The following is a 144179-nucleotide window of genomic DNA, read 5'->3' as shown; positions in this document are numbered from 1 at the left end:
AACCAGTCACATGATTTGATGTGATCTGCGACCCCTGAGACTTAAGCCCTGAATCATGTGTTACATGACTGAACTCTCACTATACACACATCAAACTGTGGCATTTCCATACCACTAGTACAGTGAACATCTTCGATGCAGGCCATGCATGGAAGTATTCTCTGTCAGTCCCTGTCTGGTTGGGACTGTGTCAGAGTTTTTTCTGCCAGAGTGACTGTCCTTGTTTGTGCCCCTCAGAAGCTGCCCTCTATTAACAAGTTCTACTGTTGTTTCATTTTTTAAAGCGTGTCCTCCTGGTCCTCCTGAGTAGCACAAAGCTTGGGAGAGACAATCACTGTGTTCTCTCGACAACAGAGGACAGGCCAAGTTGAGCTGGAGACGACACACACTCGCAAAAATGATTTCCCCTTAGAAAAAGCCTCACGCTGCAATTTAGTTGCTTCTTACAAATAACGTTGTCACTGCTGCCGTGTGCCGGTTTTCTTTTAGCCTCCGTATCATTGTAACAAGCTCTGTCTGGTTTTACTTTTGACCTTGTTTACATCCCTTCCACAAGCCATTAGGAACTGTGTAGTGTGTCTTCATTACTGATGGCTGCCAGGACTATTAGACATGGTCACAGAGGACAGACATGCCGATAGCACTAAATATGCTAAAGCCTAATGACATGTCGCGACGGCAGCAGGATCAACACTCTGGCTAAAGGTTGAGGTTAGAGTTACAATTTAACACTGGTGAAACAGATATAAATTGATAGTGTTTAATGACTCTCGTCCACAGTGAATAGTCTAGTGGCCGCAGTTAGCTGTTTACCAGTAGTGAAAGGAAGTAAACCGCTGATGCAGGGACCGAATATACACACAGAATTTATGTTTATCTGTGTCTGACTTTGTCTCGGCTCACACGTGTGCATACACCCTGTGTGGACTGTGCGGGCTGAGAAGTGATATTAATACCATGAATAATACACATGCCTCTCAACCTGTGTTATTTAAATGCCCCATTAATAATAAAGAGGAGACGATCGTGAGCTTTTCACCAGTACACCTACACATGAGTAGCACGCGTCGTGTTTACAATATGAGTGTTTGTAAATATACATGTGTGTGCGTGTGTGGGTGTGTGTGTGCATTCAAATGCACAAAATTACAAAGTCTGATTTAAAAATGACATTATTTCGTTAAGTAAAACAGCTGATTCATTGTATTTTATCTGTCAATCCCCGAAATCTCATTCTATTTACTATAAGTGTCTAAACAACAGACTCAGCAGCAGCAAACCAGTATAACATGCCTCCATGTGGGGAGAGTCAGACCCTATGGTAAATAGTGATTGTCTCAATAATTTGTGTGTGTGTGTGTATGTCTGTGTGTAGTCTTTATCGGTCAATAATACAATTCTCATTCCTAAGCTTGAGTGTAAATGCACTGTTTTTGTGGTCAGTTGGTTGGTACGTGCATGAGTGTGCACGCCAGAGTGTGCCAAAGTATTCAGTCCACAATATCCGGTAAATCAGTCAGACACAGCAGACAAAGTACTATGTTAGAACTACACTGTGCAGCAGCGAGAGAGCGGAGATGGATGGGTGGGGCGGGGTCGAGTGGAGTGGTGCTCTGGCCGAGGGAGGGGGGGGGGGGGGCTATTAAAGCATATAAAGTGAGAAAGGGAGGGAGGGCAAAGGAGAGGAAATCATCGGGAAAGGGCTGTTGAACGGCGCTCAGATCAATACTAATAACCACACACAGAGAATGACTTCCTCTCATCTCTAATAACTCACACCGAGGAGGAGGAGAGGGATGGAAGCGTGCATCAAGGAGACAGGGGCGAGAGCAGGATAAGAGAGGCTAGGGAGGGGGAAAATATAAGAGTGAGATTCAAACATTTTTCTGGTCTGCAATCTCTGTTGCTCTCTTGCTCCCTCGTTCTCTCTTTTTGTTTAATAAGAAGGCAGGGTGAACAGACGGCCACGTTTGAGGTGCCACTTTATCACTGTGGAAAAGCGGTGCCACCCATCTCCTCCTCCTACCGCCCTCGCTGAGCTAACAGAGCTTCAGTCATATTTGGAAGATTAAAGATGTGTGTTTGCGTGTGTGTGAGTGTGTGTGGAGTGTCGGAGTGCCATACAATTTGTGGCGGATTAGATTGTTCTAAAAGCATCTCTCAATAAGAGGCTGCTGAATGCGTTTGCCCTAATGGCCTGCCATTTTATATTTCTTTAATGAAGTTACAGAGGAGAGAATGGTCAACCCCTCCGTGCTCCACACACACACACTCACACACACACAGCCATGCACACTCCTGTCCATTTTCTCTCCAAGCTGAGGCGCACACATTAACGTCAGCTAATTCTGTGTGCCGGAGAGAAACTGAAGCAGCATAACGTTTTATCTAGAGTGCACAGTGTGTGTGTGTGTGTTTGTTTGAACATAGCTGCACAAGCAACAATGTCTGCTGAACTTACCAACACTGTATCAAAGCCAAATAATGTGATCCCAGCTTACTTTACAGTGACACACCTAGTTTAGCTAGGGCATCACAGCTTTAAAAACCCTTTTTCAACACCTCGCTCAAACTCAAACAGGTTCACGCTATGATGAGTTGAAACTTCCTGATGAGAGAGTGTGAAAAAACATAGAGGCAGGATAAATTCAGGGTTCTTCTGATGTCAGATGAGAAAAACAGTCATGCAGCTATTTCAATGTTGTGTGTGTGACAAGTCAAACAGTGAATCCAGTTTCCTCCTTTTGGTGCCAAACGTGTGAACCAAAGGCAATAGATGTGTCCGGAGCGCACGCCTTCCCCAGTATGTTGCATGGTCATTTGATGAACTCTTCAGTTAATTTCCGAAAGAGTGAATATGTGCGTTGGAGAGCGGACTTATGATTCCCAGATGGCAGATGATTCATTGTCTGCTGCTATATACATTGAGCCAAAGTTTAGGCCTGAGCTTCCATAAACTTGTCATTATGGTGGAACTCAAGAGCAGATGGTCCCCTCCTACAGCTCTGCATGGAAAGTGCCCTTCACAACTCATGTACTGTATGTAGTAGTTGTCATGCATTACTTTGCAAGGTAATGACCCTTGGGTAACTTAAAACAAAAGAGATGATAAGAATCTTTGCCTAAAAAGCAATATGTTGCATTTAATTCATGTGGCGTTTTGTTGAGCATGAATGAGTTGCGTGGTTTTATCCAATCAATCTGCTCAAATAGGTTCCTTGTACTTATGAAACAAAACCTGGGAGAAAAGTTTAGATACTCTTGAGACTTAAATATTGGAAAAATTGGAAACATAAACTTCAATGACCCTGGACTAAACATATATATTTTTTATGAAATACAGTTTTATATTTTTATCATTTATAGAAAAAAAAAGAGCCGGGCTTAGCCAGAGCACTATCAATGAATTGATGTGCAAACAAACAATCTCCCTGCACAGAAACGACAAAATCTCAGGAACATAATTTTCCTTTACTAATATTGACTCCAAACAAGATTCACTTCAACCAGGTTAGTGATAAAATTTTGATTAAACTGAGTGGGGCGTAAGAGAATCCCCTATCGATTCATTCTGATGAACAACATTTTTCTGTACATTTGTACTGACAAACATTAAGTTGTCATCAGTGTACCTTCTATAAGATATGTGCCGATCAATAGTCTACCCTTGCCTATAGATTTTCTCTGGGGCTATCTTCAGATGGTGCTATAGCTTATCAAACAACAGTGATACATATCACCATTGACCCATCCTTATCAATTATTCAGCCTCAAGACCGTGGCCATATTTTTGTGTTTTTCTGCCATCAATGGCCAGATCTATCATTCCTGGCGCATCTGTCTCTCTGTCTCTCTCAGATATATACATAGCCAGAGCTTACTGTTGCAAATTATGAATAATTTAGTTTAAAATAACCAAAGATATGACAATTAAGATGATGATTACTGTTTTAACTTTTGTTAGAAGTAGTAGAAGTAGAAGGCTGAAGCTTTTTATCAAACAGGGAAGCATCAGGACAGATAAATAAATGAATCAGTTGAAAATGCCATTGCTGCCAGAGCTCCCACATCATGGGATTCACTCCGCATCAAACTTAGACAGAGTAATTCTCTTGTTCCTTTTGAATCCCTTCATAAAACTTGTATTTGTAGGTTTTATTTGTTACAAATTGTGGTGCAGATTCAGCTCAAAATGCTGATCCAGGAATTTCCTTTCACTTTTTTAAACATTAAAAGACAGGGTGCTTTCCAAGACTTTCGTTCTATTTATTCTGCTCATGTTCAGTTATTTTTTTCTAAAATAAAGTTTATAAAAAAATAATAATAATACATAAAATAATTATAATTATTATTATCTTTTGAGACAAACTGAGAAGCCCTGTTATCAGATTGGGTGAATTTCGGGACTTAATTATTTTATGAACCCTCCCTAGAAACCGAAGGAAGATGCTCTATAAAACTTCCGAACTTGCTTGAGATTCATCCTATTTCTACATTTATAGCAAGAATCAAATTATTTAATTGAAAGTCGTCATTGAATGAATTGCTTCACAGCAAAGATAAACTTTGTCGTACTGCAGCAGTAGACTCAGAACGGAATCTATGTTTTTTTAATGAACAAGTCATTTTTACTGTGAGGAGGCTGGAGTGAAGATGGACTGAATCAATCTTCCTCTTCGAGTCACAACCTTGGTCCACACATGTGATTCACACCCTGAACGTTTTGTTGACAAGGAGGTGAAGAAAAAGTCTGTTGGTCTCGGCCTGCTCGACAATAATCGAGCTAGCTAAAACGCTTATGGAAGCATTGAAGTAAACAAACTGGGGGGGGGGGGGGGGGGGGTACTCATTGCTGGAGACAAGGAGACACAGTAGGCATGTGTATGTAGCCGACTCTGCGACACACCACAAAATCACCTCGACACCACAGCTCTCTTTGGATATCTTTTTACTTGGTCTTTCAGCTGTAATGATGAAACATGTAACAGGGACTGCATCAGTTCACATCTCCTTAAACTGCTGTCTCTTTCAGCTCCAGATGCAGACAGAGAGTAACAAAACATATATACATTATAAACAAAACCAGTCAATTGCAATGATCGTATAGTGATTCATTTGACAATCATACCTGTAATGATGAAACATGTAACAGGGACTGCATCAGTTCACATCTCCTTAAACTGCTGTGAAGGATGCATGAAATAATTATATAACCAAAAGGACAAAATAAACATAAATATTCCCTGCCTTACATGTCTAACCCATTACAGAGTATACACAATGCCTTCATGTGGGTTCACAAACAACATTTAAAAAGAAACAATGCACTTCACATTCGTTCTGTACATATCCCACTAGAAGACTACGTTTCCCATAATGCCGCGGGTTGCAGCGGCGCGAATCGGCGTACTTCAAAGAGAAAACTCCGCAGACCTAACTTCTGAAATAACTCTTCAAACTCTGCACTTAACACGTTACAGCCATCTTATATTGCTCTTTAAGAAAGCTGTCACAGTAGCATGCATTAAACGTAACAATGACACTTAGAAGTGGAACACTCCAGAACCGTACCTGTCTCTTTCAGCTCCAGATGCAGACAGAGAGACAGGTTCCTGAGCGGCACGTACCACAGCGCGACAGGGGGGTTCACAGACCAGAATACTTATATACAACATATACACATGAAAATAAAAGGTACATAAAACATTACTCCTTTTGTAAGTACTGATTTAACCTAATCATTTGCTATAAAATGAAAATAAGAAAGCACTAGAAATACATATCCCCCCCTCCTCATTGTCGGCAATTGGTACATCCCCCTGAGACGATACCATCTGCAGGGTTTCTTAAAGTTAGCTGGAATATAATAACACCCCATTACATGTTGGTGGTCTGAAGTCAGTCTGCATTTGTGTGATAGTGCTTGAAATGTATTATTTCTGTATAATCTGTATTATATAAATCTGTTTTGCTAATATGAAGCACACCTGCTAGTTTCTCAGCTTGAAAGCCAGCTCTTTGTATTGATTTCAATAACTTTGAATTTTAGGTCATATTGGTGAGGGGGGAACCCAACGTGGAGGACTTCTACAATCCTGCCACAACACAAGAAGGATGAATGCAGCTCCTCAAACTGTGAGGGAAAGTTACTTCATGATGTTGTGTGTTTGTGTGTCGACCCCTGTGCCTGTGCAGTGTTTGGTGTGACCTCTGTTGAGGTGGTGTTTAATCTGCTGATGGGTTTGTTGTGATCAGGCCTTGGCCACAGTTCAACTTTTACTGCACTGCTCTCATTAGCTGTATTCATATCAGAAAAGGGTTCCACTCTATAGCCTTGGTTTTTGCAGCAAGTATTTTCAAAATGCTTTGTATGTACACGTCTGAATGAGGATTGTTACTTTGCCATCATCAGGTCTAAATGTTTGTGACTTTCTCTGTCTTACAGAACAACCCTGTGATTGTGTGGGTTGTATTCTATCTTCCAGTGTTGGCCTGGTTTCTTTTATTGTTTGTTGAAACTATAGATTTTCAAGTGTTTCACAGTTGTGTCGGTGCCATACAGTCGGACTGTTACATTTGATTTGGATCTTTATTTTTTCAGTTTTTCAATTCAGTTTTGTGTAGTTCTGACGTTAAGTTACTGCCGGGCGATATGGAAGAAAATTGTTATCACGATAATCATTTTCATATCAAATCTCTATTTCTGTAATTTCTGCTCCAGATGGTAAAAGAGATTAGTGTTATTACTTTTTTTGGGAACATGCTTTCGAAACAATTTCCAGTGCACGCTACTTTGCTTCTTGAAGGACTTCAAATAACCAAAATATCTCCACACTACAGAATTCCTTGGACCTTTCTTTTCAACAATGTCCTCGTCTCTTGAGACTTGGGCTGTGTCCGTTGAGTTGTCTTCTTCAGTAACACTGTCGCTCGACTTTTCGTTAACATTTTCTGTCGTCAATTTCAGACTCTATTCCAGTCACATGGATGGTTCGGCGCGGTGCTATTCTCATCATCATTAGCTGTTCGCGTTGTCTGTCAAAACATGGATAGAATGAGCTCTATTGACGTCGTCTTATATTTCTATAAAAAAAAAGTTATTTTCGCGATAATTATCTTTTTCGTTACATCACCCAGCCCGACATAAAGTTTGACTCTATGCAGTCGTCTTCTAATCTTTCACACATTTATGAATACAGTGTGTACTTACATGCATGGAAATATACCCTGTGACTGAAATCAACCCAAAAGTTGAATGTTATGGTTGCTTTTAAAATTCTTGTTTTTCACTGCACTCAACTGAATTGTGGATCCCGCAACAGCAACCCTGGATGATCCGATTATAAAACTGTAAAACTACAGTTAACATCAAGGTTTATCATGAATAATTCTTTCATCTCAATATATTGTTTGGTCATCATTTCTGTTGATGTGAAAGTCTTATGGATTTGCAAAGCTGGAGGCTTTGCAAATCCATCAGCCTACAAGATTTTAAAAAATGTTCGTTGTTCTCCAGGTAATTTCACTGTGATTAGTGTTGGTAGGTATATGACATTTGCCGAAGCCAAAGCTTGATCGGTGGCTATGAAAAGTGTATTTTACCAGCAGATGAGTTGCAGTGATTTGACCTTGGCCACTGTTGCACTGATGCTTGGTGTTCTGGCTGACATTGAATAATCTGTAGACCCTCTGCTTTGGATTTGCGGGTTTGAGTTATGTTGGCAACCTTTCATCAGCAAACCAAAATGCTGGAGATCTTCTCTCTGTGGCAGGTTCATAGAACTAATTCAAATCACACTGACTGCACATAATTTGGATAATATGTAGAGCAAAAAACTCCCCTCTGTTGTTTCAGTTCTATGAACAGTGGCATTGTTCTTTATTTGCTTTGCCTTATGTCTAGAAAATTATATTTATAACGCCTTTCTTGTTACGACTTGGTGTTGCTTCAACTGTAATGTCTGCACTCATGTACGCCACATCACGTGGACTGCTGAGTCATAGTAAACATTTTGAATTGTCACACAAAGCAAACACAGGTGACACGAATATCATGTGCAATGTCTCAGTAACATTAGGTGTCCTAGTAAACCATGCCAGAGAGCCAGCACGCACAATACAACAGCACTGAAACTGGCTCACCTGTAAATAGCTGATACGTTATCTATGACAACAGTGCTTTTCCTGTGAGGACAAGTGCAAAAGTCTGCCTCGGAAAAGGTCTTTGAGTTAACAAATATACTGTTTAACAAACTAATGCCGTTATTCTCAATGTTGATGATGACTAAGACTGCCTTAGTTTCACATTTAACCTGCTACCTCAAATCAATTTCATGTAGTTTTCAATAGATTTTTGTTGGAAACAAAAAAACAATTTAAAAAGTCAACAGGGTGAATGCTTTTGTAATTCTCTGAATGGGTATGTGTGTTGGCCAGACCAAATAGAAGATAGAGCTGAATGATTTGGGTTTTGTGTGTGTGTGTGCGTGCACATGTGTGAAGTGGGTGTTGATACGGGAACTAATGGTGACTTATTAACATCATAATTCAGCCAGGCAGGACAACTAATCACAGAGACCTCAGATAGACCAGCCACAGGGGGTGATGGATGAAGCCTGTGTGTGTATATTTGTGTGTGTACGTGTTGGAGTGTGTGCGCGAGTGGCTGCATCCGTGTGTGTGTGTGCCTGTGTGCATGTAGTGATAAATGGGTTGTGTGGGGGTCCTTTCACACTGAGATGTCTCCTAATCAGTCTTAATGATTAGTCTCCATTGATGAGGTGTGTTGATGAGAATGGGAATCTGGGTGGAGGGCGTGGCAACACCCCAACGATATCCTGTCTCCTTCAGAATTTGGGGCTTGTGTGTGTGCCACTATGTCTTGTGAATGCATGTGTGTCGGCACGTGCGCCACTGATTTTAATGATCATAAGTGCTTTTGTATGTGTTGGGTCTATCGTCTGGCTTTAGCTCACGGAGGGCTGAGCTGAAGCTGTTTGTTACGAGGAACTCTATAGAGAGGGGTGCATGGACGTCCCCTCTTCTGTCCTCTCCTCCTCTGTCTGTGTCTCCATCCATCTCCAGGCCTCCTCCCCTCGGTGATGCCACTCATCCGTCTCTGGCCCAGTCAAGGCTGTTTACACTCATATAGCTCCGACTGAGGTGCAGCCAGGGTACGCCTTGGTTTGAGGTATTTATAGGCAGAGCGAGAATAAGAGCGTAAACAGGAAGCAAAAGATAATAGCAGGAAAAATATGTTGACATAATTCAGAGGAATGACCAATGGCAAGAAAACAACAGGCTGATCTTGGATCCAGATTCCTTGTCAGCGACCAGGAGCTGCAAGTACAGTCGGCAAGATTGCCATAACGGCTCCTGCTCCCTTAAGCCTGAAGTTATTACAACCAATATAAGCAATGAAATTACATCGCAGAAATAATTTAGCACATCTGATAGGAGTTATTCTTAATATGGACATTTCCCCACCCTTCCTCATTCCCATCGCTCTTCATCCCTTAGCAAGTGGTGAGAGCAGGCCGAAGAGAGGAAGAGACAAACTGAATTAGTGTTCTTTTCATCATCCGTGACCAGCGAGCCGTCTGATAACCCTGATCTCATTATGAACGCTAATTGTTAAGTTCTCCCTCCTCTCATCCTCTCTTCCCTTCCTAGCTATGACTAAAGACCCAGTTCTCTCTCTCTCTCTCTCTCTATCTACTTCCCTCTCTCTATGTGTGTGTGCGTGTCTAAACATTCACTTCCTCCCTGCTAATGGCACCAACTTCAGGGAGAGGCCTGATATCCACTTTTAGCATAATCATTCTGAGCATGGGCAGCAACATGAGATTTATGGTCTGCTGAATGCAGTCTGGCAAATCTTCCAGCTTTCACTTTACAACCTCTAAGCCGTCTGTTTCCCCCCACCATCTCCATGCTGCTCTGCCTCCCCATCTTTCCATCATTCATACAGTCACTGGGTTCATTTCTGTGTATATACATGTAATTGTAAGGTGGGGCGTAAACGTTTATCTCTCTTTATTTTTCCAGTCTTTAATTTACACAAAAATGTCCTAGTAATATTTATTTAAAACTTTATATATAAATATATACATACAACTTGTCTTGTGTCCCTGATTAATCAGGCTAAAGTCCTAAATATGGGACAAGGTAGCATCAGCCATGTTTTGATTATTGGTTTCCCCTGTTCTTGCTGTGAGTAATGACCACGACTTTTAATGGGGGTCTCACAAGTGTCCTGCTATTAATTAAAGCTTGATTGGAAGAATAAATTAATCTAGCTGTGGGCCGCCTGATCAATAACCCATATGAGGGCTCCATTAAGCACCAAGGGCTGAGCACTCTGAGGGTGATATGTGTGTTGAAGGAGTGAGCAGAGTCAAATGGGCCTCTCAGATTGCAAGTGATTTTCACCCCTATTAATCATAACAACCTCATCAAGTCCTGGGAGGCGTGCGTGTGCGTGTGTGCGTTGGGAGCCATCCATCCATTCTGGTGCTCCGTGCAGCAGTATGTTTTTAACACAGTCTTTAATTGATCGTTGAGTTCTCAACACAGACAGTGAACAGATGGTATTAGGCACATATCTGAATCTGACATTTTTCACTTGAATCACCGAAAACCTCTGCTGTGAAGCAAAGGCCAATGGCAATTTCTTATTTTAAAGTTCACTCAAATGAAATGCTAATCCATAATCCAGAGTCGGTTTAATATGTGGGACAAACTTCAGGAAAATAGTTCTCCTGCGGAGCTTCATAAAGGTGGCAAATATAAAAAATGACTAACGATGAATCCTAAAAAATCAGGGGATGAATTATATTTAAAGTGATGTCATTTGCAGGTTTTGATGTTCTAGTTTCTGCTTTAAAACTTAACATAAAACATGTATCAGTGACTGTACCTGTTTGTAAATATAATTTCCAGTGAATGAGACTAAGCAATAAGAGTGCCTGCTAAATGACTAGTTATTGTATGATTGATTTGCATTCCCATTGAGCATGTGTTTAACAAATGATAACAATGTCTTCCCCATTTCTGCCTGGTAGCGAGAGGTTAAATTTGCATTTTGACTCGGGTTCAGGAAAAAGATTAGTGTATGTTTGTTTAAACTAAAAATGTTTTTTTGCCTTGAGAACATGAATTTCCTTAAAAAAGTTTATGGCAGTCTGCCAATAAACAATGCTGTATCTTCAGCATAAGTTCACATGTTGGCCTTTTGGGTGGGGAGTAGCATCAAAAACGGGAATGGTTCACTTTTGTTTCTGCGTAGTTTAGTTGTTACATCAACTAGTTTTTTCATCAACTAAACTGTAAGGCAAGTAATGCTGCACAATTAATCCTGACTGTGATCTCAGTTCATACTGCTCTGCAATCTCACTTCTAAAAATAACACAGATTCTGCTGCATTTTTATTAAGGATGTAAGGTGAAAAAAACACATATTTTCCCCCTCAATAAACAACCATGTGGCATTTCTCCATGTGATGCAGAGCAGCAGATCCCAGCAGTAAGGAAAAATTGCGTAAGGACAAATAACATCTGCAAAATGAATCTAGATGAAAACCAAGCTTTCTCTTTTTCTCACTCACAGAAAAATGATTAATTCAAACTGTCATTTGAGGGAAGAGAAGAGACGGAAATATATATTTTTAAATGTTCAGTGTCAGAATCATCAAGCTGTTGCTATTCAGCTTTATCCTTCAAGTCTTGGAATGACATCATCATAGCTGTGCATAGTCTAACAAGAGCAGGGCTAAAATATGCTATATGTACTATCAGAGAGGTAAACATAATAGATAAGTTTAAAAAATATTGTAAATATGGACAGCGACCAGGTAAAGTTTGCATTTCATTGGTTCATGCATTTTGAGTGGCTTCAAGGCTGAAATTATACAAAAGATAGATTCATAGGTTTCCAGTTTTTCGCTGAGTAAACACTGAATTTTCATTTTTATTCAGCTTTAAATCAGTGTTTGATCGTTTTCAAAGACACTGATTCCCCCACCCCCCAGCCCTCACATACACACACACTCACACACCTCATGTAGACCTCATTTAGATACGCACTGGTTTGTTTCAGCATGAGGGCTCCCACAGATTGGGGCTAGTCAGACTCACACAAACCACAAGCAAGCAGTAGTAGATGCTTGTGAATGCACTCTTGTTTCCCAGGAAGTGCTGCAGTGCTTGTTAGTCCGGTAAATTGTTTTTTTTTTCCCTTATTCTTTTTGTACTCCTCTTGCTAATGATTCATTTGTTGTTGGAGATGTTTTCCTTGTAGCCTGAAAACACTGATAATCAAAATCCCTCCTCTTATTTCATTACAGCATTTTAAATATGCCCCACACAGATTCCAGATGCAAATACAATACTGGCTGTGTTTCCATTCTTGTCCTTTGTTCCACAGGCCTTTCCATTTGAGAATAAAGAAACCAATAAACCCTTAGTCCCTTTTTGGCCATGCATGAATTAATTTCTTACATAAAGATGTCAGGACAACCATTATATCTTGCAGTTTCCCATTTTACTCCCTCTTTTTGTGTGCATGTGTGCAAACTGCGTGGCTGCCATTGTGTGGCTTTGTACGGTTAAATGGAAAACCTTGCTTGGTTTCCCCTACCCCATTATTTGATAGACCAGATGAGAAATAGATTTATGATTCCGATTAATAACGTTAGCCAGAGTTCATTGTTTCCGCCAGTCAGCCAAACAACTTCATATCAGTCCCGCTAATGCTTCTCTAACACCAGTGCTGTGTGTTTAATAATATCGTTGTTAGAAAAGCCATTCGTTCTCATTTGAGCAGCAAGTCTCATTTGGTTGGATGGAGTAGCTCTCCACCTCACCAATCCTGCTGGGACTGCAGGGAATACCAGGCAAATGAGGGATAGAAATAGCAATATTTCTACCAGCTCTGTGTGCAGAACTCAAAGAGTCGTAATGTGGGGGAAAAAATGTACTGATAGAATATATTGAAGATTTTATGAAAAACTGATTGGAACAAATTTCTTTCCCATTGTGGCCAACTTCTTCATTGTACATGTACATTTGTGAGTTGAGGTTAGAGCAATTCAATATTTGTAAAGCAAAGCATGAGAGATATTAGTTGTATAATCTAATGAAACGTATTTTAAGGGCTGCAGTGCAAAAACGGAGCATGTGATACACTGAAAGCAATTTATATGGGATTTAAGTTTTAAATACAGTGGAAAACAATCACAGGGATCACGTTTGTCCGGTCCAAATTGAGCACTATAAGCGTTTGATTACTACAAACAAATTGAGTAGCTGTGGATAGTTCCAGAACTTGAGGAAAAGGTAACGCCAGTTTTTAAGATAAGGGTGATTTCACACACTGACCTTTCTCTCTGTGACCCCCTACAGTTTAATGGTCGATTTGTTTTGAAATATCAACACTGTTACCCACATAATGCTCAATATTCTTCCTCATTGAGTAACATCTTTCTCGATTAATTAATTAATTCAGCCCTTCCAGACTCCCCTGACTCTCTTTCTTTCTCTCTCTATCACACCCACACATCGGTAAACTCAGACAGGGTAAAAACAACAGAATTTGTAAACTTAGGAAATGTATGGAGAGCCGGGGAAGATGGCAGGCCATTGTTCAACACTTCCTCAATTAAGTAATATATCTGTACTTTACCGGTACAGCTGTCAAAGAGGTATTATTTAGCATTCAATGTGATATTAAAAAGCTCTCAAAAGGTCTTGAATTTAACCAAGTGAACCCTGCAGAAACAGGGATGAAGCAATAACGTTGCAGATTTTATTAGCTGAGAAAGAACACATTTAGTTTCACTTTTGCAGAATCAGAGTTACACGTGAAGTCCAAGTAAAGCTTGCCTAAAGTTTTTCTTTTTGAGGTCACATGCTTTGGGAGACGGTGGCCCCGAGCCACAGCTTTGAACGAGGGTGTACTCTAAACAATAAATGAATGTGGCAGCGGAGGAGCTAATCGGCCAAACGGTGCTGGTCACAACGGGACACCAGCTATCCTTAATCATCAAGCTGCAGCAAATTAATTACCACAATCATCTACCTACGGAAAATTAATTATCACAATCAATCACCACAAATTAAACTGGGCCTTAAAATAGCCCCGTGGTCAACAGGCAATCAGCACCTCTGGTCTGCACCCAGGGCGGGAGGATCGTGTGCAAGCAAATATGCCGACACACCATTGAAGACAAACATGGAAGCATTTATACCCAGTCCACAGATATTTTCCTGTGTAAATACTGTTTGTGCATAAAAAAATCATAAACACACACATTTCTACAAACACACACACACATATACCTGTAGAAAAAAAAGAGACTAATTTAATATCATCGAGACTGTCCATAATTATAGCTGCTATGAAGAAAGGTGTTTGTGTGTGAATTAAGAAAAGGTTAGAGAAACAAAGTTGACCGGAGAAAATAAAATTAGATAAACGCTTTCAGATTTCAGATCAGGCTGACTTGAAAGAAAAAAACTGACACACTTGCAAAACTTACAAACATTTAATTCACCTTATCAGGCTATTGTCCCTATTGCGTATCATGCAGGAGGATAAAGTCAGTTGTATGTCTGTCGCTCGGTCTGTCAGTCACTTCATTACTTGGGCAGAATTTCAAAAAAACATTTGACAGTTTTGTTAATCAGTTAGTGAAGTGTTGCCGACTTGAAACTGGAATCGCACCAAATCTTTTCTTCCATGGGCACATTCTAGTTGTGAAGACATATTTGTGTTTCCGTAACTTGTAACATGTGGTGTGTTTGTGTGTGATTCGCCAAGGTGGCTGGTAGATGAATACAAATCTGCTGGCAAGCAACAAGATAAAAAGATTTTGCTTTTAATTCACCGAGCCCAACCGCTTGCAGACAAAATCGGCAGATATTATATATGACATATTGGTTCGTTTATGTTCATCAATATGTTGCAATATGAAAACAGCCGTAACCCTAAAGATTACACAAACCTCCATGTGACCTTCAAAAATCCATATTGATTTCTATTGAAAACTGTTAAAATGTGCATCTGTGTTTCAGCAGCTTAACTGATCACATTTTTGGGTTATAGGTGAGCAACACTGAATGGATTGTTTTGACTTAGTTAATCCTCTGTACAGTAAAGTGGGGTCGAATATTGAAATAAAGTCTATTTGATTTAGTAGATAAAGATAAACTTAGGGCTACACTGTCTGTGTCATTCTGGTATTTTTAACTGAGCATGACATTGTATGTGTCCCAAGGTTGTTTTCTGAATCAGAACCTGTAACAAACAATTTTTTTTATCTATATCAGCAACAGAATATAAAGCCAGATCCATATTCCATCTTTACTTTCACGTCACTAGTTGATTTTTACAGGTAGGCTGTTAAAAATCCCCCATTGCTGTCTGTGTCATTACTGGAGCCGTTTTCCAATGCACAATATTAGGAGCGAGTGAACCGTGAAGCAGCACAAACAAGTAAATAGCAGCAAGCAGCCTCAATTAATGATAAATACACTGACAGCACATGCTGGCAAATGATGTGAGCGAAGATGCTCAGGGTAAAAAAAAAACTATTTCAGCATTTCAGGTCGACCGCACTTCTAAAGTGCTGCTGCTGGTTTAAAAACTCAAATTGAAATTCAGTATTTTGTTCACAGTAGGAAAAAATAGGCTGTTCAATTTCCGTCCAAGTCCTCCTGCCACAGAAATCTCTAATATTTCCCATCTCCCTCCAGGATACTAGAGAATATTAAAGGAAATCATTTAAGATACGGTGTAAAGGAGGCTATTAGTTTTTTCTCAAAGCAGAGGAGTTAAGCTTTCTTATATTAGTCACATTTTGACAATGTGTACACCTTGCAATCCAGGATAGAAACATGTTATCATAATAGGGGCAGGCCTAATTCTTTCCTAATTTGCATTTCAGAGATAAGGTCTCTTTTTTAAGTGCTGAGTCCGGTTAAAAAGGGAGAGAGGGCAGAGGTAGAGAGGTTTGTGTATCAGCACCATAATACAAACTAATTTAAAAACCACACCAGAGTCTATAAAGCAAAACACAGACAAAGTACTGAAAATACAATTTGGTGGTGATTTGCTGTATAGCATGTGTATCTTACACGATTCTTTCAAATGTAATGCTCTGGTGTGAGGCACCATATTAAGAGATAAATCATTTTGTGACAAAGCTGAAAGAACCTCGACTCCATTATTCAGTTTACTCCTCCTTACAATCCCAAGAGCTGTCCATGGATGACCGTGTGCTCCACAGGAGATCCTCCTCCACTACCTCTCCTCCACTCCTCCTTCTCCTCCAATTCCTCCTCCTCCTCCTCCTCCGTAGTGTCTACTCTTCCTCTTCCATCTTGTCCTACCCACCCTCCTGTCCATCCCTTTATCGTGGTCCACCTGGTTTCCCTCGTCTCTGCTTCCACTGACTCCTTCTCCGTGTCTGTCTCAATAGCTTACTCCTCTTGTGTCTGTCCCTCTCTTTTATGTGTGTCACTCACTTTTTGTCCCCTGCCGCTCTCACTATCTCTGTCACTCCTCCTCTGTCTCTCTCCTTTCTGCTCCCTCCCTGGCTCTGTTGATCTCTTGGAAGCTGAGTAGACACTGTTCAGTTCCTGTGGGACCTGGGTTAGCCATATTGTGTGACACCCCGGTGGCGCCTACAGGCAACTTAACACACACACACAGACACACACACAGACACAGATACACGCACACACACACACACTGCAAAGACATACACACAAGATGACTTGTCATACAAAGACATGTGGGCAAATGTAGGGGGCAGTTTTATTTGAGGTGAGTGTCCATGCCTTTGCGTGCTGTTTTAGTGTTTTATGATCTATATAACCTATGGCATGCATGCATCTGTGTGTTTGTGTGTCAAGGATTAAAGGGAAGACTTCATTGTGTGGGGGGTCCCTTGATGGCCTTTAGCCCTCATCTGGGCATGCTCCAATACCACAGTCTGATTGGTCTCAAACTGTCCTGACAGGAAATCCATCTGTGTGTGTGTGTGTGTGTGTGTGTGTGTGTGTGTGTGTGTGTGTGTGTGTGTGTGTGTGTGTGTGTGTGTGTGTGTGTGTGTGCACGCGTTTGCGTGTGTGTCCAGAGAGGGATGCATCTGGATGACAGCTAAATTGAATGCCAGGGCCAACAAGGCCACAGGATCACAATGAGAGAGATGAGGACAACGCTGCACAGAGAGAGACTAGGAGAGAGATGTTGGCACTAAGCCCAGGGGTGACATAGAGGGACAGTTGTTGGGAGGTGTGTGTGTGTGTGTGTGTGTGTGTGTGTGTGTGTGTGTGTGTGTGTGTGTGTGTGTGTGTGTGTGTGTGTGTGTGTGTGTGTGTGTGTGTGTGTGTGTGTGTGTGTGTGTGTGTGTGTGTGTGTGTGTGTGTGTGTGTGTGTGTGTGTGTGTGTGTGTGTGTGTGTGTGTAATTGATTGAGTTTTAATGTGGTCCCTGATGAGGAGTCACTGACATCAGGGGGAGCAGAAAGAGGAAGGAGAGAGATGAGAAAAAATAGTCTTCTTCAAAGTGAGATAAAAAGAAGGATAATGCATGCTGCTGTGTCAGTGAATCCTTTTTTTAATCTTTTGTCCTGATGCTGCTTTTTCGGATGAGCCTGTCACTCAAAACTTTTATGGAAGAAGAAGTGTGCCACCTCTGGAATTAGAGCTTTAACTTGCCAGTTTAGACCTGTGACGATGGAACTCAATTGTCAGAAAAAAAAATATTTCATTACTGATACGTTTTTCTAGCAAAATCACCAAAAACATTTGCCTCGGCAAAACAAGATGCCTGAAGCTCTCACCTTTGACGTAGAGATTTTTTTTTTTTTTTATATATAAATTTAAAGAACAAAATATAAATCAATAATTATTGATTATTAATTATCAATAATTTAAGAAATTAATTGTAAGGTTAATTGATATTGAAAATACCGTTAGATGTAACCCTGTCATTTCATTCAACTGAGCAAAAGATGATGGTTCATGTTGATGATTCTGGAGTTTAATGAACCTGCAGCATGCATCAGGGTAAAATGTTATGACTGCATTTGTTATGCTGAAAATTAAGTCCTTAGAAAATCCTAAAATAACTTGTATATCTTCAGGGTCAATAAATTGTCATAAATCTCCTCTTTTAAACCAATGTGATGTATTCCATGGCAAAACGAAAAGTCTATAATACCCTGAAGCCAGTGTTTGCCTCTACATTGACACCACCTACACACTTTCCTGTTGAGCGAAAGCCTATTTTCAGCCAGTCAACCTCCCATTAAACTATATACATCCTCCATGATTCTTAACAAGAAAGTAAGTAAAATCTTCCCCCAAGATTTCTCCAAAAACAGCCTTAATCGACTTAGAGAACCCATATTTAGTTTTTGTTCATGTTTGAGGTTTTCTTTGAATTATTATTTCTGTCATGTTTTTTCTGTTTTCATCCTTATATAACTTCTTTGGGCACAAGGCTGTATAATGATTCGGGAGCTATGTGTGTCTCAGTGTGTCTGTGATTCCTGTACATTTTTGTTACTAACTGTAAAACATGCTGGGCTGTAAAAGTACATGGGTGTGTAGATATTTTTTATGTGCTGTTATGTGTGTTAATGTTGCAAGTTTACGGTTGTTGTCTGGTGAAATCCTTGATTCGATGGGGATGCATTTCAAAAGGTTTACTCACCAAATTCATCCTCTGAGTTAACTTACTCTTGAGTTAACTGAATCTTGACTTCTGTCAAATTGAATTTATCCACTGAAATTCAACATGATAAAACAATTTCGATGGAGTGAATACTTTTTATAGAATCTGAACACAAGTTTGTTGATTTGATATAGATCTTAGTCTTTAGCTTAGAGATGTTCTGATACCAGTGCCAGCATCAGAAAGGACTCTGATAGGGCTGAAAATACCGGGTCTGGCATTGGAGAGATCTATTTCGACCTCCCTCAGACCGTCACCACGGTCTTAACACGAATGATGTCCTCATCTCCCTATCCTCGAGACCAAATATCAACAATGTCACGTGAGTGAACTTAAGGGGGCTGGGCTCACCGCCCATAAAGCTCCCCGGTGAGCGCGGCCGCCTCCTCTTTTCTTCACTCGCCTCATCCGAGACCGACAGGTAAGTAAGATATTTTGGGACTCCACTTTTATCAATCCGACACTTTTGTGCAGGCGCCTTGTGTCCCTGAGGATTGTTTGTGGTTTTCCCCTTCTCTCAAAGTGAGGCAGAGGGCTACACTGCATGTGTTAAGCTCTGCTCTTTGTTTCAGGCAGCTTAATTAGCTGCACCTGGTACTAACTACTCATGTTCACAGCTTTGGGTAAGTGTTGTTTATCTCGTGCTGTTTGTGTCCATACAGAGTTTGTTATCTTACAGGAGTGAGTAGAAAAGTTGGGAAGCTTAATCAATAAATAATCTATCCCTTAAAACTGATGTGGATCGGGGGTGCCCCCCCCTCCTCACCCCGTAACTCGCTGTCCGCAGGGAGTGGGGTTTCTCCAACTCCCCCTCGTGCGTTCGCGCACAGTGAGTGGAGGTGAGTTAAAGCCAACCTTTTCACGTTTATTTGCCTTTCAAAAATGAATAAATAAACCGTGTTTGAGGCCAGGTAGTTTCCCCTTTTCACCTCTGTGCGCAGCAGGTGGGATTGTTTACCTGTGTTCCCTGTATAAAATACAGTTGGTTATTGGTTATCACCCTTTGTGGGTGCTATTTTGTTTCCCTTAAAGCCCTGTTCGCAGTGGCTGGGATGTTGTTCTCTCTCCACCCCCCCCACCCCCTTGTTTTCTGCCATTGCAGGCATACAGTGGGCTTTTTCAGGTGAATTAGTTATTTCACCCCTTCCTTCGTTTTATGTGATATTGGCCAGCTGTGATTAGCCTGTTTATAAGATCCCCTTTACCAGCTATCCGTAGCTGCTGGGCGCTATTGTTTATATATTTATTCTTAAATCACAAAAGTAACACAGAAATGTCCTCACATTTGTGCCATTATTGCCGGGGTATCATGGATCCCCGAGATGGCCACCGTGAATGCCCGACTTGTTTGGGCATGGCACATTTAATGGATGATATTGAGAACCCCTGTGTGGCAGCAGTGGAACTGCCTGTGGAGGAGCGTGTTAAAAGAGCCAGATGGGTGGAGCAGTCTGTTCGTGCTGGGGCCGTGCAGCCTTTACCAGCCAAACTAAATGAAAGGGGACACACCTCAAGGAAAGCCCCCCGAAAACGTGGGCATGAGCACACCCCTGTTCGCAGGCGGGACTCAAGAGAGACACAGGCTCCAAAACCTTCACAGAACCCAGCTGGTCAGCATGATGACACTCAGCTGCAAATCCTAGCGGCCATACGTGGTCTGTCAGACAGGTTGGGTAGAGTTGAGGCCCAGTACCCGGCCACAACAGCTAGGGCATTGAGGCATGGGCACTCCTCCCCGGACAGGTTACCCTCCTATCAGGAGGAGAATGTGGTTCACCCTGACATTCTCTCTCTCTATGCTCAAAATTCCCTTTTTGAAAGTGATGGCCAGTCTGCGGGTGCTGCTGGGCTAAAACAGCCTAAATCCACACAATGTGTCATCCTGACTCCCAGGGTGTGTTAGATAAGGCTGAACAGTCTCGGCGTACCAGAGAGTCAGTACAGCGCACTTTCAGAGGGGCTGCGACTACCAGGTATAAACTTAGGGGCTCCCAGCCTCCCCACTGATCATCATCCTGGGCCCGTAAGGAGCCATGGGTGAATGACAGGCGACAGGCTACAGGATTCACAGCCTCTGGTGACTCCAAACAGCCTTCACAAAGTCGACGTGGGTTCTATCCCCGTTTTTCGACTAGAGGTGCTCCCCAGAGGAGGCGCCCCCCCCAGAGGTCCAGGACCTCGGGGCGGTACAGCCTAGGGGTGGGGGGACACCCGCCGAACTTCATTCTCAGCTATGCCTGGACAGCTGGGAAGAAACTGTGTCAGACCCATGGGTGCTTGCTACAGTATCAAAGGGGTACAGAATTCAGTTTCGGCGGCGGCCCCCCCCTTACTCCAGGATCCGCATGACGATTGTCACGGACCCAGTCCAGGCTCAAATCCTGGCACAGGAAATTTTAACCCTTCTGCAGAAGGATGCAATTATGAAAGTAGATCCAGACGAACAGCTCACTGGCTTCTACTCCACGTATTTCCTCGTGCCAAAAAAAGATGGCGGAATACGTCCCATCTTGGACCTAAGGCGATTAAACGCCTTCATAAAGGTACTTCCTTTCAAGATGCTGACCACGGGTCAGATCTTAGAATCTATCGAAAGAGGAGAGTGGTTCACCTCGATAGACCTGGAAGACGCGTACTTCCATGTGCCCATCTGTCCAAACCACAGACCTTTTCTTCGGTTTGCATTCCAGGGGCAAGCCTATCAGTTCAAGGTCCTGCCATTTGGCCTTTCCCTCTCATCAAGGGTGTTCACCAGAGTGGTTGGGGCGGCCTTGTCTCCACTCCAGTTGTCAGGAGTAAAAATCCTTCCCTACCTGGACGACTGGCTGATTTGTGCTCCATCTCTTGGCCAAGTTGTAGAGGATACCCAGAGGGTGTTGTCGCATGTACGGTCCTTGGGTTTCAAGGTAAATGTGACGAAAAGCAACCTCGAGCCGAGGCAGCAGGTGATTTTTCTGGGAGTTTGCTTGAATTCCCTTACAATGTCTGCATCCCTCACATCTCAGAGGGTGAGGAAGATTCTAGCCTTCCGGGAACGATTCCGTCTCGGCAGGCAGCTACAATTTATCAGCTTTCAGAGGATGCTGGGGATGATTTCAGCCGCAGCAGCTGTTGTTCCTCTGGGCCTCCTCAGGGCCAGGCCAATTCAGAGGTGGCTGAATGCCTTCAAGCTCGACCCGAAGCTGGACAGACACGTGAAACTTCGTGTGACACACACATGTCTCCAAGCCTTACGCCCATGGGCAGACCGGGTGCTCTTGCTCCAAGGAGTCCCCCTTGGGAACATTCCCTCGAGGAGGACAGTGGTGGCGACAGATGCTTCCCTCACAGGTTGGGGAGCAGTCTGGGAAGGCAGAATTGTGCGTGGCCCGTGGATACCCCCTTGGGGTGGCGAAAACATCAATGTTCTGGAGTTGAGAGCGGTTCACCTTGCTCTGAAGGCTCTCCTTTCCTCCATCCAGGGCAGGCATGTCTTGATAAGGACAGACAGCACTTCAACTGTGTATCATATAAATCACCAGGGAGGCACAAGGTCCCTGCGTTGCCTCCAGGTGGCACAGAAACTTCTGTTTTGGGCTTTTCAGCATCTGGCTTCACTCAAAGCAATCTTTATCCCAGGGATTGTAAATCGAGCAGCAGACCTCTTGTCCAGGACTGGTCCTCTCCCAGGAGAATGGAGACTTCATCCAGAGGTTGTATCCCTCCTATGGAGTCGGTTTGGCACGGCTCAGGCCGATCTATTCGCATCAGCAGAGACAACCCACTGCAGGATGTGGTTCTCTCTGAAAAACCAGGGAGGTCCCCTAGGCCTAGATGCACTCTCAAGAATGGCCGGAAGGGTTGTTGTACGCTTTTCCTCCATTCCCTCTGATTCCCCAGGTACTCAACCGGGTTGCCTCGGGCCACTACGAGGTGCTGTTAATAGCCCCCAGGTGGCCAGGGAGGCATTGGTTCCCAACGCTCCTTCGCCTGGTTCACGGTCAACCATGGGCCCTGCCAGTCAGGGCAGACCTCCTCTCACAGGCAGAAGCTCAGATATGGCACCCCAGATCAGACATCCTGCAGCTTTGGGCTTGGCCCCTTCTCAGTACCTCTCTCAAAGGTTAGATGAGGCTGTCCTGAGGACCATAGACAATGCCCGGGCTCCCTCCACTCGGGCTAACTATGGCCATAAATGGAGTGTGTTTTCTACATGGTGTCGCAACAGACAGGAAAATCCAGCCGCTTGTCCTATTGAGCTGATTCTCCGTTTCCTTCAGTCACTTTTGGACTCTAACAGGGCACCTAGCACCATTAAGGTATACACTGCCGCAATCTCTTTCTTCCATGAGACAGTGGGAGATGTTACAGTTGGTAGACACCCTCTAGTGTCTCAGTTCATTAAAGGAGCACACCGCCTGCGACCAAGCAGGGCTCCCAGGGCTCCATCGTGGCAACTCCCCTTGGTATTACGGTCCCTGATGCAGTCTCCCTTTGAACCCATAGGGCAATCCAGCCTTAAGTCTCTATCTTACAAAACAGCTTTCCTCCTGGCTATATGCTCTGCCAAAAGGGTGAGTGAATTGCATGCTCTGTCTATAAGTGACGATTGTCTAAGATGGAGGGCAGGTGACTCAGGTGTGTCTCTCTGGCCAAACCCCTCGTTTTTGCCTAAGGTCATAAACCATCAGACGGTAAATCAGGTGATCGAGATCAGCACTTTTCAACCTGATCCGGCTCTACTACAGGAGGAAGCCGGCCTGCCTATGTTGTGCCCAGTAAGGGCACTGAAGGCTTATATTGCACGCACAAAGTCTCTGAGGGGCTCATACTCTCAGTTATTTGTCTGTTTTGGGGGTAAAAAAGTCGGCCACCCTGTGTCTAAACAGTGTTTGTCCCATTGGATCGTTAATACTATCGCTGAGGCCTATTCTGGACAGAACATACCAGTCCCAGATTCCTTGGTAGCTCATTCCACCAGGAGTGTGGCCACTTCCTGGGCTGCTTTAAAGGGGGTCCCTCTTTCAGAAATATGTGCAGCAGCGACATGGAGTGCTCCCTGCACATTCTCTAGATTCTACAGGGTCAATGTGGCTTCCCCCACAACATTGGCTTCCGCAGTGCTGCTCTCAGCTGCTGGGCGAGGATGTGAGGCGGTAGAGTCCTCCGTTCTTCGCGACCCTGATGATACTAGTCATCCGTGTTAAGACCGTGGTGACGGTCTGAGGGAGGTCGAAATAGATCGTAAGTTATGACCATAACTATGGATCTATGAGACCGACCGATGACCGTCACCCTCTTTTGTCACTCAGAACGGGCTGAGGCGTTCAGACAAGGAGGAGGCGGCCGCGCTCACCGGGGAGCTTTATGGGCGGTGAGCCCAGCCCCCTTAAGGTCACTCACGTGACATTGTTGATATTTGGTCTCGAGGATAGGGAGATGAGGACATCATTCGTGTTAAGACCGTGGTGACGGTCATCGGTCGGTCTCATAGATCCATTGTTATGGTCATAACTTACGTTATCGAATCCAAGAACCAATCACATACCACCTCTTTAAAGTATTTTAGTTTTACCTAGAGAAACGTGCAATTGTCTTTTCCGCGAAATCACTCCTTATTCGACGCTCCAAAACAGCTGTTGCACTGAGTTGCCATAGAGAGACAGCTGCATACAGCTTTTAAAAATGTTATATGAGTTTTTATTGCACAATTGTCCAATATTCAAAGTCCAGGTATCTAAATAAGTATCGGTAATGGTAATGGAAATTGTATTGGAACATATCTCATTCTTCAGTCCCAGGTCCATGCAATTTCTGCTTTTTGTGAGAAAGTACAGTGTAGCTCACAGCACAAAGAATTACTATTGGCAAAGTGATTCCCAGTCCTGGCCTTCATTTTATCTACTGTCCACTGACAGCCTCATAGTGAAGTGTATTTTTTCCTTCTCCTGTCTTTTCTTTAGTGGGTACTCCACCATGTTTTACTCCCTGCTGCAATATTCAAACACTGTACAGGGTAGGTCTCCTGAAATGAAACAGACTATGGAGCGAGTTATTTTTCTTCACCCGATGAGAGTTGCCTGAGAGTTTTGCACATTTTGCTTCAGTGGGAGTTTGTCAGTGGGCTCCACTACACTGATGTAGCCTGTCTCAGGGTGATGGAGGCCAAAGTATCCACGAAAAATGGAAAATGGACTGCTTTTAAACAGCACTTTATTCTTATCGCACACACGTTCATAGATCCATCACTGGATTTAGCAGCCATCAGGAGCAATTCGGGCTCTTACTCAAGGACACTTCGGCATGTGGCCAATGCCTGTGATCGAAACACTGACCTGTGGTTACTGGATGGCCCGCTCTATCTCCTGAGCCACAGCTGCTTAATGTCCAATACGCAATCACTGTTGTTACTCATGTAAAACTTTACGGGCATATAGACCTGAGTTGCTTTAAATAAGAACATAAGACCCGTGTGAGAAAAGTGACTGATTGAAAATGCACCCGACGCTTTCCTTTTTTGAACATAAACTGCATGATAACATCGGCGCTGTGCTGTTGCGGTTGAGATCTGCTCTTTCTTTTCTTTATAATTTATTCACAACGTGCATAAATAGTTTCAGAATTTGTGAATAATACAACTGACTATAACTAAAAGTTCTTGAATCTGTTTCGCTCCACACTCCGGTTTTGACCAACCTAAATCCCCATATTGAAATTTTAAGACATTTGCTGCCAGATTTTATTTTAGATTAGTTGATACATTTTTTAGTTTTCTGCTAATTTGAATTTTCTTTTTATAGGGTAAACTGGTAATTTTTCTCAGTTCACCACAGTTAGCAATACTTTGTAAGCTAAACATCCCTCTCTATATATGAGCCTCACATGTTCCTATCCAGCTTGGTTCGTATTCCTGTACATATGTGATCTGTCTCTCTTTCGCCTCTCGCTCCTGTCTTCTTCACGGTCTCCTTTTCTTCCCGCGTATGGCTTGCTCTCCGTTTCTCCTGGGTTGTTAGTGAGCGTCCAAGGTCAACCACACAGCTGAGCCTTGATACTGACACAGCCCTTTGATGTTCTCAGAGAGAGGAGGGAGAGAAAGAGAGACGTGTACGGTTGGAAGAAAACAGAGGAGAGAGGGTGAGGGATGTCTTGGGAATGAGAGAAGGGAAGAAAGGAGAGAAGCGGGGGAGGAATACAAAAAGAGAAGAGAGAGAGAAGGACGAAAATGAAGTAAAAAAAGATGGAGGCAAGAAAAGAGAGAGACCATTCAGGGGCAGGAGGAAAAAATATGAAAAAAGAAATTCAAAACTTGTGAACAGTAGTGTGTGGATGAGTGCTTATATACAAGTGTGTAAAACAACGAAGTAGACGTTTGAAAGAGAGGGGAAATAAAAGTTTTGATCTTATGTATTTTTCACATACCAATGCCAAGCAAACACTTTATTTGATACAGGGCTGCTTATATTTTTTTTGATATTAGTAACACAAATCCAGTGTCTGTTCAGAATGTACCTGTCACTGGGGGCTGATTGCTTGGCCTACATTATTTCACACTTGACTCTCCACAGGTCTTGAGCAATACACCTTCCATGACACCTCCTGCTCCTGGAATGACTAATGGTGTAGAAAGTGCCGTCTTTCTTTTTATTCAATGTACATAACTGATTTTGGCAAACCAAATATCTTTGACATCTCCCTGACATCATGTTTTTGCTTTTTTGAGCCCTGTCATGTCAACGGCAAGTGATTTCTTTCTTTGACAGTAAAGACGTGGAGGTTAGGCTGGGCAAATAAACAATATCAATAACTATTACAATGTAATTTTCCTCAGTAGCAGTATAACAGAATTTCAACATAAATCTAAATGATGTGTATTGTGCAAAGAAAGTGCAACGTACATAACACATAAAATTTTAAATGTTCTTTGATAATCATTTTTTTTACGTTTGTTGCTGTTTAGTAATTATTATTTATTTCGTGCTCATAATCAAGAGTTTAAACCTCAGTCAGCTGTGTATGGTTTCTTCAACTTATCAATATCAATCAATACTAGCTCAAATTTGCCTCTAAACCTTAGAGGAATAATAATTTATTTCAATTTGTCCCGATAATTAAGATAATTAATGATATCGACTAATGACGTTTATGCCTGATTGCCAAGCCCTACATATAGGTATGTGATCATCTCAGAATAAAGGTAAGAGGGGCTCACAGATAATACAATTGCATTGCTAAGACAAGGGGAAATACTGGAGGGAAGTAATGTTCAGAAATGAGCACTTAACTAAGAAACGCTGACACTGCATAGGGTTCGCTGAGTAAGTAAGCAGGAAAACATTTTATTGACATAAGCGACTAGCTGCTAAGTATTCATCCAGCTTTACGGGTTAGCAGACAAGGGCAAGGTACCTCAGAGAGATTGCACAACTAGTAACTCAGAGGCATCAAGGTATTTAACATGTTTGCCTGTGTATTGTAATGGACTTTTCAAACTTGAAAATCAATTAACTTTGAACAAGACATTGATCCCAAGGTCAATGCCTTCGCTTACATAAAAAATGATTCTACTTTTTACATTGAAAAACTGTTCAACAAGAATATTATGTCATAGCATGTTTTACCAACTATTCGTGTAAGGTGTAACATTAAAATTAAATTTACAGGAAGAACAAGAGGGGCACTTTTGTGGCTTTAGGAGCCTTATTGATAATGTTATATAAAATGTGTCTACATTTATTGATCATTTAATGGAATTATTGACGTTTAAAACATGTTAATTGTAATTGTTATTTGTATTCATAAGGAAAGGTAGGAAGAATTGTTTGCCCAGTAGAATCAGAAGTTTTTTTATTCGTGAGGATTTTAACAGAGATTTATTGAATCCCAACAAGTACAAAATGAACTTATCTATGCAATGCAAAACTGTGAATCTTTATCCAATTGTGTCAAAACCCAGCACAATAACTTCACACTGTGCGGCAATATGGGGTTGAAAATGAATGAGATCGGGACCATTTGCCAGTCCTTGTGATCTGTGGCTGTGAATATGTGAAGGCTGGAATAAACAATAAATGCTGGAGAGTGAGAACAGAAGAAGCTGTGAAGGCATTTAGAAATGAATTACAAAACAGGAAAGAATTGTATGTAGGAATTGATATTGACCAAGCCATGATGCAATTCTGAGTACATTTACAACGCTTTGACGAAAAACCTGTCCAATATAACAGGGAGCAAACCTATCCTAGTCTGTGGATTGCAGGGGCGCCTGTACAAAAAGAGGTCTGTTTATAGACTGTTTCTTTGATGAGAATATCTGCCCTGTCTGTATTCAAAGTGATCATTAAAGTATATGCGCTGGATTTTTCAGCAGTATATCTTTAAAGGGCTATATCTTTTACACAGATATTTCTCTATTCATGTAAACCTAAAAAAAGTAAAGCTAAAACCCTGGCACTTTCATGTAATATTAATTATTTTATTTCTAATGATGTTTTCTGAAGTGCAGAGCCTTAGGAGCAGAAATAAGTTCAATTAATCGTGGCCTTGACTAAATATCTGACTTGTTTTTGTCATTTTTCTTTCAGCCACTTTCGGTCTACATTTTTTAAACCAGGAAATAGATTTATTGTGTTCTTTACGCAGTTCTATACTCAATAACTACTCAAGAACTACAGGACTTCACACTAACCCATTTATCTGATGTCAATGAAAAATTAAGAATCAAATCAAATTGAAATGATTCCACTCTGTATGAATCAAAGTTATATTAAATTGGGAGAACGGTGCTGATATATCCGATCATAAGCATATGCAGGAAAGACGAATGTAAATGGATGAGAGCGCACCCCTGCTGAAGAGTCTCCTTGTACCCACTAATCACTTGTACTCTGTAATTTACCATGACACACTACAATGGACACAGCAGTGTAGTGAGAGATAACAGGACAGCGAGGGGGAGAGGGTGAAAAAGAGAGCAAACAGAGAGTGAAGTGAAGTAGTGGAGATAACAAGTCAGCTCACTGAATAAATTGAGACAACAAGAGAAGCATAAAAAAAAGATGAGGTACAAAGAGCTACAGAAAGTTGGAGAAGAACAAGCTGAAATAGTAAAGTTCAGTGAAAAAGGTGGCAAACAAATGGCAGCCATTGTAGGTGAGAAAGAGAGACAGGTCGAATAGTATATCTGTGGGTGAGGCCCCAGCCTATTAGAGTGTATTAGCCTGTGGCTGATGTATGGACTGTTGTCAGGGATATGAGGTTTAGATAGGCCGCAGTCTGGGTTAGATAGAGTTTGTGTAATGGAATCCAGTCTCATATCACTTGTGATGGGCCAGGGAGGGTGGGGCTAATTCAATTGCCCCCTTCCACACATCAGAGATTGGTCTGGGGCTCGAGGATAAAGGATGGGCTGTTTTACAGGTGAGTGCATGAAGTAAATCTATCAGTCAATCCAAATGCTGTTTTCATTCTGATAATTTGTGGTCCAGTAGTGCGTGATCACCATTTTAAGAGACACAGCAATCGACTTCTATTGTGCAAGACCTTCAGAGGACCCCCAAATGATTTGATCATAATCTTTGGTTTCCATAAATAATGGTATGCTTCTTGAAGGGCTTTGTGTTTTCTGGATTTTAGTAACTCCTTTTGCTTTTTGTCAATATAAGACAGTCAACCACAAACTCTTTTTAAAGATCAGTCGCAGTTTAACTTCACTCACTTCAGAGATATGCAAGATGAGGACGTTTCAGTTGGCCACATTTAAGGGCGGAAGGAAAAGCAAATCATCTGCATTCTGTATTAGATTTATAATACAATGTAGAATGCAGATGATTTATATATAAATATGGGAATAACAGTACACATCTCTTGAAAGACATTAGTAGTGTTGATCTCAGACAGAAATACTTGACAAAAGATTGAAAAAGAAAACGCTTTCCCCTTTGAAGATGTGAAACCAAAATGGCAAATGCAATTAAAAGTGGTAAGTAACCACAGGTATTTCAATATGATTGGAAAGGTGCAAATATCAACTAATAGATTTTTTCAATTCAATTTTATTTGAATAGCGCCAAATCATAACAGGTAGATAATTTAATTAAAATTACCTCATTTCACCCTCTAAATTTACTTTGTAGGGATACAGCTTCATAGTTACAGAAAAAAATTCTTTGCGTGAAACTTCCTCAGATGTTTTCAGCGCTCTCTACCTTCTAATTCCATCAAGCTCTCTCTGTAACCTTTAAAAAGATGCCTGGAAAAGAATAGAGTTTGAAACTATTGAAACATACATACACTACAACATACAACATATTAACACTATCTTGAATAACATCCTACTCGTAACTTCTGGATGAACTGGTCCCACAGTTACTAAAAGCACACAGTGGGAAAGAAAAGTAAGCCAAGATTCAAGCAGGTTCAGCGTGTCTGTAGATACTTTCTAATGAGAATGTCAGTAAAGTAACTTCACTGTATGAGATATCGAACGGTTGTGAGAGTTGAAGCAGATCATGCTGAGACCACTGCTGCAGGCAGCGTGACTCTGCATTCGCACTTTATGAAACATAAAGGTTGTGTGTCGGGTGGTAGAAAAACATCTGCTCCCTAATGAATTTATAATGAGCAGCTCTACATTTGTATAGCTCCTTTGTTTCTTCGGTGCACATCATGTGAGCAGTTATCTAATCGTTGTCTAGTATTTGCTCGCAGCACGCTGTGGGGCACAGGCTAAAAGCAAAACTAAAACAGACTATTTGCTCGAAATTCTGCTGATTGTATTACTGGGGCAGATAACGTTCATAAGTAATGCATAGGCCTTGGGGACAGGCAAACCTGGCCCAGTATCCCAACTAGGGAGGGAGAGATTTTTAACAGTTGCTGAGATTATTGCATCTTCTCTGCATTTTGTTTTTCTCCCGCGAGTCGATTGACGTGGGTAGACCCAGGCTGTTCTGTCCATATTGATCAATGCCACCGCTCTCCCTTCCCTCCCCTAAATATTCCCTGGACACACCACTCTCCTGTATTTGACCTCCATCTCATCTCTTCCTTTGGCTCTGCTGCTCTTCATCTTTCTCTCAATACTCTGTTTTCCCCCACCCATCATTCCCTCTCTTGCTGCTCTCCTTTCCCCTCCTCCATACTGTTGTCTGCTTCCTGCCCTCATCAGCTCAGTGAAGAGGAAATCTGTTTCCGATGACGGCTAGGGGACTATCTGCCTCCTCAATAACTAGACTTTATTGTAACCCCATAAAACTCCAGGAAAATGGGCTGGGGATGATATACAGTGCTGTGTATGTACGTATAACAGCGTGGTCTGCATTTTGCCCTGGCTTATGGCCTTACAGGTATATTTCCTCATGTGCGGATGCTAAGTGCTAGAGTGAAGCTGCTGCTATTGATGTTAATAGTGAGCAGCGGAGGAATGGAAAAGCAATGGTGCAACAGAGAGATGGAGTGAGCTTTAGGGCGGAAGACAGCTGAGTAGGGAGGAAAGGGAGCCATTAAATGCTTACCCTTATTTGCCATAGTCCCCCGTTGCCATCCATTTCTTTTCACCTAATCATTCGCTTGTCCCTCTAATCAGTGAAACTCGGGACCGTTAGATTCTTAATGGAGCTGCAGATTCAGGCCCCAAATCCCCCTGATGGATCCTCTATCTGTATGGACACACACACACACACACACACACACACACACACACACACACACACACACACACACACACACACACACACACACACACACACACACACACACACACACACACACACACACACACACACACACACACACACACACACAAATCCAATTTCTTTAAATGCCATCTGACTTCTGACTTTGCAGTGGCACACTGGCAGACAGCAGGGTGACAGAGCTTTCCGACGGTATAAAAGTTATCTGCTTGAACCCTTTGATGGTCCAACAGCGCTGAAAAGTGATCCACTCACACTCAGAGAACAAGTGTCTCGTGTGTGCTCTCCTGTGGATTGTGTAGTGATTCAACAGAAAGGGCAGCCAGACATCATAGACAGATCTTACAGTGGTTGGTGTGTGTGTTGTGTGTGTGTGTATGTGAGAAAAAGGCAGAAACAGACAGAAGGAATGAATGACAATCCACACAAGTGAGCGAGCAAGCGCTGCATTGCACCCTTTTGGTCTGTTTACCAAAACATAATCTGACAGCGTGTCCACTTGAACTATGTTTTCCTCCGCAGGAGAAAACAAAACAGACTCAGAGGTGTGCTGCTCGCAGACAGCAAGTCTCCGCGGATCAGATCCATCAGCTCATTGACTTCAAAGAGGGAATGAAATATTTGTTGGCTACCATGGGCTCATCTACCACAAAGCACACTCCCCACTTGAGAGGCGCAGGTCAAAGCTGCTGATGTTACCGCGGGGAGCAGAGATGCTAATCTGATTGGATGCTGAGCTGAGAGATGCTAATTTAATTAGACAGCAAGACAGAGGGTTGCGTGAGAATATGGAGATTCAAGCTTTGAACATATCACAGACACCTTGACTGTCTAAGCACACCATGAGTGTGCTAATACAGTGTGTATGCGTTACATGGGAATAATAAAATACCTGTGTAGCACAGCCGGCATGACTCTGCAGATTTTGGTTTAGGCTAGCTAGTGGAAGAGTCACTGATGAAAGCTCAGCTCATCTCATGCACTCACCAGGGTCAGTAAATTTAGCAGGGTTGTAACCTGCAAGAGCACCATCAGCAGCCACGCAGGAGCTATGCTCTATGGTGAGCTGGCATTCCAAAACTAAACTATGACCAGTATGGACACTTAACTGTGTAGAAACTGTTTTCATTTTCACAGATGATGATCAAGGTAGTAAAATAGGACTTTGACAGGTCAAACATGAAACTCATGGAAGAGTTTGTGTGAGGCAGCGGCTCTGCAGGTGTGCTTGACTGCACTGTAAGTGGTAGGAGGCTTTGCCTAAGATATATAATTATAGGCAAAAAAAACACGACATAAGAAATATAAAAACAATCTATCCATCCGTCCCTCATCTGTGCCGCTTACACAAGGTCACAAGGGGGCTTGAGCCAATCCCAGTAGACATACAGAGACCAACAAACTTTACTATCACATTCACACCTACTTATGGTGTGGAGAATGACTTATTCCATCTAAAGGTCACATCTTAAGTTAAAAAAGAAAATCAAGGGACGAGTGTTCCTTTACTGCACATTAATAAGATAGTACAGCCCCTATGAGTTGTGAATGATGAATGTTTTTGTCATTATACTTGGCTGGTCTTTTGCGAGTCAGTCTCCTAATGTGTGTGCGTTCGCCTGTTTTGTGAGTGAATTGGTTATGATGGAGCGAACGCCCCTGAAGACACTGACCTAGCAATTGACTTAGGGGCCATTTATACCCCATTCCTGTCAGAAGTTATCAGTGAGAGTGTCACACAATCAGCAAGGGGTGTGAGCATGTCATAAGAGTGTGTGCTGTCCTGGGATGAGGGTGGCGTAGCTGTGGGTCACTGCTATGCAGTGTTATAGCCTGAGGGAGCTATACAAATATATACACAGCCGTGATAAACATCTGTTGTGTAACCCTAGAGGACACATGAGCTGCTACCAAGAACTAAACTTTGTAAATGCGTAGCATCTGGGATTTGCAATCTTCTTATGTAGCTGTTGCAAATATGTTCTGATTTTTAAGTACCTTAAACACATATTATCTCTGGTATGTTTATGCAACCTTAGCGGCTTGGATTAAACCTCGCATTAAGAGCTGTTTTTGACAATTTTACTAATGTCAGATTAGTTTAAAAGGTTCAAATCCAGTTCTACCTCATGTAATCACTGCTGATATCAACCATCAAGCATGACCTTGTCATCCATTCCTTCATTCCAATATTAGCAAATGAATGATGGAGTGGAGGGATAGGCTTTTAGAAAATGAAGAGATAAACAAATACCCAGAGGTAATTCGGGGTAAATTGAAATGTGAGTCTAATAATCTGAAGCCATGCTGATAAGCTAAGTGGTCTGTTTCTGTTCTTATGAATGGTTTGCTGTAAGGATGACTTGTATTTACTCTGTGATCCCTCTTCCCATTTATGCAGAATAGAAAAGTATACACAGACTACAATAATACTATGAATTTGAGGACTTTGGATTTTTTTGTGGCCTACAGACAGTAATGATGAAACACTGTAAATCTAATTTATTATATTACTCTGATTCTGATCTGTTGACAAATATCAAATACACTATGACAATAAAACAGGGTAAAGGTTATTAAGGCCTAGAGTTCAGCATTGGATGACACCATGACTGTATGATGGAAATAAAAAACATAATAATTTAGTGGTTCAGAGGAATGTACTTTAATCTGTTGTGAGGCTGCTGGTTCTCAATATGGATATATGTAACTGAACAGATGCAAGATAAAATAGGTAAGCTGCGATAATGGTACAGGTCATCTGTAGTTTGTATAAACAGCTGGCATATACATAAGCCACCACAGCTCAATTTGTTTAATTAGCCCCACATTTGTTGTATGTTGCTCCATCTGTACTGATTTGATGTCCTGGCGAGGACACTAATATGATATTGAATATCTGTGTATCTGTGTTGATGAGGCTTGGAGACTGGAGGAGGCTGATTCCCATTTTTGTGTCAGCAGGCTACACATTTCTATCTCCAGGTATCAAAATGTCATGTTCATCCTATGTTGCAGATTGTTACGTCTGAGGCGACTCCTCGCAGATACATAATTTATCTAATGGTACCTATTTTATTGACTCTATATGATGTAAACTTAGAATTACGGAGTTTGTGGACTCACATTATCACTCACATTTAATGGAAAGTACTGTATGCCTAAAGCAAAGATTTGTCTGCTAACCTCAGCCAGCCTTCCTATATCTGAGTTTGCCTGAGACATACCAGCAGCAAAACTGAGATGGATGGGCTCCAGACAGCTACACAAACAGACACACACACCCACACATACATACACACACACACACACGCTAATCTGCTCTCTCAGAACCTCTCTGTATTGTTCTAAAGCACAAATGCCATCCATACAGATAGCATGCGTGGGAAGAGGCAAGACTCCATTGCTTTGTTTTCCTTCTCGCAGCCGAACATGTCAATCCTTCGTTCCAAAGAGAGAGTGCATACTATTGCAGCGTGTGTATGTGTGAGTGTTCAAAAAAGGGTGGGTGTTTAAATGTCAGATCCCATAATTGCATCAGTTGCTTTCTGTCTCCTTATGCCCCGAGTAAAGCTAGCTCTGCTTCTGCAAAGCCTACGCACACTAAGTGCAAACGTTCTCCTTCATCTACTGTGTGCTTCACAACCAGTGCGAAGCTGGCAACTATGATGCCCATGATCCTGTGCTTCCACTCTCTGTGAGGGAGAGCAAGAAGAAAGAAATGATTTTGGCAACCTCCTGTGTTTGTGTAAAATTTTGCATGGAAGGAACAATCTTAGATCCAAGATGAAACATAAGAGAATGGGAGGTGGTTATGTACGTGTGAAAGTATGAACACATGCAGAGAAGTTTTAATTTCCCAGAGCATAGGTTTTGACACAAACTGGAATTTTTCCAGATGTGAGTTTGTTTCTAAGTCAATGCTCTCCCTGCAACTTGGAAATTTAAAAAGCTAGACTCGGCCATTCATGGCATTCGCAGAACGGATGATGTCTGTCAGTTATTCATGTGTTAATATCTAGAGCGATTTTCCTGGAGTGTAGAGGATCACTGTTCTACTTGGACAGGCCCAGCATCACTGATACGGCTATCTGATCAATAGGAGTATGAAGCAGATGCTTAAACATTCATTAATTCTCTCACTTTCATATCGATTTTTTTTCCGCCCAGAGCTGAAAATGACCTCGCAGCCACAGACTTGTAGTCTCTCTGCAGTTTGTCAGCCAAAAAAAGGATGATTATTTAAGTATGAAATATCGTTGTTTGAGCTAGGATGTTTTATGTGCAGTCCCCCTCGAAGAGAAACAGGTGAATGTCTGATTTGTATAAGATACCCAGCACAGTTGTGATAAGAAGATTTATTGCCAACATAAACTACTGCAGATGATTACAGTGGAGGATATGATTTATGCCTGCTTCATTGAGGCAATCAGCATAATTTCCCATGGTGTGACACACAAACGCACAGATGAATATTTACACACCCTCACACGCCTAAATTCACGCAAAAAATAATAAGCACATACACCGCATACACACAGAGCAGTTGCTGTAATGATATCGTAATGTGAGAGCATCTCAGACTACGATCATACCTCTCCCCACATCAATGCTCCCTCCTGTTAGGAGCTCTTTAAATATGTACCCACCACCTACGGCTTCAGCAGGTAAACACCAACACAGACACACGCACATGTGGGAGCGAAACTTTGTGGGTAATCGACATATGATGAACGAATCACACTACTGAGCCAGTTAGGAAGTCTGCAATTTTTCCTTCGACTGTTTGTATTGATCACTCGTAATGGATTCACCACTACTCATTTCGTATGATACGTTACATGAAAAAAGATATTGTTGCATGACCTCAGTGAACATTTTCTTTGGCAATGGTGGTGAAGACAATAAGTCAGATTATCCCACACTGCTTCACAACATCATCAAACCAAGTCTTTTGTTATTGTTTTGATTGAGAGACCTGAAGTCACAGGTTGTACATTTAAAGAATATGAACAAATTGTCCTTTAACGAGAGATGCTGCCTTCTGGAATAAAACTTTATAAGACTGTATGAGGTTTCCATCTTTGACCATTTATGTATTACCTCAACATCTTCTTTTGTCTTTGATTTTGGACTCGTGTTTATCACACCTTTTTTGTTGAATCAGGCAGCTGGGATTACTGACTAGAATTTGGTGGTCAAGGGTTTGACTTGCCAAAACACGTTCTTTGTCATGTATCCTAATGATTACCAACTACCACACAAATAGGATAGGATAAAATTATGTTTAAAGTAAAAAGATCAAAGTTGACATCCTAATGTACGACAAATAAACTAAATGTTATAGTCTATGACCCAGTTGCCCTGGGCCTCTGAATGCCAGACCCACTTACTTCTCCCAAATCATGTTCTCTCTTTCATCTCCCCATATCTGCCATTCTCCATCCATCCACCAGATCTTCTCTGCATTTTCCGTCTTTTCCACTTGCTCACCTCTTATGCATTTGCAATCGCCTAAGATTCCCTCCACTCTCATACATCGATCCTCAAGCCTCGATTTAGACCTGTCCTTCAGTTTTTGTTTGTTGTTTTGCTTTTTTGAGTTTTCTTTTGTGCAAGCTACTCGAGGTTTGTCACCTTTGTTTTTCCCCCAGCGTATCTTGCTGTCTGCTTATGCTCTTGTAGTTTCCCTGTGAACCTGCTACTAGCATTTCTTACCTGTTGCCCGAACCTGCCTGCCTTTCTTTCAACTCACCAGCCTGCTTGTATACCTATTCCCTGTCAGCCTTATTTTGTATTGTTAAAGATATTTCACCGCTTCATCAATCTTTGGCTGTTTGTGTTCTCCCTGCATGTGCCTTTTATTAGATGCCTTCAGTCTCATTACATATATTGTTTATGGTTATTTCCAGTACATTTTGCTTGATTCCCAATTGCTTACAGTCATAAGCAATAACCTTTGTAAATACTTTTCACCTTTTAAGAACCATATCGAAAACACAGACACACACAGATCTAAGTACAGTTTCTATAGATCTGAGGACACTATGCATTTCATAGCCCATTTATTTACCCAAACCGAAATGTAGGTGAAATCATTAAAACTTCAGAAAAGACAATTGTGATGCTATGAGAATCTGACGCCACTCACACTAAGCTTTCTTTCTAATTTTAACACAGGAAAAATAAGTGATAAATCTGCTGTTGGCCTTCAAAACAGCATAACACCTTTAGAAATAATTGTGGCAGTGGTGCTTGCCATGGGGCTCTCCCACACACAGCCAGAGACGGAATCGGTGCTTCTTAACACCTTTATTGTCACCACACACAAATGTGATTAAACATAAACTTAACACAAACACAAAGTGACTAGCTTTCCAGCCCAGTCCGGCTTCTTTCAGGTATCTCCAGACTCTGAGTCTCTGAGGTGTGAGGACCAATCAGCTAACAGCTCTCACCTGCGCTTAGTGATCCTCTGTGGTGCCGGCGAGGAGGGTGCTCTGCCAGCCTCCTCGCCTCCACAATCATGTTTCAGTTAATGGTATATTTAACCATCAGTTCCTCATAGAAAGTAACATCACAATAGGAATTATTGAAAATATAAAAACAAAAATAGGATTGAAATGTTGAGATAATAGAATGAGATTAAAGTAATTGGTCTGCGTTTTTTAAAGTAAAATGCTACATCACTTCAAATGTTGCTGCTGCAAGGAAATGGAGGATGGCATTATGGGCTTTCCTTCTGTATAGGATGGTTCAGTGTGTCCTTTATGCTAACTGGGTATATTTGGAGTAATTTCACTCCTGAACAAAAATGTACTTGTCCAAATGTCCTCACTCCATACAACCAAGTACACACACACACACACACACACACACACACACACACACACACACACACACACACACACACACACACACACACACACACACACACACACACACACAGAGAGAGAGAGAGGGCTTGGCTTGTTTAAACTAATCTCTGTGGCCTTCAGATGTGGCAGAATGGAATCTGTTCAGCTAAGTGCTTAGACCAGCACTATCTGGGATGAAGATGGTTTCCTCTCACAGGCTTTTGACTGATGCTCTTAATGAGATACTCTGTTTTGCCTAAATGGTCCAAGCTTTTATTTCCCTGGTGTGCTGTTGAGCTTGTTTGTACATGGCCACACTATTTCATGATTTTATGTTGGTAAAATTACACTGGTATTTCATGGAGCCTGTCCAGCCTTCGTATCAATCATCCCATCATCCAGGTACAGTTGCACAAACATACACACACAAACACACCATAAGTCATCTCAACATGTTTATGGAAGCACTTGGATCGATAGGCAGCCAGCCTCTGGCCATCAGGAATCAATACTGCAGCACATTGTGAGGACACAAGGCAAGAACAAAGCTGCACCACAGACACAAACACACACACTGCATGCACGTAGTGTACAATGCACACACACACGCACACGCACACGCACACGCACACGCACACGCACACGCACACACACACTCACACACTAATGTCATGACCGGTGAGTGATTGCTGTAATGCTGGGGACTGTGTGATAAGGGCTCCATTTGCAGCTAACCTCCGTCCTGGCCTCCAGTGATCCAGATGGCAGACACATTTTAAAGAGAGAACTGTACTGCATAACTGCATCCCTGCTATATAATTTACTTGGTGAGCGGATAGAAAATTCATGAAATAAAATGTGGCTCATCCAGGAAAAATGGAAAAGTTGACTAATTATCTATAAATGGAGTATTAGGTCAGTCAGTCAGTCTGTCTGTATTTCAGTTTTTTCTCCAACAGTTCATTCAATCTAATTCGACAAGGAAGTTCAATTTTGACTGTGAATTTTGTTGCATGATGAAACAGAGATTACTTCATTTACTATGGTTCGCTATGTCCCTATCCAATACACTGGATCGGTAGTGACTCTGCCTTTAGTAAGCAGATTGGTTACAGGCCAGCAGGCTATTACCTTTAGTGCAACAACAGTTACCTGGCCTCGCTCATGTATCTTTATGGAAGTGTAAACTGTGTTTCAAATCAGGGGTCACCTACTTCGGAGGATACCACGCCTTCGTAGGCTTCATAAACCGAGTAGACCGCTAATGCAAAACCCTAATGAGATGGTCTACTGAGGATTTTCTATTTGTGCCATCAGATTTTCCCAGCCTTAAAGTTGCATTGTTAGCTAATTTGAGCAGCTGCACAAGCTGCACTTCAGCCACCTGCGGAACTAGCTTGTTAGCTTTGTCACCAGCATGCAATGAACCAAACATTGGATTTGGTCTTCAAATGCAGCTTCCAAAGGATGCAGCCCCTTAATTGGGACACAGCTAAAAAGTGTGACAATAATTTTCGGCTGGTGCATCTCTTTTGTCTGGACTGAAATATCTCATAACAGATGTTAGGGTCATTTTCTTTCAGACATTCATGCTCTACTGAATTTCATAACCTTGGTGATCCCCAAACTTTATATCCAGCAAGATCAACAGGTCTAAACTTGAATATGTTGCTAACAGAGCTCTAGACTCTTAGTCTTGTTTTCTTTCCGAGTGAAAAATAATTGCATGCATTTGAGGCTTGAAAAATTCATCTTTTGCTATAGATTTTTCATAGATTTTTAGGAAACATGATATCTGTTATACTAAGCTATAGTATTAGCCCACTGTGAAATCAAGTTGTAGGAGGCGAGTTCTCTTTGAAACAACTTTATGCCACAACTCTCAAACAACCGTGCTGCTTAATAATATTTCGTATTTTATTACAGAGCTACAAAATTGCAATGGCAATTTAGAAGTCTTTTAAGACTTGACAACTTTGCTACTCTGGCCAAAATCTACCTACAAGATTAGAGAGGAGACCTCCACCACCACTACAGGAACTGTCAAGGTGAACACATTCTGGTACATCAATACAAAAACATTGATTCTTTGACTATATTCAGCATTTACATATCTTCCATTTTGGGGATACATAGCACAATTTGATGGTACAAGTGGGCAGTGTTTGACCCAGATGTTTGTCTTGAGTTGATAGAGAAGTGTATTGGACTTCACCAAGGATTGAGCTCTGTGTTACTTACTTAGACAGACAATTTGGTCTGAGGTTTATTTCTTATTCTTATAAAAATTTGTCAGAGCCTTCAAGTGTTAACTTGAATGGAGACTTGAAAACATGGTGGTCTAACTTCTTTTAAATTTTCAACCCGATTCACTCAAGCTTAATTTCTCAGAGCTCTTGACTCTTTCCTTTGCACAATGATTTTTGCCTTGACCTCAAAACAATCAAAAACAGTTCAAAATAGGTCAATGACCCCCTGACTTGGTGTCCATCCTTCTGAATTCAAACAGGAAAATGTAATAATATTTCCACCTTACCTAACAACCTGAACATTTGATCAGGCACATGGGTTGTAGAGCTTTTGAGTCTTCACTCTGAGTGTGGAGCTTTAGAATTCACTGAGCCTCCTTAAAATTTAGTCTTCTAACACACTGAGCTGTTTAGTTAAGGACTATTTCACTCTTTTTTTGACTCTTCCCGTTGAGTGCTTTGCAAATGAAAAAGTTATGGTGACCAAAGTTAAAGGCAAAGGAGTAACCGTATCATCCAGATGTACTGAGGGTAATCCCCAGGCAACTTGTATTTTAAAGTCCCTCACCCACCGTGTAATGACTGGGAGGTCCACTTTTGGATAGGAACACAAGTACAGGCACACACACACACACACACACACATGCACACACACATACACATGTCAGTCTGTGTGAGATCTATTTCGACCTCCCTCAGACCGTCACCACGGTCTTAACACGAATGATGTCCTCATCTCCCTATCCTCGAGACCAAATATCAACAATGTCACGTGAGTGACCTTAAGGGGGCTGGGCTCACCGCCCATAAAGCTCCCCGGTGAGCGCGGCCGCCTCCTCTTTTCTTCACTCGCCTCATCCGAGACCGACAGGTAAGTAAGATATTTTGGGACTCCACTTTTATCAATCCGACACTTTTGTGCAGGCGCCTTGTGTCCCTGAGGATTGTTTGTGGTTTTCCCCTTCTCTAAAAGTGAGGCAGAGGGCTACACTGCATGTGTTAAGCTCTGCTCTTTGTTTCAGGCAGCTTAATTAGCTGCACCTGGCACTAACTACTCATGTTCACAGCTTTGGGTAAGTATTGTTTATCTCGTGCTGTTTGTGTCCATACAGAGTTTGTTCTCTTACAGGAGTGAGTAGAAAAGTTGGGAAGCTTAATCAATAAATAATCTATCCCTTAAAACTGATTTGGATCGGGGGTGCCCCCCCCCTCCTCACCCAGTAACTCGCTGTCCGCAGGGAGTGGGGTTTCTCCAACTCCCCCTCGTGCGTTCGCGCACAGTGAGTGGAGGTGAGTTAAAGCCAACCTGTTCACGTTTATTTGCCTTTCAAAAATGAATAAATAAACCGTGTTTGAGGCCAGGTAGTTTCCCCTTTTCACCTCTGTGCGCAGCAGGTGGGATTGTTTGCCTGTGTTCCCTGTATAAAATACAGTTGGTTATTGGTTATCACCCTTTGTAGGTGCTATTTTGTTTCCCTTAAAGCCCTTTTCGCAGTGGCTGGGATGTTGTTCTCTCTCCACCCCCCCACCCCCCTTGAAAAAGGCACCCCGTAACTCGCTGTCCGCAGGGAGTGGGGTTTCTCCAACTCCCCCTCGTGCGTTCACGCACAATGAGTGGAGGTGAGTTAAAGCCAACCTTTTCACGTTTATTTGCCTTTCAAAAATGAATAAATAAACCGTGTTTGAGGCCAGGTAGTGTCCCCTTTTCGCCTCTGTGCGCAGCAGCTGGGATTGTTTGCCTGTGTTCCCTGTATAAAATACAGTTGGTTATTGGTTATCACCCTTTGTAGGTGCTATTTTGTTTCCCTTAAAGCCCTGTTCGCAGTGGCTGGGATGTTGTTCTCTCTCCACCCCCCCACCCCCCTTGTTTTCTGCCATTGCAGGCATACAGTGGGCATTTTCAGGTGAATTAGTTATTTCACCCCTTCCTTCGTTTTATGTGATATTGGCCAGCTGTGATTAGCATGTTTATAAGATCCCCTTTACCAGCTATCCGTAGCTGCTGGGCGCTATTGTTTATATATTTATTCTTAAATCACAAAAGTAACACAGAAATGTCCTCACATTTGTGCCATTACTGCCGGGGTATCATGGATCCCCGAGATGGCCACCGTGAATGCCCGACTTGTTTGGGCATGGCACATTTATTGGATGATATTGAGAACCCCTGTGTGGCAGCAGTGGAACTGCCTGTGGAGGAGCGTGTTAAAAGAGCCAGATGGGTGGAGCAGTCTGTTCGTGCTGGGGCCGTGCAGCCTCTACCAGCCAAACTAAATGAAAGGGGACACACCTCAAGGAAAGCCCCCCGAAAACGTGGGCATGAGCACACCCCTGTTCGCAGGCGGGACTCAAGCGAGACACAGGCTCCAAAACCTTCACAGAACCCAGCTGGTCAGCATGATGACACTCAGCTGCAAATCCTAGCGGCCATACGTGGTCTGTCAGACAGGTTGGGTAGAGTTGAGGCCCAGTACCCGGCCACAACAGCTAGGGCATCGAGGCATGGGCACTCCTCCCCGGACAGGTTACCCTCCTATCAGGAGGAGAATGTGGTTCACCCTGACATTCTCTCTCTCTATGCTCAAAATTCCCTTTTTGAAAGTGATAGGCAGTCTGAGGGTGCTGCTGGGCTAAAACAGCCTAAATCCACACAATGTGAGGGGGCGTCCAACCTCAGCAACATGGGTGAAAGTGAGCCTTCACCCATGGACGTCATCTCAAGGGTTTCAAGTGCGGCAAAAATTGTGGGGCTCAATGTTCCAACTGAGGCTCCTGCTCCAATGGATGGGATTTGGGCCGGCATCACTCAGACCCAGCAATCAGTTACTGTACCTGTGGCTGGTGACTATTTGCATGGAACATCCCAAGTGGGGCACCTCAGTTCAATGCAGGTTGCCGGAGACTGACTAAGAATCAGTATGCTCCTGAAACAGGTATGGGGGATATGCCTCCAGTTGAGCGGGAGATGGCAGCCTTAACATCTCTGGGTCCAGAGCGGGTAACCACCAATCCACGCTGTCCCCTGAAAGAGTGTGATAAGTCAGACCGACTGGTGTCTCGGACTTATAATGCAGCCACACGAGCAGCCCGCTCGGGCAATGCACTCGCCATTTTATTGGCAGCTCTTAGGAGAACAGCCAACCCAGAGGACCAGGACACCATGGCCTGATAGACTCTGCCCTGGTCACTCATTCCCAGTTAACAAGGGACATTGGTGCAGCTATGTCATCTGCCATGGTAGCTCGGAGGCAGATCTGGTTGGCACAGACAACTCTTCCCGAGAATATCAGGAAAGAACTGACCAATATGCCAGTCGTGCCGGCACATGTTTTTCATCCTGACTCCCAGGGTGTGTTAGATAAGGCTGAACAGTCTCGGCGTACCAGAGAGTCAGTACAGCGCACTTTCAGAGGGGCTGCGTCTACCAGGTATAAACTTAGGGGCTCCCAGCCTCCCCACCGATCATCATCCTGGGCCCGTAAGGAGCCATGGGTGAATGACAGGCGACAGGCTACAGGATTCACAGCCTCTGGTGACTCCAAACAGCCTTCACAAAGTCGACGTGGGTTCTATCCCCGTTTTTCGACTAGAGGTGCTCCCCAGAGGAGGCGCCCCCCCAGAGGTCAAGGACCTCGGGGCGGTACAGCCTAGGGGTGGGGGGACACCCGCCGAACTTCATTCTCGGCTATGCCTGGACAGCTGGGAAGAAACTGTGTCAGACCCATGGGTGCTTGCTACAGTATCAAAGGGGTACAGAATTCAGTTTCGGCGGCGGCCCCCCCCCTTACTCCAGGATCCGCATGACGATTGTCACGGACCCAGTCCAGGCTCAAATCCCGGGACAGGAAATTTTAACCCTTCTGCAGAAGGATGCAATTATGAAAGTAGATCCAGACGAACAGCTCACTGGCTTCTACTCCACGTATTTCCTCGTGCCGAAAAAAGATGGCGGAATACGTCCCATCTTGGACCTAAGGCGATTAAACGCCTTCATAAAGGTACTTCCTTTCAAGATGCTGACCACGGGTCAGATCTTAGAATCTATCGAAAGAGGAGAGTGGTTCACCTCGATAGACCTGGAAGACGCGTACTTCCATGTGCCCATCTGTCCAAACCACAGACCTTTTCTTCGGTTTGCATTCCAGGGGCAAGCCTATCAGTTCAAGGTCCTGCCATTTGGCCTTTCCCTCTCACCAAGGGTGTTCACCAGAGTGGTTGGGGCGGCCTTGTCTCCTCTCCAGTTGTCAGGAGTAAAAATCCTTCCCTACCTGGACGACTGGCTGATTTGTGCTCCATCTCTTGGCCAAGTTGTAGAGGATACCCAGAGGGTGTTGTCGCATGTACGGTCCTTGGGTTTCAAGGTAAATGTGACGAAAAGCAACCTCGAGCCAAGGCAGCAGGTGATTTTTCTGGGACTTTGCTTGAATTCCCTTACAATGTCTGCATCCCTCACTTCTCAGAGGGTGAGGAAGATTCTAGTCTTCCGGAAACGATTCCGTCTCGGCAGGCAGCTACAATTTATCAGCTTTCAGAGGATGCTGGGGATGATTTCAGCCGCAGCAGCTGTTGTTCCTCTGGGCCTCCTCAGGGCCAGGCCAATTCAGAGGTGGCTGAATGCCTTCAAGCTCAACCCGAAGCTGGACAGACACGTGAAACTTCGTGTGACACGCACATGTCTCCAAGCCTTACGCCCATGGGCAGACCGGGTGCTCTTGCTCCAAGGAGTCCCCCTTGGGAACATTCCCTCGAGGAGGACAGTGGTGACGACAGATGCTTCCCTCACAGGTTGGGGAGCAGTCTGGGAAGGCAGAATGGTGCGTGGCCCGTGGATACCCCCTTGGGGTGGCGAACACATCAATGTTCTGGAGTTGAGAGCGGTTCACCTTGCTCTGAAGGCTCTCCTTTCCTCCATCCAGGGCAGGCATGTCTTGATAAGGACAGACAGCACTTCAACTGTGTATCATATAAATCACCAGGGAGGCACAAGGTCCCTGCGTTGCCTCCAGGTGGCACAGAAACTTCTGTTTTGGGCTTTTCAGCATCTGGCTTCACTCAAAGCAATCTTTATCCCAGGGATTGTAAATCGAGCAGCAGACCTCTTGTCCAGGACTGGTCCTCTCCCAGGAGAATGGAGACTTCATCCAGAGGTTGTATCCCTCCTATGGAGTCGGTTTGGCACGGCTCAGGCCGATCTATTCGCATCAGCAGAGACAACCCACTGCAGGATGTGGTTCTCTCTGGAAAACCAGGGAGGTCCCCTAGGCCTAGATGCACTCTCAAGAATGGCCGGAAGGGTTGTTGTACGCTTTTCCTCCATTCCCTCTGATTCCCCAGGTACTCAACCGGGTTGCCTCGGGCCACTACGAGGTGCTGTTAATAGCCCCCAGGTGGCCAGGGAGGCATTGGTTCCCAACGCTCCTTCGCCTGGTTCACGGTCAACCATGGGCCTTGCCAGTCAGGGCAGACCTCCTCTCACAGGCAGAAGCTCAGATATGGCACCCCAGATCAGACATCCTGCAGCTTTGGGCTTGGCCCCTTCTCAGTACCTCTCTCAAAGGTTAGATGAGGCTGTCCTGAGGACCATAGACAATGCCCGGGCTCCCTCCACTCGGGCTAACTATGGCCATAAATGGAGTGTGTTTTCTACATGGTGTCGCAACAGACAGGAAAATCCAGCCGCTTGTCCTATTGAGCTGATTCTCCGTTTCCTTCAGTCACTTTTGGACTCTAACAGGGCACCTAGCACCATTAAGGTATACACTGCCGCAATCTCTTTCTTCCATGAGACAGTGGGAGATGTTACAGTTGGTAGACACCCTCTAGTGTCTCAGTTCATTAAGGGAGCACACCGCCTGCGACCAAGCAGGGCTCCCAGGGCTCCATCATGGCAACTCCCCTTGGTATTACGGTCCCTGATGCAGTCTCCCTTTGAACCCATAGGGCAATCCAGCCTTAAGTCTCTATCTTACAAAACAGCTTTCCTCCTGGCTATATGCTCTGCCAAAAGGGTGAGTGAATTGCATGCTCTGTCTATAAGTGACGATTGTCTAAGATGGAGGGCAGGTGACTCAGGTGTGTCTCTCTGGCCAAACCCCTCGTTTTTGCCTAAGGTCATAAACCATCAGACGGTATATCAGGTGATCGAGATCAGCACTTTTCAACCTGATCCGGCTCTACTACAGGAGGAAGCCGACCTGCCTATGTTGTGCCCAGTAAGGGCACTGAAGGCTTATATTGCACGCACAAAGTCTCTGAGGGGCTCATACTCTCAGTTATTTGTCTGTTTTGGGGGTAAAAAAGTCGGCCACCCTGTGTCTAAACAGTGTTTGTCCCATTGGATCGTTAATACTATCGCTGAGCCCTATTCTGGACAGAACATACCAGTCCCAGATTCCTTGGTAGCTCATTCCACCAGGAGTATGGCCACTTCCTGGGCTGCTTTAAAGGGGTTCCCTCTTTCAGAAATATGTGCAGCAGCAACATGGAGTGCCCCCTGCACATTCTCTAGATTCTACAGGGTCAATGTGGCTTCCCCCACACCATTGGCTTCCGCAGTGCTGCTCTCAGCTGCTGGGCGAGGATGTGAGGCGATAGAGTCCTCCGTTCTTCGCGACCCTGATGATACTAGTCATCCGTGTTAAGACCGTGGTGACGGTCTGAGGGAGGTCGAAATAGATCGTAAGTTATGACCATAACTATGGATCTATGAGACCGACCGATGACCGTCACCCTCTTTTGTCACTCAGAACGGGCTGAGGCGTTCAGACAAGGAGGAGGCGGCCGCGCTCACCGGGGAGCTTTATGGGCGGTGAGCCCAGCCCCCTTAAGGTCACTCACGTGACATTGTTGATATTTGGTCTCGAGGATAGGGAGATGAGGACATCATTCGTGTTAAGACCGTGGTGACGGTCATCGGTCGGTCTCATAGATCCATAGTTATGGTCATAACTTACGTTCATGTGACAGTAGGATCACTCTGCACCCCACAGGCTGTAACCTCATGAAAACCTTCTCAAAACGTTTTAATTAAAACGTCTCCCACAATTACAGCACATCCTGATGCTTTGACCTTCACACCTCCCATGAATACTGTGTCATACGATGTCTCTCTTTCTCACTCACTCTCTATCTCACTCGCTCTGTCATTTTCTCTCCGTCTCTCTCTCTCTCTCTCTATCTCTCTCTCACATGCGCACACACACAGGATTTTTTTAAACTGCCGTTTTGCGTGTGAAAAGTGACAGGATGTTAATAATTATTTTATGCTCATATCATCCTGATATTATTGTTTCAATGTGTGCACGAACATTTTTCTATTAAGCGATTCAATATTGCATATACTTATGAATTCTTAAAGAAAGGTAAATACATAATTCATTGGGTAGTAAGACACATCAATCATAAAACCACTTTAATATTTATATCAAAAACATACAATTATATATACTTTGCCATCGTTTTGAGATCATCTGATACACTGGACAAGGACCATATCACAATGAAGGGGTCAAAAGCACAAGCAGTAATTTGAAAATCCATTACATTTTTTTTATAACATTTTGTGGTAATCCATCTAGTAATCCTACTAACAGTCAAACAAACTGAGGAAAACATAACCTTCTTGGTGGATGTAATAACACTGATACTCTGACAACCTGGGAAAACAATAAATGTATTCAGCCAGTTTGCTAGTGGAAGCAGGGCCGGGTCTAGACAGGCATGTATGAGGGGGCAGCCACAAATCTTGAGGGGGCATTGTGCTTTATTATATTATTATTATTATAAATTGGGATTTAGTTTGAGGGGGCACAACATTTAGTTTGAGGGGGCCAGGCCCCCTCTTGCCCCTGCCTAGACCCGGCCCTGAGTGGAAGTATTCCAATTTAAATCATTGGCAGTAAGTTATACCGATATGGCGGAAAGTGAAGAGTAAAGAGTAAAATGAGGTCGATATCTGAAGGTTAAACTAAATCCAAGCCCTAGGGATTCAGGTAGAAGTTACAAAGAGAGCTGAACTTGGAGAGAATGAAAAGCAAAGACCTCTTTGACACTTACAGTTCTTTCCCTTTTCTTTTCACAGTTGGTATCACTTATTTCTCCACACTTTATTCCTTCTAAACTCTTAACACAGCTCTTTTTATCTGTCATGTAGCTAAGAAATATTTTTTATTAGATGATTGCCAGAACATTGCGATTTGTCTTCCAACAATTAAACATTTAACATACTGACCTATAACCTTTTATTCCATTGTTTATTTCATACAAACATGGATTTAATTATAATACATAAAAGGGCACTAATTACCTCCACCAACGAGGTTATGTTTTCATTTGCCGTTTATTGTCTAACTGTCTGCAGGATTACTCAAAAACTGCCTAACTGATTTCCCTGAGTGGCTCTGGATGAATTTGAAGAACAAGGATTCTATTCTCTTTCTTAACATCGTGAGATTGGACTTCATCCCCTGACAGATGTATGCGCTCTGTGATCAAGCCTGTGTTTTATTGTTAGGATTGTGTTACCTTCCAGTGTGTCTCAGTGAAAGGAAAGATAAATGCTGCAGTATGATCGTAGACTGTATATAAAGATGGATGTAGTGTCTGTCACTCTTTGGTTTCTGAAGAGTGAATATGAGGCTCACAGTGAGATTTCATCCGGCGCCATCTTGCCATTGCCTGGCTGCACCTAGTTCAAAATGGGCAAAGAGGCGGAGCATGTGTCGGGCTAAGTGAAGACTGACAAATAAACCCCGCCCACAGAGCTCAACCTGGTTAGCTCAGGCTAAGGAGCTAGGGTACATGCTACCCACTGTTGCTAACCGGCTAACGGTGTTGTCGCTTCAGGATTGTAACGGTTGTCAACGAACTTAACAAGAGGTAGGTTATCAGACCGTATCGTATAACAACAATTACCATTACCACCTTGATTTTAGCCTGTTAAGGAATCACAGGGAATTACTCAGTACAGATGTGTAATTATATGACAGTTTAGATACGATTAAATCTCCACAAACTGCTGTTGTAAACAGTGCTCATATTTGTTATATATTTATCGGTTTTGACACTGAGAGAAGTCAAGGGACTTGATGTGCACTAAGCCATATTATTAATTCGATATGTGACTGAAAACTTCTCCACAGTCTCTGGTGTGTTCAGTGACATGGATGAGCCTGTTAGCTCAGGTAAACCAAGCAGACCACTCAACCTTATCTCTCTGCATTTGGTCTCATATTCTCTACCATATCAATCATAATGTCCTCTCTTTCTATACAACAGCGAGCCTGAGCAATCGCCGGTTATGTTTCCACAGATATGTCGAGACATCTAGCTTTAATTGTGTCTGAGAGGGAGATCTGATCACTCTGATCATGGGGCTGCTGGTCATAAACTTCCCACATCCATCAGGACAGGATAATTCATCCATTAGTTTAAGGATTCAGGTGGAAGGAGAAGAGACACTAAATAAAACAAGTATAATATAAACACCGTAAAACAGTTGAGGGTTATTGGAACTGTGGAAACAGTATGGAAAATCTGAAAGATGTGGTCATTGAATGCACCTTGTGTGGGAAAAGAGATTTAAATAAATGATCATTATTGAGAAATAAAAGATCCCGATTACCAACGTTAAGCAGGCCTGCGTTCAGCACAAGAGAAATATCTCAACCTTTGTGTTGGACTCAACACTGGATAGATTGAATTAGTTGTTATGATGGACATTTTTCAGTGTGCACATCAAAGCACCCTCTCTCAAGCTTCAGGGCACTTGGCTTGGATTGCAGTCGTATTATCCAGCACAATACAAACCTTAGTTGAACAATCTGCTGCTATATTTTGCCTGTTCAGCGCTTCTCTCTGTCGCTATAATAGAGCAATAGAGGAGATCCACTCACTGCCAGACCAGCAGTCTCACATATATGGATAATGTAAGACAGATGTATTGGTTTTCATAGTGCAGCCATCCATAGGCACAAACCCACACATACATGTACAATATACACATGTGAAAATGCACACAAATATGGGAGCTTGTGATTTTCTGTGGAAAAACACACTGTGCAGAGTCTTATATGAAATGGGTAAGGATGATGACAGCCAATGATTGGTTGTCCCATTTAGACCAAAGTCTGTGATTGGTTGTCGGATTGGACGGGCTCCTATCATGCATCAAACACATTCATCCGTTCCTCTGGGTCCGCTCAAGTATGTTCCATATATCTCTCCCTCCACCCCTCCGCCCTCTGTCACTCCCGTTACTAATCTATCCTTCTTCCTCCGTCTATTCCTTCATCTCAATGCCCTCGCTGTATCAGCCTGACCCTCCCTTGCTTTATGCATCTATCTCATCACCATCCTTTCAGTTGCTCGCATTCATCCCTCGCTCATTCGCCTTCCTGCTGTTTGCCCTTCCTCATTTTCGCACTATTCTCTTCCTCCTTCATCCTCTGTTGTATGCACCTTTCCAGTCATCTAATACTCATATCCCTTATTTCCTTTCAGCTCCCGCCTCTCCTCCTGGCCCTGCACAACTCATTTTTCATGTGCATGCTGATAAAGTGATGGGATGAATATGTGGGGACATTTATCAGCGATGTGTTTTACCAGCAGTGCAGACCACAGCAGGGATAAAAGGGGGGGGGGGGGGGGGTGGAAATGTGATTCAGATAGTGATAGGAAATATGGTACTGATAGTGTGGTGGGAACAGAACAATGTTCTTATTTCATTTCATTTTTTTCCTGCACAACTGACAATTGTAATTTGTGTGTTGGGACTGTAACGATACGCCTAATCATATCTCGGTTTTTCAACAGCGGTTCGCTTCATAGATAGGTTTTTTTATTAATACATTTTTTAGAGGGGGGAGTGTGGTGGGTGCGTACGTAATAGCAGGCAGAAAATGCTGTGGTCTTTGAATACCAACATTTGGAACAGTAAAAAGAGTTACACTAAAGAACAGGTTGGACTTGACTATACATGAAAGTATAAAATAATACAAAATAATCAAAGAATAGGAAAGAGGTGAGGGTGTTCGGGTGTCTGTCACAGTCTCAATATCCAGAGTTCAATCTGTATATTTACAAAGTCTGTTTCAGTCTCACCCACAAGCCCGACAAAGTTCAGTCAGTTCAAACAACGAAAAATAGGTACAACAAAAATGACCTGTTCCGGGTTTACTGCGGATCTTCTTAAACCAACAATTCAGGAAAGTAATCAGAAAGAGAAGGGGCCAATACAAACAGCATTCACATATACAATATGTACAGTGAACTCATGGTACTGTCGTTGGTCAAGTCGGTCAGTCAATCCGGCATAAGCTGGCCGGAAACTCCGTAAGGAATGATTTCCTCCTGACTCCAAGTTCAGAGACGAAGTGTTGTCTCCTGAGCGGTGACTTTATGAAGGTACAACAGACGATCCTCTCCGACCTCCAGAAACATTGCTCTGAAAATAGTCCTGGTTCAGCTTACGCTGGGTTTTGGGGCAAGGGCTGTGATGGAGTCAGAGTGGAAGATTTACCAGGGAGATGTGTTGTGGTTCCGTCTTTGCGTATCGCAAACCTAAAACCATTGACTTCTGAACTGCGATTTTGGTTTGAGAATCTTTCCAGCTCGAGTGTGTGTCTTATTATCTTCTCTTTTTCCTTCTCCCTATTGTTCTTCCACTTCTCCAACTGTAAACACATTGCTTTCAATTCAACTTGAGAATCATGCAGCAAGAAACTCAGTGGGGAGGTAGTTATGTGTGTGTGTGTCTGTGTGAGTGTCCAGTGTCTCACTGCCTCTGATAGTGTATGCCCATAAGTCTTGGAGTCAGTCAAGTACAGTATCTTTGGCGTGTCCATCCCTTCCTCCCTCACTCTCCGTATCTCTTCCTCCATCTTGTTGGTTTCCCTGTATGTCTCCTCCCAGTGTTGCTTTACAGATTCATCTTTCTGTGGCACTGTCTGCCTGCACGACTCTGTTTGCTACTCGGGTTTAGCTATCTCAGAGATTCAGAAGCACCCCTGCTTTTCCGACCTACGTTTTTTATCCTTTCCCCGTCGCTTTTTCATTATTTCCTTGTTTCCTACACCCTCACACACCCCTTCTGCCTCTCTCCCTCTTGGAACTGTTGTTATCAAAAGCGATTGTTCAATAGCTGAAAATAATACGCATCTTTTGAAGTCTGCAATGGCTGTTGGACGTCTCTGTGGTCTTTCATGCAGATATTGCCTCCATTTGTGACGGGGATAAACAAAAGATTAAACTTATTTTAAGGTCAGTCACCGTGTGTGTTACTGTCAGTGTGTGTGTGTGTGTGTGTGTGTGTGTGTGCGTGTGTGTGTGGTAAGTAGCCCCCTTAGGGTCCACAGTGGCCTCTCCTGTCACCTTGCCAATCATATCAGTTAGGTGTGTTCTGATAACCTTATCTCTGCCTGAGCTCTGCATAGCCATCGGGCCCCCACCCCCAAACACACACACACACACACACACACACACACACACACACACACACACACACACACACTTTTACACTTTTACACATAGCAAATGAAAGAGGCTAGAGAGCAGATAGGGATCAATGCCGCTAAATCAAGGACATGCACTATGCTGCTTCTCTCTGTCTCTCTGTGGCTCTTATCTATAATGGAAAAGCCATACATTTCCAGCTCCCTGCCTACCGTATGGTCATGCTCAGTCAAAACATGAAATACTGAAGCAAAGTGTTGGTGCTGGAGAATTAAAGGTTTCGGTGTTCAACTTGCTGACTGTCGACCGCGTTCACATTAGGTGGACTGAGAGAGAGAAAAAGTGAGAGACACTCAAACAGGGCTGTGCTGTGGTGTGTGCTTTTTGCTACAAGACTGTTTCAGAGTAATTGAAGCTGTTCACTGATATGTGAAGAATAGATGTAGTAAATACTCTGCTCAGCACTTTAAAGACTACACAAATTTTCCTGTTTTGCCATATCTGTACAGAAAACCGTGATGGAACAGGGATGTTGTCGGTGCTGTGGGACAAATGCTGTATAAGGGATATATTTACCATAATAGGAGTGGGAGTTGGGATGGAGCGGTGGCTGGTCAGCATCATTATTTCCGGAAAAACATCGATTTAATCTTCATTTGAAAATATGAGGAGTCAGTATTATTTGGGTTAACCATCCATGTAAATACATTGCCCTCCACATCAGAGGAACAAGGACACAATTCATAACACTTCTTTTCCCCGTGCAGGTCAGAATACCCCATTCCCTATAAGCACTCATAATGCTTCACTTGGTACGAGGAGGGTCTAAACTGCCTCAGGTTACATCCGCAAGTAAAAGCAGTTCTTCAGGCTAAGGTATGTGTTATGTGTTCAGGTTATCGGTCAAAATAATGGGAAAAAATTATATAAGCATGTTTTTCCCTTGTTTTGTACGAAAATGGCCCGGCAACCAGTGTTATGTCAATGTAACTGTTAAGGAGCTGTGAAGACCAGTAAAATAATATTTTTAGGGAGGAGAGGAAACACATTCACATATGTTGGATTGGTATCAGATTGATATATTTTCTTAGTTTCTCTACAGGGTTTTCATAGAAATCATGTTATCCGACCTCAATTCTGTGGTGCTTCAGGAAAATGCTGAAGATGTAAGGAAGCTAAATCCAACTTATATTGCTTCAGTAGTAAGCAGTTGAACAACATGGTCAACAAAATGTTACGTGGGTTTAAATATTGATTCCTGGACCTAAAGCGTCGGAGCGGAGAGTTAAAACAAGGGGGGTGCATGCATTTTGCTACTTTCAGCCAGACTGAGGCTACCTGTTTACTCCTTACTCATTTTGTTTTTGAGTGAAGTTGTGGACTGGCCTTCATATTTAGTCCACAGACAGTGTTGACAATCTTCTCATGTATCTCTCTGAAAGAAGCAAATAAGCCTACAAGATTGAATCTGTCGCTAGAAGAAACTGCTCTGATTTAGCTGCTTATCATTGTAACATTGTCTGACTCACAATAGTCAGTGTAAAGAAAAAAATAAAATTGATGCAGCAGAACCAAGAGATATTGTTTTTTCTTCATTTCACAAATTTGTCTCACTTGTCAAAACCTGGCACCAATATTTGTCACAACTCAGAACAAACGGCAATCAAATGCACGATTCACAGAGATGAAATATAAGAACATTTCACCTTTTTAAAAAATGTAATGCAGACAAGAGCAGGCGAGGGCTTCGGTTAAGTCAGTAGGCAGGCAGTGATTGGAAAGAGGCAGACAGGCAAAAAGGAAGAAGGCAAAAGGCAAAGGCCAAAAACATGAAGGAAGTCAAAAAATGAGCAGGCTGGTACAAAAAGGGAGGAAAGCCACTGAGAGAAATATGATAGACAATGTGGCAGAGATGAAGCTGAAGTTGAGGGCTATATACACATAGAACTAATGAGAGAATGGGGAATAGGTGAGTAGGTGGACGAAGGGGAATAAGGTGACAGGAAATGCAAACGGGACTGGGGTTACATCAGGACAGGTGGAGGTAACAGGATCCAAAATAACAAGACAGTGACTGAACACGGCAAAGCAGCCAGGGAATGAATGAGCAAATTAATGATGCTGACTGTTCAGTCTGAGGTTTTGGTGTGTTAGGGCAGTAGGGGCGAATAGCCTCAAGCCACTAGCTTCAAGCATGAGATGGGGAGAGAGCTACAGAGGTCTGGTCAGTGCATTTCTTTTCAACTACCTATTTGTTCTTAATTTTAAGATTTTATTATTCAGGTGCAAATCAACTCACAGTTCCCTCTGGAGCCTCAACAGGCTTCACACGACCATTTCTATAAAACACAGCTGTCCCCAACAGATTTATGTGTAAACGTTATTTAAGAATGTCACTTTCCAGATGTTATCACATTTCTGTATTTTCCTATGAGTCAACATTAGCTTACTTCCCCAGACAATGTCAATGTTTACCCTAAGAAACTCCTGTTGCTTGCAAGGAGGTGCATATTATTGAAATGGGAAATTCCATTCATACCTCTGATATACTGGAGACATTGAATACATTGGCTGCTTCCAGATATGCACTTACTTCCTGACATTCTACAGAATAGTTCCAGGGGAACTGTATGTGAGAGTCCAACAAGTTAAGGGTCAACACCAGTGTCCACGTGCTGTAAACAAAACCACTGGACAGCATCTTCTGCTTCTTCATAATTGAAAGGCAAACTCTTAGGATGACTGGACCCATTTTACTGGACATTTTGGGGTATTAACGTCTAAACATAGCTTTCTCTAAGAGGCTTTTTGTAATTCTGAGCTGAAATAATTTGATATCTTTTTAAAGCCCTTTGATACACAACATGGGTCAAAAGTGACCCGATGGAGTTTTAATTGTAAATATCTTTGCAATAAATCTATTTCATCATTCAGAATTCCTCAACTAACTTGTTTTTGATCATTACACATTCTTATTTTTATTTGTCCTTATTTACTTTTTTAATAAAAAACATTTTTGTATCACTACGCTTCTAAGGCACAACATGGGTCAAAAATGACCCGTATTCATTTCACATGTAATTTCATGCATGGCTGTGCTTCTTTGCTATATCTTTTAAAATCTATTTATTTAATAATTTCTTTTTGCAAAGTATTAATTAAAATATCTTGTTTTTGATTACCACAAACCATTATTTTCATTTTCTCTGTCTTAATTTTTGAAGTAAAAGGTTTTTTGTATTACTACATCAAGTTTACACACATGGGTCAAAAATGACCCATGTATGCATGTGTGAATTTGATAGGAACCTTTGATTTGTAAATGTTTGTAGTGAGGAACATGTTTACTGTGGACAACTTTTCACATGCCACACTTGTCAGAACTACTTGTCAGAACTAAACGGGCTGCTTTTGTACATCTGATTCATGTAAGTCTTATTTTACAATTGTTTTACCTAAGAAAATATTTGATATTTTGTGAAAAGATAACAGCACATAACATTTGAACATTATTTCCCTCTACTGGTGGGAAAGATAAATATGTCCAATATTATTAGCTAGCTGTTAACATATTCTCTTTTAGCTAGCTAATGTTAGCTTATGTAAGCTTGGTAAATTCTAGCTAACGATAGCTAGGTCAACATGATTTAGTTCTGACAAGTAGTTTTGACAAGTGTGGCATGTGAAAAGTTGTCTACAGTAAACATGTTCCTAACTACAAACATTTACAAATCAAAGGATCCCATCAAATTCACACTTGCATACATGGGTCATTTTTGACCCATGTGTGTAAACGTGATGAAGTACTACAAAAACTATTTTAGTTCAAAGATTAAGACAGAGAAAATGAAAATAATGATTTGTGGTAATCAAAAACAGGATATTTTCATGAATACTTTGAAATATTAAATGATTAAATGAATAGATTTTAAAAGATATAGCAAAGAAGCACAGCCATGCATGAAATAACATGTGAAATGAATATGGGTCATTTTTGACCCAAGGAAGGGTAGTGATACAAAAATGTTTTTTATTAAAAAAGTAGAAAAGGTCAAATTAAAATAAGAATATGTGATGATCAAAAACAAGTTAATTGAGGAATTCCTGAAATTCTGAATGATGAAATAAATTTATTGCAAAGATATTTACAATTTAAACTACATCGGGTCATTTTTGACCCATGTGTGTAAACTTGATTTAAAAATACAAAAACTATTTTAGTTCATAAATTATGAAAGATAAAATGAAAATAATGATTTGTGGTAATTAAAAACAAGATATTTAATGAATACTTTGAATATTAAATGATGAAATAATTAGATTTCCAAAAATATAGCAAAGAAACACTCAGCCATGCATGAAATAACATTGTAAGTCAATACGGGTCATTTTTGACCCATGTTGTGCCTTAGAGGATGTTTGCATAGCTTGTGTATCAAAGGGTTAACCTAAACACGGAGTTTAATAATATTGCATTCTCTGTGACGAACTTTGAAATTAAGTTAAGTTAAGTTAATTAAGTTATTTATTTTGAAATTCCCAACTATCTCAGTGATGCAAAAATACAAAAACTGACACAATGATAACAATTGTCTACAAATGAGGAATATGAATCGTTTCAGTGCAAGTAGGTAAAAAACATTGAAGGTCAGAAGAAACGAGGGAAGAAGGACAAACAAGTCACACTGCTTCATACTTCTATTTTGTAGGAACATGTTATTTAAAAAAATATTGTGATGTAAATATGTCATTCTCTGATTGAAATACCAAGGATTTGCAAAATCGTTATGATGCACTTGCGCAGGACTTGCTTTGATTGCTTCTTTTGTGTTGCCATCCGCCTTTTGTGAGGGTTATCATATGTTGTGTACGTGTCAATGGAACAGACATGAACCTAAATGACAGTCCTTATGTTCTTGATGTCAGCATGTTTGAAGTGCTCACTTTAATGTGGGTAGGATGGGGAAGAGGCATGAGTCAGAGGAGGAGTGTGGGTGGACGATGAGTAGATCCTAATGTGCATGGAGCATCTCAAAGCCTTCTTGGCTTGACTCATAGGATGGCTGAGATCAGACAGAATGGTAGATTGCAGGTTTTACCCTCAGCTATTAGGAATGCTCTGCTCTCACTCATCTCTCATACCCCTTTTTTACCTCTCTTAAGTCCTCATGTGCCTTTATCGCCTCTCTCAATCGTTTATTTTTTTTCTTCATGCACACATGTTTCACTAACTCTTTCTTGCTCCCACCAACACCCTGTCTAGTTTTTTTCCCCTCTTACTGTTCTTACGTGTCTCTCCTTCCTGCCCATTACTTTAGCCAGTGAAAAAGTCTGTGCTTCAACAGTCCTCTCCTGCTGCTGCAGACTGTCTTTATATGGGCACATCATATTTGATGAGACAGGTAGGGGGTGGAGGGATGCAGCTAATATCTCTCCCTGGGTCTCTCTCATGGCTCATTCTTTCGAGCCTATTTATCGTTTGTGTGTATGTGTGGGTGTGTGCGTGTGTGTTAGAGGCAGGAGAATGCATGCATGTGTATGTGTGCCTGAGGCAGTGATAATCCATCAGACACTTACACACTCAGGGCATAACCATTTTTCCACTATCTCATTGCCTCTAAACTCAGGGAAGCATATTTTGGAGATTCTGTCTTGCAGGTGTGCTGTTCCTTACTATTTCCTGTTGGATTAAAATGGATAAAGAAAATGTACAATCAGCTCCAGGGAGGTAAAAGAATCTTGTGCAAACTTGCTGACATAAACACATACACATGCACATACACTGTACATATATGGTCCTGTATTTACAGAGAAGTTAAAGAAGCTGAACTCGGTAACTAATTGTAAAATAAAGTGTCGCCCTTGGTGCATTTATCCTCACTGCATCTCGTTTGTACTTTATTAATGTACAACAGTTTGCCAAAGTGTAAAGGCTTTGCTCAGTATTTTATGTAGTTCCATCCATCGTTTTCCTTGTTTTTCTTTCTCTTTCCTGTTAAACGGCACTTAAAGTTAACATACCTTAGTTTCTCTCCCTCTTTGTTTTAGACCCTCCCACTCTTAGTCTAGTGTTCCTGGAATACCAATTACTTAAAGAGGTTTTTCAGTATTTTCATTTTCTATGTTAACAAGAATTTGGTGCGTAAATGAATGTTACCAGATCACCTGTGCCGGCAGCCATGACATGACGATAGTGGCTAAAATATAACTTATGAGGCAACTGCAAAAGTCAATGAAATGTCCACTTACCGTGCCTTTTTTCACTAATAAAACACACAAATTGTTATGGGGTCATTGCTTAGAGTCTGGCAACATCACACTTCTTGCTCAATGAAGTTTCACTCTTCTGGTTGTTGCAGGAAGACAGATGGACACCGCTGTGTTGCAGCTGCCAGCAGAGGCGATCTACCGGACTGACTAAAAAAGTGATTATTTTGTAAAACCAAAGTTTTGTACCATCCATTTTCACACCCGTATTTAGCTCAACAAATGGCCTGCTGCTGAATTCAAAAAGATTATTCAAGGAACTAGTTACTCTGTTAAGACAGCACCATCATTTTCTGTTGACAGCTTATATGGTCACTGTTTATTTTCTATATGATGTGACAATATTATTTTGGTTGGTTGGCTCAGGAATATGCAGGACTTTATTGGTTTGCTTGTTTATGCTAATGCCATACGGTGTTGACTCTCCTGCACAAGATGAACCTGCATGTTGTCTGTATTATTACAGCAGCATCAGCCGTTATTAATTTGTCTTGATGAAATACAAAATAGCATCAGGTGATGTCTCAGGTTTAGTGAAAATCGTGCCTTCACTTCAGTATTTCCGTCCTCAATTTGCTAACTGCACCACAACTTTCTCAAACAGGACTTTTTTACAATGCTAAACAAATCGAGTCACATTTGTTATTGACTGAAGGCACGATGCATGATTTGAGAGTGACTGGGCTGGGAAATTTAATCGGAATTTTAATAATTGAACATGATTTGTTGCACAAGGACATCCTGTGCTCTGCCTTTGATGGGCATGGACCACATGTAGCAATATGTGAGTCATCAAGCTTGCTGACAGCTACAAACCTGGCTATTATCAGATATTTTGGAATAATTTAAAATAACTCTGGAAGCAGAAATATACATATACTCGAGTGTTAATTTACAAATGTTGTCTACATTGTTATACATGTAAACTGCAACAGCAAATATATTTAGTATGTCATGCAATAGCTGCCTGGCTTTTATGTTCATTGTCAGAACAGGGTTTGAATTCAGATTCCTGTTTGTGGTTTTGGTTTAGGCAATACATGGTAAAAATAAGCTATATGATGTTATGGTTTGTCATGGTTTTATTAAATGTCAATAACATCTCTCTCTCTATGGAGGTCCCCATGTTTCTTGTGGTAGCCCAGACTGGACAAACTAAACACCCTTTGAGTTTCTATGAAGGTTCTCTCTCATGTTTGGAAGGGGAGGATGAAGTGAGGGGTATTTAGCTGTCTACATACTGCAACTTTAAATCATTTTTTTGGTGCTTTTTAAACAGGGCAAAACAAGCAAGTGTATTGGCGGGACCTTTCTACTATGACTCCATCAACCAATCACGGTGCAGTGTCTGCCTCCAAAATGTCCAAATTAGCAGCGTTCATATTTGGGATATTATTGCTTCATTTCCGGATCGGAGGAAGTTAAATGTGCCATCCATCTTTACATACAGTCTATTATCAAATTTGAATGATGTTAATGTAAAAAACGAATTCTACTCTACTATTAATAAAATCCAGTCCCAAAATAAGTTTCCTCTAAAATATATTTGCTGTTGTTATTGAGTTGTATATAAACTTAATTTGAAAAGGATGAATCCAGCTCATGGTTAATCATGCTCTTGCTACACTGGCATACTGCTGCTCTAATGCAGACAACATTAGTACAGACTTTGTGTTTTCTGCCAATGCTGCATTGCATCCTATAAAACCATTGTGCTTGACTGTAATGGGTTGTGTATGAAAATAGGTGGATCCACTGATTCCCTCATCTCCCCCTTATTGAGTTTACTCCTGAGACAGGACAACTAATTAGCTGTCAGACCAGGACAAAGAGATACAGAGACACACTATAGAGTAATTATATACACTCACACATGCACTTAAGCCCACACGCGCCTGTGCACACACAAGCACTTCCACTCAAAAGGCTATGTGTTGATGGCGACACTTGACAAGTCAATAAGCCAATGGCTTATCTCCCATTCTGCTCCTCTCCCCTGCTCCACTCTTTATTGATTGCATCCATAATTATTCACTTTATCTAAAGCTGGAATTAGCCACAGTATAGCTTGTAGCAATCCAAAAACCCTGACCCATGCATGCTTGTATTGTTACACGGACAAACTCACAACTAGATGCAGTGCAGGCAACACTCCAGACTAACTTGTTCCACTAGTAGCACTGGAGCTCCTTACTGAAAATGTTACAAGCACCAGCACAAACGTAGGCGCAGCACTTAAGACATGCAACACAACATAATCATATTTTGTTCCAATCTTAACTGTTTTACTGATAAATGTTTTGATAATAAATAGACAATTTGTAAAAAAATACAGAAATGTGGGGTTTTATTTGTATTTTTGTATTTCACTTGATGGCTAATATGATGATGATTTAAAAAAACAGGAGGCATTTTTCCAAGTCACACTAGTATGATTAATTGGTCGCAGTCTGGAGCCCTGGCAGGTGTTGAAAGATTAAATGATTGATTGAGGAGACAAACAGGAAAACCAGAGAAAACTTTCATTCAAACCCTAGACATTGTGTCTATATGGATTCTTCTTTCTACTCTTTAGATAGTATTTTTGCTTGAGTTAAAGCTCCTGACTTGTAAATTATAGAATTTTAAGGCCAAAAGTTACCTTTGGAATAAGATTTTCTTTACTTTAACCAATCATTTGGATTCACATACAAATTCCCACAAATATATTAAACACCTTAAAGGTTAATTACTAAATATTGAAAACGTAATCCATATTCACTCGTTTCGAGAGTAGTTTATGATGTAACCCCCTGGTGCAATTGTGCTCAGAAAAAAATAAAATTAGATTTTATTATTACAGAAGTTGTTGTGAACGTGAAACATGTGTTTGTCTAATATACCAATATTATTATCTTTTGAACATGGATTTGCCTACACATGCTTGCTGTGTAGGCAAACTGCTTGTGGCTCTGCTCCTATTAAAACAGTGCTTTAACATTCTAATCCATCAGACTACTCAATAGGTCCAATAAACAAGCTCTCTCAGGTCGCTATCGACACGATCGATCCGCTTTTCAATAGTTGACACTGTGAAGTCAGTCTGCTCCAATCCTGTCAATCAATGACTCGTCAGTCAATTTGAAAGTCTTCATGCAAATAACCCTGGAGAGCACTGCATAATATGCTGGTAAAACATGGCTAAAAGAAATTCTGAATGCAAGACTCTGCTATGTTCAAAGCAGCAAGAGCAATTCTAAAAGGCATTATTTATATGACATAAATAAAGACCCACATACTCCCATGGCAGAATACTGCAATGTTCACTCCAACAAATAGCTTTGACTATTAACATAGGGACTTATTATCACTCCCTATCTATTTTATACCTCTGCACCATTGACAGCTGTGGTCATAGGCATTATGTATTTGCACCATGTGCCTGTCCATCTCTTTCAAATAAATGCAATATCTCAGGAGTGAGAAAAACTTTGGCACAAACATTCTCCAGAGCTCAAGGATAAACTGATTAGATATTGATGGACATAGATGAGGGTCACCGTGATCTCACAGAACACATTTACGGTCATACCAAAGAATTCCGATCCTTATTGTGACAGAATTTTTTTGTGTGCAAAAGATAAAAGGTCAACTTCACAGTGACGCGATAATGTTTTGTTTATCTGTCCAGTATTTAACACCATGACTCGGGAAGAGAAGGGGACTTTATGTTCATTATTCATATTTTGTCAGGCACTGAATTGGTGACACTAATCTTGTGTCCTCATCTTGAATCTGTGGTGATTGCATATATCCTCTGTTCTCCCAGTTTTTAAAATCTTTTCGACATACTGCACATGATAAGAAAGTGAATATTTTAGGTCTAAGTAATAAATTATAATTCTGCACAGACATGGATAAATACATTTCAATTTGACTGCTTTGCAGAGGCATACATTCACAGAAACAGTTATTCTAGTTTTTTGGTCCATTCATTAGGTTCTTTCTTCCATTACACAAAAGACAGACTCCGTCTATGGTCTTTGCATTTCACCCCCAAACTGTCCCTTTTGACTGCTCTTGTGGAGGAAATCATAAATTACCGTCCTGTAATGATTGCTTTAAAGACTTTCCCTACTTTCCTCATTGCATCAATCTTGTACCTTGAATAGAGATGAACCACTTAGATCTAAATGTAAATGTAAATTGACTGCAGCATGAACACTACCGGTCGACAAAAGTTTTAGAACACTTCCAGTTTTCCAGTTGTTACTAGCATTCACATCATGTAAGATCTCAGTCTGCTATGATTTTACTGCAAGGACCTTCACATTTCCTTGTAGGAAAAACCCAGTAAGACATGACTGCATGACTGCATAAACCAGAAGGCAAATTTTCAGGACCTGAAGCAGAAACTGAAACTGAAGCAGCTAAATGGAGCCATGATTAATTTGACTATTTTGACCAACCAACTTTGCCATGTCCAAATGTCTGATGATAAAACGTTAAATTGAACCAAATTTTCCTCCATTCACCTGCCAAGTTTTTGTCGCATTTTTTCTACAATGGAAATCTTGCTCATCAAGATGATCCCAACACTGTTGCAGAAATTCCCACGTAGGTGTTACATTTGCAAATTTTCACTTTCTGTCCACTCCATTTTTTATTTTGTAACCTTGGGCAGTTAACACCCGTACCTTTGTGTCAATTAAGGTTAGTCACAGGACAATTTTTTTTTTTATGATTTCACCAAATCCAAGTGGTCTCCCTGTCTTATGATAAGACTGGTTGGTCTCAATGCTACCATTAATCAAATCTATCTTAACTGGCCTTTAATGAGCCTTCCTGTGATATGATGATGGAAAAGTACAGTCCCTTTCTTCACCCCAGTGTGAGATGTGGAGATTCAGTAATCAGTGCCTCACATTGGCAGATGACCTGTGAGCCACAGGCCTCACACACTGCAGGGGGGTGGTTGGTGTCATGACTCATTTTTGCAGAGGGATGTGAGAAAAATGCAGAGGAGAGAGATGAGGAGAAGACATTTCATGTAGGCTGTGCAATAGATGACTGACATTCTCTCACTGAAACATCCCCATGAACCTTTCTCACTCTTGACAAACCCATCACTCCTCAACTGCCATTTCATCCTCCTCCTGCAAATGTAAAATAATTTTGCCAGTACAATGTGTAGGTTTAGGTAATTTCAACAGTTTATGTGAGACTTAAGAGGCAGCTAGAAATGTTAATGTTCATCTTAATGTTGTCTGATTTGTTTGGGCTGAGTTAATTCTTGTGCGATTATTTCCAGAGCTTAATCTCACAGAAAAAACTGTACCAACAAAATATAAACTGTCTGTGTTTGCAATTCTCAGTGACCTTAGCAATACTGTTCCCAAGGGCCCCCTTTCACCGTATCTCCCATATAGTCTTTATTCCCTTCTTCTTGTTCACAGGCATTAATGTCCCCTGTGGCTGATTGGCAAAAATAGTGCTGTGCCACATCTCCAAATGTTAAAGAAAAGGGGAAAAAGAAAATCTTAGCTCCCACCCAAATTTTGAAGTACTTCGGCATATTCTGTTGTATGTAAGAGTTGTTATATGAAAGTGATTGGCCATCTTTATGGAGCTTACCACAAGTTATTAGCGCATTTAGTTGCAATCCATCCCATTTTGCAGAAATATTAGTTGCATCATTAGGATATTTACACTCAGTACTTACCTGCTAAATGCAAGTTACTTGGGATGGAGGTCTGAATACCTGAATAAGCCATGCATCATTTTGTCTGGTTTGTCTACATTCTGCCTTATTCACTCGATCGAAGAATTTTCTTTGCCATGAAAAGTAATCTGAATGAAAAACTCTGAAGGTGAAAATGTTCATCTAGTTATAATTAAAGGTCAGAGTATCTCTATTTTCAACAGTTGCATGGTAACGTTAATGAGGTTTGGAGAAAGCATCTGTGTTTCAGGGCAGACAACAGTCTTTAGCACTTGAATGCCCAAGCACACTCAGAGATATAAGTGTACACATGTTAACACTCCAGGGATCCTGGAGCTGCATCTCCCGAGAAATGGGACCAGATTGAGGAAATTCCAAGAATTCAACCCTGGGGAGGGAGTTTATAATTTGTTATGATGCAATTCACATATCACAGGTGAAATGAGGGGTGTTTGCAAGATGTCCATAAAGTTGTTGTGGGAAAAACTCAAATTACCCTGTTTTCACAATGACCACGACTCTCATAGGTAGTACAAAATGAATGGATATATGTATATATAAATCAATGGACTGGACAAAAGAAAGGAATATAAGGCAATAAACATGAGGAATGAGTAAAGATGGGCACAGTAACATAAATTCTTTTATTCTGTTCTCTCTGCTCTTTTGTGGACATAAAACTGAAAGCAATGTCTAAGGATGAGAGGGTAGCAGAAGAGGACAGAGAGGAAAAGAACTGTCTATGATAAAAAACAAGAGGTGAGTAAGGAAAGAGGACATGCGGATCAGAATAGAGGGAAGCAAGAAAGAAGCAGGAGGAAGGGGGGGGAGCGGGGGTTACGGATCGGACTGGAAAGGTGACATTTGGTGAACAGGGGCTATTTGTGGTGACATTTTCACACCTCTGCTCATCTCTAATGCCAGGACAATGCGCTCTGCCTCGTTTGTCACCTGCCTTCCTAACAAGCTTGTTACCGCTGCGGCTTCTGCTGCCCCTAATGTGTGTGTTTGTGTGTGTGCACCGATGAATCTGTCTGCATGGGTCTTCCAATTTTCTGTATCTCACACTCAAAATGCTGAATCTTTTAATATTCGGAAACATACCCAAATGTGCTATATCACTATTTGAACAATATTTCCATGTTCAGTTTCATTGCCGGTCCCAACATGACACAAGCAACTGGGAGGCTCTAGCATATGCCCACATCTATCAATCTCTGTATGGATAACTGGGACATCCAGTTGTACATGTGGAATGAGCAGGAACGTATCACAACATCATTGTTGACAATGAAATCCTATAAAAAAAACGATGTGATCATGTGAAGGAAAATACCTCTTTTCACTTATCTACCTTATTGAAGGAAAAGTGATGGACCTCCAGATAAAGTTAGAGGTGCTCTTTGTTTTCTCCGTGATCACGTAGAAAGATATTAGTTACTCACAGCACTCAGTAAATGGGCAATGATATTATAACACATTCAGTTTTTACTCTAACTCTTGTTTGTAAACATGATGACACTTGCTGCTCTTGACAGCGCTCATCACTCTCAGTGTGCTTGTCTCCATGTATGTGGCTGCTGTGCGCACGTATGCATGTGGAAATTGCTGCTGTTTGCCATGCAAGCCAGTGTGCGGCTTCTACCTCATCACGGTTTACACGGGTGAACTGTTTGATCAGACTGCTCAGTGAAGATGATGAACTGTGAAAGGCATCGAGGCTGCAGTGTAAAGTGATGAAATGTCTCTTTATAGTGTTTCGTGTCAGGGCTTGACACCACTCATTAATCTGAACTGCTCCTGTCTCAGTTGATGGTGAAGGGATACAGTGATAGGTGACCTATGCTAAAGAATCTGATGTTCAAGAGGAAAAGACTGTGTTACTGTATACGTCCATAGAATGATTTAAATGCCCGATCAGTAATCTCCTTAAATATAAATGAAAGATGTATTAGCATATACAAGTACATGTCTGGTGTTAGATCGACCTCACAGACTGTGACTTTACCGTATCTCAAATAAAATCAGGTAGTCAATTGAGACCCTTTGGTCATTGCAAAACGAAATGCGGGGTTTATAATCATTTAATGTAGATGACTTTGTTTTCATAATCGCTGGAAACTATAATCATAATTGAATTTCAATTATTCGCCAAGCCCTGCAAATATATGCAAACACACATTCCTGATACATGACTTCAAAAAGAGAGATGCCTGATTCAGGGGTTTTCCCGGCAATTGCTAATGTTACGATTACTTCCAATACTATAAATACGGAGTATTTTACTCCGTATTTATAGTATTGTAACCCTTTAAATTCATTGACATATTTACTCAATTAAATTACTTAATTACTCAAACCGTCTTACATTACATAGAATGAAGTTCTCTGAACACCTGTAAAGAACACAAACACAGGACACAGGGGGAGAGACATATATACTGCATAAAATAGACTAATGAATGTCAAGGGGATACTACGTTTGCTTAATACCACATTAAAGCAGAATGTGCTATTAATGCAGACCTCGGACCAGAACCACAAGCAATTACTCTCATCCCAAGCATCTGAGTGGACCTTTACATTTGTAAAGTGCACAACTCCCCGGTCCTCTCTGCTCTGTCACTACTGTGTATTTATTTTCCATTCGAACTGAATCATTCATTAAAAAAATGCAAAACAGTAGGCTACCATACACTGACTAATGAATTTAGTTTTCCTACTTACCCTTTTCCTTTCTTCATTCCATCAGGGCATCTGCATCTATTTCATAGTTTTCTTTTGTTGTAACCTACAAGTCACCTACATCGATCATCATCCCATTAGACCTATCCCTTGCTGAAGGAAACGTAAATCCTAACGATGGCTTCACCGAGCCAGCCATCATTGCCTCTGCGGCACAAGTTAAATGTAAATGTTTTAAATCTACACACCCCATATATATATATTTGTGTGTTGCTTCTGTGAAATCCTCATATAAGGCTGTAAGATCACACAATTTTACCAGATCTGTTTCCGGATGAGTAACCACTAATGTTGGTTGTGATAAACCAACCACTTGTTCTGACGGTGAATCGTTGTCATCTTCATCAGGAACTTGACAATGTCCGTCAACTCTCTGTGGCACTTGCAGTTCATCAATGAGGTTTACGAAAGGCAAGCAGGCGAGCCATCCCTTGATCCTTGTAACTCTTCAGTTGTTTATTTCTCAAAAAGTCGACAATGTAGTCAAAGAGTTCCATCTCGGTCGATTCCACAACTGGCAAATCTTCACACAAGACACTGCAAGCTTGTGGACAAGGTCTCTGTTGGCAGTGCAGGTCAACAAATGAGGCTGTTGTTGGATGTCCCACCATAGGTCTCATAAAGATGCCATCTCTGGCAATATTCTTTAAAACGACATGCATGTGCCCCAGCATAGGAGAGAATGTTGTGATTCTTTGGCGCAGTGTTTTGAGTTGAGTGGTTTTGTAGTAAGACGACAAAATAAGAGTTGTGAAGCTTGTCACTGCCACACTATGGGTCTGGTTTGGTTTTTTAGTGACATAAAGATACATGAAATACATTTTATATTATTTCATCCACTTTTCATATGTATGTAATGTTTTGTTTGACTGATTCTGCAAATGTGTGTTACTAACAAGTAGTAACCTAAAATGTAGTTCGTAATCTTGCATTTCCTTATGTTGAATAAATCCTGCAGTCAAGTTGAGTTTAAGTTAAACTTCGCTGCCTATTTGTTTCTACGTTCAACTTTTCCAGGCTTTGCAGCAGATTTAACATCAGCCAAGCTACCCTAGGCCCGAGGCCGACAACACATACACCCTTATTTTGCAAATCAAACGTCTCTCTGAGCCTTTACCCACAGACACAAGCACCTAAAGCTTATTTACATGTTTAGAGTGATTACACAAATCTATCTAATCCACGGAGAACATCATTTCACATTCAGTATTTGGACATTGCTGCCAAAGCCTTTTACTAATTCATTAAAGTACAGAGGCGTTACGCAACCCAATTTCATTTCAAATCAACTTTAATTAATTTCTATGTATTAACTTGTCAAATTAAATAGTGTTTCAAAAAGCAATACAAAATAATGCTGTTATTCAGTTGATTAGTAGATGAATGTAAGTTTTATCTATAAGCGGTATTTGTGTATGGAGGATTGTTTGCATTATCAATAAAGGAAGCTTTAACAGGAATAGGAGACACATTTCTTCCACCAATTATAGTGTGTTTATGCTTTCATGGTATATTTGATCAAATACACAAATAAATGAGTAATTATGAGTTTAACAGAGTTAGTGCACATGCATCTGCATCCCTTAAAGGAGACATATTATGCCCATTTTACCACAAGTTGATATGGTTCCTTGGGGTCTTAATGAAATGTCTGTAACATTTTTTGGTCAAAATACCACAAGGATCATTTAAAACAGCACCCTTTGTACCCTGTCTAAAACAGCCCTCTCAGATTGACCTGTTTTGAGTGCCCCGCCCCCCCCTCTCACCGCCCCGCCCCCCTGTCACTCACACACAGACACATCCACTTTCACGTCTTAAATCACCCCTTAGCATACTGTCCTACACATATATTTCTGTATCCATTTATTTAAATACATGCATTAGATGTGTGTATACAGTATATAATTGTATGTGTATATTTATTCATACAGGGCTTATATTCTGAGCGCACACAGACAGACAGACACACAGACAGACAGACACACAGACAGGGCCGGCCCTAGCACATTTGGCTCTCTAGGCAAGCTTCACTCCTGGCGCCCCCCCCCCAAAATAAAAAAGGTTTTCCATGAAAACGGAATTGCAACTCTCAGACAGTATTTTGCCCTGTGAGATCGCAACAATGAACAATTTTTAATTAAAGAACAAAATCACTGAGATGATGTTGAACAATATAGAATCAAAACAAACAATAATAATAACAAACAATACAATAATATATGTAAATGTAAGAGTGTTAAATAATCAAAATATAATATTAAAAATAAACAAATAAATTGTATAATATAAAAAGTGCAAATGAACGTTGTCTAAAGAACTATATACATTTCACTCCCTTCACTTCAAGTGTTAAGGCCGGAGCATGCTTCTGCGTTTTCACGGGCCCGGAAGCGCAAGAGCCCTGCCGGGCCCCCTACGTGCTAACGTAGCCCTTCTTACGTCCTTACGTGCGTCGGCCAATTTTTCGAACTAGACGGCAAAGCCCCGCAAGCGTCACCCGCCCGCAAGGGCTGTGATTGGTCTGCTAACTACATCATTTCCGGAGTCGCATTTCCGTTTCATGCCCGGAAACCACGGAAGATTTAGAAGAACGAATATGGACCAAATAGAAGAGCACTTGGCAGAAGAGATCCGAAACTATGACCACTAGTATAACCCGTCACTGACCGGTGGATTTTTCCGCCAGAAAAAGGCTCTGATGAGCCGCCGTGGCGATGTAAATAAATCACTTCTTCGTGCCACACACGAAGAAGAGCCGACTTCGACAAAAAACATTACTCCGCCTGTGTTCTGGCGGGGAATTGCATGGCAACACGCGCAACGGTTGGAAAACCATGAATGAGAACGAGTCCTGCGTTACAACTGCGTGCTTGCAGGCCCCTGACAACGCAGAAGCATGCTCCGGCCTTTACAGTGCAGTCCTTCTGGCTTTCCTCGCTGCAAAGTCATCCATTACATCATTGTATTGAATCTGACCACCAACTTCATGGTTAATGCTGATGACAGCCAGACCACTGAGGCGTTCTTGAGCCATGGTTGACCTCAGGTATGTTTTCAGAAGTTTTAATTTAGAAAAACTCCTCTCGGCTGAAGCTACTGTTATTGGGAGGGTTGCACTGATCCTGCAGAGCAATACAAAGGTTTGGATATATCTCTGTGAGCTGCTTGGTTTGAAGGAATTTGAACAACTCAAGAGTTGACATGCTCTTTGAAGGCAAGTCAGGTAAATTCTTCAACTCCTTGGCCAGCTCCTTCCCATCCAAATCAGATTGCCCTCCATAGCTACAGGTGTGTGCCAGTGCCTCTGCTTGCTTCATCAGCTCTTGGTGTGGCAGGTCTTGGAAGTTTGACAGAATGCCAAACTTGTCTTCCACATCTTCAAGCGTCCACATTCATGTCTTCACACATGGCCTTGGCTGATGTTTGTGCAGCCACAAAGCCTGTGGCTCTGTAGGACTCAAGAGCTTTTTCAGTCTTTTTCAGTAGACTTACTGCTACATCCAGTTGCATTGTTTGGGACTGCAAGAGTTTGCTCACCTGCTGAATTTGATTCAACACATCATACCAGACCACTGTGCACAGTGAAAAGCGGAATGACCCCACTTCTTCTGCCAGAGACTGGGCTTCAATCCTGATGATTGGGTCCTTGGCCTGGTTTCTCACCTCAAGCAGTGCCTCTCTCACAGCTGCGGATTCATATCGCAGAGGTTCCACAGCTTTCACTCTGCTTTCCCATCTGGTTTCTGACCACATTTTGAGCGAAAGGTTTACATGTTTCTTTAGGATGGCCCATCTCTGTGTAGAGGCAGAAAACAGGCAGTATAGCTTCTGCACAATACCAAAAAATGATATGGCATCTTTGGAGCTTTTGGCAGCATCAGAAATTACCAAATTGAGTGTATGTGCCCCACAAGGCACAAACAAAGCTCTTGGGTTCAATTGCAGTAGCCTGGCCTGTACTCCCTTGTTCTTCCCTCTCATATTTGTCCCGTTGTCATACGACTGTCCTCTGCAGTCATCAAATGCAATCTCCAACTCCTCCAGCCTCTTCAAAATCAGGGCAGACAAACTTTCACCAGTGGACTCCTCTGCTACTAGGAATCCCATGAAGTGCTCTTTAACCTGGGGGTCTTGTTCCAATGTCAAAATTCGTATAACTACTGACAGCTGTTCAATGTGGCTTACATCTGGGGTGCAATCTAAAACGAGGGCAAAGTATTTGCATTTCTTTATTTCTTGCACCATTGTTGAGAGAATCTTTCCACTGATGCATTCAATCAACTCATTCTGGATGGTTTTGCCTAAGTACCTGTGGTGTGATGTTTCACATTTAATCCTGTGGATGTGGTCTTTCATCACTGGGTCAAACTGTGCCATAAGCTCAACCTCTTTCAAAAAGTTTCCATTTGAAGGAGAGTGGAGTATTTCTGTATTTCCTCTAAATGCCGTATTTCGCACAGCCAGAGAATGTACAATAGCAACCAGTCGTGTCAGCACTGCTCTCCACCGACTCTGCTCTGCCTCTAAGAGGGCTTGCTCTTGTTTGTCCATGGTTGTACCTTGTTTTAATCTAACTGCCAATTCTTTCCATGACGTCATATTGCTCAGGTGTTCCGGACGATTTTCATGGCTGTTTAGAGCAGCACTTGCATTTTTCCAATCAGACAGTCAGTAACTCCATGTGTTACAAAAATTTGTTTTGTGGAGAAAAGTTGACAACAAAAACAAAAAAGACTATTTTTCTTTTTTGAATATGTCAACCAACTTCTTTTAATCCTTTCTCCATTTATTAAGGTCCTGCTGAAGTACTGGTGGTGGCAACTTCTCCCATCATCTCTCCTTGGAAAAATGAAATTAGGTGTTACTTGATTTGTTCCTCTCCGAACAAATTCTGTCCTTATTGTGTTTGTGAGATATGCAGGCCAGTCAGCAGGATCGGTTGATAGTGGTTCGTCTGTCTTTGCTGCATCTGGAGGGCACGCGAAAAGCACACTTTCTCATCTCATATGCACAATATGAAGGCTCTGTTTCCTCCGCCTCTCACCAAGCTCCCTGGCTGGTTAGCGTCCCCCCTCGGCTAGCTCCCCAGCTAAGCCCCCCCTCCCCCCCCTCGAGTTGAGGACTTTACCCTGGTCTCCTCCTCCGCCAGATCTCCACCTCCGGGGGGGGGCTATGGCAAGTGTGACGTCGGAAAAGCCCATAATCCCATAGGACGCACTCATGGGTAGCATTTCTGACAGAGAGGAACCACAACAAATCACGGGAGTTGTTTTTTTCCAGAGTTTTTGGGACGGTAGACATGCCAGATACCCAAATTAACGTGTAGAAGCACTACAAAAGTGGAATTTTCATAATATGTCCCCTTTAAGTTTATATTTCGTATTTTCTTTAAGTAGAATTTAAATTATCTTTATCATCGGCTGGCATAAAATAATTCAGATTAAACTTCCTTTATATCAATATTTGATGGTCTTCTTAGACTTATGTCAAGCCTCTTGTCACTAATCACACTGTTAATTTGTTCATTAAAAGTGCTTCTTCTCCAGTGTTTGATTATAAATTAGTAAATTGCCTTGTTGCTTTGGACTAATGTGCTGAACAGTGATCATGATATTTGAAATATATTTACATACATATAACAATAAGCAATTTAACCATTATAATTTGCATCACGTGGTCTATGGAGGTTTAAGATGTGTACCACATTTTTTCAATATCCTGCATTCAAATCAAGTCTTTGGTCTTGCTGCATGCTATGCTCTTCTTCTGTTCTCACTCTCCTGAGAAGAGAAAGTGCAGCTATCAAACTGAAATTGCGTAAATTATTTCCCAAAATTGATACTTTATTAATCATGACTATCAATATATATAATCTCTAGTGGTAATTATGATAATGAAATAAACACCAATAAATTACCTAAAAAAATTTAATATGTACCTCCTCTTTTGTTTGAGGGACTTGTAATATTAGGTAACAGCAAATGACTGAATGACACACAGACACGGATGAGTGCTTTAACGAATCCTGTCATCGCAATGAAGGAATCCTGGTTAAACCTGTGTTATTGTGCATCTAATTTTCTCTCCTTCCATGGTGCAGAGCGGGGGAGAAAGGGGAGCCTCGTACCACTCCAATGAATGGTAATTAGTTTTCAATTAAAGACATTAATTAAACCCATTCTCTCACTGAGCCCTTTTTTAGTGCTCATCTCACTGTCAACTATGGCATTTAATTAGTCACAAAACCTGAGCACATAAAAACTAGTTGTGTGTACGTGACACAAGCGCACCCAGCGGTGTACGTGAGTGGAAAACCATCCTCATCAGGCTGCTCCACGTGTGCCGCGAACACAGAGCGGTCCCTACTAACGCTGATGCCTATGGTCTTTTGAATATTGTTTTTGAATAGAGCCAGTGCCTGAGCTCAGCTTTTTCATCATGACTTCATTTCAACATATGATGAGGAAAGATTGTTTAATCTATATAAACTATAGATTGTGTCTCTAATGTTATTTGTAGTTAATGGCAGTGTGTTATTATAGTGTAGTTTTCTGATTTCATAATGATGTCATGCTTTTTACCATATCTTTGATTGTGTCTATAGTTCAATTGGATTCGGAAGGAAATTTTACTATTAATCTATGTGTGATCATTTTCGGATCAATGTAAGCTTTAGATTATATCTGACTTCTCTTATTATTTGTAGAGATATTTATAATTTTTTGGTTAACCTTCACCTTCAACAAATCCTCTGGTTAATCATCAAATCAAAAGTCAATCATCTGCCAATACCATAACAAGTATTATTCCCACCAAGTTTAGTAAAAATCTGTGAATGTATCTTTGAGTTATTTTGTACACACACAAAATACAATAATACTCGTTACCAGGATAATTTATATTACTATGGTCATGCTATGCAACTTCCATGCTGTTTCATTTCTAATCACTCCTACACAGTTTATGTGCATGCTCTAAATGCCATCGTCTACAAATGTTACTTTTTCTGCAGATCAAGATATTTTGCATTTGAATGAATAAATAAAAATATCACTAACAGTAAATTAAGATCATGGTATCCTACGTGAAGTAACACCTGAATAGAGCTGCACCACGAGAGAGGAGCTGCGACACAAAACAGCAAGTCGCTGCTGTGGTGTGCTTAAAATTGACATCACTGTCCTCAGGGCAAAATATCTGGCTTATGAGTTAGTCTCTGCCCCTCTCTGTGTTCTTTCTCTTTTATTCTCTGGATTTTCTCTCAAACTCTTCACCTACAGCTGTCGCTGTGCTAAACGTCTTAAAAAAAGTTGACCCATGCGATGGGATATCAGGGAATAAATGACCAAAGCCGCTTCTCTATGCTGCCCTGCTCCTCAGGGCTGGTGAAGATAACAGCACATAACAACATGGTATAGTGTGTGTGTGTGTGTCTGTGTGTGTGTCTGTGACTCAGGAAGAGATTTAGATGATGAATGAATGACCTTGCCTAAAGAGTTACATGTCCCTGTTGTGAGGCTTGATGGAGAGGTTGCATTGGGTCCTGCTGTGTTTGTGTGTTCGTCTCTGTGTGGGTGCGTCAGTGCGTGTGTGCCTGTTTTCTGTGTTTGTACACTTAAGAGCATATTCTCCATATGTATAGTTGGAGTGAAAGCAAATCTATCCACCAGGGAGGGGAGAGAAAACACAAACATGCACACACATTGACTTGATTTCTAAAAATACTCACTTCCTCTCCAAATGCTTTTGAAACACAGCAGGAGAATTTTAAGGAGACGTGAGATGAAAACATTGGCTGATATCCAGCGTAAGTGGGCTATCTGTGTAGCAGTGTGTAGTTTCACTACTGTTTCTGCCCGTGTTTGCACCTGTGTTCTTGCTGCGTATGTGTGGCAGATGCTTCTGTGTGTGTGTGTGTGTATGTGTGTGTGTACTGTGCATATAATCAGACTTAACAACTGATATGAGACACCTATCCTCCCCACTGGGTTTGCAGATGCCAGCTGGAGGAACACGGCTTTATTGTTTCATCGAAATGTCAGCCACAGCGTGTGTCTGGCATGTGTTCATGTGACACTCAAAGATGTTCGAGGGAAATTTAATAATATATCGATTCGTCATTCTCAGGTGGACCACCCAACCAAAACTCGCCATGTTTTATGTACGAGTTAACGCATGGCCTAAGTTTTTGCACGAGTACTGTTACAGTGTGCGTTTTTGTGTCCAAGAGTGCCTGCACTTGTATGTGTGTGTTTGTGAATGCACCAGTGCATGACAGGACTCTGTTTTGTTTCTCTATTATTCATCACTCTTTAATGTTTTAGTTAGCGTCACATCACGTCCTTGTTGCTGCGCTGTGATGGGCCAGAGCAGGCCGGTGGCATGATGAATCACAATTGAAAAGATGTCAGCTGGTTGCCTGCGAGCAGTTGAAGTGTGATGGGAAACCACCAGTGATGATGTACACACATGTTCAGGAACAAAGGTTTAGTGTATACATTTTCACTCTCATCCGTAGCAAACCTGTGTATTAAAAATTCTGCTTGCTGCAAATCTAACAATAAATGGAGGAATCTTAGCGGATGCATTGCTGAGGATCCAAGGAAGCGCAGTGTTGACTGTGAAGATTTTGGAAGAGCTATTCTTGAGAAAGCTTCAAACATTGCTTCTCTAGTTGATACTTGACATGAAGAAAAAGGGAGAATTACAGTATGATGGTAATGAAGCACCTGGGTAGTTTATGGTAGGGTTTGAAAGGCAGCAAACTCTTAATAACAAAACAGAATGACTGACCACAAGCCTTGAAACTTCAAGACAAAATGCAGCTCCTGTTGTGGAGGGAAAAGATTTTGGCAACGTAAGCCTTCTGGTTTCAACGAAAAGTAACTGTGGATAAATGTTTAACTCTAAACAGTATACGTGGAACCGAGGAAGTCCTGGCCCCGCTGTTCTGTGTCTCAACCAGAAGACACAAAAATTGGCTGTTGATAGCCGATGGGTGGAGAGATTGGGTACAACCAAAGTTAAATTTTGACCTGATGCTGGAGCTAGATGAAAAGTTGGAATATAATACGAGTAGTTGCTTTTCATTCCGAGGGGGACAGGAATTTAATGGCACCAAATCAAGTAATTGCAGAGACAACTAGCTCACAACCAGAAATGTCAACCTCATGGTGGCATGAGGCTAAAAGTCATCACTGGTCACAAGTCAGTAGGGCGTCCTTACAAAAAAATTCAGTCTTGAATTACAGCAGAAATGCAAAATTGAAACAAACCCAACAACACTTACATTTTATTTTTATCGTCACAAAATTCCCACACAAACTCGAACAATTGCATTCTGTCCATATTCTTCCCTTTTGTCTTCATTTCACCTTGTTTGCTGGTGTGAATATCTTGATGTTCTGACAAAATCAATCTGCTTCTCATTTGCTGTATTTTATCAGTTTCTTATACACAAACTTGCACTACTCCTCCCTGTTGATGCTACTTTCTTCTCTACTTCTTTCTCTTTTCTGCTGCTTGTTTGCTCGCTTGCTTTAAGTCTTCTTTTCTTTTTGCCTTTCTGGCATGCTCATAATAGCGTTTATACTTTTGAAACTTTCAGAGTTACAACATTGTGGGTGATTTGCATGCTAGAGCAAAGAGCATGCTGGGAGCCCTGCCAGCACGGAGCTGTAGTGCTGTAGCAGTCTAGTGAGTAGATAGTGGGAGCTTGGATCAGGAACTGTGCTTTTGTGAGAAATGGATCGATAGATGTTGTACAGAGTAAATTGACAGATGGCTCTTTGGCTGTGATGCTGGTCTCATAAGGCACCCAGCAGTCTGGACTTTAATTCTAGATTTTGGCAGTGAGGGAAGGTGAAAAGGGGTTTGACAATAAAGAGCTCTAAACACAGGAAGTTTGCGCCATGAAAGACAAACGGCATGGTTTACTAAGGACAGAGGGGGACACAGCAGGTGCAGACATTATCCTGACAAAAGGAGAAATGTGCCTTAACCTGAATGTCGGAGCAGGTAAAAGAAAGGATCTGTTAACTGTGATCAAGATTCTAAAGGAGAAAAGGGTGATAATAGTTCTCAAATGTTTTTGCATTAAGAAAAGACGTAAAGGTCTGAGACCAGAGGGACTTCAGAGAAGAGGTCCTGTGCGGTGGAAAGAGACACCCTGTCTATGTTAGCTGCAAGCAACGGCCCTCTCAACAGGAGGTACATCTTATGCATGAAGACCCTGCTACATCATTGTTGCAGGAAACGGGAGCATAACCAGTTGGTTATGCAGCCTGCAGTGTGGGAAGAATACTGTACCAGCGAGGAGGATGAAGTAGCTCCGGGCTCAGCTCAGCTCAGCCGAGTCCCTCTGTGACTTCCAGGAGTGCAGTCTTAAAGGGATGAGCTGCCCTGAAGCCAGACTGTTGGAGCTCTACAGAGCACAGGTCTTTACGCAAATAACACTGAGTCACAGTCAAATAAAGGCACCGCTAAAAGCAAAAGATGCTCTGATGGACTGCAGCACACATATTGTCTTTACCAGCTCCTCACCTTTACTGAATGTAACACAACTGCTCTGTCTCACTCCATTAGGCAGCTAATCTTCTTTCAGGGTATAAATCGACATTTTTAGCCTGTAAATCTTTTTTTACTGTCCTTTTTTACGAGGTATACGCTATTAGTCATTTGTGGAAAATGATAGTCTGTAATAATCTCTGATTTTTAATGTAATCATGACAGTAATACTGGCAAAGCACTTTTAGATGTTTTATTTTTTTCAGTTAAATCAAGTATTCGGTTAGTCAAATCAGTCCTGTAAATATTAGATGGCTAGAACCAGAATTTAAGCAACTCCTGACAGTGTCTCTCTTTTATCATTTTAGCTGTGATGCCTCATTAGTTGGAAATGGGCATGACAACTTGTTTATGTGGCTGCTAATGATAAAACACTTGATCTGTGCTGTGCTGGCTGGTTGTGTATATGTGTGTATTTGTGAGTATATTTGAGGCAGGATATGTGCATATGTTTGTGGACATGTATTCTGACATGTAGTAGTAGAGATAAAAATCTGCAGATTAGCCTTTTTCAGACATCGGACCTTTGATTTAACCTCACCTATATGAGTGTGGGGTAGTGACCTGGACATACCTGTTTGGCCAGGCCAGATGTTTGCATTTTACATACAAAAATGTGTTTTCTTAACTAAAGTTCCATATATTTGTTTTATGCTTTTTTTATTTGAACCATTTTTTGGGGTGCTTTATGATAACCTTTATGATTGAACTGTAAGATATCAAGCCTCAAAGGTTCAATAACAAAATCTAAGGAATCAGTGATTTAGTTATTTCAGACCCACTAACGTATTTGATGATGGTCTGCTTGTGGAAATCTGCCCTCATGGCTGCCTCAGCTGGAGATAAGCCACTAATAGGCCTGTTACTGGAGGTCAGTGGCAGTTCTTACACACACACACACACACACACACACACACACACACACACACACACAGAGTCGTCGAATTTAGGGGACATTACATTCATTTTCTGGAGACTCACTCTAACCTTTATCTAAACCAAACCCTACAAGACAAGTTTTGATAATGTGACTGATTTAGGTACCGACAACATGAGCAACTTCTAGAACACACACACACACATACAGAATTACATGCTAGAGGCTGCACATTACCCACAGTTTACAGAGGTCCACAGGTTAATACCATGAAATAAAGACTAAAATCTAGAGGCAGCTCACTGGCTACACACTAATGTGTTAACCCCTTCAGAGTGTAGTAATTACTTGACTTGATGTACCAGTTATGGTCATTGTGTCACGTTGAGGAAAGAGAGGAAGGTATGTATCTGTAATGGAATTTCAGTTCAGCTGAGAATAATGTGACTTGTATGGTGGTGCTGTTGGCAGTTAAATACAGGACTTTCCTTTCTTTCAGATGGAAATGGAAATTTGCATTATCGACACTTTAATAATGATTATGAAATTACCATTGATACAGTAACCCAAACTGGATTGTACAGTGTGTATTGTTACAATGAGCGCTACTGCTTCTTTATGGCCAAATATCACCCCAGTTATAAATTGTCACAGATTTTTCATTGCTGGATTGAATAATTGGTAGGTGCCACTGTAAGATGAAGCTTGGCAGCAAGGCAGTTGAAATCGTTGTGGTTGCAAGGTGAGCAGGGCTTTCAATATAAAGTCAAACAGATCTTTGTGTGTATTTACTTCAGATTATCTTGTAGCTCCACTTTTGTATGGTTAGTTAAACAGAAAATCCATCTATCCATTTCATCTGCTTGTCCGAGATCAGGTTGCAGAGGCAGCCAGTTAAGCAGTTTATTCCAGACCTACCTCTTCCCAGCCACACTTTGCAGCTCCTCCTGGCAGATCCTGAACTGTTCCCAGGCCAGATGGGATAAATAGTCCTTCAGGCGAGTTCCAGGTCTCCCCCTGGGTCTCCTCCCAGTCTGGTGTGCCCGGTTAACCTCCAATGAAAGGCGCCCAGGAGGCATCCTATTCCGAACTCCGCATGGATGTCTGAGCTCCTCTTTTTTTGGCTGCTTGTATTCACGATCGTGTTCTTTCAGGTCACTACTCAGAGCTCATGACCATAGGTGAGGTTTGGATCATAGATTTACTGGTAAATCTAAAGTTTTGCAGAGTGACTCAGCTCCCTCTTCACCACAATAGTCCACTTCGACTCCCACATCAGTGCTGATGCCACACTGTCTCGCCATTCCATCTCATGTGCATGTTTCTCTCACTATATTTTCTTTTTAAAGAGAAAATATTATCTCTAAATTGGACATTGGTGCAATAGGGTCAATGCCGGCTGCACAGAAGAATTTGTTTTTTTCTTTATTTATCATTTTTTTCGTTTCACATTTGTTCATCTCTGTAAGGTGTCTACAAAAGTAAATGCATATTAATATAATATATATATAAACTGCCACATAGGCACATAGATACAGCCTAATGCACACAAATAGCATATTGAATTATAACAAGTGAAATGTAAATGGTCTGTATATTGCTCACTTTACACTGTAATGCATCCAAATGCCAGTTCAGCATTACAGAGGCGTAATTTTAATCATCTAAATGTTTGTCCTACTTTTAGATATCTTAAATTAAAAAAAACGTACTTTTCTAAAATACTTACAGCAGCAGTTCAAACCAACCGCCCATGCTACAATAAACCCTGATTATTTATTGATTTTAGGTCTATTGCTACTTTGAAAACTAATTGGAAACAACCATTTTATGGCCGTGGAATCACTTCTCCGGGGAGAGCAGGTCCACAGTTGCTTAAATCCCTATCTTCGATGATGCCCTTGGTTGAAATGATGAGTTGTCTGAAGCAACAGCATGCAGCCAATTGTTCCACTCTATGAAATGTAGTGTGGGTTTGTGTATGTGTCAATGTAGCCCTGCTGTGTCCCCCTTACAGTGCTTTACCAGCAAAACAAGTGTGAAAGCTCACTTGTGTCTAATGTTTTTAATTAACGTCAAGGTGAAACGTGTGAAATTTAATATGGAAAATTAAAAGATGTTAATTTCCTGCTTTGGAGACAGTGCGCTGGCATGAATAATTACATTAAATTGGTGCGATGGTCTCAGAGCTTAATATCTCTGAAAAAGGTGGAGTGCCGCACTCATGAAACTGTGAGGGTGGGAGGTGAAAGAACAGAAAATACAGTTAGCAATTAGCATTGCTTGTCTTGGGAACAGCTACACTGGCAGCTTTCTGTTTTTATAAAACTGAATGCTGTTTATAATAAAGTCGTAATGAAAGAAGGAACAGAATCAAATCAGTTTAAATAAAATTAACGGTTACAAAACAGCTGCAAGCCATTATGTTTGTTGTCTTTGGTGTGTGTGTGTGTGTCTGCGTGTGTGTATTTGATTCTGTGCAATCTTCAACACATGTAGGCGTAACGTTATCTGTTTGTGTAGGCGTTTGCGAAATAAAAATGTATGCAGTTCAGTAACTCATGCTCAAATCCTATTGATTTCGCTTCAATACCCTATGGAACTTGTTTGTCTATGTGACACGAACGCTAGAACACACCGCAGATATAAACATATTACAACACAATTAATTGTTCATACATCTGAAAATGAGTCTAAAAACAGCGCAGTCCCATCAGTGAAGGGTATTCTGTTTGGTGGCATAACACCTAATTGGCTTTGCTTGAAATTGCACATTAAACTTCCACCTCCAGAACATTGCTGTACATGTCGCATTATGTGTGGAATATGAAATATGCCAAACAGAAAATGTCCCCATTACACGACCATTAGGAACTTCTCTATGGTTTTCTATACAGTGTTGCTATCTGATAAGCCAGCAACAGCGCTGGCCTAATTTCTGTAATTGGATGCCGGTAAAATAACAATCAAGAGAAATGGTCTGTAATATACACTTGCCAAGCCCATTGCACATTATGGACTGTACTCCTCTGAGACGTTATTAGGGATTTAATATAAGCTGCCATGGTGGGAGTTGGCTTCTCATAGTAAAGAATGGATTCTAATAAACTAATCGTCATCTATAAGGGACTAGTTTAGCCCAGGATTACACAATCTTTTGTGGTTACACCTCCGCTCTCTGTAACGGAAATTAACACACTTCATCAGCCTCAGGAAATGCTCCAAACAGTGGCACTGTATTTGCTGTTGACCTCAGATCAGTAGTTCTGTGGGACTATTGCACATGTTTGTCCCTACCGTCAGAGAACCTCCCTTTGTCATCATGGTAACATCAATAAATGTTGAGTATCATATTTTACTTGGGTTTAGAATCAAGTTTCAAGATTGTTATAATCCCGACAACATATGCCTACATTAAAATATCTTGAATATATTCATTAGTTAATTCAGTTGAAACATTCTTAAATTTTCATCCAAAAGAGGACTAAACCAGAACCATTTAACTTTTGACGTAACACTATATAAACCAGTGAATTTACAAACATTACATTTGGTTACTGAAAACAAATATTGGAATAAGTAACATGGATTCATTTGCACCTTTTCTGCAAGATGTTTTGATAACAGGTCATTGAAAAGAAAATTTCACAATAAAAATAACATTGTGAGTTAATTATAGAGTCAGGAGTCGACTGTCACTGTGGCAAAATATCCCCCCCATTCAAAACAAATCGTAGCTCTTCGATTATGATGAATTTAACATGTGATTAGCACCTCTTTCATTACGCCTGTTAATTTTCCTTGGTCAAAGCTTGTTTGCGCAATAGTCTGGTTTGGCTACATTTACACTGGTTGGGATTTCCCTCTTCTTTCACTTGTTTAAATAGAAACTGCTAATTAGTTCATGTGTTAATGCAGACATGTGTTGCAATGACTCCTGGAATCATCATATTCGTGTTATGGTGATTGCTTTGACGCTTCACTTCTTTCACTGTCTCCTGGCGCTCTCCCTGTTCCCTCCTGATCCAAAAATATGCACACACTTGTCCAGGCTGAGTGTGTACGACATATGTATGTTAGAGAGAGAGAGAGAGAGAGAGAGAGAGAGAGAGAGAGAGAGAGAGAGAGAGAGAGAGAGAGAGAGAGAGAGAGAGAGAGAGAGAGAGAGAGAGAGAGAGAGAGAGAGAGAGAGAGAGAGAGAGAGAGAGAGAGAGAGAGAGAGAGAGAGAGAGAGAGAGAGAGAGAGAGAGAGAGAGAGAGAGAGAGAGAGAGAGAGAGAGAGAGAGAGAGCTGCAGGAGAGAGCAATAGAAGCGAAAGTGAGTCTAATGCCGGTGGCTTAAATATATTACATCAGAATTTGTACTCAATGTTTGTTATGTGGTAATTTACTATATTCTACGTAGAACAGGCAGAGTGTATTCCAGGTGGTCATCCCCTTCAACATCATGTTTAAAATAGTAAACACAAGGTTAAGGTGGAATGGACATGGTTAAAACAATGTTGACTAAATGAAATGCAGTCTTTATGTGAAAGTTGTCCCCTCCCCTCCCATCCACCATGACCTTCGTCCTCCGAGCATCATGACATCTGCTGCTGTCAGTTTGTCCCTTTGTGCGACATAATCAGACTTTCCCCTTTGCTTCTGTCGTATATTCAGCTAAGGGATCTTTCTAACATGGTTATAAACCATAATGACATGTTAACATCTTAGGCGTGTTGATTCTCAAATTCTCAGACTCTTTAAACACCATCCCATATGTTATTCGTTAGCTCTCTCCCCCAGAGAATACTCTTTGACCTGTACAATGAAGACGCCTAGCAGTACAAGATACTAAACATGTCCTTATTTAGGCAGAAGGCCCTATTGTGTGATGTCATGCTATCTCTAGTTTTGGGTCCCACCTCCCCTATAAGACTTCTTGTCTTACAGAGGCAAGGCAGATTTTCACCATTCGACTTGTGTTATCTCCGAGCTTCTACAGCTCGTCCTGTAATACTTCCGTGTAATAAACATTGTATACATGTAAGTACTGGGTCCGCGGTTTCCTTCCTTCAAACATCGACTTCGACAACACTCTGCTGCTTGAAAGACACAACACTTCCACCAAAATAACTGTGGCTACTAGAGGTCCCCTAGCTCTAAAGCGTGTCAACAGGTTGTATAAAGCTACTTGCACAGATGGCCTATGGGGTTGTGTTTTTACAGGACAGTCTACTTTAGACAGATAAACATGTCTTCCATTTTGAAACACTTCTGTCCCATGGTAGCCCTATTCGAGACATCGACATGGCACTTGTCTTGCAGTATATGCTCACATGTGTTCGAGTGTACGTGGACATGACAAGGAATTTATGGCTAAAGGGGGGGGGGGGGGACCACACCATGATGATGCAAAACATCAACTGTAGGTCCTGGTATATGGAAGGTTTAGTGTCACATTAGTTATTGCTATTCTGCAGTATGTAAGCTCTGTGCCCATCCATCTCCGACGTGATGACAGGATATAGCTCTTAGCCAGGACAGCTGTCTGCAGACACTGTTACCTGATAGATAGTAGCAACAGAAGAGTGACAGTGACAGAGAAAAAAACAGATCATTCACATAAGAACAATGTAGCACTGCAGAGATAAGTAGATGGAAAACAAAGGTAAACAATTTTATCTGCTTTTGTTTGATTATTGTTGAGCCCCACACTGTGTGTGCAAATACACACTTGTGTGTGTGTGTGTGTGGTTTCCCCTGGGGAGATTCTGCCCTGCTTTTGTCCCACCAGTGGAGGTCTTTCTCTGGGAATACTGTAGTAGTGTTCCAAGCATTGGTCCTTGATTGATAAAAGTTGTGAACGTGATATATCAGGAAAGCCTTGATAGAATCCTTCCAATGATGGTGCAAATGTTTACATAGACGCATAGATTAACTGATTCGTTATGGGTGGTCAAGGATAAAGATCAAGTTGGCCTCTGGGCAACAGGGCAGTTATTCCTCAGGGCATTAATTATAATTTTCAAATGGACGTTGTTTCATGTTGGTCTATTTAAAACGTAGTCCTGTTTGTTTGCATGCATCAGATGAATTCTTCAGCATGCATATACACCAATCAGCGGTTTTATGTTGTGGCTGATGTGTAGTTTAAAAATATGCGGGTCTGTGTGTGTTCACATGTGTGCTTACAAACCCGGGCACACAATTAATTAGAGGTCAAGTCCTGCTAGTTGCGCATGGGAGAACCATCGTTGTGTAATTTTACAATCATTAGGTATTGCTGCCCAACCGTTTCTGCAAGAAGATGGTACCATTATTTTAAGAATTGCCCTGCAAGCAGACTTGATCTCATGCATCTATTCCCCCACTCCCTGCTCTGTGGTGTGCATTTACCAGCTTTAATTCAGCTGTAAAACAGGCTTCAAGTGTATAGCCTCTGCTATGGCTCTAGGTATTATGCACTCTACTCAACTGTGCCTGAATATCTCAGAGAAAAACATCTGAAAAACCAATCTAACTACTTCTGCTCTTTCTCTTCTGTTCCCAAACCTACCCAGTGCACCAATGACCATTTTAAGAAACCTTAATTATATATATTTCTTTTCCCCTACATTTATGTATTTTTAATTTGGTCGGTCTGTTGTCTAATGCACACCTCCAGGGCACGCTGCCTCTGTGTTTTGTCATGCAGCCCCGGCCCAACACCCTGTATACCTGGGATGTGTGTTTACATCAAACTCTCATTTACACCAGTGACTGGGAGGCATGGTGGCAGAGGAGAAGATGTGTGCTGAATGAGCCTATCTAAATAATTTAGCAGAAGAGGTGTAAGCTATGATAGTGTGAAGGTTAACCCAGGTGTTGAGGTAGAACATTTATTGTTGTACACTCTGTTGCTAAAATTAAAAAAGCTGGTGTTTCTACGTGGCTTTGTCTCAAGTGTTTCTCAAGGATACTGTATTTTTTTATGTTTGGCCTTCAACTGGTGTATTCACCTTAGTTTCAGGGTCCAGCCAGACTCACTACCGGAGCTGTACAATTCAGATTTTTTGGAATAATTTGTCTGCTGGCTTTTTTTAAATGAAATGAGAGGTGGGTCCATGAACTGGGGAAATTGACATTATTTTTTGAACAAGATAAAACAGTTCACAAGACAGCGACCTATCTTTTGAAAACCTGTCACTCTTAATTTGTGCTGAAGGAGATTAGAACAACTGGATTGGAAACAAAAAATTGGTGATATAAATTGTCAAATAGTTTTAAGTAATTTAGTTTAACCTGCACCTGTGATAATTTATATGTTTGGAATTTGAGGCGCAACAAACAAATATTTTCACTGGTCAATGGCTACAAGATGGTTTTGCATGAATTGCAGCAGATGTTATAACAGCCCCAATAAGAAGCCAACAGCACAAGTCATGTTCCAAAGGACACTCGTACCAAGTTCTTTCACTAATCTCAGAGTTGAGGAAAAAACATGGACTGGATGAATGGTTTTGACCGATTCTCTTTGCTGTCTTAAACTGTCTTCAACAATAATAGAAGTAAAGATGGGTAATTCAGAGTATATAAAGTGCACAGAGATTACAGTATCCAGTTTAATTTGATAAGACATACACAGTTGGCGTTGTTAGAAAGTTTGAGCTGCACTTTAAATCTATGTCAATTTGTTTATTGGCCATACACTGATTGGCATTTTACTTTTAACTAGTTATTCCTGTCAGTGCCTGCAGAGAGACAGAGATGCTCACAATGATAACTGTTAAAATCATCACTTGCACATGAGGACATTAAAAACAGACTCGATTTGACCCCTTTGTGACTTGTTTTGAAAGCATACGTTAATTGGAGTTGTGAGCATATCGCTTACACTCTTATACATGCCCATTAAAAAGACATAAGCTAGAGAGCTGAAAATACTGCTTAATACTTTTTGTGTCAACACTGAATATTCTGTTCTGAGTATATTAAAAACACTTTCATATGTGTTCTACAATTCACTCCCAGGATTTAGCAAGCATGGCCACTGCATAGACTCAGCTCCACCCAGACAGCCATCAACATCCTGTTATGTTGGAAGGATGGTGTTACGTGCCGTGTTCTCGTGCTCTCTCTCTCTCTCTCTCTCTCTCTCTAGTTCTTTAATAAATGCTTGTTTCATTTAAAAACGCATCCTATGGCTTTCTTGTTTTTGGCCCGGTTTATTTTTCTAATTGTTTGTCCCTCATACCCTAGACATCTTAGGGATGTAACAGATGGACTTTGTTCTCCTTGTTTATTTACGAAGTAGGTTAGACCCAGAGCAATGTGTCCCTCCTTCTCAGTGTATAGTCGTCTATTTCTGAATTCATTCTGAGGGTAGGCATACGAGTTGTGTAATCTAGGTTACAGTGGTGTATTAACACACCCTACTATCTGACTGTTAGTTTGTTGACTACACATCAAGTGCAATAGATTCCTTATTAGGGCCCGAGCACCGAATGGTGAGAGGCCCTATTGAAATTGTAATGATTATTATTATTAGGGCCCGAGCACCGAATGGTGAGAGGCCCTATTGAAATTGTAATGATTATTATTATTATTATTATTTTTCCGGCAAAAGGATGGGCTTTTTGAGGGCTTTAACGTGCTCAAAAAGTTATGAAACTTTGCAGTAAATTAGTAAGTGGTGAAAATTTACGTATTCTGGAGTAATTTGAAATGGGCGTGGCAAAATGGCTCAACAGCGCCCCCTGGAACCCAGCCCCTAGGTTTCCACATAACCGTTTTTCACCAAAATCGGGCAAGAGGTGTATCGTGACTAATCATGAAAAAAAGTCACAAGGGGCATTATGAAAAACGCAACACGAAGCCAGCCATTTTGGATTTAGTGGCCATTATGGCCATTTTGGCGATTTTTACTTTAATGTACTTGTCCCAGGGCTTTCATCAAATCAACTTCAAATTCAGATGAGTGTCATCACAACAAGATGGAGAAAAAAGTTGACTTAAAAAAATCAACTTTTCGTCACACCGTGTGACCGTGGCGTGGCGTCAAAGTTTGATTAAACGCCATCAAAACACGAGGTTCTGTATCTCAGACATATTTGGACCAATCGATTCCAAACTATACACATAAGACAAGAGTCCCGGACTGATGATATCTACACTGAAATCATGACTTAATATCACAGCGCCCCCTGGTGGCAACAGGAAATGTCTTTTTTTTTGCATGTCTTACACTTGGATGTATTTCTCCTCATCCACTGACCTCAACCATGTCAAACTCTATCAAATGGGTCTCAAGACATTGATAATGAAGATATAAGATTACTGTGACTTTTCGTCAAACACAGTATTAATGGCGTGGCATCAAAGTTCATCAGCTCGCCGTGAAACACGAAATTGCTGTAACTTCCATGTTCATGGTTCCATCTCACTCAAACTACATGTATGTATTAACAGCCCCCCCCTGAAGATATTCATATGGTTTTAGGCAACGGGCGTGGCAAAAAAACTGACTAGCGCCCCCTAAAGGGCAGCCCCGGCGCTACGATTGGCCGACTTGTACAAAAAATGATTAGGGCATGTGTCTTTTCATTACAAACAAATAAGTCTCTTGGATCAATATGTTAGATCAAACAGGAAGTCCGCCATTTTGAATTAAGTGGCCATTTTGACCATATTCACCATTTTTACTTTGACATACTTGTCCCAGGGCTTTCATCAGTTCAACTTTAAATTCAGATGAGTGTCATCACAACAAGATGGAGATAAAAAATGATTTAGGGATTGTTTTTTCGTCACACTGTGTGACCGTGGCGTTGCGTCAAAGTTCATCAACTCGCCGTGAAACACGAAATGCTGTAACTTCAGTGTTCATGGTTCTATCTCACTCAAACTACATGTGTGTATCAACAGCCCCCCCTTCAAGATATTCATATGGTTTTAAGGCCGTGTGACCGTGGCGTCGAAGTTTGATTAAACGCCATCAAAACACGAGGTTCTGTATCTCGGACATATATTGTCCAATTAAGTCCAAACTAGACATGTAAGACAAGAGTCCCGGCCTGATGACATCTACACAGAAATCATGACTTTAAATCACAGCGCCCCCTGGTGGCTACAGGAAGTGAAACTTTTATCCTTGCCACAGAGAGGAAAACGCATCCAACGCAGAGACATGCACTTGGTCATCGACCGCTCTCTCCCCCGACTGCAACAGGCTTCAACGTGCAGGTGCTCGGGCCCGCAAGTGCTACAACGTAGCCCTAGTTAGGGCCCGAGCACCGAATGGTGAGAGGCCCTATTGAAATTGTAATGATTATTATTAGGGCCCGAGCACCGAATGGTGAGAGGCCCTATTGAAATTGTAAGGATTATTCTTATTATTATTATTAGGGCCCGAGCACCGAATGGTGAGAGGCCCTATTGAAATTGTAAGGATTATTAGGGCCCGAGCACCGAATGGTGAGAGGCCCTATTGAAATTGTAATGATTATTATTATTATTATTATTATTATTATTTTTCCGGCAAAAGGATGGGCTTTTTGAGGGCTTTAACGTGCTCAAAAAGTTATGAAACTTTGCAGTAAATTAGTTACTGGTGAAAATTTACGTATTCTGGAGTATTTTGAAATGGGCGTGGCAAAATGGCTCAACAGCGCCCCCTGGAACCCAGCCCCTAAGTTTCCACATAACCAATTTTCACCAAAACCGGGCAAAAGATGTTTCGTGACAAATCATGAAAAAAAGTCTCAAGGGGCATTATGAAAAACGCAACAGGAAGCCCGCCATTTTGGATTTAGTGGCCATTTTGACCATTTTGGCCATTTTTGCTTTGACGTACTTGTCCCAGGGCTTTCATCAAATCAAATTTAAATTTAGATGAGTGATATCACAACAAGATGGAGATAAAAAATGATTTAGGGATTGATTTTTCGTCTCACCGTGTGACCGTGGCGTGGCGTCAAAGTTTGATTAAACGCCATCAAAACACGAGCTTCTGTATCTCGCACATACATGATCCAATCAAATCCAAACTAGACACATAAGACAAGGGTCCCGGCCTGATGACATCTGCACTGAAATCATGACTTAATATCACAGCGCCCCCTGGTGGCAACAGGAAATGTCTTTTTTTTTGCATGTCTTACACTTGGATGTATTTCTCCTCATCCACTGACCTCAACCATGTCAAACTCTATCAAATGGGTCTCAAGACATTGAAAATGAAGATATAAGATTACTGTGACTTTTCGTCAAACACAGTATTAATGGCGTGACATCAAAGTTCATCAGCTCGCCGTGAAACACGAAATTGCTGTAACTTCCATGTTCATGGTTCCATCTCACTCAAACTACATGTGTGTGTTAACATCCCCCCCCTGAAGATATTCATATGGTTTGAAGAAATGGGCGTGGCAAAAAAACTGACTAGCGCCCCCTAAAGGGCAGCCCCGGCGCTACGATTGGCCGACTTGTACAAAAAATGATTAGGGCATGTGTCTTTTCATTACAAACAAATAAGTCTCTTGGATCAATATGTTAGATCAAACAGGAAGTCCGCCATTTTGAATTTAGTGGCCATTTTGACCATATTCACCATTTTTACTTTGATGTACTTGTCCCAGGGCTTTCATCAGTTTAACTTTAAATTCAGATGAGTGTCATCACAACAAGATGGAGATAAAATCTGATTTAGGGATTTATCCTTCGTCAAACCGTGTAACCGTGGCGTGGCGTCAAAGTTCATCAACTCGCTGTGAAACACAAAATGCAGTTACTTCAGTGTTCAAGGTTCTATCTCACTCAAACTACAGGTGTGTATCATCAGCCCCCCCCCCCCTGAAGATATTCATATGGTTTTGAGGCCGTGTGACCGTGGCGTCGAAGTTTGATTAAACGCCATCAAAACACGAGGTTCTGTATCTCTGACATATATTGTCCAATCAAGTCCAAACTAGACATGTAAGACTAGAGTCCCGGCCTGATGACATCTACACAGAAATCATGACTTTAAATCACAGCGCCCCCTGGTGGCTACAGGAACTGAAGGGTTTATTGTCCAATCAAGTCCAAACTAGACATGTAAGACTAGAGTCCCGGCCTGATGACATCTACACAGAAATCATGACTTTAAATCACAGCGCCCCCTGGTGGCTACAGGAGGTGAAGCGTTTATTGTCCAATTAAGTCCAAACTAGACATGTAAGACTAGAGTCCCGGCCTGATGACATCTACACAGAAATCATGACTTTAAATCACAGCGCCCCCTGGTGGCTACAGGAAGTGACGCCTTTATTGTCCAATTGAGTCCAAACTAGACATGTAAGACTAGAGTCCCAGCCTGATGACAGCTACACAGAAATCTTGACTTTAAATCACAGCGCCCCCTGGTGGCTACAGGAAGTGAAGCGTTTATTGTCCAATTGAGTCCAAACTAGACATGTAAGACTAGAGTCCCAGCCTGATGACATCTACACAGAAATCATGACTTTAAATTCCAGCGCCCCCTGGTGGTTAAAGGAAGTGAAGCTTTTATCCTTGCCACAGAGAGGAAAACGCATCCAACGCGGAGACGTGCGCTTGGTCATCGACCGCTCTCTCCCCCGACCGCAACAGGCTTCAACGTGCAGGTGCTCGGGCCCGCAAGTGCTACAACGTAGCCCTAGTTATTATTAGGGCCCGAGCACCGAATGGTGAGAGGCCCTATTGAAATTGTAAGGATTATTCTTATTATTATTCTAACCCAAATGAATTGGCTTTTTGAGGGCTTTAACATGCTGAACTTCTTACCAAACTTTGCAGATAATTAGAGAGTGGTGAAAATGTACGTATTCTGGAGAATTTGGAAATGGGCGTGGCAAAATGGCTCAACAGCGCCCCCTGGAACCCAGCCCCTAGGTTTCCACATAACCGATTTTCACCAAAATCGGGCAAGAGGTGTATCGTGACTAATCATGAAAAAAAGTCACAAAGGGCATTATGAAAAACGCAACAGGTAGCCCGCCATTTTGGATTTAGTGGCCATTTTGGCCATTTTTGCGATTTTTGCTTTGTCGTACTTGTCCAAGGGCTTTCATCAAATCAACTTCAAATTCAGATGAGTGTCATCACAACAAGATGGAGAAAAAAACTGACTTAAAAAATCAACTTTTCGTCACACTGTGTGACCGTGGCGTGGCGTCAAAGTTTGATTAAACGCCATCAAAACACGAGGTTCTGTATCTCGGACAAACACGGTCCAATCAGGTCCAAACTACACACATAAGACAAGAGATCCGGCCTAATGACATCTGCACTGAAATAATGACTTAATATCACAGCGCACCCTGGTGGCAACAGGAAATGTCTTGTTTTTTGCATGTCTTACACTTGGATTTATTCCTCCTCATCCACTGACCTCAACCATGTCAAACTCTTTCAAATGGGTCTCAAGACATTGATAATGAAGATGTAAGATTACTGTGACTTTTCGTCAAACACAGTATTAATGGCGTGGCATCAAAGTTCATCAGCTCGCCGTGAAACACGAAATTGCTGTAACTTCCGTGTTCATGGTTCCATCTCCCTCAAACTACATGTGTGTGTTAACATCCCCCCCCTGAAGATATTCATATGGTTTGAAGAAATGGGCGTGGCAAAAAAACTGACTAGCGCCCCCTAAAGGGCAGCCCCGGCACTACAATTGGCCGACATGTACAAAAATTGAGTATGGCATGTGTCTTTTCATAACAAACAAATAAGTCTCTTGGATCAATATGTTAGACCAAACAGGAAGCCCGCCATTTTGGATTCAGTGGCCATTTTGACCATATTCCACATTTTTACTTTGACATACTTGTCCCAGGGCTTTCATCAGTTTAACTTTAAATTCAGATGAGTGTCATCACAACAAGATGGAGATAAAAACTGATTTAGGGATTTATCGTTCGTCACACCGTGTGACCGTGGCGTTGCGTCAAAGTTCATCAACTCGCCGTGAAACACGAAATGTTGTTACTTCAGTGTTCATGGTTCTATCTCACTCAAACTACATGTGTGTATCAACAGCCCCCCCCCTGGAGATATTCATATGGTTGTAAGGCCGTGTGACCGTGGCGTCGAAGTTTGATTAAACGCCATCAAAACACGTTGTTCTGTATCTCGGACATATATTGTCCAATCAAGTCCAAACTAGACATGTAAGACTAGAGTCCCAGCCTGATGACATCTACACAGAAATCATGACTTTAAATCACAACGCCCCCTGGTGGCTACAGGAAGTGAGGCGTTTATTGTCCAATTGAGTCCAAACTAGACATGTAAGACTAGAGTCCCGGCCTGATGACATATACACAGAAATCATGACTTTAAATCAAAGCGCCCCCTGGTGGCTACAGGAAGTGAGGCGTTTATTGTCCAATTGAGTCCAAACTAGACATGTAAGACTAGAGTCCCAGCCTGATGACATCTACACAGAAATCATGACTTTAAATCACAGCGCCCCCTGGTGGCTACAGGAAGTGAAGCTTTTATCCTTGCCACAGAGAGGAAAACGCATCCAACGCAGAGACGTGCGTTTGGTCATCAACCGCTCTCTCCCCCGACTGCAACATGCTTCAACGTGCAGGTGCTCGGGCCCGCAAGTGCTACAACGTAGCCCTAGTTATTATTATTTTTCCGGCAAAAGGATGGGCTTTTTGAGGGCTTTAACGTGCTCAAAAAGTTATGAAACTTTGCAGTAAATTAGTAAGTGGTGAAAATTTACGTATTCTGGAGTAATTTGAAATGGGCGTGGCAAAATGGCTCAACAGCGCCCCCTGGAACCCAGCCCCTAGGTTTCCACATAACCGTTTTTCACCAAAATCGGGCAAGAGGTGTATCGTGACTAATCATGAAAAAAAGTCTCAAGGGGCATTATGAAAAATGCAACAGGAAGCCCGCCATTTTGGATTTATTGGCCATTTTGGCCATTTTGGCCATTTTTACTCTAATGTACTTGTCCCAGGGCTTTCATCAAATCAACTTCAAATTCAGATGAGTGTCATCACAACAAGATGGAGAAAAAAGTTGACTTAAAAAAATCAACTTTTCGTCACACCGTGTGACCGTGGCGTGGCGTCAAAGTTTGATTAAACGCCATCAAAACACGAGGTTCTGTATTTCAGACATATTTGGACCAATCGATTCCAAACTATACACATAAGACAAGGGTCCCGGACTGATGATATCTACACTGAAATCATGACTTAATATCACAGCGCCCCCTGGTGGCAACAGGAAATGTCTTTTTTTTTGCATGTCTTACACTTGGATGTATTTCTCCTCATCCACTGACCTCAACCATGTCAAACTCTATCAAATGGGTCTCAAGACATTGATAATGAAGATATAAGATTACTGTGACTTTTCGTCAAACACAGTATTAATGGCGTGGCATCAAAGTTCATCAGCTCGCCGTGAAACACGAAATTGCTGTAACTTCCATGTTCATGGTTCCATCTCACTCAAACTACATGTGTGTGTTAACATCCCCCCCCTGAAGATATTCATATGGTTTTAAGAAATGGGCGTGGCAAAAAAACTGACTAGCGCCCCCTAAAGGTCGGCCCCGGCACTACGATTGGCCGACATGTACAAAAATTGAGTATGGCATGTGTCTTTTCATAACAAACAAATAAGTCTCTTGGATCGATATGTTAGACCAAACAGGAAGTCCGCCATTTTGGATTTAGTGGCCAATTTGACCATATTCCACATTTTTACTTTGACATACTTGTCCCAGGGCTTTCATCAGTTTAACTTTAAATTTAGATGAGTGTCATCACAACAAGATGGAGATAAAAAGTGATTTAGGGATTGTTTTTCGTCACACCGTGTGACCGTGGCGTGGCGTCAAAGTTCATCAACTCGCCATGAAACACGAAATGCTGTAACTTCAGTGTTCATGGTTCTATCTCACTCAAACTACATGTGTGTATCAACAGCCCCCCTCCGAAGATATTCATATGGTTTTAAGGCCGTGTGACCGTGGCGTCCCAGTTTGATTAAACGCCATCAAAACACGTGATTCTGTATCTCGGACATATATTGTCCAATCGAGTCCAAACTACACATGTAAGACTAGAGTCCCGACCTGATGACATCTACACAGAAATTATGACTTGAAATCACAGCGCCCCCTGGTGGCTACAGGAAGTGAAGCGTTTATTGTCCAATTGAGTCAAAACTAGACATGTAAGACTAGAGTCCCGGCCTGATGACATCTACACAGAAATCATGACTTGAAATCACAGCGCCCCCTGGTGGCTACAGGAAGTGAAGCGTTTATTGTCCAATTGAGTCCAAACTAGACATGTAAGACTAGAGTCCCAGCCTGATGACATCTACACAGTAATCATGACTTTAAGTCACAGCGCCCCCTGGTAGCTGCAGGAAGTGAAGCTTTTATCCTTCCCACAGACAGGAAAACGCATCCAACGCGGAGAAGTGCGCTTGGTCATCGACCGCTCTCTCCCCCGACCGCAACAGGCTTCAACGTGCAGGTGCTCGGGCCCGCAAGTGCTACAACGTAGCCCTAGTTGTATTATTATTTTACTTACAGGTGGCTGGGAGGGTAGTGCCTCGTTTTGGCTGATCTTTAATTCGCAAGGAGCTGTAGAGATCGGCCGGCACATGGTGCAGGTGGCTGCTGAGGGTACGATGACAAACCAACTGTAACAGCATCATAAACGTCTGCGGTATTTTTAGGGCCCGAGCACCGAATGGTGAGAGGCCCTATTGAAATTGTAATGATTATTATTATTATTATTATTTTTCCGGCAAAAGGATTGGCTTTTTGAGGGCTTTAACGTGCTCAAAAAGTTATGAAACTTTGCAGTAAATTAGTAAGTGGTGAAAATTTACGTATTCTGGAGTATTTTGAAATGGGCGTGGCAAAATGGCTCAACAGCGCCCCCTGGAACCCAGCCCCTAAGTTTCCACATAACCGATTTTCACCAAAATCGGGCAAGAGGTGTTTCGTGACAAATCATGAAAAAAAGTCTCAAGGGGCATTATGAAAAACGCAACAGGAAGCCCGCCATTTTGGATTTAGTGGCCATTTTGACCATTTTGGCCATTTTTGCTTTGACGTACTTGTCCCAGGGCTTTCATCAAATCAAATTTAAATTTAGATGAGTGATATCACAACAAGATGGAGATAAAAAATGATTCAGGGATTGATTTTTCGTCTCACCGTGTGACCGTGGCGTGGCGTCAAAGTTCATCAACTCGCCGTTAAACACGAAATGCTGTAACTTCAGTGTTCATGGTTCTATCTCACTAAAACTACATGTGTGTATCAACAGCCCCCCCCCCTGAAGATCTTCATATGGTTTTAAGGCCGTGTGACCGTGGCGTCGAAGTTTGATTAAACGCCATCAAAACACGAGGTTCCTTACTCGGACATATATTGTCCAATCAACTCCAAACTAGACATGTAAGACTAGAGTCCCGGCCTGATGACATCTACACAGAAATCATGACTTTAAATCACAGCGCCCCCTGGTGGCAACAGGAAGTGAAGCGTTTATTGTCCAATTGAGTCCAAACTAGACATGTAAGACTAGAGTCCCAGCCTGATGACATCTACACAGAAATCATGACTTTAAATCACAGCGCCCCCTGGTGGCTACAGGAAGTGAAGCGTTTATTGTCCAATTGAGTCCAAACTAGACATGTAAGACTAGAGTCCCGGCCTGATGACATCTACACAGAAATCATGACTTTAAATCACAGCGCCCCCTGGTGGCTACAGGAAGTGAAGCGTTTATTGTCCAATTGAGTTCAAACTAGACATGTAAGACTACAGTCCCAGCCTGATGACATCTACACAGAAATCATGACTTTAAATCACAGCGCCCCCTGGTGGCTACAGGAAGTGAAGCGTTTATTGTCCAATTGAGTCCAAACTAGACATGTAAGACTAGAGTTCCAGCCTGATGACTTCTACACAGAAATCATGACTTTAAATCACAGCGCCCCCTGGTGGCTACACAAAATGAAGCGTTTATTGTCCAATTGAGTCCAAACTAGACATGTAAGACTAGAGTTCCAGCCTGATGACTTCTACACAGAAATCATGACTTTAAATCACAGCCCCCCCTGGTGGCTACATGAAGTGAAGCTTTTATCCTTGCCACAGAGAGGAAAACGCATCCAACGCAGAGACGTGCGCCTGGTCATCGACCGCTCTCTCCCCCGACTGCAACAGGCTTCAACGTGCAGGTGCTCGGGCCCGCATGTGCTACAACGTAGCCCTAGTCTCTTATTGTTTCTTCACTTGTGCTGTATGTAAATAAAGCTTTGACTCAACATAAACCTTGTTCATGTTTTTTCCCTTTATAGTATGTTTAACATATAAAATCAAGCATCACATGAATGAATGTATAATCTGCAATGCTTTTGGTAAAAGCGATAGCGGGGGTACGTTTCAGCCCGTTACTGTCGATGGTGTCGTGAGCGCAAAGTAGTACTGTAGTAATAAGAACATTCACACATTTTTGTACACTCAATTTGTGATGAAATATTATATTTGATCGTACGTCTTGGGGGGGGGGGGGGGATTCCCTGAACAAATTGTTCTGTCCTGTGTTCTCATGTCCATTTCTGTCCTCAGCTTGTTGATGACCTATGCAAGTGTCGAGCTAACTTTGTCCGACGCGCGTGGGATGCATGGGGCATTCAAAAGCACCAAGAGGGGCACCCTCTATGCCACGGCAAACAGGGTGAGAGAGCCAGATGTCTTATTCTATGTTTAATCAGGTTCAGCACAAACCCACATACCTGCAGAAACGGACGTATGTTCACTGTGAAAACCCACTTTTCTCCATATAAAAGTCTAAAAAAACAGAATACATTGACATCAAAGGCTGCCGAAATCCGCTCGTCGAAAACAAAATGGCGGCCGCATTACGTAAATACATCTCCGTGGATGTTAAATAACAAAATTTCCAAAACATATAAACACTCAAAGCAACAGCACAAGGTACTTATATATACAACATACAATTTACAACGGTCATTTCTTGAAGGAAAACTATAAAACAGTGCGGAGCTTTTCTACAGGTGACTTACCCTCAGTGATGAAAAGGTACACTGAGGGAAGGAAGAGCCGACAGGAAGTAACAAACTTTCGGGGAGCACAAAAAGTGGTACACAGCAACATCACTTCCGCAGGTAGCGTTAACAAAATAAAATAATAACATAATAAAATTCACAACTACAAATTATAAACAAAAATAAATACAGTACATTTTTAACTCTGTTACATTAGCAAAGGAAAAACAATGGATAAAGAGAAAGTGAAGACAGTGCGGGGGGGAGATGCAATAGAAGACACATAAAATACAAGTTAATGAGAGAGATTAGATTCAAAATTGTCCATAGTGGTATATGATACTATTCCTGAGCAACAGAAAGCTTGGTCGTCTTTAGTTTTTCAGATGAGAAGGGGGGAATGAAAGCAGTTGGTGTGAGGAAGACTTGGGGCCAGAGCAACAAACAAATAGACTGGAATTAAAACAGATTCTGCTTGATGGAGGTAACAATCTGCTGAATATGAGGTAGTAGGGGGAAGTTGAGGCTACGTTTTTGAGTTCATGCTAACGTTAAGATGATGTTATTTTCCACTTTTTCTTACATTCAAATGTAATTTAATTTGTTACATTTATTTCAGTACAATGTTATTTAAACAATTTTGTGGGATAAGAAAGCTGAAACAGCATTCTTATCTGAAGGAGAGCAGAGAGACCACATTTTGTTTATAGAAACTGTTTGTTCTCTTTTTCATACCATGAATGTCCACACCCAAAGTGTTATATCTGTTTGAAGGTTCCGTGTTTCGGAAAAGTGATTTCTGTCAATACGATTATCAGCTGAGAAAAGTATGAAAAAACATGACAAGCTTTTATCCGCTGCACAGTTTGCTTTCCTGCCCCAAAAACGTCTGATCTTAAGATCACTTCTTTTGTAGTAACTTCTCCCTGCTGTTCTCGTTAAGAAGTACTCAACTGTTCAAGAATATCTGGAATATCAACGGTCTGTTGTCTAATGCACACCTCTGTTGCTAAAATAAAAAAAGCTGGTGTTTCAAAGTGGCTTTGTCTCGAGTGTTTTTCAAGGATACTGTGTTTTTTATGTTTAGCCTTCAACTGGTGTATTCACCTTAGTTTCAGGGTCCAGCCAGACTCACTACCGGAGCTGTACAATTCAGATTTCTTGGAATAATTTGTCTGCTGGCTTTTTTAAAATGAAATGAGAGGTGGGTCCACTGGGGAAATTTACATTATTTTGTGAACAAAATAAAACAGTTCACAAGACAGCGACCTATCTTTTGAAAACCTGTCACTGTTAATTTGTGATGAAGGAGATTAGAACAACTGGATTGGAAACAAAAAATTGTTGAGTTTATAAATAGTCAAAAAGTAATTTAGTTTTACCTGCCCCTGTGATCATTTATATGTTTGGAATTTGAGCTGCAACAAACAAATATTTTCACTGGTCAATGGCTACAAGATGGTTTTGCATGAATTGCAGCAGATGTTATAACAGCCCCAATAAGAATCCAACAGCACAAGTCATGTTCCAAAGGACACTCGTACCAAGTTCTTTCACTAATCTCAGAGTTGAGGAAAAACCATGGACTGGATGAAAGATTTTGACCGATTCTCTTTGCTGTCTTAAACTGTCTTCAACAATAATAGAAGTAAAGATGGGTAATTCAGAGTATATATAGTGCACGGAGAATACAGTATCCAGTTTAATTTGATAAGACATACACAGTTGGCGTTGTTAGAAAGTTTGAGCTGCACTTTAAATCTATGTCAATTTGTTTATTGGCCATACACTGATTGGCATTTTACTTTTAACTAGTTATTCCTGTCAGTGCCTGCAGAGAGACAGAGATGCTCACAATGATAACTGTTAAAATCATCACTTGCACATGAGGACATTAAAAACAGACTCGATTTGACCCCTTTGTGACTTGTTTTGAAAGCATACGTTAATTGGAGTTGTGAGCATATCGCTTACACTCTTATACATGCCCATTAAAAAGACATAAGCTAAAGAGCTGAAAATACTGCTTAATACTTTTTCTCTCAACACTGAATATTCTGTTCTGAGTATATTAAAAACACTTTCATATGTGTTCGACAATTCACTCCCAGGATTTAGCAAGCATGGCCACTGCATAGACTCAGCTCCACCCAGACAGCCATTAACATCATGTTATGTTGGAAGGATGGTGTTACGTGCCGTGTGTAGTATATTTAGCTAAGAGATCTTTTGAACATGGTAATAAAACATAATGACATTTACATCTATGACGCCTTATGCACACACTTATATTCAGCTAATGGATCTCTCTAGCATAGTTATAAACAATAATGACATGTTAATATCTTAAGGCGTCTTAATTCTTATGCTCAGACTTTTAAATACTATTCCAGATGTGTTCTGTTAAGTTTCCTCCCTTCTGTAAAATATGTTTGATTCGCTTATAAATGAGTAACAGAAGGGAGGTTCTTCAACAGGTCCTTAAATCTTAGGTACAACGCATGGCAAAATGTAGTCAGAGACCCTGTGGGTGACGTCATTTTATCTCTAGGTTTGTGATAAACAACTCCCTTATAACAGGCCTTGCCTTGCAGAGGCAAGGCAGATTTGTACCATTCGACTTGTGTTATCTTTGAGCATCTAGAGCTCGTCCTGACCTGTGAAACTTCTTGTAATAAACATTGTATACATGTAAGTACTGGGTCAGTACTGGGTTTCCTTCCTTCATACATCAACTTCGACAAGACTCTGCTGCTTGAAAGACACAACAACTTCTCTCTCTCTCTCTCTCTCACAGATGGACTTTGTTCTCCTTGTTTATTTACGAAGTAGGTTAAACCCAGAGCAATGTGTCCTTTCTTCTCAGTGTATAGTCATCTATTTATGAATTCATTCATGTATGGGGCAGTAGAAAACAATATAGGACCGTTAGGAGCCTGTTAATTAGGAGAGAAATGTTCAGTGTTGAGTATCCTTTTTGTATTCAGCATCATTTGAGTGAATCACTGACAAGGGCAGCCATTCAATAATGTAATACAAGCTGTTCTAATGAAAGGTATACACACAGTGTTAGGTAGAGACAGGTGGAGTAAGGAGAGGCAGTGAGAGGCTGAATACAGTGAAATTGCATTAGACAGCTATTGAAAGGTGAGGTCAGGGCCTTCAGGAAAAGCAGGGAGAGAGCTCACTTGTACATTCATCTGTAAGTGCATTCAAAACAAGCGAGCCTCTGTGGGGTTTTGTTTGTGAAGTTGTTTTTTTTTGTATCTGTTGAAGCCTTGCAAACACAACAGTTAAAATATCTCCAAGCCAAATTTCTTCACCTACATCTGTTCGCCTGTAAATAAGCACAAGATACATTTGTATCGGGCAGGTTTTTGAAGGACAACTGTGAGACATGGGCCTGGTACCTTCAGTGATAGCCAATGAATATTTGGTGATGGTTGGATGACAAGAGACGATTTGATTGAAATGAAATATGTAGCAGTGGGGCTGAGAGAAAGACAAGGGTGGAAAGGTAGAAAAGAGTGAGACAGTGCAGAGAAGAATTGTTGAGTCAATATCCAGTCTCCCCCATGGCTAAAGTACTTCTCTAAGCCTCTCACACTGGTCTGGCCTCTCTCCTGCTCTTGCTTGTTTATCTTTGCTTGTCTGCCTCTTCTGCCTTTTCTTTCCCACTATCTGCAGAAGTAGCAGGGCACTGATAGACAGGAAAGCATGATTGAGATTTGTGTCGATTATTTTAATAATTGATTATTTTTGTTGAATGTTTAGTCAATGAAATCCTTTATAAAACATGATAAGTTTATATCCATTCCAGATTAATATTGAGCAGGATATTTAACAAGTGAAGAAAAGGTCATTCTGCTCAACTCTGAGAGACAGTCCCCATATGAAACTACATTATTTGTAGAGCTAACAAGAAGGGGATTCTTAGTCAGTCAATGAATCATCAATCAAAGTGTATCTGTATAGCCCATATTCACAAATCAAGAAAACAGTTTGTAACAATCATGAAAAATGTGTCAATGTTTTAAGTATTTATACAAAAGAAAATGTCCGATTGAGATGAAGAGAGCAGCAATGACAAATGAATTGAAGAGTTTTGGCAGTAATGGTAGAGCATGTGAGTAGGTATATTGTATGTCAAGCAGTCTTGTTGTAATCAAAGTCCACGATCAGCTGCCACGACAATCATGATCCACCACCACAATCAGATGCCAACACCATCCACAATCCATCATCATGATCCACCACCACTCTCAGGATCCACCATCATGATCCATGATCAGCTGCCATCAAGCTCATGATCCATGATGGATCTGATTCGCGAGCCACCATCATAGTGAGCGTGCAAACTTCTGCCCAACCCCTTTAACGCTGTAACTCCCCGTGTTAAAGACAGTGAATCATTGATCATTTAGAAAATGATACACTAAAAGCATATGCATTAAATGTAATAAGACACTGATATATACATACTGCAATCACTCAATCAAATTGAATAATTATGTTTAATTTGTGCACATGACAACTGCATACATTAAATGAGCAGTTTTCCTTTTCATGTCTGAAAGTAAATGTAAAAGCCCTTTGTGCAGTTTAGGCAGCAGAGTTATTAGACAGTTTAAGATTGGAGAAGTAAAGTGATTTTTAGCTTTATTTCATTAAAAGAAATTCCAAGGTTACATTGCACATTTCATCGAGGTTTTACGATGGAGCAAAATCAGTCTGAACAGTAATTTTATTATAATTTTAAGATAAAATGGGCGTGGTTGTAAAGAGCAATGAAAGTGGAGCTCCTACACTACTCATTAGTACCAACTCACATTGGGTCTTAACACAGAGACAATTGTATCCTTTTGTCCCTGTCTGCTGTGGTTTAAGAGAATTTTGAGTATAATGTAATTTGAGTGGTTTTACCTCTTTCAAAGTTCCATAATTAAACTTGTCTACATGAGATATATCAGTATTTAGAGGCAATGTGAGTTGAACCTGCTCTTTATCTTCATTCACTCACTTAATGATATATTTGATATTGTCTCGTCCGTGCATTTCTTTATGGTTACAGCTGTGTCCTCCGTTTACTTCTCATAATTAGCCATGGAGAAATTACAACTCTCCTTCAATGCAATTCACATGCTCTTGTTAACTCTAAATCGGTGATGAAAATGAAATAAAACACATCCTGTTACAGTGGGTCCAGATTACAGTAATTTACATATCTCTACTGTGACCACTTATATGAGGGATACAGAATATAAATATCTAGGCATCTGGCTTGAGGAAAGATGTACTTTAAAATATCATATGGGGAACTTTTAAGTGAGACAGAAGATTGTTATGCTTGTTTGAAACTAAATCAGTTTTCCCCTCGAGTTGTAGAAAGAGGATTTTGAAAGGATGGCAATGTACTTCAGTATGTGGAAGCTGCTCATGTGCAGTTGGCGCCTCAGTTGTTTACAGGAGCACTGTGAAAACCTCAGGTTTACAAATGTTTTCCAGCACTCAGGGTATAAATTATCTTTATCACAGCAGCGTCCTCTCCTCAGAATCAGATCCGAAATGATCCAACAACAAATGCTTGACAGCCTAATCATTTTTTCTTGCATTTGAGACAATTCATTTTAAAAGATTGTGCGATTCGATGAGTAATAGTAGGTGATTTGAGATTTGTTTGTCTGCTTTTGCTTTGTTTGTGATAAATGAACAGATGATGATCACGTGTCATTGTACTGCAGACAAAACTACCTCAGCACTGAGCTGCCATTTATATACTCTCTGATTGGACTGTAATGGAAATGTCATTGTCCAATCAGTTATTAAGAAACGGACAAAATTCGTTCATGTAACTTCACTGTCACTTAGTGTGGGAACTGAGTGCTGAATTTGACATGCACGTTTCTGCTGTGCATCTACACAAACTTAAGATGGCGCCGAGGATGGCTGCCGTGTCTCGCACTCTCCCACAGCTTTGCTCTTTTTTCTATCTTATTGTTATTTATTCTACTTTATTTTGCATTGTGCACTCCGATAAAGCGAGCCCTATCATCACATATGATAGACAACAACTTCTGTCCATCGGGTTAACGGTAAAAAAAACACTTTTTCTCTGCCACCAACAACAAACAAAGGAGAATTCCCATGGCGCTGTTTACCTGGGTTACCTGGAACACGGCGGCGACGAAGGAAATGAGGGTCCCGAGCAGGCGTCCTGGTCCGGCTGAGGAAACATGGGAACCGGCCTCCTCTACCAAGCATTCTTCTGGCTAATGTTCAGTCCCTGGATAACAAGCTGGATGAACTTCGTAGCAGGATGGCTTTTCAACGGGACATCAAGTTTTGTAACGTGATGGTTTTCACGGCGACTTGGCTCGACTCATCGATCCCGGACTCCGCCATTGTTCCCGAGGGAGTCTCCATTCACCGCCAGGATCGGACAATTAACTTTGGGAAGAGCAAGGGAGGAGGTGTCTGCTTCATGGTGAACAATCTGTGGTGCTCGGATGTGGAGACTATTTCTTCGGGCTATTCTCCGGACCTGGAGCACCTCATGATCAGATGCCGGCCTTATTACATCCCGCGGGAGTTTACATCGGTCGTCATAACAGCTGTTTACATTCCGCCACACGCCGACACCAACCTGGCGCTGGATGAGCTGCATGCGGTTATCGACAGGACAGAGACATCACGGTCGAGGCTGCGTTTATTGTGGCTCAAGCGTGACAGACCGGTGACTCGGACCATTCAGCGGTGGTCCGACCAATCAGACTTGGCTCTTCAGGACTGCTCAGCACGACGGAGTGGTGCGTGTTCCAGGATGATGACATCAACACGTACACGGACGTGGTCATCTGCTACATCAGCAAATGCATCGATGACGTCGTACCCAGGATTTCTGTACGAACATTTCCAAATCAGAAGCCCTGGATTAATTGTGACGTCCATGCTAAACTCAAAGCAAGGACAGTTGCCTACACCTCAGGGGATCTGGAGGAATACAAGACGTCCAGGTACGCGCTCCGGAGTGCTATTAGCAGTGCTAAGAGACTGTACAGGGACAAAGTGGAGTCCCACTACAAGGGCTCCAACACAAGGAACATGTGAGCCGGACTGAGAACCATCAGACTACAAAGCTAAGACCAGCAGTGATGATGATGTGTCTGCATCTCTCCCAGAGGATCTGAACACTTTTTACGCCCGCTTTGAGAGCAGCCCCCGGCTGTGGAGATCGAAGAGGCCCAGGAGGACCGCTGCCCCCCCCCGTCATATCCAGGGCAGACGTGTGGAGATCTCTCAACCGGATCAACACACTCAAGGCACCTGGACCTGATGGCATCCCTGGCCGAGCTCTCAAGGTGTGTGCAGATCAGCTGGCAGATGTGTTCACAGACATCTTCAACATGTCTCTGCTCCAGTCTGTAGTCCCCGCATGTTTCAAGAAGACCATCATTGTCCCTGTTCCCAAGAAAACAAAAACCCTCTGCCTGAATGACTACCGCCCAGTAGTACTCTCTTCCATCATAATGAAGTGCTTTGAGCAGCTGGTCCAACCCTTCATCACCTCCTCCCTCCCTGACACTCTGGACCCTCTGCAGTTTGCCTACAAGCCAAATAGGTCCATCTCCCTCACCCTCCACACTGCCCTCTCCCACCTGGACCAGAAGGGACACATATGTGAGAATGCTTTTCGTCGACTAGAGTTCAGCATTCAACACCATTGTGCCCCTGAAGCTCGTCACCAAGCTCAGAGACCTTGGGCTCAACATCGCCCTCCATGAGTGGATCCTGAACTTCCTGACAGGCGGTGCGGATCGGCAGCTCCACATCCTCCACCCTGACTCTCAACACCGGTGCCCCCCAGGGCTGTGTGCTCAGTCCTCTCCTGTACTCCCTGTTCACGCATGACTGCGTGGCCACCCACAGCTCCAACACCATCGTTAAGTTTGCTGATGACACCACTGTCATGGGCCTGATCACCCGCGACGATGAGAAGGCCTACAGAGAGGAGGTCAGAGCCCTGATATCTTGGTGCCAGGACAACAACCTCCTCAACGTCGGCAAAACTAAGGAGCTGATCGTGGATTACAGGAAGGGACAAGGAGTGGAACACGCCCCTCTCTTCATCAACGGGACCCCGGTGGAGCGAGTCAGCAGCTTCAAGTTCCTCGGGGTCCACATCAGTGATGACCTGACCTGGAACCATCATACAGACTCCATCAGGAAGATGGCCAGGCAGCGGCTCTTCTTCCTCCGCAGGCTGAGGAGGCTCCACATGGACTCCAGGATCCTGTGCCACTTCTACAGGTGCACCATAGAGAGCATCCTGACTGCATCACCGCCTGGTACTGCAGCTGCACCGCCCTCAACCGTAAGGCTTTACAGAGGGTGGTGAAGTCTGCTCAACACATCACCAGGACGGCGCTGCCATCCATGGAGGACCTCTACACCCAGCGGTGCAGGAGGAAGAGCAACCGGATGATTAAAGACCCCCTTCACCCCAGCCATAAACATTTCTTCCTGCTGCTGTCTGGCCGACGGTACTGCAGCATCCGGGCCCACACCACCAGGCTCAGAGACAGTTTCATCCCCCAGGCCATAAGACTTTTAAACTCCTCTGAACTGCAATAACTCAACCAAACCAGCACCCTGGAATATTTGCATATTTGCACCAGCACCATAATAAGCATATTTGAATATTTGCACTACTGCACGAATTGAACATTCATCTGTAAAGATATATATTTAGACATATATATATTTTATTTTCTTTTTTAAATTTTTGATATTCTATTTTATAGTTATTCTTTTTTTATTCTATTTTATACTATTTCTGTTTTTATTTTATTTTTTTTTGGGTTGAAATTACTGAGCATTGCTTTAAGAGAGCCTGTGACCCAAGTATTTAATTGACAGTGACTGCTTCATGTTATCTCTGTTCATTTGACAATAAAAAATCTTGAATCTTGAATGTTCATGAAAGCATCTCTTCAGAGTGTAACCTCACGTTTGAACAGATACAAATCTTTTCTACTCATCCGCACACTTTCCACCTTAAACTTTATTGACCCCAGTTTGAGTCTGTGCTCTGGTCCATAGAAACTGTTCTGCTGAAAAGAAGAACAGCAATTGCCGTTTCAGAAAAGTGCCCAAAACAATGTGTGCTTAGTCAAGGTGAAGTGAACCTATTAGAGGTTGATCGAGGTCAGGGTGGATGGATGGGTCAAAGAAGACTGTTTCCAGTTTCCAACCACAAGTCAGTGTTCTCCGGCAGTCGCTGTACATGTGTACATTGTGTTCATTTTTGGTTTCATAAATAATTATGTTTTCACAGCCTTTGTAATGCAGTGATTTGATGTTAACCATCATCTTTACCTAAAAACCCCAAACCAGGTCATTTTTATGCCAAACGTGGAACCGTTGCCATTCTACAAAACGTTTCTGTTTAAAAATGGGACTTTGCTGGGTATCCAACACAATCAGCAGCACTTGGGTGAATTATCCTAGTGGAAGAAAAGAAGAGGGAAACAAACAACAAGAAATAAAAAACACTGGCAAGTCAAGTGATGGGGAAAATGTCTCTATTATGCAACCAAACGCCATTGTACTGTTACTTTGGAAAAGTCGTCTGGGCTCTCTCTCAGAGGGAGCTGGTGTTCTCTGCGCCCTCAGGAGACAATTACACAACTCCTTTGTTCTGATTTGATTAAATACATTTCTTCCAGCAGCACCCCGTTCTTGCTTCTTTGCACTAGGTGTAATATCTCCAACACAGTCTTTCAAACACAGACACATATTCACACACACACAGATGCTTGACTGCCAGAAGAGCTGAACAGTTAAAGTAAAACTCAAGGCTTATCCAGCGATCCAGTTTGCTGAACTTTCTGCTCTATCGACACTTCTGCTGAGATTAAATAAAGCCCGGCTCCTTCCTCTTCCTCTCCCTCTCACTCCATCACTCCTCTCCTCCCTGTCTCCCTCCCTCTTTTTTTCCATTACCACCTCTCCACCTATTCTCCATACTACTGCCCGCCGTGCCCTTTCATATGCATTCAGGATTATTATCAAGCTCTGATTCTGTTTGTGTGTGTATGTGTATGCATGAGATAGTGCGTGTGTACTTATTCATGTACTCGCATGTGTGGGAATGCTTGCTGAGATTACCATTTATATCTTGACTGATCAAATCCGTGTTGTGGAATCAAGTGGAGGCATAAGAGAGGTGGGACATAAAACAGAAAAAATAATTATGCCAGTGGTTATTACATTAGCTCGCTCCTCAATTTATTGGTACTCGTTTCTCCATCACCTCTCCTCTCCTCATTGTTGAGCTTTCTCATGAGAAGATGATTTGCTGTATTACGGAGGATTTCTGACTTTTTTTTGCCTTGGTTTCTGTTGGCTTCTCACGCTGCATACTGCTGAAATGGGTCGAATTTTTGTTAAATGTGTGAAGATCCCTCACACATTAAGGCAGTGGATTTAGTAAGTGGATTTCATACATGGCCTACCATGTAGGCCATGTATGAACTCTGTTGCAAACAGGGGGGATCCATTGCTGCCGGCTCGCAAGGCTTTGATAGTCAACACATGCAAGGCTGTGTAAGCCCCACATGCAAGGCTCTGATCGTCACCACATGTGTGGCTTTGAATGCCACCAAATATATTATCAACATAAGCCTCGATACGCGCTTCACAAAAATCTTCCTGGATAACTCGACACACGCTTAGAAGCCTCGACACTGGACACATCACTAATCACATGAGTCTGAACCAGAACCATTTGGAGTATGGCTGTGTCATCATTGACAACAATGAGAGGTAATGCTAGTGTAGCGAAGCAGTGACTCGGGGTAGTTATGGTTGCCTACAACGCCACCTGAGGAGTTTCACCTCAGGAATATTACTAAGTGTAGTGTGTGCAACAGCACTGGTTCGTTTGAATCACTGGGGCAAGAGACGTGTTTAAATCAGTAAGGAACTACTTTAATAAACGAAAATGCATATAATCAAGACACAATAAACACACAAAACAAACCAAACACTTGAGTTAAAATATGTAGTTAGTGGACAGGGCTGTGACTTACCGCGGTGACGAGAACCAAACAAAAGGGGGAAAGGGATTATTAAAACAAACCACCTGTGACACAGCACACCAAACAAAACGGGTCGGGAAGAAGTCCCTCCACCAGGAATTGGGTCGCCGCCTCCGGGCCACAGCCCCTGACCACAACAAAAAGAGGATAAAAACAAGTCAAGGTTTAAAACAAGGTAAACAAACAAACAAAACAAAAAAAAATAACACATACAAACCTATCTAAAACACAATATAACTGGTTTAAAAGATAACTATAAGATATGGGCGTCCCCCTGGACGTGATATCTTAAAGTGTCAGATTATTCCAGAACATACTCTTGAGCAAAACTAAACATATTTCAGCTGACCCATAAGCTCTGTAACTGTTTACTGACAGCAAGTGACGGGCCATGTTTAGTGACGGGAATGTCACATTTAGGTAGAATCAGAAATTAAACAAAAACCCAATCTAAGTTCATTTTTGTACACTGAAATTGTGATGAAATAGAAATATTTTATTTTATCGTACCTCTTGGGGGGGGTCCCCTGTTCTGTCCTGTGTTCTCATGTCCATTTCTGTCCTCAGCTTGTTGATGACCTACAAAAGCACCAAGAGGGGCATCCTCTATATGCAACGGCACACAGGGTGAGAGAGCCAGATGTCTTATTCTGTGTTTAATCACGTTCAGCACAAACAAAATGACTCCAGCCAAAGTGCTTTACAAACATAGCAAAAGAAAAACAATGGATAAAGAGAAAGTGAAGACAGTGCGGGGGGAAGATGCTATAAAAGACACATGAAATACAAGTTAATGAGAGAGATTAGATTCAAAATTGTCCATAGTGGTATTGGATACTATTCCTGGCAGTGCCTCTTTCCGGCTGGTCTTTACCGCTCAAGAAGCGGCAGAGATCGGCGGACTCCTGCTGAGGGTGGCAGCTGAGGGTACGATGACAAACCAACTCTAACAGCATCATAAACGTCTGCGGTATTTTCTCCTGTTGTTTCTTCACTTGACGTCTCCCCATGTCATGTGTTTCTCAGCATCCAGTGGTCAGCCAGGGACTCCTCCCCCTGCTCAAAGAGTAGACACGTCTGCCCCGCCACCTGATGCTGCTTCTCCAGCTAGAAGCTGTAATTAAAGCAGCCCTTAATAACGATCTCCATGTGTTTACAGCCCCCCTGCTAATTCTCATTTCTCAGTTGGTGCTGCTCAGGTGTATTCTACCTCGCCCTACCATCCCCGTCTACTCCTCAGCCGCCTCAAGACCCAGACCTTCCCTCCTCGGCAGCAGGTGAGAGGCTCTGACTGATTTGAACTGGTCGGCTCCAGCCCACTTGAGGTATCATTGCACTGGTCACACTGAATCATAATGAAAAATTAGTTATTATAGGTAATTTAGAAGAGTTTAAACTCTTAATTATTCATTTTTAAATTATTGCATTCGTTAGCTTTTGAGATTATATGATAAAAGTATATATATATATATATATTTTATTAAGCACCTTTTTAAAACCAGAGTTTCAAGGTATTAATAAAATATAAAAGCAAAAGTAAATTCCACCACTTTCTAATTTTCTGGAAATTTTGGTAAGAATTTGAGCATGGTAAATTCATTTGCCTGAAAAAAAATAATTATAATAATAATACTTACAATTTCAATGCCTGTCAGTGCTCGGGCCCTAATAATAACGAAAAAAATGCATTTTGAGGCGTTTAATGCGTTTTGAAAACAAAGCTTATTTCCTGAGCTTTTCCCTTTACACCACTGTTTCATCATCACTGACTTTTTTCTGCCTCTGTCTCGTTGCACAGGATCTTGCTTGGTGACGGAGAAGCAGCTCATGATTGTGGCCCGTGCCATCTGCACATCCTGGCAGGAAATTGTTATGATTGTTCTTGAAATCCTCTCTGTGAAGCTGGAGTAGATTGAGAGGGAGAAATCTCATCACGTGGACAGAGTGTTCGCCAAGCTGAAGCACTGGCGCAACCATAGACATATATAAAGACTAGATGTCTCGTTCGACGGAGCCGGACGTCACCACATGGCGGCCATCTTGGTAGGGGGCAGCTCGCTCACCCATAACATTGTGTTGGTAGTGGTAAATAACCATAACATGCTCAATTTTCAACCGATTTTGAAACGGTCTGGTTTGTTATAAACGTCAGAGATGAAGATATGACACACTGCATACTTATGAATTATTATGCTATTTTCTAAAAAAAAATAATAATTTATGCAGTGTCATAACTGACGTTTATAACAAACCAGACCGTTTCAAAATCGGTTGAAAATTGAGTAAGTTATGGTTATTTACCACTACCAACACAATGTTGAGCGAGCTGCCCCCTAGCAAGATAGATAGATAGATAGATAGATAGATAGATAGATAGATAGATAGATAGATAGATAGATAGATAGATAGATAGATAGATAGATAGATAGATAGATAGATAGATAGATAGATAGATAGATAGATAGATAGATAGATAGATAGATAGATAGATAGAAGATGGCCGCCATGTGGTGACGTCCGGCTCCGTTGGCCGGCAACGCAGATGAGACATCTAGCCTTTATATATGTCTATGGGCGCAACCGCCAGCGGAAAGGAGCCACCGCATTTCACCTGCACTTTCTGCTCAGAAAGGGGGACCTGGCCCTGCCACTGGAGAGAATTTACTGTCTTTTGGAGACTGTCTGAGGCCCTGTTTAATAACGCCTGTTCATTTTTATAATGTGCCGCTGTCAATTGTAGTGGTCTCTCTTGAACTATTAGGAAATAATAAGTGATATAAAAATAACTAAAGACTTATTAAAAATAAATAATTATCTCAATTATAAATAAAGATTTGTGCACATACAAATAATTATCAACTTAAAGTGACCTCTTTTGGGATCATAATAAAGATGTTCTCAAACTGAACTCATGAACTTAATTATAGATTATAAATTATTAACTTGATTTAAAATAAAAATGTTAAATATTTACCATCTTAAAATATCTTCTTTAAGGATCGAAAAGAATACTGATCTTAAATTTACAAATTGTCAACACTGAAGAATGCATTGTTGCATTGAACTGAGTGAGTGCTTTTGCGTTTACATTTTAGTGAGAAACTTGTGCTTGTGCTTCACTGAGGATCTTTGTCAGTCTTGGTGCCAGGGAGGCAACTACTTTGATCAGGTGCTTCTCCAGGCACAGTCTGTTTCTTTGCTTTGTTTAGATCACAGTCATTGCAGAGAAGGAGGCCTCACATAAATATGAGGAGGCAAAGGGTATTAGCTGCTCCAAAGCTTTCTGTCCCAGGTCAGGGTGCTCCTTCTTCACACTTACACAAAACTGTGTGAGTGTGGATGTGGCAAACTTCATCTGGAGGCCACGGTCAGATGACACTTCCAGGAGTTTTTCCTGATGAGTGAAAGGGAGCTTGTTTCCGTTTGCTTCGGGGAGGCTTTTCGCATCTTGTCTTGAGATGACCTGAATTCAGAAAGTTTCCTCTTAAAAAACTCAGATGGCTTACCAACATGACTTTCATGTTTTGTCTGGAGATACCGCTGAGGATGTGCTGGCTTCATGCTCACAGAAAAAACACAAAGTGTAAATAACCCAATGTATGTTATTGTAAATATTGTTGAAGTGTCTTTCTGTTATTTTATTGTAAAATATTTGCTCGCTTTTAGGTCAGATAATTTCATTTCCGTTTTTGTATTACATGATTTTATTTTGAAAGTGGTGGAGATGCGGACTTCCTGTTATGAATCTGTAACTTCACAATGTAACAGTGTGATCTTTTAGCAACGCTCCGAAGAGGCCCAAGCTCTCACCGTGCTGTTTAGGGAAGTTTCAAATAAACCTGAAAACATCAGTTAAAGTCTCGACCTTCTTGTGAATACTGACGGAATTTTGTTTTCCGTGTTTTCAGTGGCATTACTGCTACACTTCAACCCCGACTCCACTGTTTGAGTTTTCAAGGCAGCAGTGACGACAGGTGGCATATGTGCCAGGTTGGGTCGAACCATCAGTGTGGGGGAGTCTGGGTTTTTAGGATAATGAAATTGAATAGACTACTGAATATAAAATTCAGTTCATGAACTTACACTTATATATTATTGAATATTTATTAAAATAACAATTTTTGAATGGATGCTAATTTTAAATATATTTAAAAAAAATCTCAAGTACCCTCTGAAGTGCCTTGAAGCACCCCAGGGGTACGCCCATTTGAGCACCACAACAATACAGTACTATACAGTCTATCCTCGTCACAGTCTTCGAATCCTCGATACGCTAGACATGAGTCTAAACAAGAACCATACGGAGGCCGGCGTTGTCATCCTTGACAACAATGAGAGGTAATGCTAGCTAGCGGCTAACCGGCAGGTTCCACACGGAGCACGTCACAGCAAAGTCGACATGTTTCTTTACTCATCGATAGATGCTTTATATTCATGGCAGCTTTTTCAAATACACACAGCACGATCTCACAGTTAGCACAACTTCACAGATGAAGCGGCCGATATCTGCCTCGTTTACTGCCATCGGCGCATCCGTAATAAACTTGACTTTCACCGATGGCACTGGCCGATGTTCATTGGTATTTGTGGTAAAACCGCAGGGCAAATGCCGCGGCTGGGGGAGCAGACGTCTTCCTGTCCCGCCTTAAGTTTTTTGGCGGGGAGGTGTTTTTGAGTTCATGCTAACGTTAAGATAATGTTATTTTCAACTTTTTCCCTCAGGTGATCTTTGTGGCTGAGGGCCTGCAGGTTCTTCAGTCTTTATCGATGCCCCTCGAGGCCACGAGGAACGTGGTAGAGAGGCGCCACCGGATAAGGGGTACTATTTTAGCCAATCGTGGAGGTAGGCATACTAGTTGTGTAATCTAGGTTACAGTGGTGTATTAACACACCCTACTATTTGACTGTTAGTTTGTTGACTACACATCAAGTGCAATAGAGTCCTTATTGTATTATTATTTTACTTGCAGGTGGCTGGGAGGGTAGTGCCTTGTTCCGGCTGATCTTTAATTCTCAAGCAGCGGTGGAGATCGGCCGGCACATGGTGCAGGTGGCAGCTGAGGGTACGATGACAAACCAACTCTAACAGCATCATAAACATCTGCAGTATTTTCTCCTGTTGTTTCTTTACTTGTGCTGTATGTAAATAAAGCTTTGACTCAACATATACCTTGTTCATGTTTTTTCCCTGTACAATATGTTCAACATATAACATCAAGCATCACATGAATGAATGTATAATCTTCATTAACTGCAATGCTTTTGGTAAAGGCGGTAGCGGGGGTATGTTTCAGCCCGTTACTGTCGCAGAACTCAAAGTAGTTCTGTAGTAATAACAACATTCACACATTTTTGTACACTCAATTTGTGATGAAATATTATATTTGATCGTACGTCTTGGGGGCGGGGGGGGGGGGATTCCCTGAACAAATTGTTCTGTCCTTTGTTCTCATGTCCATTTCTGTCCTCAGCTTGTTGATGACCTACGGTAATGTTGATTTAACATTATCCGACGCTGGTGGGATGCATGGGGCATTCAAAACCACCAAGAGGGGCACCCTGTATGCCACGGCAAACAGGGTGAGAGAACCAGATGTCTTATTCTGTGTTTAATCAGGTTCAGCACAAACAAAATGACTTGAGCCAAAGTGCTTTACAAACATGGCAAAGGAAAAACAATGGATAGAGAGAAAGTGAAGACAGTGCGGGGGGAGGAGATGCAATAAAAGACCCATAAAATACAAGTTAATGAGAGGGATAGATTCACAATTGTCCATAGTGGTATTGGATACTATTCCTGAGCAACAGAAAGCTTGGTCGTCTTTAGTTTTTTAGACGAGAAGGGGGGAATGAAAGCAGTTGGTGTGAGGAAGACTTGGGGCCAGAGCAACAAACAAATAGACTGGAATTAAAACAGATTCTGCTTGATGGAGGTAACAATCTGCTGAATATGAGGTAGTAGGGGGAAGTTGAGGCTGCGTGTTTGAGTTCATGCTAACGTTAAGATGATGTTATTTTCCGCTTTTTTCCCTCAGGTGATCTTTGTGGCTGATGGCATGCCGCTCCTGCGATCATTTATGATCCCCCTCAGGGCCGTACAGAGCATCAAAATAAGGCGCAACTGGATAAGGGGCATTGTCCTCACCAGTTGTAGAGGTAGGCATACGAGTTGTGTAATCTAGGTTACAATGGTGTATTAACACACTCTACTATCTGACTGTTAGTTTGTTGACTACACATTAAGTGCAATAGATTCCTTATTGTATTATTATTTTACTTACAGGTGGCTGGGAGGGTAATGCCTCTTTCCAGCTCAATTTCGCTGATGCTCAAGGCCGGATGGAGATCGGAAATCTCCTGCTGAGGGTGGCAGTGGAGGGTACGATGACAAACCAACTCTAACAGCATCATAAACGTCTGCGGTATTTTCTCCTGTTGTTTCTTCACTTGACGTCTCCTCATGTCATGTGTTTCTCAGCATACATTGGTCAGCCAGGGACTCCTCCCCCTGCTCAAAGGCGGTCTGTCCAGCCACCTGATGCTGCTTCTGCAGCTAGTAGGGGTAATTAAAGCAGCCCTTAATAACGATCTCCATCTATGCGACGGCAAACAGGGTGAGAGAGCCAGATACCTTATTCTGTGTCTAATCAGGTTCAGCACAAACAAAATGAATCGAGCTATGTTTGTAAGTGCTTTACAAACATGGCAAAGGAAAAACTATGGATAGAGAGAAAGTGAAGACAGTGCGGGGGGAGGAGATGCAATAAAAGACCCATAAAATACAAGTTAATGAGAGGGATTAGATTCACAATTGTCCATAGTGGTATTGGATACTATTCCTGAGCAACAGAAAGCTTGGTCGTCTTTAGTTTTTTAGACGAGAAGGGGGGGATGAAAGCAGTTGGTGTGAGGAAGACTTGGGGCCAGAGAAACAAACAAATAGACTGGAATTAAAACAGATTCTGCTTGATGGAGGTAACAATCTGCTAAATATGAGGTAGTAGGGGGAAGTTGAGGCTGCGTTTTTGAGTTCATGCTAACGTTAAGATGATGTTATTTTCCACTTTCTTCCCTCAGGTGATCTTTGTGGCTGAGGGCATGCCGCTCCTGCGATCATTTATGATCCCCCTCAGGGCCGTACAGAGCATCAAAATAAGGCGCAACCGGATAAGGGGCATTGTCCTCGCCAGCCGTAGAGGTAGGCATACAAGTTGTGTAATCTAGGTTACAGTGGTGTATTAACACACTCTACTATCTGACTGTTAGTTTGTTGACTACACATTAAGTGCAATAGATTCCTTATTGTATTATTATTTTACTTACAGGTGGCTGGGAGGGTAATGCCTCTTTCCAGCTCAATTTCGCTGACCCTCATGGCCGGGCGGAGATTGGAAATCTCCTGCTGAGGGTGGCAGCTGAGGGTACGTTGACAAACCAACTCTAACAGCATCATAAACGTCTGCGGTATTTTCTCCTGTTGTTTCTTCACTTGACGTCTCCTCATGTCATGTGTTTCTCAGCATACAGTGGTCAGCCAGGGACTCCTCCCCCTGCTCAAAGGCGGTCTGTCCAGCCACCTGATGCTGCTGCTGCAGCTGCTAGGGGTAATTAAAGCAGCCCTTAATAACGATCTCCATGTATTCACAGCCCCCCTGCTAATTCTCATTTCTCTGTTGGTGCTGCACAGGTGTATTCTACCTCAGCCTTCAATCTACGCCGCCTCATGACCCAGACCTTCCCTCCTCGGCAGCAGGTGAGAGGCTCTGACTGATTTGAAAAGACGCTTTTCAAGAGGGGCAGCATCTACGTGACTGCTGTGACGGCCTCCTGCCTGTGGATGTGTGTATGCGTGTATGGTGGCCTCTGCTTTGTCAAGCTGCAGGTGATGAGCTGGTGGGCGTGGCCAATTCCCAAACCTGTGTTAAGCTGGTCCTTCCTCCTGCCTCAGTCTCTTCCTGACATCGCCTGGCTCCGGAGGGAGAGCGGTGTGCCGCTCCGCCGCAGCCCCTCGTTTTCTATTGTGTTCTCTTGGTTTGCTTTGCCGTCATTTTGGTCCCTTGTGTTAGGGAAATAAATTATCCTTTTGTTACTTTTACCTGCGCAGTTCCTTTTATTTGTCTGACCATGAGCCGGGTCGTGACAAATGTGGGGGCTCGTCTCGTTGTCCGTGTGCGCTAGTAAGCCAGAGTTGTGAAGGAACTCACGGGAGTTTGTGAATGGAACCGTTTTGGCGGCGTTACTATTGAGTGGCGTGGGAACCCGGAAGTCGCGAGGGCTTGTGTGTGTGGTTTGTACGCCACGGTTTAGCTGTGAACTGCGAAGGTAAATTTTGGGCCGTGGTTGTGTTGTTTCTCTGGGTCACTTGGCTTTTGTTGCTGCTTGAAGATAATTGTTTTGTCCGGGCATCCTGATTAGTTAGCCGCCGGGTGAGCAGATCTCGCCACTTTATTATTTTGCCTTTTTTGTTTTGGTCGGTAACCCTGAGGAGGGAGTGCGCTGGCTTTGGGTTGTTGCAGCTGGCCAGTCTCGGTCAGATGTAATTTCCTGCGGTTGGTGTCACTTCGAGCTCGGCAAGCCGACGAAGACTACGTGAGGTTTAGTAAGTATTGTGGTAGGTAGTTAGGGGTTGGGGTGTCTCGGTTTGTGTTTTTTCGTAGCTCCTTGTTTGGGAGTTACCTGGTAAGTAGCAGCAAAAGTAAGTGTCCTGGAGTTTTGTATTACTGTGTGTAGAGTATGGCGGATGTGGCGTTTTTTGTTCAGGCTCCGTCGGAGGAGTTGCTGGATAAGTGCACGCGGGAACAATTGTTTAAAATAGCGGAGCATAATCGTATCGATATCCCAGATAGAAGATTGAAAGACGCGACAATTCAGAATGTTTTGTTTGCTGCATTATGCGAGTTGGGTATATTGTCGGGTGCTGCACGTCCTCCCCAGGCCAGGGTGGAGAGTTTGGCTCCACTGGCTGCGAGCGCGAGTGACCTCACGTTTGAGCAGCAGAAAGAGTTACTGTTGTTGCAGTTGGAGCATGCTAAGACGTTGAAGTCAGTTGAAATAGAGAAGCAGATTGCAGTGGAAAAACTCCGCTACCAGACGGAGCAAGCGAAGCTGTCGGTAGAGCAGTCTCGGCTGGAGTTGCTGAGGGCTGGATTTTCGGGTGGAGCCGCCTCGGGAGCGCAGGAGACTTCCTCTGTTCGTCCCGGGGGCGGAGGTGAGTGTTTTGATGTGCTTGGCAATCTGCGGTTACTTCCGAAGTTTAATGAGCGGGATACAGAGTCGTTTTTTTCTTTGTTTGAACGTGTGGCTGAGTCGCGGAAGTGGCCTGAGTCAGCCCGCACGGTGATGCTCCAGTGCGCACTGACTGGCCGTGCGCAGGAGGCGTATTCTGCTCTGTCTGTGGCTGACGGCCAAGATTATGAGTGTGTAAAGTCTGCCGTATTGAAAGTGTACGAGCTCGTGCCCGAGGCTTATCGTCAGCGCTTTCGTTCATGGAAGAGAGTGGAGAAGCAGACGCACCTCGAGTTTGCTCGTGACCTGGCGGGTCATTTTGCGCGTTGGTGTGCCGCGTTAAAAGTGGAGACGTTTGAGGATTTGTCCGGGTTAATTGTGTTGGAGCAGTTCAAAAATTCCATACCTGAAAACATTGCACAACACATTAACGATCTCAAGGTAAGACGTGTGTCTGAAGCTGCTTCAGTGGACTATGTGTTGACGCATAAACGCTCTTTTGGTGAGTGGCGCGCGCATAGTGGCAGCCGTGGTGGACCGTTTGCAGAGCGTGCTGAGGCAGCTCTGGGGAGTTATGTTGGTCGTTCAGGTAAATCCGACGCCAGGGAACGTAACTCGAGGGGTTTTGAAAAAACCTGCAGTTATTGTCATAAAAGAGGTCATTTCAGAGCTGATTGTTACGCACTTAAACCCAGGGTTCCCCAGGGGGGTCCCATGGCGCAGCCAAAAGGTGCTTGCTGCGCTGTCTCGTTGCCTCGCGCACCAGCGGTGAGTGAGGTGGGTGTGCCAGCTCGGGGTGAATCCGTGTCTGTGGGGTTGGCGTCTTTTCAGCCGTTCATTTCTGGTGGCCATGTTTCTCTGGTGGGGGGCAGGTTGAAGGTGCCAGTTAAAATACTGCGCGACACAGCGGCCTTTAATTCCTTCATTCAGGCTTCTGTGCTGCCTTTTTCCGCTGAGACTCACACAGGTTGTTGGGTGCCTGTTGTAGGTATGGAAATGAATGTTTTGCAAGTTCCTCTGCACAAAATCACATTGCACTCTGATCTCTTCCAGGGCGAGATAGCTGTGGGTGTGAGGCCGGCGCTGCCTGTTGAGGGGGTCACTCTGATCCTGGGTAACGGTGCTGCAGGTGACCGTGTGTGGGGTGATGTGGCCCCGTCTCCAGTGGTTTCCTCAGTTCCCCTGGTGAGGAAGCAGCCTGATGAGGATGAAATAAGTTTCCCCGAGGTGTTCACAGCGTGTGCGGTGACGCGGTCTATGTCCCAACATTCTCCACCAGAGCCGCCTGAGTGTGGCGTGGGTGATGGTGAAGCAGTAGATGGGTGGTGTTTCTCCCTGTCTGATGTTTCCCTTTCAGTTACGCAGGAAGAGTTGGAGAGTGAACAGCGAGCCGACGCGTCCCTGAAGGGACTGTTTGACATGGTGTTGCCTGCGTCGGAGGTAAAGAACAACTCTCACTGTTACTTTCTGTTGAAGGGATTGCTCATGAGAAAATGGGTGCCTCACGGGGAAGATTTTGTAGGGGATCCCGTCCTCCAGATTGTCCTGCCTTCGAAGCTCCGGGAGACGGTGCTTCGCCGGGCCCATGATGACTCGGGTCACTGGGGGGTGAGAAAAACATACAACAGAGTGCTGAAACACTTTTTTTGGCCTAAATTAAAGAGGGATGTGTCTGAGTATGTGAAAACCTGTCATACCTGTCAACTTGCGGGGAAGCCAAATCAGGTGATTAAACCAGCTCCTCTGTTTCCGATTCCGGCTGTGGGTCAGCCATTTGAACACCTTATTATAGACTGTGTGGGTCCGTTGCCACGTTCCAAGTCGGGTGCTGTTTATTTGCTTACTGTCATGTGTCAAACCACCCGTTATCCGGCAGCGTATCCTTTACGCACGATCACAGCGCGTTCTGTGGTGCGCGCCCTGACACAGTTCATTGCTATATTCGGTATCCCGAAGGTGATTCAAACTGACCGCGGATCAAACTTCACCTCTCACCTGTTTTCACAAGTTTTGAAACAGTTGGGGGTTAAACACAATAAAGCATCGGCATATCACGCTCAGAGTCAGGGGGCCCTGGAGCGTTTTCACCAGTCTCTGAAGTCGTTGTTACGTACATATTGTGTGAAACTGGACGGAGACTGGGAGGAGGGGTTGCCCTGGTTACTGTTAGCGGCGAGGGAGGTGTCCCAAGAGAGCACAGGGTTCAGTCCCAACGATTTGGTGTTTGGGCACACTGTGCGCGGCCCTCTGGATCTTTTGTGCGAGCAATGGAAGGATGCTGCTCCACCAGAAAATGTACTTGATTATGTAAATGGGTTCCGTCATAGGTTGTATGCTGCAGTGGGTTTTGCCGTAATTTCTCAGAAGTCGTTGCACCATTAACTGATCTACTTAAAATGCGTGTCCCATTTGTGTGGTCTCCTCTCTGTCAGCAGGCGTTTGAGAGGATAAAGTCTCTGCTGTGTGAAGCACCGGTCCTGGCCGCTCCGAGGTTTGACCGACCTTTTGCGCTTCAAGTCGACGCTAGTCACATCGGAGTAGGTGGCGTTTTGTTGCAAGCCGATGAGTTGGGTTTGGAAAAACCAGTTTGTTTCTTTTCCAAGAAATTTAACTCATATCAATTGAACTATTCAACGAAACTTTGAAGTGTACTTGGGCTCTGGAGCGGTACCCGTAGTGGTGTACACTGACCATAACCCACTTTTGTTTTTGAACTCGCTGCAATGTCCTAACCAGCGTCTGATACGTTGGTCGTTATTTCTACAGTCACATTGGCTTGATATTAGACACATAAAGGGTGCGGAAAACGTCGTAGCCGACGCACTGTCTCGCGTTCCTCAGGATTGAGGTTTGAGCTAAGACTTTATTGCTGTTATGATGTTGTCCTGTTGCGCTCCTGTTCCCTCTTCTGTCATCCTTCCCTCTTAAATTGCTTCCCACTGGTACCAGGTTGCTGAGGTGGGGGTGTGGAAGATGCGCGTAGTGAGCTGTGTGGTTCCCAACAGCAGCTGGTGTTCCTGTCCTCGGATGTGTGTGCCCTTGTGTGTGTGCCTTAAACATCGTAAACTCTATACGTGTAAAAAAAAAAAAAAAAAACTTCAAAGTAAGTAGAATGTATATATTTGTGAAGAAAATAAACTTTAAAGTAGGTAGAATGTGTAGCCTATATATGTGCAAAGTAAAAAAAAAAAAAAAAAAAAAAGTAAAACTTCAAAGTAAGTAGAATGTATATATTTGTGAAGAAAATAAACTTTATAGTAGGTAGAATGTGTAGCCTATATATGTGCAAAGTAAAAAAAAAGTAAAACTTCAAAGTAAGTAGAATGTATATATTTGTGAAGAAAATAAACTTTATAGTAGGTAGAATGTGTAGCCTATATATGTGCAAAGTAAAAAAAAAAAAAAAAATTGGTTTTGGTTTAATAATGAGGGAGCCATTGTCGAGTTCGGGGTTGGGCCCCGTTTTTCAGGGAGGGGGGTGTGACGGCCTCCTGCCTGTGGATGTGTGTATGCTTGTATGGTGGCCTCTGCTTTGTCAAGCTGCAGGTGATGAGCTGGTGGGCGTGGCCAATTCCCAAACCTGTTATTGAAATTAAAAATCAAAAAATTAAATCAAAAACACAATAACTAAAAAAAACAATCTGAAAATAAAATCAAAAACTGAAAACATCTGACTGTTGCGTGCCTTCTCCCGACATTTCGACCCTCTTGGGCCTTCGTCAGGTCTTTTTAGGAACGTGAAAAAGCTAAATATTTCTACCTAAGCTGTGAGGTTCTTCCACTACCACGGTCAGAGCAAGAGTGAGTGAGGAGACTGAGGGCTCCTCTATTTATAGGCTGCCTCTCACAGACTCCTCCCCCTTGTCTATTCCACTGTGATCCTTTAATTCTATACGTGGGAATAAAAACAAACTTATTTTTATATATATATATATATATATATATTATCATTCACACCACCGTGTATCAATGAATATATTATATTTATTGGACTTAAGTGATATATTTATTTATATTCTATTTGACCTGTGACTTTAAACGAATTTTGTATCGATAAACCGGATTGTTTTTAACTCACATATCAAATAACATGTTATTAATTTGAGTTGTCGGCATCCATGTATTGTTTTTGAAATAAATCACGTTGTTATTACTACTTCGTGACGTCTACGAATTGTCTTTTTTTGTATAACTGAACTGTGACTTGTGATTTTAAGCGAATTTCGTATAGATAAATTGTGATTGCTTTAATTTAAATATAAAATTACATGTTATTTATTTCCTTAGTGTTTATTTGAGTTGTCAACATACATGCATTCTTTTTGTGATCCATCATGGTGTTATTACTACTACGTCTTTGTGATTTGTAAGTTTATTTCTTGTTTTTGAGTAAATCAATATATATATATATATATATATATATATATATATATATATATATATATATGTGTGTGTATTTATTATTTTTGATTAGTATAATTTGGAGAATATGTTAGATAAACACTGTTGTTATCAAGTTAGAAGGTTTAGGCTTAGGCAAAGGTCCATAGTGGGCTTAGGCAATAGTAGAGACGTAGGTTTAGGCATGGGTCAAATATTGGTTAGGGTTAGGGCAAGAGTCTAAGGTTAGGTTTAGGAAGCGAGAGTGTGTGAGTTAGGTTAGGCAATAATGGAGTAGGTTTAGGCTTGGGTAGCAAATGGTTAGGATCAGGGCCCCAGTCCACAGCCAGGATTCTAAACCTACTGTACACTCTATGAATTGGGTCTCCTGGGTGCTGAATAGTATCTTCATTCTAATTAAATGCCCCTTGTTGTTTAGGAGTCATGAAATATTCACAAAACTGTTGAATTTATTTTAACATTCAGGCCAATTGTTTCTTTCGTGATTTGGAAAAAGATCCATCTTCTCTCCATTTTCTTTTGTTCTATATCTGTCCAAGACAAATTGTATTGGAGGCCTGCTACTCTAAGTGATTGTGGTCCATGTAATATGAAGTGTTTGACTAAAGGAGTATTTGTGTTTTTTTTGTGTCTCAAATTATACCTGTGTTGTACCATTCTTGTGGCTATGGCATTTTTTGTTTCTCCTACATGCTGTTTTTTCCACATTTTTCTCAGAATATTATGTATTGTATTGGACGTCTGTGGTGTGAAATTATGAGATTGATCTTGGTGTGTGTGTTTCTGATGAATTTAAGTTTACAAAACACTTGTAATAACATATTGTTTTTCTTGTGAGTCATTGGTGTGAGTGTTGCCTTAACTAGCAGGTCTTTTTTTTGTGATCAAATTTTTATTGGGATTTGAAGGACAAGTAATTACCGTATACCAGTGTTCGAATTACGTGGGAGCCAGAGGAGCTCCCAGAGAGGGAGGACTAGCTCCCATGAAAGCAACAAAGTCAAAAATCTGAGGGGGTCTCTCATATCTGAAGGTGGCTGCCATATGTGATATTGTAATTTAATGTTAAATAACGCTCATTATCCATCCCTGTGTGGTCTCTTACTCTTACCATTAAATATAAATATATTTAAATTAAAATAGGTTACCAAACCACGGGACATAGCCAGACTGTAGCTTACCTGACGCTCATGAACGCAGCATGACTGCACTTCACCACCACACCACTAGGCTGTCGCAAACCCCCGAATAGTTGATATGATCAATTTGACAGGTCATTAAGTCAGAAGAAGAAGCCGTGTGTATTTAGCTTAACGTGTGTTTTAGATAAATACATCTAAATCTACGACTACAAGAAACATCACGGGCAGTTATGCCACCGAAAAAAAGGCCACCGGCGCCGAATTCAAATTCGGCCCTGACAAGCTTCGGATTCACAGCCAAAAAAACTAAAATAGAAGAATTAGTATCAGAAAATCTGGGGCTAACGCTAGCCACAGGTAGCCAGGCGCCCACTAGCTCCACCGATGCCGTGACCGTGGCTACAACAACAAGTCATCATGATGTTGCTGCTGGCCCTGGGGCACTTACCCACGATGACGTCGAGGAGGAATTGGACGGAGATGAAGAGCCGGTGGAGACGGGGTCCGGGTCGGGGACCACTATGATGGAGCTGGAACACCACCGCCTTCCTAACAACTGGGGACTCAGTCAGTGGCGATCGTGGAAGGAAAGAAATCCATGGCTGTATGCAAGTGAGTGTTGTCTTGGGTGCGCTGCCTGTCAGGCAGCAAAAACTCTGTTGCTCCACGATAAAAAGACTGGGATGCACCTTTCGGATGCATGGGTTAATGGGACCGTTAGTAGCCTGCTACAAAAGCAGTTACGTAAAAAGATCTACCTGCACCGTGACAGGCTTGCTCATAAAAGAGCAGTTGAAATAGCAGAACTCAAACAAAAAGATGTTCTGCCCAACAAAGTTGAAGAGATGAGTTCGGCTTTCATCGACGTTACATCAAGCTCATTTAGGGCAGCGTACACTGTAGCAAAAGAGAGATTGCCATACAGCAAAATGACGCCGATAATGAAACTGAATGAGCTTAATGGTGCGACACTGGGCCCCGCTCACCGCTCTGACCACTCTTGTGCTGCTATTGTGGAGCATGTAGCAGATGAAATGAAGAAGAGACTCGTTTCCCATGTTTTGGCACTTGATTGGACGCTCCTACATGATTATTTACATGAGGTGCGATGTGACAGGTAATGGAGATGTAGAGAACGTTTTTTTGGACATTGTTGAGTTGGAAAAGGGGGATGCAGCATCTATTTACAATGCGCTAAAAGACAGTCTTCAAAAGGTGGGGATAGAGGCAGAATTTCTGAAAAGGAACTTCATTAGTATAGCCACAGACGGAGCCGCTGTGCTTACTGGTAGGCATACAGGACTCATTCAAAAACTTCAACAAGACTTCCCTAAACTGCAAGGTGTGCATTGCCTGGCACACCGATTAGAATTAGCTGTTACTGACTCTTTGAAAGTTGTGTCAGGGTGCAATCATTTTGAAATTTTAATTTCAAAGCTTCATAGTCTGTACCACCAATCCACGAAAAACGCAAAGGAGCTTGAGAAAGCTGCTGTAGAGCTCAACATGCAGATTCTGAAAATCGGGAAAGTCTTCACCATAAGGTGGGTGGCAAGCAGTTTCCGAACTGTTAAAGCTGTGGTGAAGGATTTTCCTGTGTTGGCACACCACTTTAGAATGGCCAGCGAAGATGACTCGCGTACCGGTGTGGAGAGGACCAAGTATGGTGGCCTACTCAAGCATCTGATATCCACTGGTTTCCTCTTAGATCTGGCAGTAATGAAAGATGTGCTACGTGAACTGCAGGGGCTCTCCCTGAGACTACAGAGAAGGGACACGTCTCTGGTGGATGCCAGCAGATATGTTCACCAAACCATCGAGGTACTGTCTGCCATGAAAGAAGATGCAGGTAAAACGGAATACAAGATTCACGCAGGCATAACAAGTGGTCAGTTTAAAGGCGTTGTGCTCAGGGAAACGCAGCCTAAGATCAACAAGCCCCAGTTTTATCAGTCCATCCTTGATAATCTCAGGAAACGTCTTCCTGACAATGAACTTATTGCCATGCTCAAGCCTTTAGATCAGCACTTCTGGCCCTCAGAGAGGTCTGACCTAGTGCTGTTTGGAGAGCGCGAAGTGGGGAGATTCGCAAAACTCCTCGGTGAATCCTCCACCGAGGCTATCGAGGAATTCCGGGATTGGAAGCTTCAAGGTTCTCAGGGGAAGACTCTTAATAAACTTATCGTTGCATGCCGCACTGTACTCCCGACCTCAGCTGAGTGTGAAAGGGCTTTCTCGGCTTGCAATGACACAGACGATAAAACTAGGAACAGACTGCGTGCCCCGAGCCTCACTGCCCTGCTGTTCATAGACTTGAATGGACCTCCTATCGAGAAATTTAACCCTGTGCCGTTTGTTCTGTCATGGCTTAAGAAAGGACACCGGAGCTCAGCATCATGGATTCCTGGACCCAGGCCCCAGCCAGCTGAGAGCAGGGCAGTTTGGTCTGTTTTGTCTCCGTAATGGCTTTATTAATTTCTGCCACATAGTGCATTTTCCCTGTGTTCAAGTTGAAGACGACGACATGCATTATTATGTCTTCTTCAAATGAGTTACGTTTTATTTCATTGCATTGTGAAATTTTGAATGACAAGACTAAATCTTTTGGTATATTTCTTTGTATATATTTCGAAATTGATATATATATATATGTACTATTACAATCAATAATATATTGAAATTATTATTTTTTTATACTTTATTTTGAAAGAAACAAAGATACAATGAAACATACATACATACAGCGAACAAAAAAAAAATGTGGTCACCCCAAACATTTATACTGATGGTACACTGATGGAAAGAAATGTCAATTCCCAATGCTGCAAATATTTGTCAAACCGTAGATTCGAAAAAAACATTCTCTCCATATTTTGAATATCAGTTACACTATCTATCCAGTCAGTCTGTTGGGGGAATATATTGGCTTTATTCATTTCTGCCACATAGTGCATTTTCCCTGTGTTCAAGTTTAAAACGATTTTGTATATATTTAGCTTATCCCTATCTCATTTAATGTCTTGGGTTTAAATAGACCATAACATATTCTTAGTAAATATCTATGTCTGAATACTTTATTGTTTTGTCAATACTATTTCTTGTTGGGGGACCATACTTTGCACCAATTCGGTAGAATGGCCCATATATGGACTATTACAATCAATAATATATTGAAATTAATTAAAATAAATCAATTTCTGTACAAAAATGTCTCTGTCTGTGTTGTGTGCGTGTGTCAAGTTATATACATGAAGCCTGGGTTTAACCTGATGCTGTATTACTGCTATAATATTAATGATTTCATACCTAAAGTGTATAGATGCTTATTAAATAACTTTTGATAAAGCAATAGGATTTGGTTGGGCAATCATTGGTCTACAAAGTTGCAGTTATAAGTTAATATAGTGAAACAGGTAGAGTGTAGTCAATCTAACATGCTAGTTAGGTGAAATGGTCAGCAGCTGGTGGGAATGTCAATCACTCACAAATAGTGCCTCCCTATTGGATGGGAGGCGGGATCTAAACGAGACAGAAGAGCGCTCGAGTGAGAGGGAGAAGAGAAAAAGGAGCAGACTGAAGTAACACTTAAGTTAAAGAGTGAAATTAAGAAGACTACTACAGCAGTATTTAGATGGTTAAGCCACTCTCAGTTTGGCTTAACCTTAACCAAGTTCGGACCTTAAGTGAAGCTGGCATTGTGAGATTATATCTAGTGCTAGCTAGCCACCGTGATTTGTGCAAGAGAACGTGCTGCTCAAATAGCGCCCGAGTAACCGGGACGCTCGTGGTTCCTTTGAGACAGCCTACGAGGGAGCCACGCCACTGACTAGCGCGGCTAGCAACCGGGACCGTGAGCATCTCCATCCAGCTTCGTGGGACGAGCAGTTGGCCAGGGACGAGTGCCGGCCAGCTACCAGGGGTTGCCAAGCGACGGACTGACAGCAACATCAACGGTGCACGCGGCACAAACGTGGTGGTCGTGAGTAGCCCTTGTTGGGCACAATGAACACAGTAAAGGCCGACGCATGCTTCTGCGGCTTTTCACGCAGTTGTGACGCAGGAGTCGTTGTCATTCATGGTTTTCCAAGCGTTGCGCGTGTTGCCATGCAATTCCCCGCCAGAACAATAGGCGGAGTAATGTTTTAAAGTCGCCTCTTCGTGTGTGGCACGATTTATTTACATCGCCACAGCAGCTCTTCAGAGCCTTTTTCTGCCGGTCAGTGACGGGTTATACTAGTGGTCATAGTTTCGGATCTCTTCTGCCAAGTGCTCTTCTATTTGGTCCATATTCGTTCTTCTAAATCTTCCGTGGTTTCCGCCAGTATTATCGGGCATGAACCGGAAATGCGACTCCGGAAATGATGTAGTTAGCAGACCAATCACAGCCTTGCCGGCTAAGTGACTAGAAAAATTGGGCGAAGCACGTAAGAAGGGGGGGGGGGGGGGACTTTTTTTATGAGAGAGACCCCCTTAGAGACAAAAAGATAATTCGAACACTGCAGTATACAAACATAAGCATACCCATGTACTCACACACACAGATACACGCATACACGCCAGATAATGAAATTAAAACATAAAAATAAAATAAGATATAACTGAATATAAATATATAGCATAAATTAAGTAAAATACATAAAATGTCATAAATGCAAAAGGGAAAAAGTGCCATTGAAGTGTAACCTAGTTAGATCTATCAAATGGTTAGATGCCGTCCACAATTTGCAGTACAAAGTAAAACATAAAAAGGGAAGATAAACCAAAAAAAACCCAAGACACGAGAGGGGGGGGGCGGCCCTCAGCTCACACCAAAAACAGGTCTTCTAAGTTTTTATTCCTCCTGTAAACCGAAATTACTTGGAATCTGTCCAGTAATCCTTGATCTTGTATCATTGTTTGAAAATTGTTCTTAAGTTTGTTGTTCATTACTCCACTCATAATAGAGAATGTTGTAATAACAGGAACCATTTCTCTATCTATTTGTGGTTTTTGTTCTTTATAGTTTTTTAAACAGTGTTTTAAAAATGATCTTGAATATCCCCTATTTCGTAGAGCACTAAACAGTATTTTGACTGCTGCTGTGAAATCTGAATTGCCTGTACATATTCTGCGTAAACTCACCAGCTGTGATTTTATTAGTCCCCTGTAGGTGTGTCTAGGATGAAAGCTCATTTTTTAAGAGCACTGCATGTGTATCAGTGTCCTTAAAATAATCCTTGATGTCCAATTTATGTGATTGTGTGAATGTCGGTCCCTTGAATACCGTGGTGTCCAGAAAGTCCACAGACTGGTCATTAGAAGTGTACTTCAGAGTGATGGAAGCATTGTGTGTGTTCAATATGTTAACACATTCATCAAACTACTCCTTGGAGTGGGTCCATATCCCCCAAATATCTATAATAATGGAGTGGCCTTTTGGGGCATTTTTTCTTCGTAATGTTCTGCAGTATTTCATGACGTCCTTCTACTGAATGAGGGGCTGCAAGATCGAGCAACCTATATGGGGACACGATTACATTAAGGGCACTGTCTTTGCAGATCCTGGAGGTAGGCATACGAGTTATGTAATCTAGGTTCAGTGCTGGGTAGTAACGGAATACATATACTGGCATATTTAGAATACAAATTATGAGTAACTGTATTCCGTTACAGTTACAATTTAAATAGATGGTAATCAGAATACAGTTACATTGTTGAAATCAATGGATTACATGACGGTACTTCTCTGTTTCACAAGTTTATTCACTCTCTAAATAAATTAAGGCAACTTGATGCATTTCCCAAAAGCCCCAACATCAAAACGAATGAAAATTTGCTATTTGCGTGATCAGTAGCTGCTAATGGAGTCGGAAGAGGAGCAGGTGCCAGAGCCGGCAAAACAGAGCCAGGGCATTTGCTGTAGTTGTACTGGTCACCTTGCTATTTTATAGTTGTATCAGCCAGATGTGCGACTTTTCATTCTCCTATGTGCTGATTTACTAGCCCCGGAGCCGTTGAAAGACTCTGACTAGCCCTGTTTGACATGCTAGCTAACATTAGCTAAAATGAGCTTGTGTTCGCTTAAACTGCGGTTAAATTTTTGTAGTATGCAGGTCGGGACTACAAACACAAAAATGTATCTGCGAGTTCAGGTACTTGTTAGTAACAGGACTGTGGAAGCTTTTATATGTTTAAATGATTCCACATGGTTTTAGTTGCATGTATATATGCTCCTGTTGTAATAGCAAACTCATACCCCTTGACTAGCAAAATTGGGTTCAGGATAGTCTCACTCAGTGCTTCCAATGAATGATGAACAGACCTGATGGTGGCTTTTCAGATTCAACAGCTTTTTTATCTGCACTTGAAATGAAACCATTACCAATTCCGAAATGTTGTGATTTTGCTATTATCTCTATCTACATATTAATGTACAGTTAGCTTACTGTCTTCAGTTAGGCTAATGTCTGTGTACTATAGTGCTACTGTGTAGTTCTACTGTGAAATATGTAAGCCATGATGTGGTAACACGGTATGTTGAATAGCCTAGGTGGTAGTAAACTTCACATATTACATTTAAAACAGATGATTATTATGTGAGTGAGTAGGCAATACATAATGATTACTGTGAAGTGTAATGACACCATCAGCACCTCTAGGATATTTTATTTTGCCTACACATGTATAGGCCTACAATTAGTCCTCTTTATTCGTGCCAGCATAAACAATTTCAGTGTTGTGCTCTTTCTGTATTAATTTCCCTTAGTTAATATTATATGGTCTTATACTGGGATGTTATGTTGTGGCTGTAGTTTGTTTTCAATGTGAGTATGTCTAAGTCTATCCCCCTCTTTGTTTTTGAGTGGCTTGACCAGCCACTATATATGTTCCCCTCTCTCAGTTGAGAGGGAGTCTTTTTTTTGTGATGCTGTTGACTGGTCTCCATCTGTTACTGGAGGCTAGTTTGAGTAATTTACCTTTTTACCGGTTGTGAAATTTATCCTTTTTCATTTTGTTAATGGAAACAAAATTAAAAAACAACCTTTGTTCACAGAAACTTTGTGGCTCTCTGGTCCTCCTGCTCGGTCCCTGACAGGCCGCCACACCTATGATGTCATTGCTGCCAACATTAGTTAGATTCATGCTGAATTCCAGATCCAAGGCAAAGTCAGTGCCAGTCACTGACAATGGTAGTAATTTCGTTAAGGCATTCAGTGAATATGGAGGGTGTGAAATGGATGATGATATGGATAGCACAGATGATGGGCAGTCTGCTGATGTCTCTGCAGTTCTTCAGGAGGAGCAAGAGGTAGAGGAGCTAAACTTGTTTTTGCCACCTCACCATCGGTGTGCCGCGCATACCTTGAATCTTGTTGCCAGGACTGATCTTGACAAAGTTGCCTCACAGGGTCGAAAAATATACAGAAGTGCAATGTCAAAATCTGGAATAAGGCTCATCGCTCATCAAGTGCTGCTGATGCAATTTAGGAAATTGCTCATATGAGAGGTACCTTCAGTGACTAGGTGGAGCTCAGAGTATCATGCAATCGAGAGGGTTAATGAGTCTCACTGAGTCAGCTCAATGTAATCTGTGACCATTTGAAAGTGGCCAAACTGCATCCTCAAGAGACAATGTTTCTAAAAGAGTACACAGCCATTCTGAAACCTCTTGACTACTCAATTAACCTGCTACAGGGAGAAAAGAACGGCTACTTTGGATACATAGTTCCCACCATTCTTAGCCTAAAGCCAAGTTGGCTGAACTGTTAGTTGAGCCACTTTGCCATGCCCATTGAAAATTCTTCCAGAATACGTACATTTTCACCACTTTCTTATTGTCTGCAAATTTTTGTACGAATTTGAGCATGTTGAAGACCTCAAAAAGCCAATTCATTTGCCTAGAAAAAAAAAAAACTTACAATTTTAATAGGGCCTCACTGTCTGTCAGTGCTACGGCCCAAAAACAACAGAATCAATCTTTCACATGAATCCAAAGCCTCGAGAAGCACTGTTGTGAAAACTGAGCCTGATGCAGCATTTACATAAAGGTCCATCAGCAACACATTCTGTTTTTTAAAGCATTTGTTTAGTGCTGGGATATTTCGGTTAGTTTATTATAAACTACCACAGCCAAGCATCTTTGAACCTGCACAAACAGCTCAGGTGAAAGAGCTGTCACCTCCACCTCTTCATTCATTCTCCCACTCTTTTTGAGCCTCCTCCTCCTCTAATAAAGACCTCTGTCTGAGCCGGTTTAGGGGAGGGTGAAAGTCTGTGGGCTCAGGGAAAGCACAGAGAGGATTTCCAGCTCTCTCTCTGTGAAGCTGTGGGGTTATGTTGGGTTATGGAAGTGTTAGGGAGGGGAGAAAAGGTCTTAGCAATGGAGGCTCCCAACTCTTCTCATCATTTGGAGGAAAGTAGAAAGGAAAAAAGAAAGACATCAACAGGCGAAGGTACAAATGAAGTTGGAGGGAGTGAAAACGAGAGAGGGGGAAACCAACGGAGGTTGGATGTATGTCATGTAGGGCTGTTCGATATAACTTCAAAGCAATATCGCAATTATTTCCAAATATTTTTACCATAAGATAATTTTATTCAATGTGTCTTAAAAACTCTGGAGCAAATTAAACAAACACAAAGGTAGGACATGGGGCAGGGTAGGACGGCACAGTAAAAGGTATACCGGACATGTGTGTCTGACCTTATCCTGAAGCTGCGACCCCCCACCTAGAAATGATTGATTTCTCTGTGATTTCCTCGTTCCTCTTCATTCGCTTGTTGTTCACTGTATTGCCGTCCAGCATTTGAAAATAAAAAGCGTGAAATTAAACAATTCCCAGGTGAATTAGACCCCTGGAGGCCCCCGGCATACGTCTTTAGGAACTTCTGATGGGGTAAAAAGTGGGTTTTCACTCCAGATGGGACAACTGCGTGTATTCGAAGAGGCCGTTGCGAAAAAAGAGTAAAGCAGAGCATGACTTTCCAGCTTCCCTTACAGGATGAGCAGCCATGTGGAAAAAGAGCTGTGTTCGCTATAGACTTCAACTGCTTCACCACACGGTTGCATAGTAATCCGTGCGCTTGGCCTTACTTTGACCTACAGTTCCATCCCGAGACCCAGAAAAACCTTGTATAAGCCGATGTTAGTCGGCGAGGCTCTTTCACGCTTTTATTTTCTTATACCTCCTGCCACTTATTATTCAAAAAAAGAATAGACCAGCAGACAAAGCAATTTCTTTGCTAGATAAAACTACGGCCCGACACATTTTAAAGGAGGTGTGGATTTCGATGGGTATCACTAATTTGGGAAATTGTTTGTGAAGCACTACAACAAATACTAGGTTATAATGTCCTCTATGAGCTGTTTTGTACTTTGTCTCTGTAATTATCCTGAATAAGGTTTAATGAAAAGGGTCAGGTTCTCAGACTTACAATCCAATCATAAGGAACTGGAGGACGGTTGCAGCCTCGACTAGGAACCTGTAACTAATAATCTTTGGAAGAAATGTTCTTGATTGACAAAGTGGCACATATAACATACACCCTTAAGTAAAATGGGAAAAAATATATAGAATTAAAATGCTGCCATCAGAATGTATTGTATTGAGGACTGTATAAGTGATGGGGAAAGTGAATGGACTTCCCAAAATGTTTTTTTTTACCTGAAAGTGTCATTGTGCAATGTGGTGTAGTGGTGCCTCACTCCACCTTTGTTCCTGGTTGGAATCCTGGGGTCTTTCAAAGTGGAGTTTGCATGTTTTTCCTGTGTTTGTTTGGGTTCTCGCCAAAAAGTTAAGTTAATTGCGGACTTTGTGTGAATATCAGTGTGAATGGTTGTTTGTCTTTGTATGTTGGTCCTGTGATGCGCTTCCTGAGACTTCACTGCCTTTTGCTCAATGTCAGCTGGGATTAGAATCACATGACCCTCAAAGGATATAGATAATGAATAGTGTCATTGTTTAGTGTAGCAGATCTTTTGTCAATTTTGGAATTTAGTTTTTATATGTGCCTCATATGCTCCTGTCGTCTCTGAGGAAGCCACAAGTTCAGTATCCTGATGCTTTTTTATGTACAATGTGATTATATTATAATGACACACACGATGCATGATGTGTTTAAAAGCAGTGTCATACCTCTGTTACAGTTGACTTCAGTAAACCTCCCTGAGCTACAATACACTGCAAATCACCTGCTGTCATGTCCCAGTCACAAGTAATGTTTAGTAACATGTGGACCCTCAGAAATTGTCTCCATTTAATGGACCAAGTTGACCCCCCCCCCCCCCACACACACACACACACACACACACACTGTGCCCCAGTGGCCTATAAAGTTCCACCATAATGATGCAGGAAAGAGGGCTGTATTTCCACTGTGTCTTGGCAAAGCATGGTGAGCTGTAGGGATAAGCACAGTCCAACAGCTCTCCTGCTGCACATGCAAACACTTCCTCAGTTCACCCTCTGTTTAGATCAGGTCCCTGGTTCCCTATTAAGTCTGTTTACTAACTGCAGTCATAAATGTGTATGTGTGTTTGTTCTTTCGTGTATGGGTGACTATGTATTTGTTCATAGCATGTTTTATTCGATGCCACTTAACATAAGCAGGCAACGTGCAGGTCTGTAGAAGAAAAAAAAATGGACTTCTCTTTCCTCTAAAAAACATTTAACTTGTGTTCTGTTGAGACAAAGTTGATCGGAAGGAGTTTTAATTGTGAATAATGATTTGAAAATGATGGACTGAAAGTAGAATATACTATTCGATATCTCTGGCTGGATATCATTTTGAAATAATGGTGTTTCTGTACTGGAGTAAGGGGAAAAAAACATAACAGAAAACACAAGTGTCTGCTGTTTTGTTGTCTCCATGTGTTAGACCTGCATTTCTAATGCCAGTGAAACACGTATCCACAACTCTTGAAGAGCACAGGATATTTGAAATAAAACAGACTGTGGACCAACTTTCCCAACCCCACAGATTGTGGCTCCATATGGTTGAAGGCTATATAAAGTGCTGCAGCATGTTTGGTAAACTTGGGTTAGTGCTGCTGCAACTGTTTGTGCCTAGTCAGAGCAAGTGAACTTGTAATATAATTTAACCTCCTGCCTGTAAAACGTCTTTAAATATTGATATCAAATTGAATATGTTACAAAAAGCTTAGGATCAGATTTAAACCTGTGGGGAAACATCACTGTTGGGAGAGTTTGGCTTTGCACCAGACTCACACTTGGAACGAAAGCTTCCAATTGACCATGGCGTTAGTTCAGGGAGGCCACAGAGTCAAGCTCAGCCCGATCGCAGTACATCAGCTGATAGCAACGGATGGCTCAGCTTATTCTCTTCAACGCATCCAGTTTTCAAATTTCATACAGGGCGCTCTATCGAAGCTGCCTGCATATCCTGACTGTAAGCTGCTTCGCAACCCATCTCCTCCCCAGAGCTTCCTTTTCATACTGTTTCTGACTGAATCAATGTCAGATCTGTCGTCATCGATGTCTGCTATATTCCGTTCAATAAGAAGAGGAGGAGAGGGGGTGCACATAAGCACGTATGGAAGTGCTGTAACGTCCCAAAGCAGAGCCCTATACTGCCAAATATAACTTATTGTGGAAATAGATGGAAATAGAAGTTTCCTTTGAATTGTGAATTCTATTTACATAACCCAAAATCACAAATTCACCTCAAAGGGCCCCACTCTCTCCTGCTCTCGTTACTCCTCTTGCATGGTCTCAACACACAAATAGATTCAACTAGTCAACTATCATTGTAAATCTACCAATTGGAGCAATACAAAAAAACAATAATAAAAAATATATATATATAAAACCTCACAAAAAAGCAAACCATGTAAATCATTAAATCTGCATCACTCAAATCGTCATGGCCACAACTAACCCTGATGGTGTCTGGGTGTGATGACCACATCACATGCACATTTTATATCAATGTAACCAGCAGATAACTAGGACTGTACTGGAAGTCAAGATATTCAGCTGATATTAAGTTGCACTTTATTGAAACTTAAACAGGGTTCATATTTTATATGAGAGGGTCCCAGAGGAGGATGCAGAAGGTTTTCAAAGAATTCTCCTCACAGGCGGATATGGATGACTGGGGGGGGGGGGGCATACATGCAGAGATCTGCCTGGATATACATTATATAACAACTGAGGTTAGTGTTAGCTACAAGTTCACAGATAGCTGCTGATATTCATGGTCCATGAACTTACGAGACTGACATTTTGTACTTGGACTGAAAGATCTTGTCAGATGTTGGACAGATTGACATAAAATATTTGTGGTTCCCAGCTGATGTATAGTGAGTGATCTGACTTCTTATAGTGCTACCAAGAGATTGACATTTGTGGGGAAATTACTCTTTTGATTGGAATGTTGTGAACTTTATATTTTCAAGTAACTTAAGGAACTCATAGAGGTTCAAGATCTTTATTGTAAACGAAAAATGTTCCACATTGGACGTATCTGATTTGTTTAAATGAGCGACGTCCTTTAACTTTATCATCTGAAGGCATAATATCCTTCTTCCGCCACCTGAAGAGACAAAGGCATCTATAGTACAACCCAATTTTAATAATATAATAGTCATTGAAGAAAGTTTTTTGCCAGGGATCTGCTTGTTCTTCCATGCTTTGCTCTTTTATTCAGGTGGAGGGGCATTCGCTTCATTTTGCATATCAAAGGCACAGTGTCTGATGTTCAGGATATAGTGAAATATTTACCTGTGAGGCCTGGAAGACAGTGTCTCTTGATTCTCTTCCCCTCTCCTCTCTTCGTTTGCTCCCTCCATCCATAGATTATGTATTAAGTACATCATCATCATGTTCGTTATTTTACCCCCGTAACCCTGTTCCTGTGAGCCCTTTGAAGGCCTGGGAAAATAATAATGATGTGTTGTTGAACTGGCATTGGATGAATGTTTGCAGTTGTTCAAAGGATGAGGGGATCAGCATGTGGTGGTGCAGCTGTAGGCTGCATAGGAATGTTTCACAGGTACACTGCCTCACAAACTAAACAGATGTCAATATAAACAAGACATGTGCAGTTTTTTGCACATGAATAACAGGATACTTAATTTACAATATTTATTCATTTTAGCTTAGCTCCAACCTGTAACTAGAGACTAAAGATTAAATCTTTAAAGCTAAGGCCGATGTAAAGTGGGCTTGGCAAACAAGAGTTGTGTATAAAAGCAAATTGTGTTTTCATGTATATTATATATATATATATAGCCTGAGACGGGTCTTGAGCTGCCCTCCAAGATGTTCGCAGATGTGTTGCCTAAACAGTTAAGGCGCACCAAAATAGAGGTGTGAGACAAAATGGAGATCACTGGGAGGGGAGTGAGGGAGTGGGTGGCATATTGATTTAACAGTGTTGACTAATGAGGAACAAGCATGGCTGATGAAAGATGTAAATGGCTTGTCGTTCAATTTACCAACACACATTTCCCGCACAGGTTCATCTTCTCCTCCTGCTGCAATCAGCGGTCTGAAAGCTTGCGGATACACACACAAAAGCAGCGCGAGTATGAATAATTTAGTGCTAATGGAGAAATAAATAATCTCCTCATTTGCATCAGGGGTAATTGATTCAAGGGAAGAGTTTGCCCCTCCTCCTCCTCCTCCCCCCCACCCTTCTCTGCTCTTCCTCCTTTTAGTCCATCTCCTCATCATTCCCACATTCTGTCTATCGGCAGGCTGCTTTCTCCCCGGGGCATTTGTGTGTTCCATTACTGCTCACCCTGCCCATGACAGCTACTATTAACCTTGGAGGTGTACGTGTGTTTGTGTGTGTGTTTTTAAGTGTGAGCGAGCTTGGGCAAGAGAGAAAGAGTGAGACCACGTGTGTGTGTCTGTGTGTGTGTGCATATGCAATAGTTTGTCAGTAGATATGTTTCTGTGAGTGCATGAGAGACAGACAGGTGGATTAAAGGTGAGAGTAAGATAACTTGCTTGGAGAAGTGTCTTTGAATGTGTTTGTGTGTGTTTCCCTTTGAGTGCGTTTGTGTGAGTGTGTGGGTGTGTGTGTGTGTGTTAACAGGTGGGACATATTAAAACAGCCGACGGCAATGGAATTGACTGCTGCTCTGCAAATAAGGAGGGGAGCTCATAGGCAATAGTTCTCATTTTCACAGACCCTATGCCAAACTTAATAGAGGCTACAGACGCGCACACACACACACACACACATATAAATATATATATATATATATATACTGTATATATATATATCACTATCTTACTCTGTGTCTATCTTTCTCTAACACCCATCCACTCTCACTTTGTTCCACCTTCCACTCCAGCCAACTCACCATAATGAAACTAATGGTCTGCCATTCGTTTCCGCTCTTTGCTTAGTGAGGTGATGCAGCAAGGGCTAATGGTTCTATTTGTGTGTGTGTGTGTGCATTTGGTGTGTGTGTCCAGGACTGTCTCACAGATTGGGAGACAGTGGTATCATCAGCCTATGGGCCCTATAACATTTCACATGGTGCTCTAGTGGCCAGGTGCCCAAATAACTCAAACTAATGTCTCAATACCATTCTATTTACTGCTGTGGGGTAGATTTTAAATCTAAGTGTGTGTGTGTGTGTGTGTGTGTGTGTGTGTGTGTGTGTGTGTGTGTTTGTATTGGCAGGAAAGAGAGATTATCCTTGGGGAAAGCAGATAGATGGAATAATGCATGTTTTGAATATTATTACTATGCAGAATGTGGACGGGATATTGGGAGGCATTCAAGCACTGATGGGAGTCAGTAATGGCAGCCGTGTCTGGGACTGGACACACACACACACACACACTTCCAATAAAAAGCTGACAGGCATAAATGACTTAGATTAATGATGCTGCAAACATTGAAGAAATACAGGTGGTTAATTTTCTTCAAACTCTGTCTCTGTTTTCTCATTTGATGACTCATCTCTGTACACCTTTAGTACTGGGCAGGGCATGTGTGCTCATATGTGTTCACGCTTATATGTGGAGCCCATCACACTGGTTTTGATTACCAATGATAGGCAGTGTAATGAGGTGTCATAAAATCAGATTAATTGGGAGCTGGGTTAGAAACCAACGCCAGATGCTGCCTGCCAGCTCTCTCTCTCTCTCTCTCTCTCTCTCTCTCTCTCTCTCTCTCTCTCTCTCTCTCTCTCTCTCTCTCTCTCTCTCTCTCTCTCTCTCTCTCTCTCTCTCTCTCTCTCTCTCTCTCTCTCTCTCTCTCTCTCTCTCTCTCAGGGAGGGTATGTGGTCCTTTGTCTCAATACATCTCTCATGTGTATGCATCTCCCTATCCTCGAGACCAAATATCAACAATGACCTTAAGGGGGCTGGGCTCACCGCCCATAAAGCTCCCCGGTGAGCGCGGCCGCCTCCTCCTTGTCTGAACGCCTCAGCCCGTTCTGAGTGACAAAAGAGGGTGACGGTCATCGGTCGGTCTCATAGATCCATAGTTATGGTCATAACTTACGATCTATTTCGACCTCCCTCAGACCGTCACCACGGTCTTAACACGGATGACTAGTATCATCAGGGTCGCGAAGAACGGAGGACTCTACCGCCTCACATCCTCGCCCAGCAGCTGAGAGCAGCACTGCGGAAGCCAATGGTGTGGGGGAAGCCACATTGACCCTGTAGAATCTAGAGAATGTGCAGGGAGCACTCCATGTCGCTGCTGCACATATTTCTGAAAGAGGGACCCCCTTTAAAGCAGCCCAGGAAGTGGCCACACTCCTGGTGGAATGAGCTACCAAGGAATCTGGGACTGGTATGTTCTGTCCAGAATAGGCCTCAGCGATAGTATTAACGATTCAATGGGACAAACACTGTTTAGACACAGGGTGGCCGACTTTTTTACCCCCAAAACAGACAAATAACTGAGAGTATGAGCCCCTCAGAGACTTTGTGCGTGCAATATAAGCCTTCAGTGCCCTTACTGGGCACAACATAGGCAGGCCGGCTTCCTCCTGTAGTAGAGCCGGATCAGGTTGAAAAGTGCTGATCTCGATCACCTGATTTACCGTCTGATGGTTTATGACCTTAGGCAAAAACGAGGGGTTTGGCCAGAGAGACACACCTGAGTCACCTGCCCTCCATCTTAGACAATCGTCACTTATAGACAGAGCATGCAATTCACTCACCCTTTTGGCAGAGCATATAGCCAGGAGGAAAGCTGTTTTGTAAGATAGAGACTTAAGGCTGGATTGCCCTATGGGTTCAAAGGGAGACTGCATCAGGGACCGTAATACCAAGGGGAGTTGCCACGATGGAGCCCTGGGAGCCCTGCTTGGTCGCAGGCGGTGTGCTCCTTTAATGAACTGATACACTAGAGGGTGTCTACCAACTGTAACATCTCCCACTGTCTCATGGAAGAAAGAGATTGCGGCAGTGTATACCTTAATGGTGCTAGGTGCCCTGTTAGAGTCCAAAAGTGACTGAAGGAAACGGAGAATCAGCTCAATAGGACAAGCGGCTGGATTTTCCTGTCTGTTGCGACACCATGTAGAAAACACACTCCATTTATGGCCATAGTTAGCCCGAGTGGAGGGAGCCCGGGCATTGTCTATGGTCCTCAGGACAGCCTCATCTAACCTTTGAGAGAGGTACTGAGAAGGGGCCAAGCCCAAAGCTGCAGGATGTCTGATCTGGGGTGCCATATCTGAGCTTCTGCCTGTGAGAGGAGGTCTGCCCTGACTGGCAGGGCCCATGGTTGACCGTGAACCAGGCGAAGGAGCGTTGGGAACCAATGCCTCCCTGGCCACCTGGGGGCTATTAACAGCACCTCGTAGTGGCCCGAGGCAACCCGGTTGAGTACCTGGGGAATCAGAGGGAATGGAGGAAAAGCGTACAACAACCCTTCCGGTCATTCTTGAGATAGTGCATCTAGGCCTAGGGGACCTCCCTGGTTTTTCAGAGAGAACCACATCCTGCAGTGGGTTGTCTCTGCTGATGCGAATAGATCGACCTGAGCCGTGCCAAACCGACTCCATAGGAGGGATACAACCTCTGGATGAAGTCTCCATTCTCCTGGGAGAGGACCAGTCCTGGACAAGAGGTCTGCTGCTCGATTTACAATCCCTGGGATAAAGATTGCTTTGAGTGAAGCCAGATGCTGAAAAGCCCAAAACAGAAGTTTCTGTGCCACCTGGAGGCAACGCAGGGACCTTGTGCCTCCCTGGTGATTTATATGATACACAGTTGAAGTGCTGTCTGTCCTTATCAAGACATGCCTGCCCTGGATGGAGGAAAGGAGAGCCTTCAGAGCAAGGTGAACCGCTCTCAACTCCAGAACATTGATGTGTTCGCCACCCCAAGGGGGTATCCACGGGCCACGCACCATTCTGCCTTCCCAGACTGCTCCCCAACCTGTGAGGGAAGCATCTGTCGTCACCACTGTCCTCCTCGAGGGAATGTTCCCAAGGGGGACTCCTTGGAGCAAGAGCACCCGGTCTGCCCATGGGCGTAAGGCTTGGAGACATGTGCGTGTCACACGAAGTTTCACGTGTCTGTCCAGCTTCGGGTCGAGCTTGAAGGCATTCAGCCACCTCTGAATTGGCCTGGCCCTGAGGAGGCCCAGAGGAACAACAGCTGCTGCGGCTGAAATCATCCCCAGCATCCTCTGAAAGCTGATAAATTGTAGCTGCCTGCCGAGACGGAATCGTTCCCGGAAGGCTAGAATCTTCCTCACCCTCTGAGATGTGAGGGATGCAGACATTGTAAGGGAATTCAAGCAAAGTCCCAGAAAAATCACCTGCTGCCTTGGCTCGAGGTTGCTTTTCGTCACATTTACCTTGAAACCCAAGGACCGTACATGCGACAACACCCTCTGGGTATCCTCTACAACTTGGCCAAGAGATGGAGCACAAATCAGCCAGTCGTCCAGGTAGGGAAGGATTTTTACTCCTGACAACTGGAGAGGAGACAAGGCCGCCCCAACCACTCTGGTGAACACCCTTGGTGAGAGGGAAAGGCCAAATGGCAGGACCTTGAACTGATAGGCTTGCCCCTGGAATGCAAACCGAAGAAAAAAAGGTCTGTGGTTTGGACAGATGGGCACATGGAAGTACGCGTCTTCCAGGTCTATCGAGGTGAACCACTCTCCTCTTTCGATAGATTCTAAGATCTGACCCGTGGTCAGCATCTTGAAAGGAAGTACCTTTATGAAGGCGTTTAATCGCCTTAGGTCCAAGATGGGACGTATTCCGCCATCTTTTTTCGGCACGAGGAAATACGTGGAGTAGAAGCCAGTGAGCTGTTTGTCTGGATCTACTTTCATAATTGCATCCTTCTGCAGAAGGGTTAAAATTTCCTGTGCCAGGATTTGAGCCTGGACTGGGTCCGTGACAATCGTCATGCGGATCCTGGAGTAAGGGGGGGGCCGCCGCCGAAACTGAATTCTGTACCCCTTTGATACTGTAGCAAGCACCCATGGGTCTGACACAGTTTCTTCCCAGCTGTCCAGGCATAGCTGAGAATGAAGTTCGGCGGGTGTCCCCCCACCCCTAGGCTGTACCGCCCCGAGGTCCTGGACCTCTGGGGGGGCGCCTCCTCTGGGGAGCACCTCTAGTCGAAAAACGGGGATAGAACCCACGTCGACTTTGTGAAGGCTGTTTGGAGTCACCAGAGGCTGTGAATCCTGTAGCCTGTCGCCTGTCATTCACCCATGGCTCCTTACGGGCCCAGGATGATGATCGGTGGGGAGGCTGGGAGCCCCTAAGTTTATACCTGGTAGTCGCAGCCCCTCTGAAAGTGCGCTGTACTGACTCTCTGGTACGCCGAGACTGTTCAGCCTTATCTAACACACCCTGGGAGTCAGGATGAAAAACATGTGCCGGCACGACTGGCATATTGGTCAGTTCTTTCCTGATATTCTCGGGAAGAGTTGTCTGTGCCAACCAGATCTGCCTCCGAGCTATCATGGCAGATGACATAGCTGCACCAATGTCCCTTGTTAGCTGGGAATGAGTGACCAGGGCAGAGTCTATCAGGCTCATGGTGTCCTGGTCCTCTGGGTTGGCTGTTCTCCTAAGAGCTGCCAATAAAATGGCGAGTGCATTGCCCGAGCGGGCTGCTCGTGTGGCTGCATTATAAGTCCGAGACACCAGTCGGTCTGACTTATCATACTCTTTCAGGGGACAGCGTGGATTGGTGGTTACCCGCTCTGGACCCAGAGATGTTAAGGCTGCCATCTCCCGCTCAACTGGAGGCATATCCCCCATACCTGTTTCAGGAGCATACTGATTCTTAGTCAGTCTCCGGCAACCTGCATTGAACTGAGGTGCCCCACTTGGGATGTTCCATGCTTTCCTGAGCATGTGCAAATAGTCACCAGCCACAGGTACAGTAACTGATTGCTGGGTCTGAGTGATGCCGGCCCAAATCCCATCCATTGGAGCAGGAGCCTCAGTTGGAACATTGAGCCCCACAATTTTTGCCGCACTTGAAACCTTTGAGATGACGTCCATGGGTGAAGGCTCACTTTCACCCATGTTGCTGAGGTTGGACGCCCCCTCACATTGTGTGGATTTAGGCTGTTTTAGCCCAGCAGCACCCTCAGACTGCCCATCACTTTCAAAAAGGGAATTTTGAGCATAGAGAGAGAGAATGTCAGGGTGAACCACATTCTCCTCCTGATAGGAGGGTAACCTGTCCGGGGAGGAGTTCCCATGCATCGATGCCCTAGCTGTTGTGGCCAGGTACTGGGCCTCAACTCTACCCAACCTGTCTGACAGACCACGTATGGCCGCTATGATTTGCAGCTGAGTGTCATCATGCTGACCAGCTGGGTTCTGTGAAGGTTTTGGAGCCTGTGTCTCCCTTGAGTCCCGCCTGCGAACAGGGGTGTGCTCATGCCCACGTTTTCGGGGGGCTTTCCTTGAGGTGTGTCCCCTTTCATTTAGTTTGGCTGGTAGAGGCTGCACGGCCCCAGCACGAACAGACTGCTCCACCCATCTGGCTCTTTTAACACGCTCCTCCACAGGCAGTTCCACTGCTGCCACACAGGGGTTCTCAATATCATCCATCAAATGTGCCATGCCCAAACAAGTCGGGCATTCACGGTGGCCATCTCGGGGATCCATGATACCCCGGCAATAATGGCACAAATGTGAGGACATTTCTGTGTTACTTTTGTGATTTAAGAA

Source organism: Limanda limanda, chromosome 7 (assembly GCF_963576545.1).
Source record: "Limanda limanda chromosome 7, fLimLim1.1, whole genome shotgun sequence".
Lineage (NCBI taxonomy): Eukaryota > Metazoa > Chordata > Actinopteri > Pleuronectiformes > Pleuronectidae > Limanda > Limanda limanda.
This window is presented reverse-complemented; position numbering follows the sequence as displayed.